The sequence below is a fragment of the Oncorhynchus masou genome, chromosome 11 (genome assembly GCF_036934945.1).
Source record: "Oncorhynchus masou masou isolate Uvic2021 chromosome 11, UVic_Omas_1.1, whole genome shotgun sequence".
NCBI lineage: Eukaryota > Metazoa > Chordata > Actinopteri > Salmoniformes > Salmonidae > Oncorhynchus > Oncorhynchus masou.
In genome coordinates, this window is record NC_088222.1 from 27,316,162 (window position 1) to 27,440,023 (window position 123,862).

The 123,862-nt window shown below is 40.9% G+C and overlaps 6 protein-coding genes and 1 non-coding gene across 13 annotated transcripts; 3 read left to right on the forward strand and 4 right to left on the reverse strand.

The window, feature by feature from the left end:
- The first annotated feature begins 10,636 nt into the window (after positions 1-10,636).
- On the forward strand, positions 10,637-44,002 carry rnf128a (ring finger protein 128a). Of its 4 annotated transcripts, none has more exons than XM_064977980.1 (7): positions 10,637-11,158; positions 35,695-35,942; positions 39,084-39,155; positions 41,217-41,299; positions 41,429-41,525; positions 41,726-41,927; positions 42,458-44,002. In XM_064977980.1, the coding sequence occupies exons 1-7, from the start codon at positions 10,732-10,734 to the stop codon at positions 42,565-42,567; spliced, it is 1,239 nt and encodes a 412-aa protein (XP_064834052.1). In that variant the 5' UTR covers positions 10,637-10,731; the 3' UTR covers positions 42,568-44,002. The 4 variants fall into 4 exon arrangements, with proteins under 4 accessions (XP_064834052.1, XP_064834050.1, XP_064834054.1 ...); XM_064977978.1 differs by having other exon boundaries at positions 10,640-11,158; positions 41,723-41,927; XM_064977982.1 differs by lacking the exon at positions 10,637-11,158 and adding an exon at positions 29,115-29,707.
- An 11,553-nt stretch (positions 44,003-55,555) lies between these two features.
- LOC135548404 (TBC1 domain family member 8B-like) lies at positions 55,556-71,657 on the forward strand. Of its 3 annotated transcripts, XM_064977983.1 has the most exons (21): positions 55,556-56,156; positions 59,591-59,701; positions 59,927-60,045; positions 60,462-60,687; positions 60,859-61,099; positions 61,255-61,462; positions 61,563-61,730; positions 62,514-62,675; positions 62,857-63,007; positions 63,146-63,360; positions 63,457-63,574; positions 63,726-64,011; positions 64,188-64,320; positions 64,405-64,503; positions 64,597-64,665; positions 64,815-65,055; positions 65,209-65,274; positions 68,080-68,172; positions 68,464-68,511; positions 68,614-68,711; positions 68,889-71,657. In XM_064977983.1, exons 1-21 carry the CDS (start codon positions 56,018-56,020, stop codon positions 69,300-69,302), a joined length of 3,405 nt encoding a protein of 1,134 aa, XP_064834055.1. In that variant the 5' UTR covers positions 55,556-56,017; the 3' UTR covers positions 69,303-71,657. The 3 variants fall into 3 exon arrangements, with proteins under 3 accessions (XP_064834055.1, XP_064834056.1, XP_064834057.1); XM_064977984.1 differs by lacking the exon at positions 68,080-68,172; XM_064977985.1 differs by lacking the exons at positions 68,080-68,172; positions 68,464-68,511; positions 68,614-68,711; positions 68,889-71,657 and adding an exon at positions 66,135-67,945.
- A 1,605-nt stretch (positions 71,658-73,262) lies between these two features.
- LOC135548405 (zinc finger MYM-type protein 3-like) lies at positions 73,263-95,096 on the forward strand. The gene is made up of 25 exons (XM_064977986.1): positions 73,263-73,349; positions 74,269-75,344; positions 75,599-75,657; positions 75,741-75,807; positions 75,932-76,316; positions 76,502-76,682; positions 81,640-81,852; positions 81,956-82,106; positions 82,227-82,339; positions 82,931-83,017; positions 83,200-83,350; positions 83,481-83,653; positions 83,990-84,155; positions 84,417-84,466; positions 84,685-84,841; positions 87,174-87,289; positions 87,492-87,639; positions 87,739-87,888; positions 89,433-89,533; positions 90,140-90,287; positions 90,433-90,572; positions 90,696-90,810; positions 90,890-91,147; positions 93,586-93,700; positions 93,866-95,096. Exons 2-25 carry the CDS (start codon positions 74,276-74,278, stop codon positions 94,050-94,052), a joined length of 4,500 nt encoding a protein of 1,499 aa, XP_064834058.1. The 5' UTR covers positions 73,263-73,349; positions 74,269-74,275; the 3' UTR covers positions 94,053-95,096.
- trnav-uac (transfer RNA valine (anticodon UAC)) lies at positions 94,185-94,260 on the reverse strand. Its single transcript has one exon. It is a non-coding gene; the product is annotated as a tRNA-Val (tRNA).
- Positions 95,097-97,451: 2,355 nt separating the features above from the next.
- On the reverse strand, positions 97,452-98,596 carry LOC135547950 (gap junction alpha-3 protein-like). Its single transcript, XM_064977156.1, has one exon. It carries the CDS (start codon positions 98,569-98,571, stop codon positions 97,498-97,500), a length of 1,074 nt encoding a protein of 357 aa, XP_064833228.1. The 5' UTR covers positions 98,572-98,596; the 3' UTR covers positions 97,452-97,497.
- A 6,294-nt stretch (positions 98,597-104,890) lies between these two features.
- On the reverse strand, positions 104,891-109,788 carry LOC135548406 (gap junction beta-1 protein-like). 2 transcript variants are annotated; one of them, XM_064977988.1, is made up of 2 exons: positions 109,546-109,788; positions 104,891-108,082 (listed from the first exon to the last, which is right to left on the reverse strand). In XM_064977988.1, exon 2 carries the CDS (start codon positions 108,066-108,068, stop codon positions 107,346-107,348), a length of 723 nt encoding a protein of 240 aa, XP_064834060.1. In that variant the 5' UTR covers positions 108,069-108,082; positions 109,546-109,788; the 3' UTR covers positions 104,891-107,345. The 2 variants fall into 2 exon arrangements, with proteins under 2 accessions (XP_064834060.1, XP_064834059.1); XM_064977987.1 differs by lacking the exon at positions 109,546-109,788 and adding an exon at positions 108,495-108,687.
- Positions 109,789-110,470: 682 nt separating this feature from the next.
- On the reverse strand, positions 110,471-113,486 carry igbp1 (immunoglobulin (CD79A) binding protein 1). The gene is made up of 6 exons (XM_064977989.1): positions 113,244-113,486; positions 112,636-112,938; positions 112,189-112,384; positions 112,021-112,097; positions 111,718-111,827; positions 110,471-111,570 (listed from the first exon to the last, which is right to left on the reverse strand). The coding sequence occupies exons 1-6, from the start codon at positions 113,453-113,455 to the stop codon at positions 111,422-111,424; spliced, it is 1,047 nt and encodes a 348-aa protein (XP_064834061.1). The 5' UTR covers positions 113,456-113,486; the 3' UTR covers positions 110,471-111,421.
- Positions 113,487-123,862: the final 10,376 nt, after the last annotated feature.

Genomic DNA, 123,862 nt, shown 5'->3' on the forward strand with positions numbered 1-123,862 from the left:
AAACGAATGAAATTGCTCTGTGCAAATTTACATTTACATTACATTTAAGTCATTTAGCAGACGCTCTTATCCAGAGCGACTTACAAATTGGTGAATTCACCTTCTGACATCCAGTGGAACAGCCACTTTACAATAGTGCATCTAAATCATTTAAGGGGGGGTGAGAAGGATTACTTTATCCTATCCTAGGTATTCCTTGAAGAGGTGGGGTTTCAGGTGTCTCCGGAAGGTGGTGATTGACTCCGCTGTCCTGGCGTCGTGAGGGAGTTTGTTCCACCATTGGGGGGCCAGAGCAGCGAACAGTTTTGACTGGGCTGAGCGGGAACTGTACTTCCTCAGTGGTAGGGAGGCGAGCAGGCCAGAGGTGGATGAACGCAGTGCCCTTGTTTGGGTGTAGGGCCTGATCAGAGCCTGGAGGTACTGGGGTACCGTTCCCCTCACAGCTCCGTAGGCAAGCACCATGGTCTTGTAGCGGATGCGATCTTCAACTGGAAGCCAGTGGAGAGAACGGAGGAGCGGGGTGACGTGAGAGAACTTGGGAAGGTTGAACACCAGACGGGCTGCGGCGTTCTGGATGAGTTGTAGGGGTTTAATGGCACAGGCAGGGAGCCCAGCCAACAGCGAGTTGCAGTAATCCAGACGGGAGATGACAAGTGCCTGGATTAGGACCTGTGCCGCTTCCTGTGTGAGGCAGGGTCGTACTGTAACATTAAAACATCCACAGATGTGTTTAAGTTTGTGCAGAACAGTGCAAGATTAAAATTGACCATTTAAAAAATGATAAATGTGAAAACAATTCATGAGGTTCAACCATTTAAATACAACTTATTTCTTTGCAGAAACTCAAGTTGACAATTATCAAACTTGCATTCCTCAGTTTGTTTGATGATGTCACTAATGTGACAAGAAAGCAGCCCAGTCTGTGTCGGACAGCCGAGATGCTCTTAAGCTCAAGGGCTTGGGCTCACTGATTATTGCCTTCACATCTCCTTCATAGTACATGGTAATGTCTGGCACAGATGACCAGACAAAAACATTCCTCACTCCATACTGCTGCATAGAAGTGATCAGCACCTCCTCCCCAATCACCTTCAGTACCTGGCCTACAAAGGGGCGGTAGCGGTAAGTGAGTAAAATCACTGAGAAAGCCAAGCCAGAAAAAAACTCATATTATAACCTATGTTGTGATAATTAGGTTGTTTGCTCAAACCCATTAGTTCATTCGCCACCGTGATATACAATAAGGCCGTGACAACAAAAAGACAACAGTCACGGAATAAATTAAACTACACATACGTTTGTTTCATCACAAAACTGGGGAGCAACATCTGTGTGGTGAAGTCCACAAAGAAAATATTGCATACAAACAGTTATTTTTGTTATTTTATTTAGTCAGTTAAGAAGAAATTTGTATTTGCAATGACAGCCTACCCAGGAGCAGTGGGTTAAATGCCTTGTTCAGGGGCAGGACGACAGATGTTTACCTTGTCGGCTCAGGGATTCGAGCCAGCAACCTTTGCGTTTACTGGCCCAACGCTCTAACAACTATGCTACCTGCCGCCCAGGCAGTAAGAAATATCACCTGTAGCATGGTCAAGAAAGTTTAAGTTTGACAGTTTACTAAACAACTACTGATTTATCACCATAGAGTTACTGTAAGTCAGCACAAAGACAACAGGAGCACCGCAATTCCAGCACCATTTCAACTTAAACATTTAAACATCATCAAATCAACAAGCTTAGTTTAATACACTGAAATCAAACTTAAAGATTACAAATATCATGTTGCTGTCCATGGTACTGATTTATGTGTGTGCGTGCGCAAGTAAAACATATACAGTACCAGTCAAAAGTTTGGACACACTTACTCATTCCAGGGTTTTCTTTATTTTGACTATTTTCTCTCAACCAGCTTCATGAGGTAGTCACCTGGATGAACAGTTAACAGGTGTGCCTTGTTACAAGTTAATTTGTGGAATTTCTTTCCTTAATGCGTTTGAGCCAATCAGTTGTGTTATGACAAGTTAGGGTGGTATACAGAAGATAGCTCTATTTGGGAAAATACCAAGTCAATATTATGGCAAGAACAGCTCAAGTAAGTAAAGAGAAATGACAGTCCACCATTACTTTAAGACAGTCAGTCAAGGTCAGTCAATGCGGAAAATGTCAAGAACTTTGAAAGTTACTTCAAGTGCTGTCGCAAAAACCATCAAGCGCTATGATGAAACTGGCTCTCATGAGGACCACCACAGAAAAATAAGCAGACCCAGAGTTATCTCTGCTGCAGATGATAAGTTCATTAGAGTTACAAGCCTCAGAAATTGCAGCCCAAATAAATGTTTCACGGAGTTCAATTAACAGACACATCTCAGCATCAACTGTTCAGAGGAGACTGTTAATTCGGCCTCCATGGTCGAATTGCTGCAAAGAAAACACAACTAAAGGACAACAACAATGATAAGAAACTTGATTCAGTCAAGAAACGTGAGCAATCGACAGGTGAGCCCATACTGCTCTCTCATCATGTCTAAGGGAGTCAGATATGGTGGCGTAGGACTGGCTTCCCTCTGATGTGTACACATCACTTGTATGGATCGTAGCCTGCTGTTTACTTCCCCCAAAGTGGAACACCTGGATTTCTGTGGCCAATTTACATGCAAAGTTCTCAGAGAAATCTATGTGAACGAGCACCTCTTCCTCTGTGAGACTTTCCTTCAGAAATCTACAGTTCTCTACTTGGTGGATCCAGTTGAACTGGTGCTTTGCTGGAACATCTAGATTTTGGTTGAAGACCTCTTTCAGGTCCTTAAGGGATCCAGGTTGAGACACTTTCACAAAATGTGTGTATACATTCTCCTCAACAGTTGTCGCCCTCTTCTACTGTTGCCAGGAGATAGATAGGCCTATTTGATGTCTCTGATGTCTCCTCCGTCTAAGCAAATGAAACTTAATTGTAGCAACACTTTGCACACACATAAGATGTATATCTAGATTAATAGGATAGTAGTTTTTTACTTACACATATTTTCAGTATTAGCTGTTTGATGTGCACTACTATAAAACTGTACAACACAGACATAAAACACCCTTATCCTTCAAAAAATGTTTTTTTACTTATAAGTAAATAATATTATGTATTTCTGTGTACAATTTAAAAAAAATAGATAACTTAAGACAAAGAGATTGATATCATTCAGTATAACTGTTTAGTCATATGGTGCAACTGGAAATTCTGGTGACTATGAATGATAATTTTGGCTGTACCATATGATTTTTCTCACGTAAACATGTTTTACAGGCAACTGCTTGTGCACCCATGTTGAGTATTTGACTTTTACCTTAAGTATGCATCTTGAGTATCAAAATAATATACAAGCTTTTCAGATAATTGAACATTTGTATTGTTTTTTAGCATTTTCTGGGAGGGGTAAAACCTGACAGGGAGTGGAAATGTGAACTTATTAAACATTTACGAGCGAATGCCTAACATTTCTTCTTAACCAAAGGGTGCCTCACAGGCATCTTAATGATGTCACATATTGTCACTAGTATATCATCATGTGATTTGATCCAAAATGGCGACTTTATGTCAGTTGCAACGAATGATAATCATGAAGGCTAATTTTCTGGACTAAAGTATTTAAAACCTTTCTGCCTAAACTGTCTTACCCATATTAAAGTGTAGTGCAGTAGACCATTATAAAATCATGCCAGAATAACAGTTTGACAGTTGTGTTATGATTTAAGATTATTATTATTAACACTGATATAGATTGTATTATTTTTGGTGCACAGAATGAAAAAAATAAAAAATAAATCACATCTAACCATTAAGTCTTTTAGGACAAAGTAAAAGAGAAAGAACATAGTTTCATAACATAAAATGTGTATATATTGGATACTATAAGGATACTATAAAACCACAATATTTGGTAATGTAGAGCTCATGTTCATCATTTATTTGCATTTCTTTCATTTGACTTGAGTTAATCAGGGATTATGTTTTATACATCTTTAGTGTTTTTGTTTTATTAATATTTTATTGCTTTTTGCTTTTACTTCTTTCATTGTTTTACTCTAAAATGTGTTGATTGTATACTTTTTTAAATGCACTTAAAAGTTTGATTTGATTCATTATACATCTCCCTTTGTTAAAATAGGACATGCTGTATGCATAAAGTTTCTACAACCTGTAGTAACTGTCTTGTAGTAACTGTCTTGTCAATCTCTTTGTCTTGTTTCCAGATTTCTATGAAATATGGCCTATAATTAATTACAATAAGAGTAGAATAGTTTTCTTCCAAAAAAAGTGTAATAAAGGATGTTAATAAAAAGCAGATTTTCTGTATTAGAGTGGTGTTGGCGTACCCCAACAACAGAATGGTGTGGGTGTATAGCGGTCATTAAAAATATTAATGCGAGTATTCCTCTGATTGGTCAGCTCATCCTCCATAGGAGGATGACATCATCCTGTGAGGAAATGGCAAGCATTTTTGAAGCGGTCTGTTTGAGATACAAGGTTGAGGTGGGGTTTTTCAGATGTTTTTTTCTACAATTTATGCTTTGGCCACATATGAGTATAGAATGCGTCAACAACATTATTTGGGTATGGAGTTAACAGTTTATCAACTTTTAAAAGTGAGATTTTAACTGGACAGTTACTTTGTGTATGCTGGTTTTTCTTTTTTGTTCATTCAGAATACATTTTGTCAACTGCTGTGGAGCTGACAGACACATTTTGTGTATATCCCTGACCTCTGTCATCTGGGTGGAGAGAAAGAAGAGGTTCTCATCACCCAGGTGTATAGAATGACAGACATGGCTTTGGATAATATATTGGACCACAATATGTCTGAAATTAATTTGTTCTTTGTTAACATGATTAGGCAGTCACATGTTATTGTTAAATTCTGGAAATATTTTTGTAGATATTGTTTGTGGCAATTTTCAGGTTTTTCTGAGTGGGAAAACTTTTGGTTTTTGTTTCATTAGTCCATTGTTGATATAGTCCCAAAATGTTTTGTATTTATTTTTATTAAGGATCTCTATTAGCTGCTGCCAATGAAGCAGCTACTCTTCCTGGAGTCCAGCAACATTAAGACATTTTACTTACAGTTAAAAATATTACATGACATTTCATTTATCCAATACATTTAGTGTGTTCCCAAATACAATGCTCTTAGTTTAAAAAATCTATATATTTGGGACTAATTTATTCATTGCCACCCGTTCTGAAACTAACTGCAGCTCTTTGTTAAGTGTTGCAGTGATTTCACTCACTGTAGTACCTGATGTGTATAGTGTTGAGTCATCCACATTCATAGCCACACTGGCTTTACTCAAGGCCAGTGGCATGTCATTAGTAAAGATTAAAAAAGCAAGGGGCTTAGACAGCTGCTCAGGGGAATTCCTGATTGTACCTGGATTATGTTGGAGGCTTCCATTAAAGAACACCCTCTGTGTTCTGTTTGACAGGTATCTCTTTATCTACAATATAGCAGGGGGTGTAAAGCCATAACACATAAGTTTTTCCATCAGCAGATAATGTCAAAACAGCTCCCACAATCTTTTTATCAATTTCTCTCAGACAATCATCAGTCATTTGTGTAAGTGCCGTGCTTGTTGAATGTCCTTCCTTATAAGCGTGCTGAAAGTCTCTTCAATTTGTTTACAGTGAAATAGCATTGTGTCTGGTCAAACACCATTTTTTTCCAAAGGCTATTTGACCCAGTAAAGGGGGCTTTACTATTATTGGGTAGCGGTATTACTTTTGCTTCCCTCCAGGCTAGAGGGCACACATTTTCTAATAGGCTTAGATTGAAGATATGGCAAAGAGGAGTGGCAATATTTTCCCCTATTATCCTCAGTAATTTTCCATCCAAGTTGTCAGACCCCGGTAGGTAATTCAAAATGTACAATGCTTGTCTTTCATAATTTGATCAGTTATACTGGTGTAGTGTCAGCATTTGTTGCTGACATGTCATGCCTAAGTTTGCTAATATTGCCAATTAAAAAATCATTAAAGTAATTGGCAATATCACTGGGTTTTGTAATGAATGAGCCATCTGATTCAATGAATGATGGAGCAGAGTTTGCCTTTCTGCCCATTTAAGGTGCTCCAAAGCTTTTTACTATCATTCTGTCATTTGTCTTTGTTTCATAGTATAGTTTCTTCTTTTTATTCAGTTTAGTCACATGATTTCTCAATTTGCAGTACGTTTACCAATCGGTTCTGCAGCCAGAGTTCTTTGCCATTCCTTTAGCCTCATCCCTCTCAACCATAAACATTTTCAATTCCTCATCAACCCACAGAGATTTGACAGTTTTTACAGTCATTTTCTTAATGGGTGCATGCTTATTAGCAGTGGTGGAAAAAGTACCCAATTGCCAAACTTGAGTAAAAGTAAAAATAAGAGAATGACTCAAGTAAAAATGAAGGTCACCCAGTAAAATACGACTTGAGTAAAAGTCTCAAGTATCAAAAGTAAAAGTATAAATTATTTCAAAATCCTTATATTAGGCAAACCAGATGGCACCATTTTCTTTTTTAAATTTTCTTTTTTGGATAGTCAGGGGCACACTCCAACACGCTGAGTCCGCCAGATCAGAGGCAGTAGGGATGACCAAGGATGTTCTCTTGATAAGTGCGTGAATTGGATCATTTTCCTGTCCTGTTAAGCATTCAAAATGTAATGAGTACTTTTGGGTGTTAGGGAAAATGTATGGAATAAAAAGTACATTATGTTCTTTAGGAATGTAGTGATTATAAATTGTCAAAAATATAAATAGTAAAGTACAGACTTAAGTAGTATTTTAAAGTATTTTTACTGAAGTACTTAATACCACTGCTTATTAGTAACTGGAATAAGCAATTTCATAAATGTGTTAAGTGCAGCGTCTGGTTGCTCTTCATTACACACCACAGACCAACAAATATTCTTTACAGCAACAACATAGGAATCGCTACAAAACTTATTCTATGACCTCTTATACACTATATTATGCCCAGGCTTTGGAACTTTGGTTTTCCTAGATATGGCTACTATATTGTGATCACTACATGCGCTGGATTTGGATACTGCTTTAAAGCTCATTTCTGCAGCATTAGTAAAGATGTGATCAATACTTGTTGATAATTTCATTCCTGTGCTGTTTGTAACCACCCTGGTAGGTTGACTGATAACCTGAACCAGGTTGCAGGCACAGGTTACAGTTTGAAGTTTTCTCTTGAATGGGCAGCCTGACGAAAGCCAGTCAATATTTAAATCACCCAGAAAATGTACCTCTCTGTTGATATCACATACATTATCAAGCATTTCACACATGTTATCGAGATACTGACTGATAGCACTTGGAATAGCAGCTTCCCACAAGAATAGGCTTTAGGTGAGGCAGATGAACCTAGGTATTATCTAAGTGAGTTTCAGAGATTGTCAGAATATGAATGTCATCTGTTACTGTTAGATTTTTGATTTCATGAACCTTGTTTCTTAGGCTACATACAGTTGAAGTCGGAAGTCTACATACACCTTAGCCAAATACATTTAAACTCAGTTTTTTCACAATTCCTGACATTTAATCCTAGTAAAAATTCCCTGTTTTAGGTCACCATGTGAAATGTGAAATGTCAGAGTAATAGTAGAGAGAATGATTTATTTCAGGTTTTATTGTTTTCATCACAGTCCCAGTGGGTCAGAAGTTTACATACACTGAATTAGTATTTGGTAGCATTGCCTTTAAATTGTTTAACTTGGGGCAAATGTTTCGGGTAGCCTTCCACAAGCTTCCCACAATAAGTTGGGTGAATGTTGGCCCATTCCTCCTGACAGAGCTTGTGTAACTGAGTCAGGTTTGTAGGCCTCCTTGCTCGCACACACTTTTTCAGTTCTGCCCACATATTTTCTATAGGATTGAGGTCAGGGCTTTGTGATGGCCACTCCAATACCTTGATTTTGTTGTCCTTAAGCCATTTTGCCACAACTTTGGAAGTGTGCTTGGGGTCATTGTTCATTTGAAAGACCCATTTGCAACCAAGATTTAACTTCCTGACTGATGTCTTGAGATGTTGCTTCAATATATCCACATAATTGTACTCCCTCATGATGCCAGCTATTTTTGAAGTGCAACAGTCCCTCCTGCAGCAAAGCACCCCCACAACATGATGCTGCCACCCCATGCTTCATGGTTGGAATAGTGTTCTACAGCTTTCAAGCCTCCCCTTTTTCCTCCAAACATAATGGTGGTCATTATGGCCAAACAGTTATTTTTTTGTTTCATCAGACCAGAGGACATTTCTCCAAAAAGTACGATCTTTGTCCCCACGTGCAGTTGAAAACCGTAGTCTGGCTTTTTTATGGCAGTTTTGGAGCAGTGGCTTCTTTCTTACTGAGCGGCCTTTCAGGTTATGTCGATATAGGACTCGTTTTACTGTGGATATAGATACTTTGTACCTGTTTCCTCCAGCATCTTCACAAGGTCCTTTGTTGTTGTTCTGGGATTGATTTGCACTTTTCGCACCAAAGTACATTCATCTCTAGGAGACAGAACGCATCTCCTTCCTGAGCGGTATGACGGCTGCGTGGTCCCATGGTGTTTATACTTGCGTACTATTGTTTGAACAGATGAACGTGGTACATTCAGGTGTTTGGAAATTGCTCCCAAGGATGAACCAGACTTGTGGAGGTCCACAATTTTTTTTTTTTAGGTCTTGGCTGATTTCTTTTGATTTTACCATGATGTCAAGCAAAGGGGCACTGAATTTGAAGGTAGGCCTTGAAATACATCCGCACTCCAACTGACTCAAATTATGTCAATTAGCCTATCAGAAGCTTCTAAAGCCATAACATAATTTTCTGTTCAAAGGAACAATCAACTTAGTGTATGTAAACTTCAAACCCACTGGAATTGTGATACAGTGAATTATAAGTGAAATAATCTGTCTGTAAACAATTTTTGGAAAAATTATTGTGTCATGCACAAAGTCGATTTCCTAACCAACTTGCCAAAACTGTAGTTTGTTAACAAGAAATTTGTGGAGTGGTTGAAAAACGAGTTTTAATGACTCCAACCTAGGTGTATGTAAACTTCCGACATCAACTGTATGTTAACATGGTCTATTTTCAGAACTTTTCTGGGATGCTTGATTGTTTTCATTGCTTTACTTGGAAGCAAAGCAGAAGTAGACATGCTCATGTGATTTATGTTATTGCAGGGTGAGCTGCACCCAGTGGACTTCCTGCAAGGGCACACCGCCTTAGTGCTAACAGTATAACTCTGGTTCATAGGCAAATGATTACTGCATACAATAGTTGCAGTACCAGCAGGGCCATTCAGGGCAGTTAGAGGGACATAAATTAGGTTACTTACATTGTCTTCCAATGCCCCTGGGAAAATGTACATTTTCTGAAGCATTATGATAACTCAGTGACACAATGGTAGGGATTAACTGAGCTAGGCTTGGGTCATTGATAAGTAATTGTCTCAACGCAGCCTTACAAGGCTGTAAAAGGATCCAGGAACCAAAATTATTTGGGTGGATCCCATCCTCCTTATGAAACAAGCTTTGTTTCCAGAAGGTATCAAAATGGTCAATAAATGTTACACCCACAGAGCTGAAATAGTCTCATAGCCAATTATGGAGGACTAAAAGTCTCCTGAAACGTATAATGTCAAGATTTAGGGGGGGGGGGGGGGGCACAGGGCCAGATATTATGGGGCGTTTGTTGGTGTCAAGCAGAGACCCATTCAGTTCTTTAAAATCCATATTCAGCTGTTCTGACCTGCATGTCAGCAATCAAGTGTAAGATATACAACTTCCAAAATACAGAAATACAGCAGGCATGAATCATACCGGCAGTATTTCTGTATTTTTAAAGTTAAATATCTTGAATATTTTATTGCTGACATGAAAACCATTTTGGGACTATATCAACAATGGACTAATGAAATGAATACCAAAATATAGTTTCAGGGTGGAATTTTACTTTAAGTATAATTAAACCATTATATAAAATAATCACATTTTAAAGAGGATTTTGTTTTAAATTGCAGGGGCTTTGACTTGTCAATTTGTCTTCCATATGCACATGCTTAATGTTTCCTTATGCCACAGGATAAAAACAAGCTACATGGGCTCTGGAAAAACTATACAGAAGGTAGAATATTTGAGTAAACATCCTGAAAATTAGGATATAGTTTATGGCTCAAATGTTTAGAGTAAACCACCTTAACTGGTTTCACATTGGGATTAATTTTTCAATTTGTGATGCTGCTGCAAATATGTACAAAATAATTGCCAAAGTTTTTTTGCTAGATCTGTGTTTTAAGCCTACGGTATCACATTATCTTGTGGACTTTTATGGCAGCAGTATTGTATTGACATTTAATGCGTTTGTTGACACTGCTCATTTTAAATCCTGCTAGAACATTTCCTCCTATACACATTTAATAGCGCACTGGCCCGAAACTAATGAAGACAGATCGTGTGTTGGAATACAACACTGCAATATTGCAAACAAAAGCATGTGTCAAATCAACAGGCTAACACTCACAGGTAAACCTGGACTTAAAGCTTGTGAGCAAGGTCCACTGAGATAAGAGAGACCACAACTGACGTAGACTTGGTTTATGTTACAGAGAAGGGAGGTATCAGTTTACTGCACTATAGTACCGCGCTCCAGGCAGCCGTTGACCAGGAAGACGGGGCTCGACTGAACTACAGGAGTTGCGAGTATGTTTGAGAGGAAAATGGAAAAGAAAGGCACACATGGATTTGGTTTAAGATTTCTCACATTGCTCTGCCTGATAACTGCTCAACATGCTGGGGCGGACATGGTATTTACGAAAGCGATCGTTCAAACGCGTTACTTTAACACAAGTGACAACCAAACGGTGTTACAGAGCTGTGAGTGTGGATTATATGGGCTCCACTCTTCTGTCACCTCGGTTTCCGGAGAGGTGATTCTTCCTAATTCAAATCCCTTAGCCTGTGGTCTCCAGATAGGCTTTAACAGCTCAGAGCTGTGGATCGCCCTTATTCAGAGGGGAAACTGCACCTTCACTGAGAAGATCAAGACTGCTGCTGAAAGTGGAGCCACTGGTGTGGTTATTTACAACCTTCCTGGTACAGGCGACGAGGTAACGCCCATGGTGCACCATGGTGAGTGATTCGGTTACCTTCCAATTGGTAGTGCTTCAGCCTTTTTGTTTTTCTATTCCTTACAGAATTGCAAGCTTAATAACTAACTAGAAAATGCCATTTACTTAAGTAAATTGAATTAAATGTGGTGACACTGATACACATTTGCAACAATGTACATATGTGAGAGTGGATTCTCAGCCCTTACTAGCATGAAAACTAAATGCAGGCACAGACTGTGTGGAAAATTATTTAAGACTGAGACTCCAATACAACCCAACATGGCAGAGTTATGTGTATCCTTTCAAGTACACCCTTCTCATTAACCTGTGGTGAGTTTAAAAAAATGGAGGTAGTTTTGTTATCAACTGTAACGGCCATTGGTGGAAGAAGGTGAGGACCAAGGTGCAGAGTGGTACATGTTCATATTATTTATTCGAAACTGAACACTAAAATGCAAAACAACAAAGAGAACAACCTAAACAGTTCTGTCTGGTCCAGACAAAAACAGAAAGCAACTACTCACAAAAGCCCAGTGGGAAAAGCTACCTAAGAATGGTTCTCAAACAGAGACAACGAGAGAAAGCTTATTTTATTTTATTTATTTATTTTTAAATTTAACCTTTATTTAACCAGGAAGGGCTCATTGAGATTAAAATCTATTTTTCAAGAGCGCCCTGGCCAAGATAGGCAGCACCAAGTCATTACAAAAAAATGACAGACAGACAACATGGAAAACTACAAGTAATCTAGTAAAAACCATTGAATTCACAAGAGTATAAAACAGCAAATTAAAAACATTGACAGGTCAGGGAATCAGCCTCAAAATCCTTCATCAGTGATTTAAAAACACCAATCGGGACAAGTTCTTCCAGTTTAAAAGTATTTTGTAAGGTGTTCCAAGACTATGGAGCAGAGTACATAAAAGCCCTTTTACCAAATTCAGTTCGGACATTTGGAACAGTTAGCAGGATAAAGTCCAGCGAACGAAGAGAGTACCCACCACATTTCTGAACAATAAAAATGCACAAATAAAAAAGGTAGTAAACCCAAAATGGCTTTGTAAATAAAAGTATACCAGTGACTGCGCCTCCGAGTGACTAGAGAAGGCCAGCCAACCCTGGTATATAAAGTGCAGTGGTGTGTAAGGGTTTTGCAGTTTAAAATAAATCTCAAAGTGCCGTGGTAAAGAGTGTCAATTGATCTCAAAAACTGAGCGGAAACATTCATATATAAAATATCCCCATAGTCTAGTAAAGGCATAAATGTAGCTGACACTAGCCTCCTTCTGGCTTCAAAAGAAAAACAGGCCTTAAAATAAAATCCCAATTTCAGCTTCAATTTTTTTGTAAGTTGTTGAACATGCAATTTAAAAGAGAGGCCGTCATCAATTAAAATTCCAAGATATTTATATGAGGTTACAACCACAATCTTCTTGCCCTGACAGGTGAAAGGTTCAGAGGTATATTTCTTGCATTAGAAAACACCATTAGTTTAGTTTTGTCAGTATTAAGGATAAGCTTCAATTGACACAAGCTTCAATTGACACAAGGTATGTTGGACAGTATAAAAAGCAGTTTGCATGTTCTGGACGAGGCACAACAGTAAATAACAGTGTCATCAGCATAAAAATGAAGTTGTGCATTTTGGACATTTTTGTCTAAATCATTTATATAAATAGTGAATAAGAGAGGACCAAGTACAGAGCCTTGGGGCACACCATTCAAGACAGACAATTTAACAGACATAAGCCCATCAAATTGAGTGCACTGAGTTCTATCAGACAGATAGTTAGCAAACCATGCAACTGCATGCTCCGAAAGACCTATACTCGACAGCTGCCTCTGATTGAGAACCACACCCGGCCAAACTTCAAAGAAATACAAAACATAGAAAATGAGCTTTGAATGCCCACCCTAGTCACACCCTGGCCTAACCAAAATAGAGAATAAAAGCCTCTCTATGGCCAGGGTGTGACATCAACAAAACAATTGGTTAAATATGTGTCCAAAGAAACTGAAATATTTCCTGAGCTTTCTTATCCTAGATACAGGACAGACAATGCGACTGTCTTTTTACCATTTACGAATGTGTTATTTAAAGCATTTCCATGGGCAATAGTAGTAAAGGTCAATTTTTGGGGGGATACCTACAGGGGTCCTAAAATTCTAAATCAAATAGCTAAATGATCCATGGTATGGCCACCTTAAAATAATTCACAAAGGCTTAGACTTTCAGGTTAACTGGTGGAAGACTAGTAGTGACCGGAATTTTTACCATTCAAGTCCCTGAAATGCATTGGGATTTATGGAAATACCGTGGTAGTGTGAAAAGTATAAGTAGTATCAAAAGGTTTGTCAAGCAACAGTGCCCGTCTGCACATTATAAAGTTGTTTTGGTAGCTTGAACGGTTAAAGACCGGTGGCATATCCAAATTCTTCCCATTCAAATCAAATTTATTTGTCACATACACATGGTTAGCAGATGTTAATGCGAGTGTAGCGAAATGCTTGTGCTTCTAGTTCCGACAATGCAGTAATAACCAAGTAATCTAACCTAACAATTCCAAAACTACTACCTTAAACACACAAGTGTAAAGGGATAAAGAATATGTACATAAAGATATATGAATGAGTGATGGTACAGAACGGCATAGGCAAGATGCAGTAGATGGTATCGAATACAGTATATTCATATGAGATGAGATGAGTAATGTAGGGTATGTAAACATTTATATTAAGTAGCATTGTTTAAAGTGGCTAGTGATACATGTATTACATACAGATGCAGTAGATGATATAGAGTACAGTATATACATATACATATGAGATGAGTAATGTAGGGTATGTAAACATTTATATTAAGTAGCATTGTTTAAAGTGGCTAGTGATATATTTTACATCAATTTACATCAATTCCCATTATTAAAGTGGCTGGAGTTGAGTCAGTGTGTTGGCAGCAGCCACTCAATGTTAGTGGTGGCTGTTGAACAGTCTGATGGCCTTGAGATAGAAGCTGTTTTTCAGTCTCTCGGTCCCTGCTTTGATGCACCTGTACTGACCTCGCCTTCTGGATGATAGCGGGGTGAACAGGCAGTGGCTCGGGTGGTTGTTGTCCTTGATGATCTTTATGGCCTTCCTGTGACATCGGGTGGTGTAGGTGTCCTGGAGGGCAGGTAGTTTGCCCCCGGTGATGCCCATTGATGTGGATAGGGGGGTGCTCCCTCTGCTGTTTCCTGAAGTCCACAATCATCTCCTTTGTTTTGTTGATGTTGAGTGTGAGGTTATTTTCCTGACACCACACTCCGAGGGCCCTCCTCCCTGTAGGCCGTCTTGTCGTTGTTGGTAATCAAGCCTACCACTGTAGTGTCTTCTGCAAACTTGATGATTGAGTTGGAGGCATGCACGGCCACTCAGTCGTGGTTGAACAGGGAGTACAGGAGAGGGCTCAGAACGCACCCTTGTGGGGCCCCAGTGTTGAGGATCAGCGGGGTGGAGATGTTGTTACCTACCCTCACCATCTGGGGGTGGCCCGTCAGGAAGTCCAGTACCCAGTTGCACATGGCAGGGTCAAGTCCCAGGGTCTCGAGCTTGAAGACGAGTTTGGAGGGTACTATGGTGTTAAATGCTGAGCTGTCGTCGATGAACAGCATTCTCACATAGGTATTCCTCTTGTCTAGATGGGTTAGGTCAGTGTGCAGTGTGGTTGCGATTGCGTCCTCTGTGGACCTATTTGGGCGGTAAGCTAATTGGAGTGGGTCAAGGGTGTCCGGTAGGGTGGAGGTGATATGGTCCTTGACTAGTCTCTCAAAGCACTTCATGATGACAGAAGTGAGTGCTACGGGGCGGTAGTCGTTTAGCTCAGTTACCTTAGCTTTCTTGGGAACAGGCACAATGGTGGCCCTCTTGAAGAATGTGGGAACCGCAGACTGGGATAAGGATTGATTGAATATGTCCATAAACACACCAGCCAGCTGGTCTGCGCATGCTCTGAGGATGCGGCTGGGGATGCCGTCTGGGCCTGCAGCCTTGCGAGGGTTAACACGTTTAAATGTTTTACTCGCGTCGGCTGCAGTGAAGAAGAGTCCGCAGGTTTTGGTTGCGGGCCGTGTCAGTGGCACTGTATGGTCCTCAAAGCGGGCAAAAAAGTTATTTAGTCTGTCTGAGCAAGACATCCTGGTCCGTGATGGGGCTGGTTTTCTTTTTGTAATCCGTGATTGACTATAGACCCTGCCACATACCTCTTGTGTCTGAGCCGTTGAATTGCGAGACTACTTTGTCTCTATACTGACTGAGTGTTTTAATCGTTGCTATGGGAACGACATCGTCAATGCACTTTCTAATGAACTCGCTCACCGAATCAGCGTATTCGTCAATGTTGTTGTTGGAAGCAATGCGGAATATATGCCAATCCACGTGATCGAAGCAGTCTTGAAGCGTGGAATCAGATTGGTCGGACCAGCGTTGAACAGACCTGAGCGCGGGAGCTATTTGTTTTAGTTTCTGTCTGTAGCCAGGGAGCAACAAAATGGAGTTGTGGTCAGCTTTTCCCGAAAGGAGGGCGGGGGAGGGCCTTATATGCGTCGCGGAAGTTAGAATAGCAATGATCTAGGGTTTTACCAGCCCTGGTCGCGCAATCGATATGCTGATACAATTTAGGCAGTCTTGTTTTCAGATTAGCCTTATTAAAATCCCCAGCTACAATGAATGCAGCCTCAGGATATGTGGTTTCCAGTTTTCCAGTTCGTTCAGGGCCATCGATGTGTCTGCTTGGGGGGGAATATATACGGCTGTGATTATAATAGAAGAGAATTCCCTTGGTAGACAATGCGGTCAACATTTGATTGTGAGGAATTCTAAGTCAGGTGAACAGAAGGACTTGAGTTCCTGTATGTTGTTATGATCACACCACGTCTCGTTAATCATAAGCCATACCCCCTGCCCCTCTTCTTACCAGAAAGATGGTTGTTTCTGTGGGCGCAATGCGTGAAGAAACCAGCTGGCTGCACCGATTCCGTTAGCGTCTCTCGAGTGAGCCATGTTTCTGTGAAGCAAAGAACGTTACAGTCTCTGATGTCGCTCTGGAATGCTACTCTTGCTCGGATTTCATCAACCTTGTTGTCAAGAGACTGGACATTGGCGAGTAGTATGCTAGGGAGTGGTGCGTGAAGTGCCCGTCTCCGGAGCCTGACCAGAAGACTGCTTCGTTTGCCTCTTTTACGACGTCGTTGTTTTGGGTCGCCGACTGGGATCCATTCCGTTGTCCTGGGTGGAAGGCAGAACACAGGATCCGCTTCGCGAAAGTCATATTCCTGGTCGTAATGATGGTGAGTTGACGTTGCTCTTATATTCAGTAGTTCTTCCCAACTGTATGTAATGAAACCTAAGATTTCCTGGGGTACCAATGTAAGAAATAACGTTAAAAAAAATACTGCATAGTTTCCTAGGAATGCGAAGCGAAGCGGCCATCTCTGTCGGCGCCAAGAGCTCTTTTTATGCATATTTAAACAGTTATAGTTCAAGTATAAATAGTATCAAAAAGCTGTGTACAAGAAACCTTTTTGAGACAAGTCTGCACCTTTTAAAGTTCAAATGGTGTCTCTAGCTTAAACGGTGACTCGTTTTACCCTAAATTTTTCCCATTCAAGTCTATGGCCATTGAAATCAAATCCAATTTTATTGGTCACATACACATGGCTAGAAGATGTTATTGCGAGTGTAGCGAAATGCTTGTGCTTCTAGTTCCGACAGTGCAGCAATATCTAACATGTAATCTAACAATTCCACAACAACTACCTAATACACACAAATCTAAGTAAAGTAAAGGAATTGAATAAGAGTATATATAAATATATGGATGAGAGGATGACAAAGCGGCATAGGCAAGATGCAATTCATAGTATAAAATACAGTATATACATATGAGATGAGTGATGCAAGATATGTAAACATTAAAGTGGCATGTATATAGCCTCGCAATTGTTATTTTACTACTGCTCTTTAATTATTTGTTACTTTATTTTTTATTTTTTGGTATTTTTCTTAACTGCATTGTTGGTTAAGGGCTTGTGAGGAAGCATTTAACTGTAAGGTCTACTACACCTGTTGTATTCGGTGCACGTGACAAATAAAATGAGATTTATTAAAGTGACTAGTGATCCATTTATTAAAGTGGCCAATGATTCAAGTTTGTATAAAGGCAGCAGCCTCTCTGTGTTAGTGATGGCTGTTTAACACTCTGATGGCCTTGCGATAGAAGCTGTTTTTCAGTCTCTCGGTCCCAGCTTTGATGCACCTGTACTGACCTCGCCTTCTGGATGGTAGCAGGGTGAACAGGCAGTGGCTTGGGTGGTTGTTCTCCTTGATGATCTTTTTGGCCTTCCTGTGACATTGGGTGCTGTCGGTGTCCTGGAGGGCAGGTAGTTTGCCCCCGGTAATGCGTGCAAACCGCACCACCCTCTGGAGAGCCTTGCGGTTGTAGGCGGTGCAGTTGCCGTACCAGGTGGTGATACAGCCCGACAGGATGCTCTCGATTGTGCATCTGTAAAAGTTTGTCAGGGTTTTGGGCGACAAGCCAAATTTCTTCAGCCTCCGGAGGTTGAAGAGGTGCTGTTTGGCCTTCTTACCATTTCAGTTTGTACGTGATGTGTATGCCGAGGAACTTAAAACTTTACACCTTCTCCACTGCTGTCCCGTCGATATGGATAGGGGGGTGCTCCCTCTGCTGTTTTCTGAAGTCCACGATCATCTCCTTTGTTTTGTTGACGTTGAGTGAGAGGTTATTTTCCTGACACTACACTCCGAGTGCCCTCGCCTCCTCCCTGTATGCTGTCTCGTCGTTGTTGGTAATGAAGCCCACTATTGTTGTCGTCTGCAAACTTGATTATTGAGTTGGACGTGTGCATGGCCACACAGTCATGGTTGAACAAGGAATACAGGAGGGAGCTGTGCACGCAACCTTGTGGGAACCCTATGTTGAGGATCAGCAAAATGGAGGTGTTGTTTCCTACCTTCACCACCTGGGGACGGCCTGTCAGGAAGTCCAGGACCCAATTGCACAGGGCGGGGTTGAGACCCAGGGCCTCAAGCTTAATGATGAGCTTGGAGGGTACTAATGCTGAGCTATAGTCAATGAACATTATTCTTACATAGGTATTCCTCTTGTCCAGATGGTATAGGGCAGTGTGCAGTGTGATGGCGATGTAATCGTAGGTGGACCTATTGGGGGCGGTAAGCAAATTGAAGTGGGTCTAGAGTGACAGGTAAGGTGGAGGTGAAATGATCCTTGACTAGTCTCTCAAAGCACTTCATAATGACAGAAGTGAGTGCTACGGGGTAATAATCATTTTGTTCAGTTACCTTTGCCTTCTTGGGTACAGGAACAATGGAGGCCATCTTGAAGTATGTGGGGAGAGCAGACTGGGATAGGGAGAGATTGAATATGTCCTTAAACACATTGGGATTGGTATTTATGCAAATGTTACCAACCTGCTCGATTCGGTCTTATGTAAATTTGGAATTGTGTTTTTTACATTGGATAAAAGTAGAGACTCAGAGATAGAAAATGGTATATAATACATTACAGTTGAGGAACAATGGTAAGGTAATTCTGCTTTGATAGTTGATAAACTTGTTACCCCACTTTTGAGAAAAGCCATGACAGGGAGACATAGTGGAGTGGTAACGCGCATGCAAGCAGTTGCTCCCGACGCTACTTGGGTACACTGCAGCATCCACAAGAGGCTCTTGCTGCCAAGGGAATGCCTGACAGCTTGAAAGACGTTTTGGACACAACAGTGAAAATAGTTAACTTTGTTAAAGCAAGACCCCTGAACTCTCATGTATTTTCTGCATTATGCAATGATATGGGCAGTGACCATGTAATGCTTTTGCAACATACAGAAGTGCGCTGGTTATCAAGGGGCAAAGTATTGACACGTTTTTTAAAATTGAGAGATGAGCTTAAAGTTTTTTTTCTCACTTCTCACTTTTCTCACTTGCATGACGACGAGTTTCTCACACGACTGGCCTATCTGGGTGATGTTTTTTCTCTCCTGAATGATCTGAATCTAGGATTACAGGGACTCTCCGCAACTATATTTAATGTGCGGGACAAAATTGAGGCTATGATTAAGAAGTTGCAGCTCTTTTCTGTCTGCATTAACAAGGACAACACACAGGTATTTCCATGATGGTATGATTTTTTTGTGTGCAAATGAACAAGCTTACGGACAATGTCAAACGTGATAACGAAGCACCGGAGAGAGCTGGGTGCACAATTATGCAGGTACTTTTCCGAAACAGACGACACAAAACTGGATTCGTTATTCCTTTCATGCCCTGCCTCCAGTCCACTTACACATATCTGAACAAGGGAGCCTCATCGAAATTGCAACAAGCGGTTCTGTGAAAATGGAATTTAATTAGAAGCCACTGCCAGATTTCTGGATAGGGCTGTGCTCAGAGTTTCTTGCCTTGGCAAATTGCGCTGTTAAGACACTGATGCCCTTTGCGACAATGTACCTATGTGAGAGTGGATTCTCGACCCTCACTAGCATGAAAACTAAATACAGGCACAGACTGTGTGTGGAAAATTATTTAAGACTGAGACTCTCTCCAATACAACCCAACATTGCAGAGTTATGTGCATCCTTTCAAGCACACCCTTCTCATTTACCTGAGGTAAGTTATTCACAATTGTTGATGAACAAATAAGGTTTTATATGTAAGATTGCTAAATAAAGAGCAAAATGATTGATTACTATAATATTGTTATTTGTGCCCTGGTCCTATAAGAGCTCTTTGTCACGTCCCACAAGCCGGGTTGTGACAAAAACTCACACTCATTCTTATGTTTAATAAATGTATCGTACAGTATGTGTATGGCAGGCTTACAATGATGTTTGGGAACCACTGGTCTACGCCCATTCAGCATCGTTCACACCCTCTTCAGCCTAAACCCCACCAATCTCTTTAAGGATTCATATGTGAGGCCATGTGCTAAACAGAGTGAGTACGGTAGTGTAATAAACAACCAAAGATTTCAAGACTAAACACTGTTTTATAATACATCTACATTATACACGTCTGTAGACAGTCGCATTGACATCTATCGTTGTCTGTTATCAAACTTGTCATGATTGTTATAAAAAAAGTATAAACCCAAATACGACAGACTGCATGACATCAGCAGCCTGGTGGTCCAAAATAGCTTTAATGTTGTATTTTAACACCAATAAACTGTTTAAAAATTAATTTAGTATATGTCAATCTAGCAAACCAGGCAAGTAACTTTCTAAACAATGTTTTGGTTAGTTTCTGGCTTGTTAGCTAGAAAACGTTAGCTCGCTAGGTAGTTCAAATAATAACAATATCATAGCTGACAAAGTTTTAACCTCAGCATATTTTTATTGATTATTACAGAAAAATGAACTCACAACAATAGTATTATTTAAAAGTTAATGGCAAGCAAATTACAAAATATAGCTAACGATTGTGAGTGTGACAAAATAAAAGCAGGGCATTCTACCCGAGAATTTTTTAACTTGGACACTGTCCTTTTGACCTAACATTATATCCTAATTTGACTTTGGTGCTGTCATGTTGTTATTCACATTACCATCTCTGGAAAACACACGCAAAATAAAATAAAATCTGTTTATTTGCCACATGCATGGGATACAGAAGGTGTAAACGGTACAGTGAAATGGTTACTTGCATAGTGGATTCTTTTGTTTAGAAATGTAGCTAGTTAGCTAGCTAAACAATGAACCATAATCCCAACTCATACCTTACCACTATGCATGAATCTGCAGGGAGCTAAAGCTGACCAACTAGGTTCAATGCTAAAGCCTAATGTTAGCTAGCTAGCTAACTAGCAATGCAATTTGCTTTCTGAGATACAAATAATATTACTACACAGATCATACACGTAACGTTAGCTAGCGAACCAGCCAGTGAATGTTAGCTAGCTAGCTAACAGTACACTTTAAATTCCAATGAAAACGACTTTGACAAAATTAGAAAATTATAATATCTGAAACTGTAGCTAGCTAGACACTCTTACCCATATACATGGCTGTACGCTTCTCTCTCTCTGTCACGGATGCCATGGCTGCCTTTAGTTTGATGATGTAATCCGGAGACAGGTGTTTTATACAACAGTGTTCTCTTTCGACTCACTCCGCATATTTGCAATCAAACAGCATTATTTTCTCCATCTCCTTAACTATCATACTCTGCTTCGACCGGGCATTCCACTGATTTCAAAACTAGGTCAACTTCTTCCGTGACAACAACACTGTTGATCGCTGTTTTAGAAGACTCTACAACGTCTGGTTCAATGAAAATGTTTCTACCTAAAATCAGGGATTGCCGCATCATCGGATTAAGTTGTTGAAAGTGGAGAGCATTAGCATCACTTTTGCAGTTCTTCGTGATGTCTTTCAAAAAAGCCACGTTAGAAAGGATTACCAAGACATACTGAGCAGCTCATGTTATAGACAGAAGCATGGCAGACCAATCCAAACTCATCTCTCAGCATGTCTAGCCCATCCATTATCTCAGCCAATCATGCCTAGCGGGAATGTTCCTGTCTTTTTCCGTGGCTAAACCAACTAGGCTCGTAATTTAACGATTAAATTTGTATTTACAGATGGCATACACGTTTGTTATTAAGGCACTTGACCGTTCACAAATAATTTTGATCAAAAATAAATGTTTACATTCAAATGCCTCTCCTGGGAAGTAGTGACGTGCGACATACGACCAATTTACTGAAACGAGTCCCAAATATGGTTGTAGTGTAAAAAGTATTAGTAGTATATAAAAAGAAATTCAAGCACGCTGACCAGTGGTGGTCTGGACGTTTAAAAGTAGTTTGGGTGTTGGTAGCTTTTACGGTTTTGGCGCTACAGGTGGCAGCCAATAATAATAAAATATGAAAAAAAAACATTTAGGTTGTGCTTTGCTTTTCATGAGTGCATTGTGAAGTTTAATTGAATACAAAAATAAAGCGAACTGGATGGAAAATATCTTAAATCTTCAACATAGAAATGCTATGAAAAATAATTTACAGATACTCATTGCAAATTATGGAGTAATTGATTCACCAAATTATAGTATGAATGAGGAAACTAAATAGTTTAAGCAATGTCTCCTCCATCTCCACTGAATGATAACAGTAAGGATTTTTCCCCTAGTAATAATGTAAAATTAACAAATTGTACAGAAATACCTGTGTGAAGGCCAACTTACAGAGGAACTTCAAGGCAATTAAATACTTTCAGTCTGAAAAAACCCCAGGGCTTGATTGCATACCAGTAGAGGTACAGTACCAGTCAAAGGTTTGGACACACCTATTCAGGGGTTTTTCTTTATTTTTTTACTATTTTCTGCATTGTAGAATAATAGTGAAGACATAATTATGAAATAGCACGTATGAAATCGTATAGTAACCCCCAAAAAAGTGTTAAACAAATCAAGTTATATTTTATATTTGAGATTCTTCAAATAGCCACCATGAATGCATTTCAATTAACAGACTTGCTTGCGCCAAGATACACGAGCAATGGACATTAGACATGAACATTAGATCAGTGTCTTTGTGAGATGTGGTGTGGTTGAACGGATGATCTCAGCATGTGTATTCCGAACCGTAAAGCATGGAGGAGAAGGTGTTATGGTGTGGAGGTGCTTTGCTTGTGATACGGTCTGTGATTTATTTAGAATTCAACGCACACTTAACCAGCATGGCTACCACAGCATTCTGCAGCGACACTCCATCCCATCAGGTTTGGGTTTAGTGGAACTATCGTTTGTTTTTCAACAGGACAATGACCCAACACACCTCCAGGCTGTGTACGGGCTATTTTACCAAGGAGAGTGATGGAGTGCTGCATCAGATGACCTGGCCTTCACAATCCCCGACCTCAACCAAATTGACATGGTTTGGGATGAGTCGGACCGCAGAGTGAAGGAAAAGCAGCCAACAAGTGCTCAACATATGTGGGAACTCCTTCAAAACTGTTGGAAAAGCATTCCAGGTGAAGCTGGTTGAGAGAATGCCAAGAGTGTGCTAAGGTGTTATCAAGGCAACGGGTGGCTATTTGAAGAATCTCAAATATAAAAGATATTTAGATTTTTTTAAACACTTTTGGTAACTACATGATTCCAAATGTGTTATTTCATAGTTTTGATGTCTTCACTATTACTCTACAATTGAGAAAATATTAAAAATAAAGAAATACTCTTAAATGAGTAAATGTGTGCACACTTTTGACTGGTACTATATATATATGTTTTTTAAATACATTTTTTTTAAACAAAAGTAGTGCACTGAAATAGTAAAATAGTAAACAAAGACAAACCCTTGAATAAGTAGGTGTTCTAAAACTTTTGACCGGTGGTGTACCTAACTCTTTCGCTACGCTACGGCATTAGATAGTCGGATAGGGTGTAAATGAGCCCCTGTGGTTTCATCAAACACTATCACCACTTTTCACTCCGACACATTATTACTTTTGCTTCCTACCTTGGCCCTTTTTATGCTTACTTTATTAGTTGGTCCACTGCTTTCTGTATCATGGTCTGTCTTCTTCCTATGTCTTTCCACTACTGACCAATGTCAACCCGTTTTGAGCCCCACCTGTTTAGCTAAAAATAATGTTATTGTATGTTATTTTGCCATTAATTCATGTCACATATCAGTTTGCAAACAATGTAAAGACGAATGTATTGAATGAATAAAGACACATACAAACATGGTCTCTTTCTTGCTTTCTTGAGTAAGGCAGCTTCAAAATGCAGGTGTTTCAGCCGAGCTCAACGCTTTCTGTGGTGAAGTGGCAGCCAGTGGAAAATACAGTGTAGGCGTTGGTAGTCTTCTCTAGCTGTGCAGTGATTGGCTCTGGTGTTCTGTAACTGATTGGGGACACTACGTCACCGCAGAATCTACAGGGAGAGCTAGGCAATTCAAGCCCCATTGGGTGCTGTCATAGATTTACATGAGAAGTGCCCATCCAAGAAGGCTCAAGGTCATTGGCCACAGCTAAAATGAGATCAAATAAAATAAAACAATAAAATCATATTTTATTTGTCACATGCGCCGAATACAACAGGTGTAGACCTTACAGTGAAATGCTTACTTATACAAGCCCTTAACAAACAATGCAGTTAATAAAAATAAGTGTTCAAGTACTTACTCAAATAAACGTAAGTAAAAAATAATTAAAATTAAATACTAAATTAAAATAAATAGAAAAATAACATCATTAAGGAGCAACAATAAAATAACAGTAGCGAGGCTCGATACAGGGGGTACCGGTACAGAGTCAATGAGCGGGGGCACAGGTTAGTCGAGGGAATTGACGTAATATGTACATGTAGGTAGAGGTAAAGTAACTATGCATGGATAATAAACAGAGTAGCAGCAGCGTAAAAATGGGAGTGGGGGGGATGCAAATAGTCCAGGTAGCCATTTGATTAGCTGTTCAGGAGTCTTATGGCTTGGGGGTAGAAGCTGTTAAGAAGTTTTTGGACCTAGACTTGGCGGTCCGGTACTTCTTGCCGTGCGGTAGCAGAGAGAACAGTCTATGACTAGGGTGGCTGGTGTCTTTGACAATTTTTTTGGGCCTTCCTCTGACACCGCCTGGTATGGAGGTCCTAGATCGCAGGAAGCTTGGCCCCTGTCATGTACTGGAGAAACTCCTTCCCCTCCAGGAGACTGTCAAACATGATGACAACACCACCCCAACGGGTGTTGCTGGGTAGCTTCAATGTGGTACTCTTATTCTTCTCACTTTGCTTGGTGAGGTAGATTGCTGCTATAACTTGATTACCCTTCACATACCTAACCATTTCCTTAGCTCTCTTGTAGAGTGTATCCATTGTTTTCAGTGCCATGATGTCCTTGAGGAGCAGAGTCAATGCATGAGCAGCACAGCCAGTGGGTGTGATGTGAGGGTAGGACTACTCCACTTTAGACCAAGCAGCCTTCATGTTTGCAGCATTGTCTGTCACCAGTGCAAATACCTTCTGTGGTCCACGGTCATTGATGACGGCCTTCAGCTCATCTGCAATGTAGAGACCGGTGTGTCTGTTGTCTCTTGTGTCTGTGCTCTTGTAGAATACTGGTTGAGGGGCGGAGATGATGTAGTTAATTATTCCTTGCCCACAAACATTTGACCACCCATCAGAGATGATTGCAATACAGTCTGCTTTCTCTAGGATTTGCTTATCCTTCACTTGAACTCTGCATCCAGCAAATGAGTAGATAAAGCATGTCTGGCTGGAGGGATGTATGCTGGGCGAAGAACATTCAGAAATCTCTTCCAATACACATTGCCTGTGAGCATCAGAGGTGAACCAGTTGCATACATAGCTCGTGCAAGACATTCATCAGCATTTCTCTGACTATGTTCCTCAATTGAGTCAAAAAAACTTCTGATTCAAGGAGAACCATAAGCTGTTGCTATTGATAAGGTGTCTGATTCATCATTTTCACCTCGAATAGAAGTAGAGGGACTTTTGTCAGAGGTTGCTTGTTGTGAGCACTGAGGCAACTTTATGCACTTGGCCAGATGATTCTGCATCGTTGTTGCATTCTTCACATATGTTTTGGCACAGTATTTGCAAATGTACACAGCATTTCCTTTTACATTAGCTGCAGTGAAATGTCTCCACACATCAGATAGTGCCGTGGCATTTTCCTCTAAAGATTAGAAAACAATTGTCAAAAAAACCCAAATACAATTCCATGTACAGATAAATAATAATAAGTAATAGTCCTGCCACATCCGACGATTGTCATAGCCGGTGTAGTACGATTCAATCTTAGTCCTGTATTGATGCTTTGCCTGTTTGAAGGTTCGTCGGAGGGCATAGCGGGATTTCTTATAAGCTTCCGGGTTAGAGTCCCGCCCCTTGAAAGCAGCAGCTCTACCCTTTAGCTCAGTGCGGATGTTGCCTGTAATCCATGGCTTCTGGATGGGGTATGTACGTACGGTCGCTGTGGGGGTGACATCATCAATGCACTTGTTGATGAAGCCAGTGACTGTGGTGTACTCCTCAATGCCATCGGAAGAATCCTGGAACATATTCCAGTCTGTGCTAGCAAAACAGTCCTGTAGCTTAGCATCTGCGTCATCTGACCACTTCCTTACTGAGCAAGTCACTGATACTTCCTGTTATATCTACCTTAGCTTTGATTGGACTGATCATGTCAACATCATACTTTCAGAATCTTAGCTCGGCAAGCAGTCATCATCATGAATCACGTTGACAATCTGCTGGCAAATCCTTCTCAATCCTTGTCATATGAAGAGATATCATATATAAAACGTGTCGGTGCTCAGCGGCCATTGGACGTAAACATTTCACACAAGTCGGAAATTCTACTTTAAAATGTTTTTATTTATATACTTTTTTATTTAATCTTTATTTAACTAGGCAAGTCAGTTAATAACAAATTCTTATTTACAATGATGGCCAAACCCAGACGACGCTGGGCCAATTGTGCACCGCCACATGGGACTCCCAATCACTGCCGGATGTGATGCAACCTGGATCGAACCAGGTACTGCAGTGACGCCTCTTGTACAGAGATGCAGTATGTTAGACCACTGCTCCACTCGGGAGCCCAACGAGTGGTTTGGTAGGAATCAGTGGCTAACGGCAAACGTCACAAAGCAATCACTATTTTGCTTCCCCTGCCTGCTATTCAGTGGATAGGGTGTGTGGTCCAAGTCTGGGTTTAAGGATTTAAAACATTTGTCTGAAAGGGTCTCTTTTCCAAGCTTAAAAGGATAAACATTCACACGGAACACCATGGGACAGTAAAGGTTGAATACATTGGCCATGCTGTTAATCCAGCATGACTTCTGCCGCTTTCAAAACAACTGGAAACTAAAAACTCAGAATTCAGTGAGTTCAGAAAAACTCACTGACTGGGAAAATAATTTTGAACGGTGATCCAACTCGGAATTCCAAGTCGGGAACTCGGGCCTCTTTCTAGAGCTCCGACCGGAAGATCACTGACGTCAAGTTTCCGGTTGTCTTGAAAGCACCATAAATCCAGAGAATGCCAGATCTGATGACAAAATTTGCCCTCAAGAAAGACCGCACAGCACAAGGTGAGTCCAAAAATGTATTGTATGCTGCTGCATAAATTATGTGATATGCCAGGGAGATATCTATACTGTTGCTAATAAAGTAATATTAAGCGTACGTTGTGTAGTAAGCTGTTAGTAGCTCACCCTAATAATTTGGTCTATTTTCCCATCTTAATTTTGCTTACTGCTCTGACTTGGTGGTGCACATGTAGCCTATAGCCTGTTTTAGAGAAATGTCATCATCGAATATTGTAAGAGCTTTCATTGTCTGCTTATATGCCCCCTTTATTTATCCTAGGGTTCTGACTTGGTGTACAGGGAGAATACTGTAAGAACAGCCCATGTTCTGAATTCTGTCGCTGTACATTTCAAAAGTGCTGAACAAATACTATGACTATGTCGGTCCTAGCTCGCTGTCTTAATCGAAATTATGGATTGCCTCTTATCCACTCGTCGTCCCCTTATGCCATAGTTTGTACATCTCAATTGTCAGTAGAAACCAAATTTGTTTAAGCAAGTCATCCATATCAGCAATGTTTTTTTAAAGGCAGTAAATGAGTCTGAATGAACTGTTTTGCTGCCAAATAAGGCTCTGCTGATAACAAGGTGTAGCAGTGATAAGGATTCACTCCATGGTGCTGAAAAATAAATCTCTGCGGTTGGGACAGCTTTATGTAGTTCCTAACAGTTTGTGGTCCCCGTTATAGTGCAGTTAATGTATTGTTTAGTTTTGTATACTGGCTTTGCTGGTATGCATTAAAACACTTTTTTCGGGAGCTTACCCAACCAAGATGTACATGCTAAAATTGCTACTGGATCGACTACTCACACGAATCCTCTTAGGATCCCTCCCCCTTGACCCATCTTCTCCTTTCTTCACTGCCTCAGCATATGACACTCTCTGCACTATAGCGTTAGACCCATGCCTCGGAGCGCCTCTGGTGTCAAACATAACATCCCTAATATGGCACTACTTTAACTAAAACGAAAAACAAAAAGGCAATTAAAACTTGTTGTATAATTAATTAATATGATTTGTTTGTTTAGGATTCCTGGCAATGTAAATGTTTGTATGTATGCTTGTTTGCATGTGACTATTCCTCTTGTTTGTTGATATTTATTAATAAAAACAATGTTTTAATAAAACATAACATCCCTACCTGTTTGCCCCTCCCACCTATCTGTTTAACGTCTCAGGTAGGCCTAGCCCGCGAAAGTCAGCATGAACAGAATACAATAATGGACTAATATTTGCCATATTCTAATAATTATCATGTGCCAACGGCCAGTGCCATGTTGAATCTTGTACTCCTGTAGATCTGAAAGAATTGGATAGTTAAACTTGCCAGCCAACCAGAAAAGCAAGACGAAGCAATTCAGGCATGTTTGAAAGTCATTACAAACAAAAATGTATTTTCAAGGTATTTATAATTACATGTTGAGTGAAGCTTTATAGTTATGTGATGACATCAATTATTTGGCAATCATCATTTATTCGAAAACACAGTTTCCATCATAATTTGTCGCAAGTAATAAAGTTCGACCAAATAAACATGCACTCCTGTCGAACGAATAAAAATGTTGTTGATCTTAAGAACATATCTCCTTTTTGTCGTTTCATTACACATCTCACAATGTTTATTGTTTTGCTTTTGTCGAATAAACGTGGGTCAATGGAAACCTGCCTATTATTGCACTGTTCAATCAATTGCTGTCCTTTCAGCAACATAGGCTAACGCCTAGCCTAACATCAGCAAATTTGCAAGCATTTTATCGTTAACATGGTTATTTCGCCGTAAATAACCATCGAGGTTTGGTTTAAATGTGTGCTTCTCCTTTAAGCATGAAGATGGGAGTGTACTACTCAATTTGACCTCGACGAAGAGGACTGTTCGACTTCAAACTAGTTCACCTGTCAGCGGCGTCTGACATTATATTCCGAGTTACATTGCAACTTTTTGTTTAAAAAAAATCTCATACCTTTATCGACTGTTCAACGCGGAAAGGCATTATAGAAACCCACGTCGTAAACAGGATTATGGAACCTTTAGCGAAACGGTATCTATTGTCATGGCTGTTTGTGGCTTCAAGTCTTCAGGTGACGAGTTTGCATTTTGCGGATGCGACTTACATATGTACAGCCTACCTGAATGTGTCGTTTATTGATTCTGTAAACAACGAAACCGTATGGCGACAAGAGGAAAGCGGACTATATGGACAACAATCTCCTAAAGTCACAGTGATGGGCGACGTGTATTTACCTGATCCGATTTACAGTTGCGAAAGTAATACTTTTTATGATGTACCCAGTGGGTCAAAGGGCTGGATCGCCTTAATTCAACGCGGCCAACAATGTTCTTTTTCAGAGAAGATCAATGTTGCGGCCAGTAAAGGAGCTATTGCTGCTGTAATTTTTAATGATCTTGGTACAGACAATCGAGTCATCCAAATGTCGCACCCAGGTATGTAGCCCACATCAACATTGGCAACTCTGCTATATATTAGCCCATAGACGTTATTAACTACCTTGAGCGTCTTCACGAAGGTATCTATCCGGAGGAGTTTTGTTATTAAGAGCCCCGACACTCGTTCTGGAAGTTAAAATGCATCGCTTGCGGTACGGTTTTGGAAACATATGTACTATCTTTCAAATAAGCGATAAATAATACAAACAAAAGGTTAAATGACTAATCACATTTTTATAGGGTTAATGTTCCACCCTGTCATATCTCAGTTTACAGCGCTTGTTTACGTAAAACAGGCGAAAAACGGAGCCCACCTGTGCTAATTACCTAGCATGATCGAACACCTGTGTGTAAGGGTAACTGGGGAGGAAGTGTAGTTCGTCAGCTTTGTGTATGGATCTGTGCAAACATGTTACAGTGTACCTTTTTAACTTATTATTTCTCGCTGATATCTTGTGACATCACAAGCGATTGTTATTAACCTTTCTAAACGACAGAGCGTCGGAATTGTAGTTAGCATGGTCCCACTGCTAATCGGTGTTTATAATTGACAACTTTTAAATATGCACTATGCAAAAATCGCTCCGCAATATCCTGGTTGCTAAAATTATAATTGTCACAAACGGATTTACAAAAAATGCAAGTGTAGTGTAGAGAATCATTGTACCATCTAAACAGCTGTGAAATATTTTTTTTATAGCCAAAAATATTGTAATTTCAGCTGTTTAAAGCTGGTGTACAAAACCGAAAGTACAAGACGAAAAAACGAAACTTAAGAACGGGAAGCATATAAATATCGCATATAGAACATATCTACAGCTTCTTTTAACTTGCTTGCAATTAGAATTAAACGTTATATAACTCACTCTTCTATGTGAATGTGATCCAGTCACCCAAAAAGTTAAATATTGCAGAATGCTTTGTTAATGCCTTGGGTTCTGGAGAACAACTCTACATGTGTTCCACTTCATTCACTCAATACTTTTTCTCAACGCCTAATGGTCAAGATAAGTTGGTTGAAACCATCGTTTATAGTTAAATTCTAATGTTCACTGAATACCTTTTAAGAGTCTACATCTGGAAATGATTAGCAAAATTGGTTCCCTCTGCTAACAGTTCTGAAGAAACCCTTTGTAGGCCTACACTTGTCTCATTATGTAGCATAGCCTTGAAGTAGACATGGTAGCTCATCTTTCCATTCTGCCTGCTCTTTCTACCATTATTTCTACAATATAGACACTTAAAACTGCAGTAACTTTTTGCATCCAAATTCACATAGAAATGTGTTACAGATCTGTCATTCTCATTGAAAGCAAGTCTAAGAAGTTGTACGTCTTCTATGTGCACTATTTCTATGCATGCCATTAAATTTAGTTCTTTCATCTTTTTCTTTTGGTTTTGTACACCAGCTTCAGACAGCTGAAAATACAATATTTTAGGTTATGGAAAAATATATTTGTGGTTCAGATGGTACAATGATTCTCTACACTAGCTTGTTTTGTCACAAACTGAAATTAAGCTAACTACTAGAATTTCAGTGACCAGAAAATGGCTATTTCTGCACAGTGGATCTTTAATTAAGTGGTGTTGACTTGCTGAAAAACAATAGTAATTCACACCGGTTGTACATTCATCCCTGTGTGTGTGTGTGGGGTTATGATTTTAGATTTGAACTGAAACCGCAATTAACCTTGTAATATTTAGTCCCTATGAACTGTACAGTGTCTCAGCTAATTTAGGGAATACGGACAACATTTATGAAATGTTGTTTCTGTTTGGATGAGTCACATGGTTGTCAGAAACGAGGGGCCTCTGTTCTAGTGTGATAAGTAAGGTTTGAAGTCAACTGTGTGTAAACATCTAAATAGTACTGTACTCAGAATTATAATTAAATTCTAGTGAAGTACTTGTTAACCTAAAAAAAGTAAAAAATATTCCAAGTTGACATTGTTGGCTAAAACAATTGAGTCTTGTTCAATGTCGCTCATCTGTGCTTGACTGGTGTAAGCTTTATGCACCAGTTGTCATTTCCAATTTAGATCATTTTCATTGTGTTGAATGCAACTAGAAATTAACATTAAGTCCTAACACTTACTGAGACAGGCTGGATGACAACCTGTGTAATGGATCATTTGATTGTTTAAAACTCTGAAGATGTGTGCTTTCACAGAGAACAATGCACATTGACACTAATATTCCATAACAAGTGGAGTTTGTCTACACATGAGGATCCGGACAAGAAAATCATCACAAAATCGTCTGGAAAACCCTAACCGTGTGACCTACTAACTCATAAGTACCACCATCTAAAGATAGGAGACTCACGAACACTGCTCTACGACATCCGCAAGCTTTAGGAAGTCGTCTGAACTCTGTCACGAACGTCCTCATTTCTCACAAAACTGACCCTCTAGACCAAACCGTTGGAGCTACAAACTCATGTCACCAATATCAAAAGGGAAGACTCACAAACACGAAGGTGTCTGTTCTGCTCTATGATGCACACGAAAGTAACCCAGTACCGGGCTGTAAAAATTACAGGAAGTTCATATGGGGTAAAATGTGCCACAAATAACATGACCAAACATGGTTCTAAAATATGTATTTCTTTTCCCCCTGAGTTATCTCATGGATATAGAACAGACACTTCAAAACCTTATCCTAATTTTACATATTTTTTTATTTAACCTTTATTTAACTTATGATTCATTTAAAAAAAAAATGAAGTAAAGGCCAAATTAAATGTTTCATCGAATACATTTTATATACACTGCTCAAAAAAGTAAAGGGAACACTTAAACAACACAATGTAACTCCAAGTCAATCACACTTCTGTGAAATCAAACTGTCCACTTAGGAAGCAACACTGATTGACAAAAAATGTCACATGCTGTTGTGCAAATGGAATAGACAACAGGTGGAAATTATAGGCATTTAGCAAGACACCCCCAATAAAGGAGTGGTTCTGCAGGTGGTAACCACAGACCACTTCTCAGTTCCTATGCTTCCTGGCTGATGTTTTGGTCACTTTTGAATGCTGGCGGTGCTTTCACTCTAGTGGTAGCATGAGACGGAGTCTACAACCCACACAAGTGGCTCAGGTAATACAGCTCATCCAGGATGGCACATCAATGCGAGCAGTGGCAAGAAGGTTCACTGTGTCTGTCAGCGTAGTGTCCAGAGCATGGAGGCGCTACCAGGAGACAGGCCAGTACATCAGGAGACGTGGAGGAGGCCGTAGGAGGGCAACAACCCAGCAGCAGGACCGCTACCTCTGCCTTTGTGCAAGGAGGAGCAGGAGGAGCACTGCCAGAGCCCTGCAAAATGACCTCCAGCAGGCCACAAATGTGCATGTGTCTGCTCAAATGGTCAGAAACAGAATCCATGAGGGTGGTATGAGGGCCCGACGTCCACAGGTGGGGGTTGTGCTTACAGACCAACACCGTGCAGGACGTTTGGCATTTACCAGAGAACACCAAGATTGGCAAATTCGCCACTGGCGCCTTGTGCTCTTCACAGATGAAAGCAGGTTCACACTGAGCACGTGACAGAGTCTGGAGACGCCGTGGAGAACATTCTGCTGCCTGCAACATCCTCCAGCATGACCGGTTTGGCGGTGGGTCAGTCATGGTGTGGAGTGGCATTTCTTTGGGGGGCCGCACAGCCCTCCATGTGCTCGCCAGAGGTAGCCTGACTGCCATTAGGTACCGAGATGAGATCCTCAGACCCCTTGTGAGACCATATGCTGGTGCGGTTGGCCCTGGGTTCCTCCTAATGCAAGACAATACTAGACCTCATGTGGCTGGAATGTGTCAGCAGTTCCTGCAAGAGGAAGGCATTGATGCTATGGACTGGCCCGCCCGTTCCCCAGACCTGAATCCAATTGAGCACATCTGGGACATCATGTCGCGCTCCATCCACCAACGCCACGTTGCACCACAGACTGTCCAGGAGTTGGCGGATGCTTTAGTCCAGGTCTGGGACGAGATCCCTCAGGAGACCATCCGCCACCTCATCAGGAGTATGCCCAGGCGTTGTAGGGAGGTCATACAGGCACGTGGAGGCCACACACACTACTGAGCCTAACTTTGACTTGTTTTAAGGACATTACATCAAAGTTGGGTCAGCCTGTAGTGTGGTTTTCCACTTTAATTTTGAGCGTCACTCCAAATCCAAACCTCCATGGGTTGATAAATTTGATTTCCATTGATAATTTGTGTGATTGTGTTGTCAGCACATTTAACTATGTAAAGAAAAAAATATTTAAGAATATTTAATTCATTCAGATCTAGGATGTGTTATTTTAGTGTTCCCTTATTTGTTTGAGCAGTATATATATATATATATTACACACACACACACACACACACACACACACACACACACACACACACACACACACACACACACACACACACACACACACAGTTGAAGTCGAAAGTTTATATACACTTAGGTTGGAGTCATAACTTGTTTTTCAACCACTCCACAAACTTATTGTTAACAAACTATAGGTTTGGCAAGTCGGTTAGGACATCTAATGTCCATGACAAGTACATTTTCAATTTAAACAATTGTTTACAGACAGATTATTTAACTTATAATTCACTATCACAATTCCAGTGGGTCAGAAGTTTACATACACTAAGTTGACTGTGCCTTTAAACAGCTTGGAAAATTCCAGAAAATTATGTCCGGGCTTTAGAAGATTCTAAAGCACCTTCAGTGCCTCTTTGCTTGAATCATGGGAAAATCAAAAGAAATCAGCCAAGACCACAGAAAAAATAATTGAAGACCTCCACAAGTCTGGTTCATCCTTGGGAGCAATTTCCAAACGCCCGAAGGTACCACGTTCATCTATACAAACAATAGTACGCAAATATAAACACCATGGCACCACGCAGACGTCATATCGCTCAGGAAGGAGACGTGTTCTGTCTCCTAGAGATGAACGTACTTTGGTACGAAAACTATGTTATCAATCCCAGAACAACAGCAAAGGACCCTGTGAAGATGCTGGAGGAAACAGGTACAAAAGTACCTATATCCACAGTAAAATTAGTCCTATAATCGACAACCTGAATGGCCACTCAGCAAGGTAGAAGCCACTGCTCCAAAACCACCATAAAAAAAGCCAGACTACGGTTTGCAACTGCACATGGGGACAAAGCTTGTACTTTTTGGAGAATTGTCCTCTGGTCTGACAATTCAAAAATAGAACCGTTTGGCCATAATGACCATTGTTATGTTTGGAGGAAAAAGGGGGAGGCTTTCAAGCCGAAGAACACCATCCCAACCGTGAAGCACGGGGTGGCAGCATCATGTTGTGGGGGTACTTTGCTGCAGGAGGGACTGGTGTACTTTACAAAATAGATGGCATCATGAGCATACTTCCAAAGTTGTGGCAAAATGGCTTAAGGACAACAAAATCAAGGTATTGGAGTGGCCATCACAAAGCCCTGACCTCAATCCTATAGAACATTTGTGGGCAGAACTGAAAAAGCGTGTGAGCAAGGAGGCCTACAAACCTGACTCAGTTACACCAGCTCTGTCAGGAGGAATGGGCCAAAATTCACCCAACTTATTGTGGGAAGCTTGTGGAAGGCTACCCGAAACATTTGCCCCAAGTTAAACAATTTAAAGGCAATGCTACCAAATACTTAGTGTATGTTGTCATTTGCTCAATGACTGGAAGTCAATGGGAACAGCTAGCATGTCATTGCGCTAGAAACAATGCACCCCCCACCATTGCCACCACTGCTGGAGGAAAAAAATACTATGGGAAACATACTTTGCCATAGATATGTTTTGACATTAAATTACACCATATTCATACATTGCTCGTTAAATATTTTTGATAGACACATTAGGCCTATAGTGAAATTCAGTTTAGGGCACTTGGGGGCATATTTAAGGCCCAGCCTGTGTACGTGTCTGAGGATAGTGTGATGTTTCCTCATACTTTGTTTTCCCCCTGGTTACAGGAACAGAAGGTATGGTTGCTATCATGATTGGTCACCGACGGGGCATGGAGATTGTTGAGCTAATCAGGCAAGGGATTCCGGTCTCGATGACTATTGAAGTGGGTAAGCAGCATGGTCCCTGGATGAGCCACTACTCTGTCTTCTTTGTCTCCATCTCCTTCTTCGTGGTAACAGCAGCCACTGTGGGCTACTTCATCTTCTACTCAGCTCGCCGCCTCAACAGCGTTCGTCTACAAAACCGCAAACAGGTCAGTCTCCAGTCTCTCGAACAATGATGACAATTATTTACCCTGAATTATATATGCAGGGCTCCCTTATGAAAGAGACCCTGGTCTCAATGGTTACTCTCTTGTTTTAAATAAAGGTCAAATCAAACAATTCAGTGGTTTGTGATGAAACCGAATACTGCAGCACTATCACCTTTTTGATCTATAGAACAATATGACTGGGGAAATTCCACTGGAAACAGTTGTTTTCCTTTCCTGCGTCAAACATACCTTCTCTTATGTGTGTGTTTCAACAAACTGGAAACATTATGGAACACTTAGTTGGGCTACACAGTTTGGGGTGTGTCAGCATTCCTCAGCAATACAGAGGGAGTCAGGCGAAACTAAAATAAAGAGAACATTTCCTATTGAGTCAGTGTCTGACTGCTCATCTATGTAGAGGTGATTCATATATATATATTTATTTATTTATTTATTTATTTATTGTTAATCACTTGATTGTTGCATGACATGGATCCAGCCAACCAGAGAACCCCTGGACAGCAATGTATCTTATTATAATATTTTATGTTGTTTTCTGCCTTTGGGATCTTATGCTTTAGCTTCTTTCTGAAATCTGTGTTGGGATAGAGCGGCAGTGAGTTTCCCTTCTAAAAGGCATGGTAGGAGTCCTGACTTGTACTGGTTTTCTTTCAGATGGTGTTTTGTCTTTTACAGTTCTTTGCCCTTACAGCTTTGCACACGTTCCTTGCCTGCAGGTGTCTGTCCCAGGCAGCTTGTTTAATTATCTCTTTATATTCTTTTAACACATGAACCCTGCAGGAAAAAGGAAAAGTTTCTTTGTCCAAAAGGTTTTGTCAGATTGTATTCACCGATGTAACTGAACTGTCAGGCTTATATGGTGGAGAAAAGTTTACTATGGGAAGAATGCTCAGTTCCACTCAATGGTAGCGTTTCCAAAAAACCTTTGAACCTGCTGCTGCGCAACAAGTATTTCCAGTTCATCTGATTGGATCTGGGCTGTTATGCAAGGTAAAACCACTCACGTGAACAGGCCCATGATTTTCAAAGTTACAGTACTTTTCTCAGCACTGTTTACTCCTGCATAACCTTGACTTTGAAGACTGACTGGTCTCAAGTGCTTGCTTGCAGGCTCTGTTTATTATTAGCAGTGTACCACGTATTGTCCTTGCTTCATGATCACTCCCAGAAGCAGTGAAGCGGTGTGTTGTCTGAAGCACCCGGTGGTCTAAGGGGTGTCTGTTCACGTGGCTGATTATCCAATGCTTTCTGCAGGGAGGCTGGGTAGACAGACTGATACAGAGAAGTGTATTTTTGAGTGGGTAGCTGAGCAGTTAGAGCAGAGCTGACTTCGCCCACTGAGCTAGGACCTTATGCTCAGAGGGCACAGGGCACCATTGTTCAGACTGTAATCACATGCAAAACTCCAGCTTCGTGCTTGCCCTGTGAACTAGAATGACCGCAACTTGCCTCCCTCAAATCTACATATCGGTCAAGTGAACATGCAACAGTATTCACTTTAATATCTACCCCTTTAAGGATTATGAAGAATGTTGTCAACCATCTGTGCCATTTTAGTCTTTGATATCCAAAACCAAACTCTTTCTATGCTGAACAAAAACACTTCCTGTTGCGAATATGTTGGCCCAGTGTTTCATCAGCTGAAATAAAAGATCTCAAATGTTCCATACTCACAAAAATCTTATTACTCTCATTTTGTGCACAAATGTTTACATCCCTGTTAGTGAGCATTTCTTATTTGCCAAGATAATCTATCCACCTGACAGGTGTGGCATATCAATAAGCTGATTAAACAGCATGATCATTACACAGGTACACCTTGTGCTAGGGACAATAAAAGTATTGTCACACAAACACAATGCCAAAGATGTCTCAAGTTTTGAGGGAGTGTGCAATTGGCATGCTGACTGCAGGAATGTTCACTGGAGCTGTTGCCAGAGAATTGAATGATAATTTCTCTACCATAAACTGCCACCAACATCGTTTTAGAGAATTTAGCAGTATGTCCAACTGGCCTCACAACTGCAGACAACGTGTAACCACACCAGCCCAGGACCTCCACATCCGCAAAAGGTAGCGCTACAAAGTATTAACTTAAGGGGGCTGAATAATTTTGCACGCCCAATTTTTCAGTTTTTGATTTGTTAAAAAAGTTTGAAATATCCAATAAATGTCGTTCCACTTCATGATTGTGTCCCACTTGTTGTTGATTCATCACAAAGAAATACAGTTTTATATCTTTATGTTTGAAGCCTGAAATGTGGCAAAAGGTCGCAAAGTTCAAGGGGGCCGAATACTTTCGCAAGGCACTGTATCTGTAGTCCCAGTCGTGAAATCTATAGATTATGGGCCTAATGAATTGACTGATTTACTTATGAACTGTAACTCAGTATATTTTTGTTCAGTGTATATCACAGAAAACATCTACATAATGACATTTTCCAGAGAATCCTCAAAGCCAATATTGACCCTGACTCATCCTCTGTCTCCTAAATCCCCTTACATAACGTTGATTCTTCCTGTGTACAATTGTGCACATTTTGTCTTGTTGCCATGGGGAGGCTGCATGAGCACAGAGAGAGTAGTCTTTAATTGTGTATGTACAATATGTCCCAAGCATGATTTTATTGTATTTCCCAAATTATAGTTTTAGAATTGAATCTGTCAGACTGTCCCTCCAGGATTATTTATTCCTAATACGAAAAGTCCCTGATCTACGTAAATCTGCTGTTTTGCCATCCTATATGCAAGCTGATGTAACGTTTCCAATACATGATCTCAGAGGAACGGCTTAATGACACAGGCAGGGGCTCCTCTAATGAACGCTCTGCTTCTCCGAGATCACCCATGTTCTCTAACATGACCTTGTCGCATACGGTTCTCCTGCTCCTTGTTATTTCAGTTGTTCTGGTCACAGTATAGGAAATAAAAATGTTTATTTGTTTGCTTTGTTGTTGCATTCTAGTTATTACATAGTGATGTTTTTCAGTTGTCCACCCACGTAGTGGGTTGCTGAATGTGTTTGATTTAAATTAGTTGTCAGAGGAAGCAGATGAATAACGTAATTTAAACAGTAGCCTGCTCACGTTCTAATACTGAACACGTTCTTCTCTCCAACAGAAACGTCTCAAGGCAGAGGCCAAGAAAGCCATTGGTCAGCTGCAAGTCCGGACTGTGAAACGGGGAGATGAGGTTAACATGTTTAAGTATAATACGGATGTGTTGATGGTTATTATGCATCACTTTGAGGATAATTTGAAAAATATGGTTGTTTCAAACTGGTAACATATGGCATACGCAATTTTTACTGTGTGTTGTGTGGTTCTTGTTCTGAGGACATGCAGAGTATTGTAAGCTTCTGCTTTAACCCATTACTCAGACTACTGCACATTTTAAACAACTTTACCTTGTTGGTCTACATATGGGGAAGTGACTGTCTGTTTGCCCCCCCCCCCCCTTCATAAGAGCCTGTGGTTGCCTCGGACCACAGGCTCTTATGAAGACTACATACATGTATGCTCAGTGTCACTACTAGGGCTGTTGGTGACGTATTACCGGCAGTCATGGCCGCAGTAAATTACAACGTGATCATTGAGTCACGGTAATCTCCTTTTATGCACTCAGGACATATGTTGGTCGTACCCTAATGACCATCAGGTCCTAATGGCCTGGTACTCAGGGCTCTATTGTCCCTCTAACCACCATCAGGTCCTAATGGCCTGGTACTCAGGGCTCTATTGTCCCTCTAACCACCATCAGGTCCTAGTGGCCTGGTACTCAGGGCTCTATTGTCCCTCTAACCACCATCAGGTCCTAGTGGCCTGGTACTCAGGGCTCTATTGTCCCTCTAACCACCATCAGGTCCTAATGGCCTGGTACTCAGGGCTCTATTGTCCCTCTAACCACTCTGACGTCAATGCAAAAATTGAACGAAAGTCACATCAAACACTTATCAAAACAGTATCATCAACTCACCTCACTGCGATGATCAGTTTGAAACGGAGTGTAAAACATGGTCATTGTGGATGTTTTAAAGCCTAACACAACAAAATGGACAACGCTTTCTAAAGGTGGCGATTCATTCAGAACACCCATATGCAAATTGGAGCTTAGGCTTATAAGCCCAAGTTGTGCTGTTATACAATACATAGCCCATTACAAATGGCAGGAAAAACACAATAAAACTGATCTAAGATGTCTTTGGCACATTGTTTAATTTTGGGAGTTTAGGCTAGACCAAATGTTAGTAATTGCCAATTAGTGTGGACTGTATTATTATTGATACTGGATGGACTGGTTACCTTATGTTAGGCTCCAAACTTTCTATCCATGAGTCTGGGAGAGAAGTTAAAGCCCTAGGCGAGGCTGTTGGTTCATTGATTGTGCAAGGCGGCTTACAATTAGTGAATTTGTATATGATTTTGAATAGCCCAGTAAATAGCTCCTCGAATAGAGCTTAACGTGTGGAGGGAAATAAGTGTTCTTGTATTTAGCACATCTATGCTATAAAACCAAGAATAGTTTGATGGCTGAAAATATTATCACTTGATGAGAACAGCTGTGCATCCCGAGGTAAGGAACGGAGCTAAAGCTTTTTTTTTCCTGACTTTCTCAAATCATCAATAGCCTATAGTCGCATCATTCAGCCCATATGTTTTGATATAAGGTTTGTATGATTCACAACTAAAGTTGCCAAGTAACTCTAAATATAGTATATAGGACCTGTTTCAAATGAATACTTTTATGCTCAACAGCCACTTCATATGCGCACTTGCGCCGGAATATCCTTTCCATTTAATTCAGCTAAATTCAATTATATACTTCTTACTATAAAATTATAAAATAATGGCAAGGGGCTTACAAGCATATCTTGTCAGCTAAATGAACAAGCCTACAGCCTATGGCATGGAGCATAGACCGATACCAACATGCAGTAGATCAACTTATATTCTGTTCTTCTAAAATACATTTTCATATCTTAATGTTTCTTTAGACCTGGCTAAAATAAATAATGGATTTATTGTGAAGGCGTATATTAAATTGATTTATTAGACGTTTTAAATGTAGATGTTCCAAAGGAGCACATCAGTGGCTTGAATGCAGCTTGTATGCGTGAAAGTGTGAAAGGCCTGGAGATTCAAAACTTGTTTATGTTTAATTAATGGTCATTTACCGTGAGACCTGCAGTCTTTTGCATGACAACCAGCTGACAAAATGTCATGACCGCCCACGTCACTACAATATATTTTTCAGGAGACTGGGCCTGATGCTGACACATGTGCAGTGTGTATTGATGCTTACAAGTCTGGCGACGTGCTGACCATCCTCACCTGCAAGTAAGTGCCTAACTGCAGTGGCTTGTTGCTAGTTTAATATTGTCACAGGGAGTACAGTAGGCCTTCCCCTGTCTGCTATTACAATTCCCTTAATTTTGTGATGTCATCATGATTCTTGTTTGTTTCTAGTCATTTCTTCCACAAGACCTGCATTGAGCCCTGGCTATTGGAGCACAGGACATGCCCCATGTGTAAATGTGACATCCTCAAGGCCTTGGGAGTAGAGGTAGGCAACTGTATCTTGCATCATGTCCTCTGCATTACCCTGTACTTTGAAATAATCTTTGCCTGTCATTCACTGAAGTTCTTGATTTAAATACTGTTGTAGATTAAACAATATTTACACTGCTAGTGCCATTGTCTAAGGAGAATATGAAACTTGTCCAGTGATGCTAGTCAGTCCACCTGTATCCCCCTGAGTAGCAGCCGGAGGAGGAGCATCCCAGTCATCAAGTAACCATGCCTCCAGACACGAGGTCCTACCCTAGCATCCCCGTCCCAGATGACACCCGCAGTGAAACAGCCTCCTCAGGCTATGCCTCCTCAGGCTATGCCTCCTCAGGCTATGCCTCTGTACAGGGCACAGAGAAGCACAGCAGCCCAGCAGACGAGACCCACACATTTGAGAGTAAGACACAGCATTCACATTCGGAGGCAAATTGTTTTGATGAAGTCTTATAACATCACATAAATAGCTTTGAGAGCTTTTTCTATAGACATAAGGGGGACTACTGTAGTTCAGTTGGCAGTGGTACTACTTTGTGCATGGTCTTTAGAAGATGCAGGCTTTTACATTACTGTGATAAAGCCGCAACCCTGCTCAAGACAGTGTGAATTTTGCTCCCATGGTTTTTAAATGCTAGTGGTTGGATATTCCCTTTTAATGAATTTCAGATACTTTTTTTGTCTAGTTCGTTTCATTGCTACAAGTAGATATCAATGAGTCCACTACAAAGTCTATTCCTGATCAAACAACCACTATTGTTACTGTCTGGTGCTGAAGTGCCTCTCAGTTTCCCTCCTCTTTAGCTTGCTTATCCATTGACCTCTGTATCAGCCATTGTGCCAAAATAAATATTGACCAGCAGGTTGGTTCTTGTACGGTTTGCTAGCAGCACTTATGAGGCTTGACGAACTGTAATCATGTTTGTGTTGCAGCGTTGGGGCACTATCCTGACCCTGGGTCAGTCCAGGTGGCCATCCAGCCCCATTATGACAACCTGGCCTTCGAGGGCGACTCACAAAACCAACTGGAACCCCGGACATGAACAGCATGCTCACTCCAAGCACTGGAGCATGGCTAATGGGACTTGCACCACAATCAATTACATTCAAAGATGTTTCCTGTGGTCATGAAGCAAGTGAAACCAGGAATGTGGGCCTGAGATTATTCATAGGAAAAGAGGCCTCAACCTACCTATGCATATCAGTTTAACATTAAATTGATGAGGCAATTCTTCGATGCACTTACCACTAAGTTAGGAAATTGTAATGTTCAAGTCCAGTTTAATTCCGATTTGAATTTAATTGTACGTTTTAATGATTTATTTGATTACGTTTGAGGTTTAATTCCTTCAGTCAATATGGATCAGTTAGTTACATATTTTTACATGTTTTTTATAGCTAATTTCACACCCCACAGTTTACTGGGATTAGACTACTCTCCATGTGTCTGTTTTTAATGGGGTATTATAGGTGACAGTTCTCATGACAGTGAAAGTTTGAGGTGATATGCAAATTCAGTTTCAAAGACCCTTACATTTAGAAACATACAATAATGCAGTAGTTAGTGTAAGGCATTTTCTGGTAAGATTTACAGCTTTGAAAATTACTTTGACAGCAAGCACACTGCTATACAAAGCTTAGTTTTACCTACTGTATGTGTCTAAGCATAGGATGTTAGTGTCTCTACATACCTTGGTTTGCCTTGTCTAGCAGAGGAGCGCATCAGATTATGTGAGGAACATTCCAGTTTCGAAATATAGATTTGTCTCATTGTTGCTAATTGAATGTACATGTGAATTTGGTTTGCCACTTGTTTGAGGTAAATTCCAAAATGAGGGACTGCTTCCTCCTTCTGTATGCTTGTGACATTACAATTACTTAGGTGCCCTGGCACACACCCCTGCCCAGCGCTTCCTGATCTGTACCTGCAGCTACATGTCTTCTTTTTTTGTCTTATGAGTTTGATGCATGTTAGGAGTAGTATTTTAACTTGGAAATACGGAGTCTTGGTATGGGAGTAAGAGCATCTATTTGAACCCCCTGGCTTCATGCAAATATTTGTACATGTTTCAGTAACTACCTGTGCTTTTTGGGTGTGTACCTTAAAATGATTCACCAGTGAAAGATATATTCCATGCCATCCTACTTTAATAGAAAAATGCAATGAGTTCACTGTGTATTTTCAACTAGATTGTGCATGCACTTCACATTAATTAGTTAATTTAATGTCAATACATGTCTCAGGTTTTAAACACAAAATTGGTCTTAACCTTGTTCAGCCTTTCCAGAGTAAATGTCTGAAGTATTTTTGCTTAAATAAGGGACAAAAGGTTCATTTTATTTTACTCAGTTGTGGGAAATGTACTAAACTGGTATATTAAAGTACTTATTGTAAATACATTTGTTTGATCAAAATATTGCTTAGTGATAATTTGTTCATTTTGTTTGTAAAGGGAATTAAAAATGTTTTGCTCTTCATTCACTAGTGATGCAATTAATTGTTAGAAAAGGCCATGTTCACCTCACAGTTGGAGACCTTTGGAATTCTGTGGGAAAAAGGTGAATTGGGAAAATGGGCAGGGAAGGGTAATGGCATTTTAGTGGTATTTGCCCTGTAGGCTGTTATTTAATTTTTCTAATTTTAATGCAAAAATGAGGGACATTATTAGTATTCATAGTGTCAGTCAATTATATCAGCTGCACTTCACCTTAGACTACATATTTGTCAGTGTTGTGTTTGAGACCACCTAAAGCGAGATGGATTCAAAACAAAGACTGGAGGAAATCGAGTCAAGATGAGTCCATTTCAAGACGATGATTGGAATTATGTCAAATCGCCACAATAATAAGAACTCAATGTCCAGTATTTGTGTTCATTTCAGAACAACATGGATTCTTTGGACATTCAGAATAGGAAAACATTGCTTGCTGTGGGACAACAGACACTAAAAATTATTACTAACCCAAAACAGGAACAATGGGCCTTCTGGTACTTCAGAGAAGGGCATAGGGTTTATTAAAAAATTATAATTAAATTATTTTCAATGACGTTCTGTTTTAAATCTCTTCCGTTTTTGTTAGAAAGGTTTAACACTGAAGAGAAAATATCCAATCAAGATTTTTCTTTGCTGGTCTCTGGGGAGATAAATCTAGCTAGCTAAGTCAGCCATTGGCTAGGCCATCAGAAACTAGATAAAGGCATCTGCCATTCAACTTTATTGGTACAACATTTTAGAGTGACATTTGAGAAAAAACCAATCACATTTTGACTTAATGGGTAGGACCGTTTTTACAAGAATGTATGGAAACTTCTGCCTTGAAGGCCAACAGGTCACTACGCAATAGCGAGCAGTAGTTTTCCCACGGTTTAGCTAGCTTTTGTTGTCGGCTAGTTTGTTGCAGTAGGTGTTATCAAATAGGATGTTGCTAATTTGTTAGCTTCTCCCTTTTCAAGAATAAATTTCAACAAGAAGTTAAGTTTCAAATTATGATCATCTGGTGAGTGGAACTGTGTTTTTTATTGCAGCACGCTTGCTGTTAGCTATCTTTGAAAATAACTTGTGTGAAACACTGCATTTAACGTGGAACTGACAGTGGCGACTCGTCATTCAGGCCTGTTTTGAATGTTATTTTGGCATTAATGTGTCACATATCAGTTTGAAAACAAAGTTAAAAAAAAAAAGTATAATCATTGAGTTAATAACGCCGCATACAAAAATGGTCTCCTTTTTGCTTTCTTGAGTAAGGCAGCTCCAAGATGTAGGTGTTTCAGCCGAGCTCAGCGCTTTCTGTGGTGGTGGGGCAGACAGCGGAAAATACAGAGCATAGAGGTTGGTAATGTTCTCTAGTTGCGCCATGATTGGCTAAGTGTTCTGTCACTCATGGGGACACTACGTCACCACAAAATCATAATCATTAATCAAATCGACAATCTACTGGCAAATCCTTTTCAGTCCTTGTCATATGAAGAGAAATTATAGATATAACATATTGCAAAGCAATCACTAGCCTGTTATTCAGTGGAGTGGATGTGTGGTCCAAATCTGGGTTTCAGGGTCTCTTTTCCAAGCTTTAAAGGATAAACATTCAACATTGGTCATGCTGTCAATCCAGCATGACTTCTGCTGCTTTCAAAACAACTGGAAACTCAGAGATCTCGGACTTCAGTGAGTTCAAGTTGACTGAGAACTAGGTAACTACGTTATGAACGGTCATCCAACTCGGAATTCCAAGTCGGGAACTTGGGCCTCTTTCTAGAGCTCCGACCTGAAGATCACTAACGTCATGATTCCACCTTGTTTTTTTTCCAAGTTCCCAGTTGTTGTGAAAGCACCATAAATCCAGAGAATGCAAGACTTTGACAAAGTTTGATGACAACATTTGCTCACGAAAGACCTCCACGCCACCTTCCTATTCAAGTGAGCACAGCACAACAAGGTGAGTCCAAAAATGTATTGTATGCTGCTGCAAAAATGATGTAATATGCCAGGGAGATAATACTAAGTATATGTTGTGTAATAAGCTGTTAGTAGCCCATTTGCCTCACCCTAAAAATGTGGTCCCTTTCCCCCTCACATCCATTGGTGGTACACATGTAGCCTATAGCCTGTTTTCGAGAAATGTCATCATTGAATATTGTAAGAGCTTTCATTGTCTGCTTATATGCCCACTTTATTTATCCTACAGTTCTGCCTTGGTGTACAGAGAGAATACTGTAAGAACGGCCCATGTTCTGAATTCTGTCGCTGTATATTTCAAAAGTGCTGAACAAATAGTTATAGTTGAAGTCGGAAGTTTACATACACCCCAGCCAAATGCATTTAATCCTAGTAAAAATTCCCTGTCTTAGGTCAGTTAGGATCCCCACTTTATTTTAAGAATGTGAAATGTCAGAATAGTAGAGAGAATGATTTATTTCAGCTTTTATTTCTTTCATCACATTCCCAGTGGGTCAGAAGTTTACATACACTCAATAAGTATTTGGTAGCATTGCCTTTAAACATTGTTTAATTTGGGTGAAACTTTCTGGGTAGCCTTCCACAAGCATCCCACAATAAGTTGGGTGAATTTTGGCCCATTCCTCCTGACAGAGCTGGTGTAATGGAGTCATGTTTGTAGGCCTCCTTGCTCACACAACTTTTTCAGTTCTGCCCAAAGATTTTTGATAGGATTGAGGTCAGGGCTTTGTGATGGCCACTCCAATACCTTGACTTTGTTGTCCTTAAACCATTTTGCCACAACTTTGGAAGTATGCTTGGGGTCATTGTCCATTTGGAAGAGCCATTTGCAACCAAGATTTAACTTCCTGACTGATGTCTTGAGATGTGGATATATTGAAGCAACATAATTTTCCCTCCTCTTCATGCCATCTATTTTGTGAATACTTTTGTACCGGTTTCCTCCAGCATCTTCACAAGGTCCTTTGCTGTTGTTCTGGGATTGATTTGCACTTCATCTCTTTGAGACAAAACACATCTCCTTCCTGAAATACAACCACAGGTATACCCCCAATTGAAGCTTCTAAAGCCATGACATCATTTTCTGGAATTTTCCAAGTTGTTTAAAAGTCAGTCAACTTAGTGTATGTAAACTTCTGACCCACTGGAATTGTGAAACAGTGAATTATAAGTGAAATAATATGTCTGTAAACATTGTTGGAAAAATTGTGTCATGCACATAGTAGATGTCCTAACCGACGTGCCAAAACTATAGTTTGTTAACAAGACATTTGTGGAGTGGTTGAAAAACGAGTTTTAATGACTCCAACCTAAGTGTATGTAAACTTCCGATTTCAACTCTATATTGACTATGTCGGTCCTAGCTCGCTGTCTTAATTTAAATTACGGATTGCCTCATCCACTCGTCATCCCCTTATGCCATAGTTTGTACATCTCAATTGTCAGTAGAAACCACATTTGTTTAAGCAAGTTAGTCTTTTTTTTAACCTGGCAAGTAATGTAAATAAGAACAAAGTCCTAGTTACATTGCCTACTCCGGCCCTCCCCTGAACCAGACAGCTCTGGGCCAATTGTGCGCCACCCTATGGATCTCCCGATCACGGCTGGTTGTGATACAGCCCCGAATCGAACCAGCGTCTGTAGTGACACCTCTAGCACTGAGATGCAGTGCCTTAGACCTCTGCGCCACTCGGGAGGTAGCCATGTCAGCAATGTTTTTTTAAAGGTAGTAAATGAGGCTGAATTAACTGTTCCTCTGCCAGACAAGGCTCCGCAGATAGCCAGGTGTAACAGTGGAAAGGTGTTGGGTCTGATGTTTGGACAGGTTTATGTAGGCCCTAACCGTTTGTTGTCACCACCAAAAATCTTTCCTTGGACACTGTTTCAAAGCCATGTGTATGCTTTATTCGTAAATGTGTTTTGAAGTTTCTTATTTAACTTCAGTTTGCAGTGTGGACAAATTACAATAACTTTTGTTGACTTGCCATGTATGTTGGGACCAGGTGATTTCATTATTGTATATACTGTGTGTAGGCTGTGTAGACTCGCTATGTATAACTTAGGGAATAGCCGTCGGCATCAAAGATACACATTCAGAGCCAGCCAAACACAACAAGGCATATATTGAAGAAACACAGAAAATAAATGATCAAATCGATTACATAACTGTACATGTAAACCTAGGCTTACTGCTCAAATAGGCAAATTGGTCCAAATAAGATTCCCTCATTGCAAGCAATTAGCTAGCTCACATGCAAAAGGGTGCTATTACTAATTAGCTAGCTCAAGTGCAAATGGGTGCTAATTAACGCTATGCTAACATCATTTCGATAGTTGGTTCTCTCAAAATATACCACTGCACTGGTATAACATGAATATTACAAAGTACGTTATGCATAATGACAGTCTCACTTACTTCCATGGTTTATAGTTTTATCCATGTAGGTTAGGTTCAATTAAGATTCGCTTTCAAATTCAGTGTGGACAAACCTCAGATGGACAAAAAAGGGGCAGGGTCAAACGTGGGTGGAGCCAAACATTTGACTCGGCCCACACTGAGCCCCGCCCTGACCTGCACACTGCAGTCAGGGGTTCTTGGTTTTATGCGCTGACTGAATCAGTGTTGCCAATTTAGCGACTCAGTCACTATATTTAGCGAGTATTCAGACCCCTCTAGTGACACATTTTCAAAAAAAAAATCAACTAGTGACTAATATAGCGACTTTATCCGGTGTTATTGGAGACTTTTGGCGACTCTGACGTGAAAGCACGTATTGTTCTTACTCTTCTCAACGAGCAGCAGGTGCTGCCGTGGGCCCCACCCCGTCCCAAAGCACTCACAGGCGGCCCAGTCCTCACGCAGCAGTCCCTCCCAACTGCAGTCAGCGCACGAGATGTTCACCCCTCCACATCCAGACTGCAAATGAATCGTGCATGTGGGAAGCCGCCGCTGGCTGATCCCACCCTGGCTTACATTCAGGGCGGAATGTAAATGTAAAATGTTCTTTGTCTAAAATAAATCACTACACAAAATAAATCACTGCATTTGACTCACACAGCCTCAGTCACTTACTCACCTTGTCCACTGTGTGTGTGCCTCTCTGTGACATAAGCTGAACATCTAGCTGGCTTGCTCATCATGTCTCAGTCTAAACTGTACACTCAAAAATACAGAAAGGACTGGGAATCAAACCATGAATTTAAAGACTGGTTGAAGCTGTTTATTGAAGATGATACACAGGCATACTGCCTGTATTGTAAGGCTGATCTCTACACCAAACTTAGTGATGTAAAAAAAAAAAACACATGACAACTCAAATACTCAAAAGGCAAAGCCTTAACAGCTCCACCAAAAACAAGCTGCCATTTATGGTTAAAAAAAATAACTCTGCAAAAAGGCAAAGGCACCATGACATTAGCTATCGCTGAACACTTCCATGCTGGCATGTGATCACATTGGAGAAGAATGTAGAGCTGCTTTCTCAGAGTCCACTGCTGCTACCCACTTCAAAGTGCACAGAAATGATTAATGGTGTTCTAGCACCATACTTTCTGAAAAAGTTGGTCGCAGATGTGGTTGACCAGAGTTTCAGCCTCTTCCTCGATGAGTCCACGGATGTAAGTGTTTCTAAGTACCTGGGGGTTGTGATAAGGTACTTTAGTGACACCAAGCAGACAATTGTATCAACATTTCTGGGGCTTGTTGAGTTGGAGGGAGGAGATGCCAAATCTATAGCCCGTGTTGTTGTGGCTTTCCTCGAGAAGTGTTGTCTTAAAAAAGAGAAACTCCTGGGGTAGGGACTGACAATGCCTCTTATGACGGGGATTCACAATGGGGTCCATAAAGTGCCGAAGGAGGAGTATGGCCTCAAATATCTGGTTCTTATTCGCTGTGTGTGCCACTCTCTGCAGCTTGCTGTAAGTCATGCTTCCAATGACACCATCCCCCGTAGTGTGGAGTACTTGGTACGAGAGACTTATAACTGGTTTTCAGTGTCTCCAAAGCGCAGGGTCCTGTGTGGCTCAGTCGGTAGAGCATGGCGCTTGCAACGCCAAGCGTCGTGGGTTCGATTCCCGCTGGGGCCACCCATATGTAAAAGTAGTGGCCCCAGCCGACTTGTAAGTCGCTTTGGACAAAAGCGTCTGCTAAATGGGATATATTTTTTTAAAGTCAGTGCTGGGTGAGGTACAGTTGGCCATCAAGGCTTTTGAGGGAGAGCAAGTAGATCCTCTTAAGCTACTTGACAGCTTGGTTAGCCTGATCAAGTCTGAGCAGCAGGTTGCTGAATCCACTGGTAAACGTTGATGTACTCAAAGGGCCAATCGATGGATACATAAGTCCCAAACCGTACCTTGGTTACCTTTTTGAGTCAAGGCAGCTGAGTTCCACCTTGCGCCTGAGGATGAAAACATTGTCTGAAAACGGTGTGTAGCCTTCACCATCTCCCTCACTAATGAGTTGAGGGTGAGACTGCCGGACACCATCTAAGCATTGCAGTACATGTCAGAAACTCTAAAGCACAATAAGAGCCCTGGAGAAATAGAAAACAGACAATATTGTCCAGCAATTTTTTTATTTTACCTTTAACCTTTTACCTATTTAACTAGGCAAGTCAGTTAAGAACAAATTCTTATTTTCAATGACAGCCTATGGTGTGCCATCCATCTTACTAAATGGAATGAGACAAAAAAACACACTGGGCTTCTGGATTGATATTTGGAAGTTCAGGGATGCAGCTGATATCAACCTGTTTCAAGAACTTGCAATGACTGCTGTGTCTGTTGTCCTTGCCACACTTGAATGCTGAAGTTTAAAAAAAAAAATCTTTATTTATTTCACCTTTATTTAACCAGGTAAACCAGTTGAGAACAAGTTCTCATTTACAACTGTGACCTACCTGGCCAAGATATAGCAAAGCATTGCGACAGGAACAACACAGAGTTACACATGGAATAAACAAGCGTACAGTCAATAACACAATAGAAAAAAGAGAGTCTATATCGAGTGTGTGTAAATGGCATGAGGAGGTAAGGCCATAAATAGGCCATAGTAGCAAAGTAATGACAATTTAGCATATTAACACAAGAGTGATAGATGAGCAGATGAAGGTGTGTAAGTAGTTATAATTGGTGTGCAAAAGAGCAGAAAAGTAAATAATGTTTTTATGGGGATGAGGTAGGTAGATTGGGTGGGCGATTTACAGATGGACCATGTACAGCTGCAGCGATCAGTTAGCTGCTCAGATAGCTGATGTTTAAAGTTAGTGAGGGTAATGTAAGTCTCCAGCTTCAGTGATTTTTGCAATTCATTCCAGTCACTGGCAGCAGAGAACTGGAAGGAAAGGCGGTCAAATGAGGTGTTGGCTTTGGGGATGAGCAGTGAGATATACCTGCTGGAGCGTGTGCTACGGGTGGGTGTTGTTATCGTGACCAGTGAGCTGAGATAAGGCGGAGCTTTTATTTATTTATTTCACCTTTATGTAACCAGGTAGGCAAGTTGAGAACAAGTTCTCATTTACAATTGCGACCTGGCCAGGATAAAGCAAAGCAGTTCGACACAAACAACGACAGAGTTACACATGGAGTAAAAAACATACAGTCAATAATACAGTATAAACAAGTCTATATACGATGTGAGCAAATGAGGTGAGATAAGGGAGGTTAAGGCAAAAAAAGGCCATGGTGGCAAAGAAAATACAATATAGCAAGTAAAACACTGGAATGGTAGATTTGCAAAGTAGAAATACAAATAATGGGGTGCAAAGGAGCAAAATAAATTAAATACAGTAGGGAAAGAGGTAGTTGTTTGGGCTAAAATATAGGTGGGCTATGTACAGGTGCAGTAATCTGTGAGCTGCTCTGACAGTTGGTGCTTAAAGCTAGTGAGGGAGATAAGTGTTTCCAGTTTCAGAGATTTTTGTAGTTCGTTCCAGTCATTGGCAGCAGAGAACTGGAAGGAGAGGCTGCCAAAGAAATAATTGGTTTTGGGGGTGACTAGAGAGATATACCTGCTGGAGCATGTGCTACAGGTGGGAGATGCTATGGTGACCAGCGAGCTGAGATAAGGGGGTACTTTACCTAGCAGGGTCTTGTAGATGACATGGAGCCAGTGGGTTTGGCGACAAGTAAGAAGCGAGGGCCAGCCAACGAGAGCGTACAGGTCGCAATGGTGGGTAGTATAGGGGGCTTTGGTGACAAAATGGATTGCACTGTGATAGACTGCATCCAATTTGTTGAGTAGGGTATTGGAGGCTATTTTGTAAGTGTCATCGCCAAAGTCGAGGATTGGTAGGATGGTCAGTTTTACAAGGGTATGTTTGGCAGCATGAGAGAAGGATGCTTTGTTGCGAAATAGGAAGCCAATTCTAGATTTAACTTTGGATTGGAGATGTTTGATATGGTTCTGGAAGAAGAGTTTACAGTCTAACCAGACACCTAAGTATTTGTAGTTGTCCACGTATTCTAAGTCAGAGCCGTCCAGAGTAGTGATGTTGGACAGGCGGGCAGGTGTGGGTAGCGATCGGTTGAAGAGCATGCATTTAGTTTTACTTGTATTTAAGAGCAGTTGGAGGCCACGGAAGGAGAGTTGTATGGTATTGAAGCTTGCCTGGAGGGTTGTTAACACAGTGTCCAAAGAAGGGCCAGAAGTATACAGAATGGTGTCGCCTGCGTAGAGGTGGATCAGAGACTCACCAGCAGCAAGAGCGACCTCATTGACGTATACAGAGAAGAGAGTCGGTCCAAGAATTGAACCCTGTGGCATCCCCATAGAGACTGCCAGAGGTCTGGACAGCAGACCCTCCGATTTGACACACTGAACTCTATCAGAGAAGTAGTTGGTGAACCAGGCGAGGCAATCATTTGAGAAACCAAGGCTGTCGAGTCTGCCGATGAGGATGTGGTGATTGACAGAGTCGAAAGCCTTGGCCAGATCAATGAACACGGCTGCACAGTAATGTTTCTTATCGATGACGGTTAAGATATCGTTTAGGACCTTGAGCCTGGCTGAGGTGCACCCATGACCAGCTCTGAAACCAGATTGCATAGCAGAGAAGGTATGGTGAGATTCGAAATGGTCAGTAATCTGTTTGTTGACTTGGCTTTCGAAGACCTTAGAAAGGCATGGTAGGATAGATATGTCTGTAGCAGTTTAGTTCAAGTGTCCCCCCCCCTTTTAAGAGGGGGATGACCTCAGCTGCTTTCCAATCTTTGGGAATCTCAGACGACACGAAAGAGAGGTTGAACAGGCTAGTAATAGGGGTGGCAACAATTTCGGCAGATAATATTAGAAAGAAAGGGTCCAGATTGTCTAGCCCGGCTGATTTGTAGGGGTCCAGATTTTGCAGCTCTTTCAGAACATCAGCTGAACGGATTTGGGAGAAGGAGAAATGGGGAAGGCTTGGGCGAGTTGCTGTGGGGGGGGGGGGGGTGCAGTGCTGTTGACCGGGGTAGGAGTAGCGAGGTGGAAAGTATGGCCAGCCGTAGAAAAATGCTTATTTAAATTCTCAATTATGGTGGATTTATCAGTGCTGACAGTGTTTCCCCATCTTCAGTGCAGTGGGCAGCTGGGGGGAGGTGTTCTTATTCTCCATGGACTTTACAGTGTCGCAGAACTTTTTTGAGCTTTGCCTAGCATAGACTTATAGATGACCTGGAGCCAGTGGGTCTGGCGACAAATAAATCAAATGTTATTTGTCACAAACACATGGTTAGCAGATGTCAATGCGAGTGTAGCGAAAAGCTTGTGCTTCCGACAATGCAGTAATAACCAACAAGTAATCTAACTAACAGTTCCAAAACTACTGTCTTATACACACACAAGTGTAAGGGGATAAAGAATATGTACATAAAGATATATGAATGAGTGATGGTACAGAGCAGCATAGGCAAGATACAGTAGATGGTATCGAGTACAGTATATACATATGAGATGAGTATGTAAACAAAGTGGCATAGTTAAAGTGGCTAGTGATACATGTATTACATAAAGATGCAGTAGATGATATAGAGTACAGTATATATGTATACATATGAGATGAATAATGTAGGGTATGTAAACATTATATTTGGTAGCATTGTTTAAAGTGGCTAGTGATATATTTTACATAATTTCCCATTATTAAAGTGGCTGGAGTTGAGTCAGTGTGTTGGCAGCAGCCACTCAATGTTAGTGGTTGCTGTTTAACAGTCTGATGGCCTTGAGATAGAAGCTGTTTTTCAGTCTCTCGGTCCCAGCTTTGATGCACCTGAACTGACCTCGCCTTCTGGATGATAGCGGGGTGAACAGGCAGTGGCTCAGGTGGTTGTTGTCCTTGATGATCTTTATGGCCTTCCTGTAAAATCGGGTGGTGTAGGTGTCCTCGAGGGCAGGTAGTTTGCCCCCGGTGATGCATTGTGCAGACCTCACTACCCTCTGGAGAGCCTTATGCAGCGAGGGCCAGCCGACTAGAGCATACAGGTTGCAGTGGTGGGTGGTATAAGGCGCTTTGGTAGCAAAACGGATGGCACTGTGATAGACTACATCCAATTTGCTGAGTAGAGTATTGAATGCCATTTTGTAGATGAAGTCGCCAAAGTCGAGGATCGGTAGGATAGTCAGCTTTACTAGGGTAAGGTTGGCGGCGTGAGTGAAGGAGGCATTGTTGCAGAATAGAAAGCCGAAGTCGAGAGTGTATTCAGCCAGATGAGTGTGGTAAAAAGCAAACTTAGAAATCGGATGTCCTTGCAGACCCTTAACTCCATCCTGTACATTCGATATGGACTGAAGCTGTCTGCTGAGGCTTGCTATGAGCACCAGCTGCCTGATAATGTTTTGCAGCTTTTTAGCACATCAGCTGCTTACTCATTTAAGTCAGCTCCCTCAGTTGCTTAACCCGGTATGCAGAGCCTTAACCATTATGACGATGACCCACTCTTTCTGTGAGCCAGCACAGCCTGTGTGTGTGTGTGGAGGGTGTCTGGAAGAAGAAAAAAAAAACAATTAACCTGAATTAGGGCCAGACTAGTTACGATCAATTTCTCACATTGCCTTTGACAGTTTTTTCTATCGTCTCTTTTTGGTCCATTTAGATTGTTAATGTAGATTGTATACAAAAAAAAAAAGTTTAAAAAAATGTTATGGTTAAAAATGTTTATGTTTTACTGTGACTTGTTGTAGGCTCCTAAGTGGACCATAAGGTTAAAAACCAAACCAAATTAAGAAAAGTAACACCACCAGAGTCTCTCTTTTGGGTCACTTTTGCCGGTCCCAAGTCCGGATAAAGGAGGAGGGTTGGAATTGTGACATTAAAAAAAACAAGAATTGACAGAAGAAAGTTCATTTGTAGTTCTAAACATATTTATGGTGTTTTTGTACTCACTTTTTGTCTCTCCCACGATGTTATTCCTCTCTCCTTCAGTGTCCATCACAATTACCAATTTGTAAGTCGCTCTGGATAAGAGCGTCTGCTAAATGACTTAAATGTAAATGTAAATGTAAATTACATGCACATGGCCAATTATGCTAATTAGGCGATGACGTCATTTAGCGACTTTTAGCACAGCCAATAGCTACTTTCCTTACTGAGAAGTTGGCAACACTGGACTGAATGGAGGCGGATAATTCTTTGTTTTTTTACTCCGCTGTTCTTGGCTGGTTTCTGGAAGAAATTACCAGTCTTCACTGTCCGAGACCGGTTTTATGCGAGACCGTTCTCGAGTATTACAACACTGGTGTTTGTTTACACTGTATATACATCATTGTGCTTGACGCTCTAGTTATTATGTCGCAGTACTTTGAAGATATGACATTTGATACTTTTCGACCGAAAAGGACTATGGGAAATCAAGTCAACAGTATCAAGCGAGCTCATTATTGTGCATACACGCACCAATGTCAATAAACTACAATCCCCAGAAGCCCTTGTATCGTCGACTTTGGCAAGGTTTCTGTGGACGTGGGAAAGGGTCTGCTCAGCGCTCACACAAACAAATGTCCATGGGTAAAGGTTGCAATCGAAATGAACAGCTTGACATGCACATTTGATTCAACATATAGATGTTAATTAAAATGTGGCTTAAACCTGAAGAGATATTGCTGAAAAATGCATTAAAGTTATGGGTGGCAGAAAAAGGTAACGAATATTTCGTATTACAAAGGAGGCGAGGATATGGAGAAGGAGGAGGAGGTTTGACAGGTATGTGTTCTGTTCTTTGCTGGGCTGGTAAAACCCAGTGCCATTCTAGCAAAGTGTGCATGCCATCGGACAATAGTTAATATTTCCGGTCTATTTTCTAACGCCCCACTTCAGATTATGTCATGTAAACATAGGGGTGGGAGGCAGACAGTTCTCCAGATCCTCGTGTCAAATGGACAGGCTGGACTCCAAACGTTAGTTTAGATTGCAATAGGAATTGCAATTTAACAGTTTACAGCTGGGATATTCAACCGGGGGTTCGCAGCGCCCAATGGGCCTGCGTAGGTACTGCAGGGGTTCGCCAAAATGTTAGATTTTTTTGTGTGGATCCCCCCCCCCCCAATGTTTTTATAAATATTGCTAGCAACAACAGAATAAACACATTTTAAATGACATACCTAATGTAGATCTTCTTTCTTTTTCCACTCCTAATATTGACCAAATTACACTAATTGGTGCCATTTACACTCACTGGAGTAACTGACATAGGCTACCAGTGCTGCTGGTAAGCTTTCTTGACTTGGACATCTTTTTTTGGCCAACACATGGCTAACCTTTACATAAACAGCTGCTCTTAGCGAAAATGTGTTTAGAGTTGCCTTTCTAGCTAATAGGCAATGTTGGAGTCCTATTCCAAACTATCCACCAAATCTATTACTTTTAAAATGTTGATTACATCTCCTTGCCATTATCATTCACCTGCGTGAACATATGATGGTTTTCCTGGGATGGTGTCCCTAGGCAAGAAAAGGTTGAAGATGGTTTAGCCTGCCTACGATACAGATGATTTACTTTGTTACCACTGACTAAGCCATCAAGAACATTGCCTCTGTTTAGGCTGCAAACCACTGTCACAACACTTGATGATGCTGTCAGAGATGTCTGTTGATTTGGTACACACACACACAAAATGACACAGTAGTGTCATATTGGGTTGCTGACATTTGCTTTAGCTTTATAGGTGGAGCAGTAGGTTATACTGAGTGCACACAGCACTTCTGTATGATAATGTACTCAGGCATGATGCCCTAGAGAGGCAGAAGAGCCAGGTCAGTGCTCATCTGTTCCACAGTCCCTGTCTGGTCTACTGATTCCTAGCTTTTGAAATGGGATGATCCTATTCTACATCATGAAAATAGTGTTTGTTGATCTTTGAGATCAATGCTTCCCTATTTTCTAACACATTGATCCTCCTTAAACATGCAAGTCAGCAGTCCGTGAACACGTTTACATGTGCCCAGTGTTCCGGATAGTGGCTCATATCCCGCTTAGTCTTATCTTATTCGGGATAAGCGGTTTACATGCACCTTTGATATCCCGCTCACGACTATCCCTATATCCATGAATAAACAGAATATTCCTCATTTCAGTTCATATGGGGTAAATGGAATAGTAACTGAAATATGGACCCCTGATTGTAGGCCTATAACCTCTCACATGTAGCATAAAATAATATTTAATTTCTTACAGTAAAATTCTACAACAAATGTAGATTTTTTTCTTGGGACAGGAGTTGAGAAATATTATTTCTTTCTTTCAACATCTCTTGAGAAAATGCAAATGCGCATGTAATATCTTTGACACTGTTATGCAAGCAGACAGTATTTCAACCACATAAAATATGTGCCCAAGATGAACTGAAGTCTTTTCATTTCCCTTACTGGTTAAAACCAATATTTTGCACATAAATCTTTCCGCTGTTTTGGAGTTTTCTCCCTGGACCCTAAACAAAACAGACAACTTTACTGGTGTTAGATTACTAATGCATTCATTCTATCGATGGAAGACATTATTCTGGAGAGCACTACTTTATTTACTCTTTTAGGGCAAAACGTTATGACAGAAGTGAAGCTACATGTATCTAACTATAGTTGACAAATGGCCTACCAAATGTCCAAAATTATAATATGGCCTACCAAATGTCGGAGATTCTAAGCAGAAACGGTTCAGTACGGAGGAGCCTACCAGCAAAATAAATTATGAAATTATTGGTTTGAACTGCACAGGTAGCCTACTTTTTGAAGTGATTTGTTTAACAATCAGATAAAAACATCACACAATATGTGAAACTGAGCCTGTGTAAACTGCAAAAAACAACATCAAACAGGATAAGATGTTTACATGCCGCAGTATCCCGTTTATGATCAGTATATCCCAGGCATGTTATCCAGGTTTCTCATAACCGGGATACAAGCCTTTTCAGGGTTATTGTAAACAGGATATGTTTATACCCGTCAATACAAAACAGAATACTTGAGTATCCCGAATAAAAGTGGGATATTGGTGTGCAAGTAAACGAGGTTTAAAAAAAAAAATGTGAGTGAGTAGGCAGGCTAACTTGTCTGCTCTAATGCAATCAGTGAATGTCAGTTGTCCGTTTCCCAATAATACTAGTTTCCCAATAATAGTAGTTTTTCATGCACATGGTCACACAGCCTCTGACAAGCCAATTATCAGCTGTTGATCACAGTAATCCACTTGACTGAAACAGAATAGCTAACTTTCACATTTTCCACATCTCTAAAACAAAAAATGGCAATCTGGTGTCCTTCTAGTCTATTGAAGCTCCCGGTGCCAGTGGCTGTAGTCTACCGATAGTAATGGTACATGTCTCCGTAAAAAAGAGGGACACTGAGAACACCATCTAGCTCTGTCCCTCAGAACATCAGAGCTATAATTACAGGTAAGTAATGGGTTTTGATGAAGTGGAACACAATTGCTTTCTCTTCTGACTGGGCTAATGATGGTGGAGACCCCCCCAGGGTCTGCTCTCCTCCTGTTCAACGTCTCCCCTGAAGCCCCCTCTAACTCAAGGACCTTTTTATCCTGAAGTATCCAGATGTAAATCTCAAATGGCCACAGGGCAGAGGGCAGGCTATTATTTAGGGATTGGGCCCCTGCAGGGCCCCTGCAGATGCACAGTTTTTTTACGTAGAAATTCTGCCTAACTTTTATAATGGATGATTTACAGGGGAAATTAACTCTGTCATCAGTTCATAGATGTGGTCTAGTCCACCAGCCTGCTCTTGGTAGCAATTAACCTGGGGGCGAGGTTAAGGCCACTGTACAGCTGTGTCATGAATCCCCATAGATGCTGCTGATGCATTCGGGCCGGGATAGCAGTAAAGGCCTAGCTCTGACCTTGTTAATAATATCTGAAGGCAACTACCGTCCTAGATAGGTAACACAACATTGTTGGTTTGAACCACGACAGGCAGGACACTTGAATATGATGATAATCAGCACAATGAGTTTTCCACTATTCTATGTTACATGATTGATAACCCAGGTGGGAGGGCTGTTTTGTTTGCTAGATACTGTAAAATTATGAAAAAAAAGCATGAAATTGCCTCATGATTTTAAAATGTCTTATCATGCATGTCTAAAATCTGACTGTTAATGGGAAGTATGATTGTTATTTACTTTTTTGACAGGTCTTCTGGTTGGAACTCTTGATACGATGATGGATTCCACGTCTAAGGTCGCTCCATTTCGCATTCTACACCAGACACCGGACTCTCAGATCTACTGGTCAATAGCATGTGGTGAGAGTTTTTGCTCTACATTTTCTCAACTATCCCCATTGTCAGAATAGCCACAAGTAAACATTAAAGGCTACAGTCATGTAATAACTAAAATAATGTAATAACAACCTTTTCAGATTGTATTTTAGTCAACACTCATTTACCATTTTGTGACAATAAATGGCTTAGTCATGCATAGTGTAAACAGTTTCCTTTCCATTGTGACTGAGTTTTCCCTGTGATTAGGTGGCACCAAGGAGGAGATCAACCAACACTGGGAGTGGCTGGAGAAGAACATCATGAGAACCTTGTCTGTGTTTGACTCCAGCGATGACATCACCAGCTTTGTGCAGGGCAAGATCAGAGTAAGTAATCGCTACAGATAATTAAACACACAGTTTAGACAGACACTGCTATTGTTGATCTCTGCCACTCTCACAGGGAGATGGAGGCCTCCTACAGACTTCATGATGTATTAATATAGTGAAGCCTACTGATGCAGCAAGTGCTTACTCTTTGAAAACAGTTGGTGGTGATTATGGTCTTTCACTGATTACTGTTTCTGATATGAAAACCTTTGACTGTTTATTGAAAGCTAAGAAAATGATAATAGGTTTGTAATAAAACTGTGAATTTAAGAAACGATATGATGCTAATTTATATGCCTTGACATAAATGTTACAGAATGGAGATAGCATGCTGACGTGTTTAGACTGCTAATTCTATTTGTTTCCTTCAGTGACCATGAGAGAGATGTTGTCCTCCTCTTCTCTCTATAAAGGGGCTGATTGCTGAGGAAGGGAAGGTGTCAGGCGTGCAGGAGGACGACCCTGAGAAGTTCCGTGAAGCACTGCTGAGGTTTGAGAAATGGTTTGACCTCCCTCAGAAGGAGAAGCTGGTCACCTACTACTCCTGTAGCTACTGGAGGGGCCGCGTGCCCTGCCAGGGCTGGCTCTACCTCAGCACCAACTTCCTGTCCTTCTACTCATATCTGCTGGGCTCTGAGGGTGAGACGAGACAGAAACCTGAACAAGCCCTCACTGTTGACTAACAGTCACTTAAATGCAGGAACTGTCAGGCTTCATCCATTTACTTGTATTTGGATACAGTATTATCATTCCATGTCATGACAGAAGGGCAGCGAGTTACTCATTAAAGATAATCTTTTTCCACTTCAGTGAAGCTTGTAGTCTCTTGGAATGAGATCTGGAGGCTGGAGAAAACGTCCAATGTCATTCTGACGGAGAGCATTCATGTGTTGGCCAATGGGGAGGACCACTACTTCTCGATGTTCCTACACCTCAGTGAGACCTTTCTGATCATGGAGCAGCTTGCTGACTACTCCATCAAACGCCTATTTGATAAGGAGACCTTCCAGGAAGAGCCCTCCCTCTCAGACCCATTACAGATCACCAAGAGGTATACTGCCTGTCACTGTTCTTTTTTACTCATATTTGACAAGTTATTTCAGGACACCATAGTGAATGGAGATGATATAGATTTTTTTTTTATTCCCTCCATGCTCTCAAGCTGTCCTCCCTTTTTCACTACTTTTCTTTTTTGCTCTCCTTCAGAGGCTTGGAAACTAATGCTAGAAATGAGCAATTCCGGGCCTTCTTCAGGCTGCCTAAAGAGGAGAACCTGCTGGAGGTTTATGAGAGCTTCCTATGGGTTCCATTCAGCCACTTCAACACACTTGGAAAGATCTGTCTGTCTGAGAGCTACCTGTGTTTCGCTAGCCAGGATGGCAGCCAGTGCCACGTCATCATCCCCATGAGAGAGGCAAGACACAGCACACTACCTTGACACTAAACTAATTTAATAACCTTGGTGGCTCAGTGGTTTTACTCAATGTTGTTGACCCAAACACCTATCCTTGCAGGTGATTGGTGTGGAGAAACCGGACCGTAGCAGCAGGGCTTTGACTGTGTGTGTGCGGGGTAAGAGGGCTCTGAGGTTCTCTGAAGTTCGGGACTTTGAGCGTCTCGGCAATGCAATCCGCAGGAGGTGTGGGATGACTGCCAGTCCTCAACACTCTACATCAACTGAGGTGACTAACTTCCTGTTTTGGACCTTCTTACTGCTAGGTCTCTGCCCCAAGGGGACAATTCCAGTCCGTCTGCAACCCTCCAAATGTGTCTAAGGGGGCTTTCACATCAAATTGGTTAAACTGTTTTTTCCTCACTCTGGTGCGTTTACCCCCTTGGTTCGGTTAATTTGAACTGGTGTGAACACTCTAACTGCACTCGGGAGCGCACCAAACAATGCACCGTCTCTCAAAATGGGTGATCTCGGTCCATTTCCATTCTTACCGTGGTGTGTTTCACTGCAGGTGTGAACGCAGTTTGGACCAAGCACAGGAAAAGAAGCAGAGATGTGCAGTATTATTGGTTGTTTGACAATGAGCATTTGATAAAATGCACGCATTATCAGAACTTGGTTTCTCTGAAACATTTTGTGAGTAGCAGCACATTTATGAGCACATCCTATGCAGATTAGGTTAGACCGGGGCTATACAGGGGATATAGGCTACTGAATACTTTCACTGCACGTCGTAGTTAGAGCAACTATTGCACTATTTTCCTCCCAAATGTTGTTGGAAGACCTAAGCTAAAGTATTATAACGATTGGCTGGGACACACAAGTGATGCTCCATGATGATCATAGATGGATTTAACATGACCATTTTTGCCCAATAAACAAAATACTTGCATGAACATGTTAGTTCATTTGACATTTGGCAGTGTGTAACCAACTGGACCAAATGAAAAATAACTGCCAGGCTATAATTGCTGCCATTGAAAACAAACTGTGGATTCACTGTGCCTTGCAGGGCATCAGAGGGGAGTGCCAAAACCTCATCAATCACTTTGAGGACAACCCAGAGGAGGTGGCTATGATGGTGGGACAGAAGGAGAGCAGCAAGACTGTCAGCAATGAGGCCCTCATGACTGTGTTCCACCCTCAGGATGCTGAAAACCTGGATCCCAAAATGGTGGGATTTTACTCTAAAATATGACCTTCTCTCCTAATATGAAGAAATATATAATTTCTGGTTTCTCTAGGAGTGCTGTTTTTTCCACCCAGTGTGAGAATGTGCTCTCCTTGTACTGTCTAGGTGTCTCAGCCTTAACAGCTCATTTCTTATTCCGCTGTTTAATCTCTGTGCCTGACAGCTAAAGGAGAAGATGAAGGAGCAGTCATGGAACATCCACTTCTCAGAGTATGGTCGTGGCACCAGTATGTTCTGTACCAAGAAGACACGAGACCTGATTGTGCGAGGTGTCCCTGAGGCCTTAAGAGGAGAGCTCTGGATGCTCTTCTCAGGTTCTGTTTGATATGGCTCTTTCACTCTTATTTGGCTCATATGTCTCCTTCACTGATGTGTAAAAGTGTGGTGTCTTTAATGTTTTGCAATATGTGTTTTATTTAAATGTGGTGTGGTGTTTTGCCTTGATACCATAGGTGCAGTCAATGACATGGCCGTTAACCCTGGGTATTACAGTGAGATAGTGGATAAGTCTCTGGGGACCAGCACCCTTGCCACTGATGAGATAGAGAGAGACCTGCACCGCTCCCTACCAGAGCACCCTGCCTTCCAGAGCGACACAGGCATCTCTGCCCTGCGCAGAGTCCTCACTGCATATGCCTACAGGAACCCCAAAATCGGCTATTGCCAGGTGCTAAGCTAGAAACCCCTATAACACTTCCCTGCGTTCGTTCTCTCAAAAAGCTCATAGGCATCTTTACATCTATCCTCCTTTTCTCTTGTGAAGGCCATGAACATCCTGACGTCGGTCCTGTTGCTCTATGCTAAAGAGGAGGAGGCTTTCTGGCTGCTAGTGGCTGTCTGTGAGAGGATGCTGCCTGACTACTTTAACCGCAGGATCATTGGTGAGGGACGCAGCTGAATAACAATATAATTTTCAGTGTTGCATCACGTTAAATATATGCACTGTATGTGTGTTTGATACTGAATACCTGGCTTACACTTTCTCCCATAACTGCTATAAATCCTGTGTACAAATATCTTGTATTTCCTCAGGTGCCCTGGTGGACCAGGCGGTGTTTGAGGAGCTGATCCGAATGCACCTCACCCAGCTGACGGAGCACATGACAGACCTGACCTTCTTCTCCTCTGTGTCCCTGTCCTGGTTCCTCACCCTGTTTATCAGTGTCCTGCCCATAGAGAGTGCTGTCAACGTGGTTGACTGCTTCTTCTACGACGGCATCAAAGCCATCCTGCAGCTGGGCCTGGCTGTGCTCGACTACAACATGGAGGGTTTGATCAGCTCCCATGACGACGCTGAGGCAGTCACCATCCTCAGCAAGTGAGTGTCAACACAGAGAGGGAGAGATCTGAAGGTCAACTGAATTGGTTATTTCAAAGTACTGTATTAGGTTTATGATGGATTGTGAAGTAACAATCTCCACAACACTGAGTTAATTCTACAGGAATGCCCATCTTGTTCATGTTACGTAACTGCTGCTCTGTTTGCCCTGGCAGGTTTTTCGATAATGTGACCAATAAGGACAGTCCTCTACCACAAACAGTGCAGCAAAACTCAGTGGGGAACAACGACAAAGCATCATCCCTCTCCAAGGTGGACATCAGTGATCTCATCAAAGAAGCCTATGAGGTAAAGGTTACGGTCAGTGTTGCTAGGACTGACCCCATGTCTCAATGTCAGGCTTGTCATTTAGCCTTTTTAATTTGCTTATAGAAATATGGAGACATGAAATCAGAGGAAGTAGAGCGCATGCGGAAAAGAAACAAACTGTATGTAATCCAAACATTAGAGGATACGACTAAACAAAATGTGGTGAGTGGCACATCCTCCAACTTCCATTGCAACCTTTTGGTATTGTTTACAACAATATGATGTAGGATTAATTGATATTTACTTTTCCCTCAGCTACGGGTAGTGTCACAAGAAGTAAAGTTCAGTGCTTCCCAGCTTGATAACCTTTATGCATTGTTCAAGGTATCACAATCACTGCTGCATACTGTACACTACATGCATTAATATTCCTTCTCATAGACACAGAGTCGACATGACTGGCATGAAAAATTGAAATTTGTTAAAAAGACAGATTTAACTGCTGGAAATTGAGTACTTCAATGTGTTTCCAGAGGCAACATTTCCTCAGCTGCTACTGGACGATGAACAGCCCAGTGCTGCTACACCACGACCCCAGCCTGGCCTATCTGGAGCAGTACCAGCTGGGCTTCCATCAGTTCAGGGTGCTCTTCTCCCTCCTGGAGCCCTGGTCCCTCTGCAGCGGCAACGATGCCCTCTTCCTCTGGGCCTTCCGCCTGCTGGATGAGAACCAGGATGGCCTTGTCAACTTCAAAGAGTTCTGCTGTGCCCTGGGTAAGGCTAGACCAGTGCTCTGATGCATTGCTACAGGTCTATGATCGCTGTGCCCACCCTCCGTTTTCACAATTTTCTGTGTGAACGGTATGTCACATCTAATCCTGCATCAAACTCATGCAACCTTTCATGCAAATGTTGTTCTTTCTGCAGACATTTTGTACAGTGGCACTTTCACCAACAAACTGAAATTCCTGTTCAAGCTTCATCAGCCACCAGGTAAGTAAGATCACCAGAAACTGCATAAGCACCTTCTCTCTCACTTGTCATTCTACATCCATGATACTTTTGATCTGTATTCCTTCTGCTTGAATACATAATTTAGAATAAAAAACAAATCTAACTCCAAATTCGCCAGGTCGCAGTTGTAAATGAGAACTTGTTCTCAACTAGCCTACCTGGTTAAATAAAGATGAACAAAAAAAGGGTTTGCAAAGGTTCAGAAACTTTCCGGTAAATTTCCAGAATTTTTCCATTGGAAGTTAAGTCCTGGAGTTTTTCTTAAATTCATCAAAAAAGTTATCTTAAAACAGTGAACCTTTTTTTTGTGGGATACACATAAGGCAATTCTAGGTCTTGTGGCATATTTTGGTTAAACTATCCCCAATTCAATGGAGTTGCAACCCACTGCATGCACAGTGCACTCTTCCATCACATGGTCAGCTGATTCTCAAGATCTTGCACACTAGTGAGATGCTATTGAGCACACACTACTACACTGTCTGAGTCACAGACTACATGCTTTCTGGTAAGTTTTGATTACAGTACTGGGTGGGGTGAATAGATTTTATATGACCTACATGATTATTTTGTTAACTAGTAAATAGTAGCCTACAGCAAAGTGTGTTTAAATCATTTCTAACTTGTTAACAATTTCTTCTAGTTAGTTTTTGCCAACATGTAGGTTTTAGCTTGCTTGAGCCTGCTAACTTTGGAGTGTTAATTGACCTGTTTCTATACATGTTTCAATTTAAAACATTTATCTTACAAAGGAGTTTTTTAATCTAACTACTTAACTATTTATCTGTACATGGAATTGTATTTGTTTTTTTTTGCTCATGTTTTTGTAATCTTCACAGGAAACTGCTACAGGCACTATATGATGTGTGGAGACATTTCACTGCAACCAATGTAGAAGGAAAAGCTGTGTACATTTGCAAATACTGTGCCAAATCATATGGGAAGATTGCAACAAAGATGCAGAATCAGTGTGTAAAGTTCCCTTAGCACTCACAACAAGCAACCTCTGACAAAAGTCCCTCTACTTCTATTCGAGGTGAAAATGATGAATCAGACACCTTATCGATAGCAACAGCTCATGGTTCTCCTTGAATCAGAAGTTTGGATGAACGTAGTCAGACAAATGTATTGGAAGAGATTTCTGAATGTTCTTCGCCCAGCATACACCCATCCAACCAGATATGCTTTATCTACTCATTTGCTGGATGCAAATGCACTTCAACCGAGTTCAAATGAAGGTCAAGCAACTCATAGAGAAAGCAGCCTGTATTGCAATCATCTCTGATGGGTGGACGAATGTTCGTGGGCAAGGAATAATTAACTACTTCATCTCCACCCCTCAACCAGTATTCTACAAGACAGACACAAGCGACAACAGACACACAGGTCTCTACATTGCAGATGAGCTGAAGGCAGTCATCAATGACCTTGGACCCCAGAAGGTATTTGCACTGGTGACAGACAATGCTGTGAACATGAAGGCTGCTTGGTCTAAAGTGGAGGAGTCCTACCCTCACATCCATTGGCTGTGCTGCTCATGCATTGAATCTGCTCCTCAAGGACATCATGGCACTGAAAACAATGGATACACTCTACAAGAGAGCCAAGGATATGGTTAGGTATGTGAAGGGTTTTCAAGTTATAGCAGCAATTTACCTCACCAAGCAAAGTGAGAAGAATAAGAGCACCACATTGAAGCTGCCCAGCAACACCCGTTGGGGTGGTGTTGTCATCATGTTTGACAGTCTCCTGGAGGGGAAGGAGTCTCTCCAATAAATGGCCATATCACAGTCTACTGATATGGACAGCTTCATCAAGAGGGTCCTCCTGGGTGGTGTATTTTTGGAGAGAGTGGTAAGCAGCCTGAAACTCCTGAAACCTATAGCAGTAGCCATTGCACGGATTGAGGGAGATAATGCCATCCTGCCTGATGTTCAGACTCTGCTTGCAGAGAAGAAATCCGTACTGCCCTGCCCACTTCACTGTTGCTCCAAGCAGAGGAAACTGTAGTTATGAAATACATCAAAAAGAGTGAAGACTTGGACCCCAAGTATGCTGGCAAGAGCATCCTGTCTGGTGCAGAGATCAACAAGGCCTATGAGGCTTTTTGAGCCTGACAACGAGCCATCCTCATCAAGGTTGGAAAGTGACAGTGAAGATAAGGCCTCAGTCTGATATTCAAGAGGTGGATATTGAGGAGGTCCAGGGAGAAGACATGGAAACCTGAGAGGAAGACAATCAAAGCTTTAGTTTCTAGACTATCATTTTACAGATGTATGTTTAAAAAAAAATGGGAGATGTGATTGATTATTGGGGATTATTCAATATTCCCTTTTGTTGTTCAGTGAAAGCATCCCATGTGAAGAGTCAACTCATTTAATTAAAGTTCAATTCATAACAAATTTTTTGTTTTCTTTCCTATTGTAAGGATTTAATAATTTGCAATTATGTCTACTTTTGATAAGGTAGAATGATTATGTTTGTCTCCATATGATATGGTAAATATATCCAATGCAAAAAAACATCTAAATTTTAAATGGTATTAGTATGAATTTGCATATATTTCCGTTAATTCCCACAGAAAGTTTCCACCTCTGAAAATTCCCCAAAATGTGCAACCGTACTCCCAGTATAGTTTTGCTGTGGACTGTGCCCTTCTAATTTCAACTGTACTGTATATTTCGTGCTACTCTTCTACTCACCAACTAATCTCTTTGTTAACTGTTCCTTACTTCTGTCCCTACAGTGATGTTGCATGTTCTCACAGACAATGTCTTCTTCTAGCTTTCACAGGGAGTCCTTTCCACTCAAAAGGCCAAAGTCTTCCTCACTTTATTCCAATGACTGATGACCTATCCCACTTGAGTCGATTGACTGGTCAGCTTGCTTTGCTCTTTTCTTTCTCTGCTATAACCATTTCACTATTGGCTTCTCTGTGCTTTTCTCTTTAGTAAATGCTCATCTGTCTGTTTGTCTTTAACAATTTCTTAAGTTGGTCTCTTTTTTTCATGTACAATTTGTTTCACTACGATCTAGATATGTGTTCTTGTAGACAAGGTTTATATATGATATAATTTCTAACTGGTTATGGTTTAGAATAGCAAAATGTACTTTACAGTTACTGTATGACTTCCTTTGACTTATATGAATGTACTTTACACTATGTAGAGTCTGATCTCCCAGAAGATGGCGTGATCAGGAAAAGCCCTGAAAGAGGTCTCTTTTTTCTTTTACCAAGCTCTTCACAATATTGCTAATTTAAACAGATGATCGTTGTACACATGACCCATTTGTGTCTGAAAACTGCACTTTCCACAGGCAAAGGGAAAGTGGATCTGCAGGCCTACCTGAAACAATGGCAAGATGAGATACTAAAGAAAGAGGAGAGCATCAAGGATTTACCCAGAATTAACCAGGTAAATACACCAATATCTAGGTTAACATTTAGTCAATCGGGTGAATATGCAATGCAGATATCTTTCCAACAGATCAACTTTGAACAATTTAATCCACATGTTATGTCATTACTTTATGCAAAAAGAAACACAATGACGAAATCTTAATTGTATTCATCCCTTTTTTTTTGGTGTCAGGCTCAGTTCATCCAGTTCTCCAAAACGCTCTACAATCTGTTCCATGGTGACCCAGAAGAGGAGTCTCTGTACCGTGCTGTGGCTCGTGTCACCAGTCTTCTGCTGAGGATGGAAGAAGTAGGGCGCAGGCTCCAGGAGCCCACTAGCCCCACCCAGGCTGCCCCAGAGAGGGCTCTACTCAACAGGGAGGCCTACAGCACCCTTGAGAGAAGCTCAGACACCCCTTGCACTACCATCACTCTGGAGGCAGGCTCCATCCCACAGGAGGTGGAGTGGTCATTCGCCTTTGAGCAGATCTTGGCATCGCTGCTCAACGAGCCTGTCCTTGTGCGCTTCTTTGAGAGGCCTGTGGACATTCAGGCCCGACTGGACCATGCCAAGGGTGCTCAGTTGAAAGCTAAGACAAACAAGTGAACTGAAGGATACACTGTGGTTCTGAACTTCTCAAAGCCAATAAGTCTCTATGTCCACCATTCTCTACTGTTCTTTCTCCGCCTTGTTAGGTAACAGGAGTAGATTCTAAGCCAACCCTGTTCACTGTAACCAAACGCAAAGGAATACACTCGTAGAGAATACATTCACACCTTTTAACGCCTATAGATTCCAGTCGTATCTGGTAGATTCATTGTTTTAGTCCTGTCATCTGCACACCAGCAAACCTGCTCAAGCATCTTGCTTCTATGTGCCAAAGTGTTCTTTCTCATGCAGCCTTAAATTACTTCGCTAAGTTTTAGAAACACCAGGCTTTCAAATTGGGGTAAGTGTGATCAGTTGACCTGTGTGGAATATGTAGGGAGCAGCAACACTCCAGGGTAATCACTTGAAGTCAATCATTGCATGAAACCAGCACATGTAGATGGGATAGATAATTGTATATGATACCTTTACTGTTGCTCATCCATAATTATGCAATGAATGAAACCTAGAATGGAGAGATGAGAGTCATCACCATGTTATTGTATTTCTGGGTTTACTTTGTAATGACGGGAAATGGCCAATTTATTTCTGTTAATTTTGTGGAGAGGGGCTTTTGAAAACGATGGGACCACTCCTTGCTAAAGGCCCAAGGATGATTGTCGGAATTCTACATTTCAGTTTTTTTACAACCTATATTATGCTTTTGACTTCAGATTCCATTTGATTTGTTGAAGTATCATGAGTGAGGGAAGAAGAGCATGTTGTCATTGCCATTTCAAATCACTTTCAGGACACAAACTAAAAACAAATTGGATAGTTGCAGTTGAGGCAACCAATGTTGTCAAATGAGGACATTGTGCAATATTTTTTATCTGACTACTGTCTTGAGTCTTCAAGGGAAATTAGGTAATGTATATATCATTTGATATACAGAGGAATGGACAATAAACATTGTATTATGATTGTTTTCTTTTGATTGATGTTGTATAGTTTAATTGATTTTCAAAGGGGTTACTAAATATTTTTCAGAGTAAATGTTATATTCATATGTTTTTTATCATGTCTTGTAAAAGGAAATTCTTGTTGTTTGATTATATTTGTGAGACTGAAGATGAAATTATATGATAGGTGTAACTGGTAGTGTGGCCTGTTAAACATTCCTTTGTATATGGTTTTCCTTTTTTGAAGTCCTTTAAAGCATGAAACTGTGCATGGGCATGGATACCTTATGATGATAACTAATCATTCCAAATGCAACACAGTTGGTTCTGAATGACTTTATTTCTTGGTTTGATGTGGACTGTAAAATGCAGACTTTTTGTCATTGTTTATTGAAAAAACCTGCTTCAATGTCCTCTGTGTATTATGGATATTCATATTTTACATAAGCAGTTATAAATGTTTATTTTTTTTTCAAAATTAGTCTGTCAGGAAAAGGACAGCTGAGCAACTTTTACATGGTTTGTATTTTCTGTATTTGAGCGTTCTTCCTCAGTGCCATCTGCGTGCAAAATCAAACCTTGCTGTTATATTATAGTCTCATAAATAGACCCCTTATCCCACACCAATAATCACTTGGCTTAGTAAATATTTCTAAAATGCTGTTCCTTGTTATAATAGCTGCTTTAAAGCCACTTTAAAGCCTTTACTTGACAGCACAATATTGTAAAATATCATAGAGAGGTAGCTACTCTGCATTAAAAAAATCAATGTAGAAAGTTATAAGAGCCCAGATTCATTGGAGAACAAGTGTTAGTGTTGGAAATTAGCAGTTTACTCTTTACATTGCATTAGTGGTGACTTGAGTGGGAAGTTAAATTCACCTGTGAACAAGTCTAAAATATTTGCAGGGCAATTACCTTTTGAAATGCCACAATTCTCAATTTGTCATGATAGATTGTTGTGGACTACACTCACATTTAGAAATAAAGAGATTGTGTATAGGCTTTATTGGTTATGCTCTAGATGTGTAGTCAGATCTTTGTCAACTTGATGCAATACATAGGATAATTGCGTATTACCAGTGAAACTATATTACGTTACCTTTTATTTTACCTTTAAGCTATTTACGCTTTAAGATGACTCTCATAGCACAAATGTATTTGGGCCTACTTATTGTAAATGTAATTGCTTGGTTGCCAATTAATGGTCTTAATTACAATAATCACAGCTAACGTAAATATAATTTAAGTCTATACTGCCTGTTTTTGTTGGGGTGGGGGGTTCTGGAGGAAAATGAATCCTTCGGAATGTTATGTAGTTTTTGATCTGCCTGTGCCTACCACAAGTGGCACTTTATGTGAATGTCAAACATCTTGAAATGAAATAAAATGTTACAATGTGATAAAATAATCTTAGACATCAAATGTGTTTCTTTGAATGAAAGAGTTGTTTTACAAATAGACCAAGTGAATGAATGGAACAGCCAGGATGGGTTTGAACCACTTCTTCAGGTCATAGTTTGCTATGCTTACGTAGAGAGATACACCTACCATGTTTCCCTCTTTATTGCGTCTTGCCTATGACGTTCATCCATATATCGATATGTACATATTCTTATTCCATCCCTTTAGATTTGTGTGTATTAGGTAGTTGGGGAATTGTTAGATTACTTGTTAGATATTACTGCACTGTCGGAACTAGGAGCACAAGCATTTTGCTACACTCGCATCAACATCTGCTAACCATGTGTATGTGACCATTTTTAATTTTTTTTATTTGATTATAGATACCCGCATTATCCCCTATTCCCATGTCGAGACTGCTGCTACATTTTTTGACAGGGTGGTTGTCAGCCTCTGCTACTAACACCCATGACTACTTAGCCTCCATAAGTCAGAATACTGGATGTGCATGAGAAAAGCTAATAGGTCTACAAAACTCTTCTAAAATCTCACTGACATGAAGATGACCCTAGGTACAGGACCAAATGACCATAGTCAGATAGGGCCTTTGCTAATTGTGATTGGCTCATTTGTTGTAGCGTAGAGAGCTCACGAGAAAGCTGTAGCTTGTGGATTTCCCTCCGTGGTCACTTTTGACACCTGTTGTTGATTTAACATTGGTGGAAAAGAGAAAAGATTGGTTGAAAATAACATTCGTCGTAGCTTTCATGCTAATTTAAAAGGTGTTTACAGATGGTTCCAAGGATCCTGATAGTGGATACACGGGAGCGGGAGTTTACATTGCTGAATTTGATGTGCAGATATGTAGAAGACTAACCGATAGTCCATCTGTCTGTCTGTATACTCTGTCTGTATGCTGAACAGTTGGCAAAGGTAGTTGCTCTCCAGTGGGTGAGGACGCTCAACCTATTAGAATTTTATTATGTTCAGATTCTTTGACTGTACTGTGTAGTTTATCCTCTGGTAACTTTAATATGAGTGATCTACTATTGGAGGCATTGACTCTATTAAAGAGACTTGAGAGAGTGGTTGTAGTAGTGTGTTTCTGCTAGGTCCCAGCCCATTCAGGTGTGGGAGGGAACGGACTTGTAGACCAAGTTGCCAAATGGGCTTTAAACTAGATATAATTGATATTTGTGCTATATTGGGTAGAGGCTAAGATCATTTTTATAGACGTGTAGAAGAGGTGGGACTCCTGAGCACTACGGTCGGTTTATATGCCCTTGCAAAGAAAGGTCAGTGGAACACGATTCAAAAGGCGGGACAGGGTGGGTGTTTGTTAGAAGTTAGTAGGGCTCTTTTTTTTCATGTTCTTAGGTTGGCATTTATATGTCCTCCAAAGAAAGGTCAGTGGAACACGATTCAAAAGGCTGGACGGGGGGTTGTTAGAAGGGCTCTTTTTTTCATGTTCTTAGTAGTACATGATTAGGTAGGAAGGTTTCGTGTTTTTGTTTGTTTTGATCATTGTTTTTTGACAATACACTCCAGTACAGTAGGTGGCGCTATGCACTTTTAACGTCTGTTTGCAGACCGCCATAGAAGAAGAAGAAGTTGTAGCTTGAAACTAGCCACACACCGCAGTTTGGTGGTGGTTGCATGCAACATTTCAGCTAGCTACAGCAACATTTCATATTTGCAGGTAAATGCACCATACTTTGTAGAAGTCTATCATAATTTATGTTTGAATCATTAATATTATATTTTAATAAAGTTACTGTATTAGAATTAGTTAGCTAGTGATTTAGTTTGACTGCTAGTTTGCATAAGGCAACGTTAGCTTCGTAACGTTAGCTAGCAGATAGCGTATTGGAAGCTAGCTAGCTATTAGCTAACGTTAGCCAGTAACGTTATTAGCGGTCTCTTTGCAGAATCATAAAACATTATACGCCTACCATGCAAGTAGCGAGTTATGTCTATTGTATAGATAGTATTGAGATTCTATATATAATAATGGGCTAACATGTACCTATCTAGCTTTCCAGGTAGTTAGCTAAATAGCTAGCATTAGCTAGCTAGCATTCTAACTTGCAAAAATGGAGACGCCAGGTGAGGCGCGCCAAAAGGCAGCAACGTTGCCATAGCCAAACTAGCTAGTGGTTATTACTAGTTACCACAGCCACAGAGTCAAAATGGCTATATCGTAAAAAATAATTAAAAACAAAAATGAACTTTTTGGGCTTAAATTAGGGTTAGGCATATGTTTAGCAGTGTGGTTATGATTAGGTTTATAATCTGATTTTACGATAAATTGTATAAATAGGCGGGGTTTAGCCATAAATGTAATTATTCCATTGTGGCTGTGGTAACTAATGACAACTGCTAGCTAACGAGTACCAAACTTTAGATAAATTGACCTAGCTAGCTAACTAGATATATGCCTTCACTTGTGTGATCTCGTGGTCTAGAATAGCGGATCCACAATAAACTAGCAACTTGTGGCTGTAATTTCTCAAACCTACCACCACATTTGATTTGACATGAGTACAAATCTGTTGTCATGTGAGACTGAAGCAAACCATTGTTTTTGTTGTTTCGTTTCTCTTAAATTGTGATGTTAGGTGCAGTATGGAACCCTCAGAGCATCCAGAAACCTCAGCCACTTTTCAAATGGCCAATGAGAATGTACATCTAGACCTGCTATCCACACAGACTGATATGGACCTGTTTTCTGGGCACACTGATATGGGCCTTCTGCCTGCTCAGACTGATGAAGGCCTACTGTCTGCACCGAGTGATATGGACCTGCTGCCTGCTCAGACTGATGTAGACCTACTGTCTGCACAGAATGATATGGACCTGCAGCCTGCACAGACTGATATGGAGGTGGCCTACTCTGGCTCACTGGGAACAGAGGGACACAGTGGGGAGCAGCAGGCCCTTGATGAGTTGACAACCTTTCTCACCCAATCTGAAAGAGAGAGGCTGAAAACTCAGGACAGTCTGAGCATCCTGGGGGACCCAGACTCACTGGAACTGTCCAAAGTCCAGGTGGAGGACTTTTACAGCCGCACAGTCCTTCCAGAACCATCAGACTTTCAGGAACCCTCAGTCTTTCCAATGCCCTCTGTCCTTCCAGAACCTTCCGTCCTTCCAGAATCCTCATACCTTCAAGAACCTTCAGGCTTCTCAGAGTCCTCAGTCTATCCAGAACCCTCATACCTTTCAAAACCCTCAGGCTTTTCAGAGCCCTCAGGCCTGCCAGAACACTCAGACTTCCAAGAGCCCTCCGGTTCAGCCACAGGCCTCAGTCAGGATGAGTGGGGCAGGCAGGGTCACACAGAAGCCTGGTCAGAAATGGGAGCTGAGCCTGGAACAGACAGACTGGAGGTCACCGAGGGAACTCCGACTGTAACTGGGGCACAGATGCCAGAGACAGGAGAGGAGCAAATGGACATAGTGCATGAAGATCCCACTGCATCTGTTCAAGATGAAGTTGATCCAAATATGCCTTCTATAGTCAGCGTAGAGAGCTCACACTCTGAGGATGGTCCAGGCAAAGAGGAAGCCTTATCATTCTATGGATTGGTGCCAAAGGTAGAGGGCACAGCAGAGAAAAAGAGTGAGAAAGAACAGCCTGTGGGGGGCGGTATGTCCCCACTATCATCCTGGGCCCAGCCATTGACACCAGGTGAAGGTGTGTAGTAAGGAACTTTAGGTTTTTAGGCTCATAAGTTTATTAACTTAGGTCACACATACATAGAAGTCTCAGTGCCACATAAATAGTTTGAGAAGGATAAAGGTAAATGCAAAACTTGATTTAGGCTTAATTACACATCTTTGAGAAACGATTAGCAATCACGTCTTCAAATAGCCATGTCAGTTTACATATAGTCTGCATCTACTATGTCATGAACAGCCTTTAGTTACTGATGATCGATTGTGTTTCAGCTGAGGAACAACCTGACACTGAGGTCGCCGTCGAAGATCCAAATGGTCAAAAGACTACGGTAAAAAAAACTTTCCGTGAATTCTAGACATTTTCTGTAAAAGTAAGTTAATTACTGTTAGCTACTCTTCTCATTTATTGTAGGGGAGAAAGAGAGGTCGTCGTAATCGTGGAGAAGCGAGGAAAAATACGCAAAACATGTCTGATGGAGGTAAAACGTCTTTCGTAAATCTGCTTAGCTAATTCATTTTACCTCGTTCTCAACTATCATTATGTAGGATTATTTTTCCAATTATATGATTATCACGGTGATCTAAATGCGTTGTCTTCTGCAGACCAGCTAACGGACAGCGGTTCTGACGATGCAGCTGATGATCCGAGGGACACAGACTTTGACCCCGCACGGTTTGGCCTCCGGCGTTCCACCAGGGTCTCCCAAAGGAGCCAGAGCACTCCGCCCCCCCGCCTCATTTCCCCAAAGTTGTCTGGTCCTGTCTCTACCCCTGCGTATACTCAGAGGTCTGCAGGACCCCCTCCACCCCGGCCGCCACCCCCTCGCCAGCCTACTCGCGTCCTCTGTGCCAACTGCAGTGGGATTCTGCAGAGCGGACAGACTGCCTACCAGCGCAGGGGTCAGCCTCAGCTCTTCTGCAGCTCCACCTGCCTTAACTCCTTTGGCAAGAAAGCCCCCAAGAAAAAGCCTTGTGCTTTCTGTAAAAGGTAAGCCTCTCAATAGATATTCAATGAATGTGTTCTTCGTTTCTGCTATTCCTTCCAGTAAGGACAGTGGATTTTATAACATTCCTCATGCTATTTCATAGTAAAGTAAGTGTTAACGTTGTGCATCGTTTTGATCTCAACAATATTTGTGAAATTTACCTCAAGGTTTGTGTCTTCTATTTTAGGGACATGGGGAATAGAAAGGACACCATGCTTGCACAGGTTGGCCAGTCACAGTCCTTCCAAGAATTCTGCAATAGCACTTGTCTTTCCCTGTATGAGGCCCGGCTGGAGAAGGGCCCGACACAGCCCCCAAAACCAAGTGCCCCTGCCCAAAGATGTAGCGTGTGCAACCACATGCGTGAGGTACCAAAGCTTTCGCCATAACATTTTAGATCTCTTATGTGTCAATCAAATGTATTTGGCGTCAGTCAAATGGGTGGGCAGGCAGGCAAGTTCCCATTCAGTTGTCAAAACGTGGGTTGGGACAAGCATGCGTTGGCAGGCAAGCTGCAGAATGGTGAGCAGGTTACTTTTTCCCCATCATTTATCTGTGCAATTTTGACGGCCAACTACAAGCTGAAAAAGTTTGAGGGTTTATCTACTGTTCCCTCATTAGATTTTAGCTCATCTCGCTCTGGCTAACATTAGTTGTTGATCTGGTTGTTTTTGATGTACATAGGCACTTGAGGGGGAGAGAGCCTACCTTTTCATGGTTGTTTGATCAATAGGGCTGTAAAGTTCACAAATGTAAGAGGACTCCCGTCATGTTTACATATTTGCAGAAATCCATTTAGGTGGCTTTTGGCGAAAGTTTTCTAATAAACGTAAGTCTCACTGTTGCTACTGCCTGTAAACACACAGTCCAGTTCAAAGTGAATGATGGCAGGCCTGTGTGGCAAATGGCTTATTTGCATATAGCCCTACTTTTGCGCTCATTGGCTATGGTGCACCAGTCTGTGTAGAGTTCAGTCCTGGACAATACATAATTTCTATTAGGTTTTATTTACTGCAATGTCTAGTAATTGTCCAAACGCATGGCTGCTTTTTAATAATAATTATTTTATTTATTTAACTAGGCAAGTCTGTTAACCATTCTAGCGCGCCCCTCGACAACATTCCGCTGAAAAGGCATCGCGCAAAATTCCAAAATATTTTTTCGAAATATGTAACTTTCACATATTAACTTATGGCTGCAATCCCACTAACTGGATAAGTGTCATCAACAACTGCTGAATAGCATAGCGCTACATTCAATAAATATTACTACAAATATTTATATTCATGAAATCACAAGTGCAGTATAGGAAAACACAGCTTAGCCTTTTGTTAATCCATCTGTCGTGTCAGATTTTTAAATTTTGCTTTCAGCGAAACCAATCCAAGCGTTTGTAAGTTTATCAATCGCACGACAAAACATTAAGTACACTTAGCATCAGGAAGCTTGGTCACGAAAATCAGAAAAGCAATCAAATTAATTGTTTACCTTTGATCTTTGGATGTTTCCACTTAACGAGACTCCCAGTTATACAACAAATGTTCCTTTTGTTCCATAAAGATTATTTTTATATCCAAAATACCTCCGTTTGTCGCGTTATGTTCAGACATTCACAGGAAAGAGCGGTCACGACAATGCAGACGAGAATTCCTAATAGTTTCCATAATGTCCACAGAAACATGTCAAACGTTTTTTATAATCAATCCTCAGGTTGTTTTTAAAATATATAATCGATAATATATCAACCGCAAATGTCTTTCACAGTAGGAGAGGGAAAAGCAATACCTATCCAAACTCTGTTGCGTGAGCAAAACTCATATGACCACTTGACGCGGTGTTATCGTTCTGGCTCATTTTTCATAATAAAAGCCTGAAACTATGTCTGAAGACTGTTGACACCTTGAGGAAGCGATAGGAAAAGGAATCTGGTTCATATCCCTTTAAATCCAGCAAAGGGAGGCTATGGAACATGGAGTTTTCAAAATAGAATCCACTTCCTGTTTTGATTTTCCTCAGGATTTCGCCTGCAATATCAGTTCTGTTATACTCACAGACAATATTTTGACAGTTTTGGAAACTTTAGTGTTTTCTATCCAATACTAATAATAATATGCATATATTAGCAACTGAGACTGAGGAGCTGGCCGTTTACAATGGGCACCTTTTCATCCAAGCTGCTCAATACTGCCCCTGCAGCCATAAAAAGTTAACAAGTCCAATACAGCAAATGAAAGATAAACATCTTGTTTATCTACCCATCGTGTCCTATTTCAAAAATGCTTTACATCTGAAGCACAGCATATGATTGTTAGATCACCGCCAAGTTGAAAAACACACAGCCATTTTTCCAGCCAAAGATAGGAGTCACAAGAAGCAGAAATATAGATAAAATTAATCACTAACTTTTGATGATCTTTATCAGATGACACTCATAGGACATCATGTTACACAATGCATGTATGTTTTGTTCGATAATGTGCATATTTATATCCAAAACTCTCAGTTTACATTGGCGCCTTACGTGCAGTAATGTTTTGATTCCAAAACATCCGGTGATTTAGCAGAAATTCTCATAATAAACATGGATAAAACTAGTGTTTTTAACAGAATGAAAGATAGACTTCTCCTTAATACAACTGCGGTGTCAGATTTTTTAAAAACTTTACGGAAAAAGCATAATCTGAGAACGGAGCTCAGAACCCAAACCAGCCAGAGGAATATGTGCCATTTTGGAATCAACAAAGTTAGAAACAACACCATAAATATTCACTTACCTTTTATGATCTTCATCAGAAGGCACTCCCAGGAATTCCAGTTCGACAATAAATGACTGATTTGTTCCATCATTTATGTCCAAATAGCCACTTGTTGTTAGCGTGTTCAGCCCAGTAATCCATCTTCATGAGGCGCAGGCACTTCATCCAGACAAACTCAAAAGGTTCCGTTACAGTCCTTTAGAAACATGTCAAACGATGTATGGAATCAATCGTTAGGATGTTTTTAACATAAATCATCAATAATGTTCCAACCAGAGAATTCCTTTGTCTTCAGGAAAGCACTGGAATGAGAGGTAACTCTGTCAGGAGCTCTCGTCATGAGACCAAGGCTCTCTGCCAGACCACTGACTCAAACAGGTCTCATGAGCCCCTCCTTTTATAGTGGAATCCTCATTCAAGTTTCAAAAAACGGTTGACGTCTAGTGGAAGCCCTAGGAAGTGCAACCTCATCCATATCTCAATGTGTATTCCGTAGGCCAAGCTTTGAAAAACTACAAACCTCAGATGTCCCACTTCCTGGTTGATTTTTTTTTCTCAGGTTTTCGCCTGCCATATGAGTTATGTTATACTCACGGACATCATTCAAACAGTTTTAGAAACGTCAGTGTTTTCTATCCAATACTAATAATAATATGCATATATTAGCATCTGGGACAGAGTCGGAGGCAGTTCACTCTGGGCACTCCATTCATCCAAAAGTGAAAATGCTGCCCCCTATCCCAAAAAGGTTAAGAACAAATTCTTATTTACCACTACGGCCAAACCCGGATGATGATGGGCCAATTGTGTGCCACCCTATGGAACTCCCAATCACGGCCGGATATTATTCAGCCGGGTTTCGAATCAGGGACTGTAGTGACGCCTCTTGCACTGAGATGCAGTGCCTTAGACCGCTGCGCCACCCTGGAGCCCATATTGCTATAGAATATTCACAAACGTGATTACCAAACACAATGTTTTAAAATGTGAAAATGACCATATCTGAGTAGTCAAACCAAAGTTTATTTGTCTTGTGCGCCAAATACAACAGGTGTAGACCTTACAGTGAAATGCTTACTTACAGGCTCTAACCAATTGTGCAAAAAAGTTATTACGTGAACAATAGGTAAGTAAAGAAATAAAAACAACAGTAAAAATAACAGTAGCGAGGCTATATACAGGCACCGGTTAGTTGGGCTGATTGAGGTAGTATGTACATGAATATATGGTTTGAGTGACTATGCATATATGATGAACAGAGAGTAACATTAGCGTAAAAGGGGGTGGCGGGACACAATGCAGAGAGCCCAGTCAGCCAATGTGCGGGGGCACTGGTTGGTCGGACCAATTGAGGTAGTATGTATATGAATGGATAATTAGTGACTATGCATATATGATAAACAGAGAGTAGCAGCAGTGTAAAAGAGGGGTTGGTGGGGGGCACACAATGCAAATAGATAGGGTAGCCATTGGATTACCTGTTCAGGAGTCTCATGGCTTGGGGGTAAAACTGTTGAGAAGCCCTTTTGACCTAGATTAGTAGCTCCGTATTCTTTCTGGGTGTGTGTATGAACAGATTTTAATATGATTTGATGTTGCTTAAACGCTGTCAGTTCCATTTAAATAGACCAACAAGAGTTCCAAACCTCTCTGCCGAAACCAGTTATTTTTCAGTTTTCTGGTCCCACTCAGACCACTCCCAGACAGTCCTATCATAATTTTTGCTTGACTATTTTATTTGCAAACAATCAGTAAGGTACTTAATTGTTACATGGAAATGATTTGATATTGAGATAGAAATGGTGGCACTGGACCTTTAACACAGTATGACTACACTTCCACAATGCTTTGCTTATGGTTTAAAATGCTGTAGGCATTTTTGTTAGTCATACATTATATTGAAGCTATTTTAAAGACTGCAGCGTCTACTCTAGCAACAAGTCAACATTTTATGCTTACCTTGAAAAGCTGGCATAAGCCTTACTTGTTCTGATTTGAGTTTCCCCCACCATCTGTTAGTCATTTGCCAATTTGTACAATAAAATGTATTAAAAATAAGTAGGCACTTTTTAATGCCAAGCACTGCAAAACCACACAATAATGTGATTATGGTATACCTTCTTTAAAGTTGTCTTTCTGTTTGAAATGCTGGTTAGAGATCTGATCAGCATGCTTCAATTCGAGCTCAGTCAATACAGTGTATGTGAAGTGTTTGTCACGTCATGGGCTTTTCCCAGAAGTAGTGACAAAGAATACTTAAACCCTAGTGACACACATTCACCTCATGTTGATATTTCATCATTGAAAAGATTTTGTGTGTAACTGGATCTATGCTGGGATTATGGAGTCTGCATGAGGCAGGAATTCTGTCAAATTTTGAAATCAATATTGACAAGTTCATGCTGCTATTGCGTCTTTTTGTATGCTATGAGCAGGCAGCAGAATAAATTATAACCAACTACACGATTTTGGTCGACTAATGAGAAATGAAAAAGGGTGGCATTATTTGAAGTTAGGATTGATAGAATTCAGCCCGAGTTTCTTACCTTCCTTCCCTCTTCTGCCTCAGATCAACCATGAGGTAACCATGGGCAACATGATTCACCTGATGTGCAGCGATGCCTGCTTCAACCGTTTCCGCGCCACCAAGGGCCTGAAGACCAGCTGCTGTGACGCGTGTGGTACCTACATCAACACCTTCACCTCCCGGGCTGAGTACCTACTGCATGAGGGCCAACAGAGGAGGTTCTGCAACTCCTCCTGTCTCAGGCTGTATAAGATGGTGGGTGCTGATCTCTTCTTGAATGTACAGTCCTGTACTATTGAGTGATACGAGAGTGATTTGTCTGCTTTGTGTTTAATCAAAGTGTCGTCTTTGATTTCAGAAAAACACTAAGGTGCTCTCGTGCCAGTGGTGTAGGACTCTGTGTAAGAATTTTGACATGCTGTCTAAAGTGGATCAGTATGGCAAGACCAGACACTTCTGTTCTTTGTGCTGTATCGCCTCGCATAAAGTTAAAACTTCTGGGGACACAGGTACATTCTACTCTCCTTGTTTACTACTGTATGAATTCACCTTTGCTTAATCTGAATGTATTAATGTGATGTCTGACTGTGAATGGCTTTTCACTATTATTACATCTGCTTCTTTTCCAGTGCCCAGTGAAGCCTGCAGTTCCTGCAAAAGAAGCCCCTCTGAACCTTACTACTGTAAAACAAATGAGGCCGTGTACGTCTTCTGTAGCCCTAGCTGTTGGAGCAAATTTCAGGTTGGATAAATCCATACCCTTAATAGAGTTTGGACAACACTACAACCTACAGATGCATTGTCCAGTATTTAGTCAGAACATGGTCTGCCAGATGTTTATACAACACTTTATTGTGTGTTAAACGTAAATTTGAGTACCTCAGTTGTTCAACAACAAAAAAAATGGTGATGGATTCTGAAAGTGAAAAAAGGAACCGTTAATATTTACAGTGTGATGCACAGGCTTGGCCGTAGGTGCCCGTTAAGCAGAAAATGCTAGTTAAAATGCAGACCAAGCAGCTGCAGTGGGGAGTTCAGCCTCACTTCTGGAGCCCGTTAAAATAAAAACTCATCATTAAGCTCTTTAGTGTGGAGAGGGTCACCCTTTGAAAGCTTTTGCCTTTATTCTACCGAAGAACCTATGAATTAGGGCTTGGTCTGTTTCTGCAAAAACCTTGCAATAAAATGTCTGAGAATGGGCTGAGACATTCTTGAGTCCCTCTTTGATACTAGTTCTGTGGGGTTGCTTGTTGTGTTTTTGCCTTGGCTTAATGTTTACTGCTCATTCTCTTCTTGTTAAATCTCCAATTAAGAAATATACTCTTCTTCACAGAGCAACAGTCCCAATGGAGACCTCTACTTCAACTGTCTCTCTTGTCATAACATGTTCAGTGGGGTACCAGAAATCCTAGACTGGCAGGTAATCAAAATGTGCATTTTACATACATTGTGCCAAAAAAAGTGGTTTAGTGAAAACTGTTTTTTTCACGACTACTTCAAGAAGTACATTCACGATTCTGTGTGGTCCTGTATGGCTCAGTTGGTAGATAATGGCGCTTGCTACACCAGGCTGGAATATATTATTATTTTGCTTGCTTTCAGGACTCAATATATCAGTTCTGCTGTAAGGAGTGCTGTGAGGACTACAAGCGTCTGAATGGTGTGGTTTCCGTGTGTGAGCACTGCAACCAAGAGAAACTGCTTCATAAGAAGATAAAGTTCTCTGGGGTGGAGAAAACCTTCTGCAGTGACGGTTAGGATGATGCATGCATTTCTGTGCTAATTTTTATATGCAATAGATTGTCGATTTACATGGAAACACTTTACTGTGTCTCTAGGCAGAGACTTATGTTTTTTTTGTTGTCTCCTTTTTTTTTACCAAGGTTGCATTCTACTGTACAAGCAAGACTTTGCTCAACAACTGGGCCTGTGCTGTATAACCTGTACATACTGTTCTCAGACCTGCTCACGGGCGGTCACAGAGGAACAGGATGGCAACACATGGGACTTCTGCAGCGAAGATTGTAAAAACAAATACCTCCTGTGGTACCTGAAAGTATGTCTGAACAATAACAATGCCATATTTACACCATGACCATATGACTGACCCTGAGAAGTTTGAAATGGCTGCTGGTACACAGGCTGCATTCAGTTCACCCTCTTTTCACTGTGCATTGTCTGTTGTATGGTAATATAGACACTTTTTGTTTGAGGGATGATAGCTTCAGAATGTATGGGCTAAACTGGCACAATATTGTCATGACAGAATGAATCCAGAATGTGCATGATTTGCGGTCAAATTGTGTTAGCAGTGTCGTCTGTTACCAGGCTACAATGTATGTGCTGTGTGTATGGTTTTTGTGTGTGTTTTGAGCTGTGTGTGTTCTCTTAGGAAGCACAGTGCCATGCCTGCAAGCGTCAGGGGGAGCTCCTGGAGACCATCCACTGGAGGGGAGAGATCAAACACTACTGTGACCAGCCGTGCCTCCTACGCTTCTATGGCCAACAGAACCAGCCCAACCTAGACACCAAGCAGGGCCCTGGGAGCCTGCTCAGCAGTGCGTTTGCTTCACATATACCAACACATGCAAACACAACACCCATACTGTATTTATCATAAACCCAGTCCATACATGGGAATTGTTTTTTCTAAGTATGCTGTGTTGTAATATAATTGTTTGTTTGATTTTCACTGTTTGACATAATATTACAAAGTTACTGCTATTGTTTTTGTGATTTCCCTAAAATCTGTAAAATGTAAACACATGTTCGTCTTGGTAATTCGCTGTTAAACTTGTATATGTTTACTGGACTTACAGCTCATTCCCCAGAGTCTACACCTCCCCCTGCAGCTATAAAGACAAGTGAAGTAAGTGTGCTTTTTGACTTGCTGCTCCAAAAGTTGGGGGGAAATGCTACCGAAAGGACACAAATAAATTTGAGCTAGGCTTTTACCACGCATACAAATATATGCAAGTATTCTCTGCTTGAAAATGTTTTTTTGAAATAAAGCAAAGAGCTACTTTTCTCAAATTTCTGCTGAGTGAACATCCAAACATTTATTTATGTCAATGTTTGTTATTTCAGGCCACAGGAAGAGGCCTGAAGAGGACTGTAGCCAAGCCTGCTCCTCCCTTCACTCTACCTCTCTCCCAAAGGAACAAATCCTCCATGTGTAAACCCATGATGGCCACTACTGGTGTTGCATGTAAACCTGAGATGAAGTCCCAGAGTTGCCAGACAGGTAATGGCGAATGTAATCCCATGTCCCTTTCTGTAGACTGGTTGGCTGACAACATAACGAAAATGATGCGCAGCAATCAATGATTCTGAATGGTCAGCTAGCAACAATGACAGGAAGATGCCAAGTGGGGAATCGTAGGTGGTTCGTTTCAGCTCATTGTAGACTATATGACCAAAAGTATGTGGACACTTCCTTGTCAAACATGTCATTCAAAAATGATGTGAATAAATATGGAGTTGGTCCCCCATTTGCTGCTATAACATCCTCCACTCTTCTGGGAAAGCTTTTCACTAGATGTTGGAACATTGCTGCGGGGACTTGCTTCCATTTAGCCACAAGAGCATTGGTGAGGCCAGGCAGCGATGTTGAGCGATTAGGCCTGATTTGCAGTCGGCATTTCAATTCGTCCCAAAGTTGTTCGATGGGATTGAGGTCAGGGCTCTGTGCAGGCTAGTCAAGTTCTTCCACACTGATCTCGAGACACCATTTCTGTATGGACCTCACTTGGTCCATGGGGGCGTTGTCATGCTGAAACAGGAAATGGGGGCCGGTTGCAGACGATTTTTACGTGCTTCAGCACTCGGCAGTCTCGTTCTGTGAGCTTGTGCGGCCTACCACTTTGCGGCTGAGCCGTTTTTTCTCCCAAGACATTTTCACTTTACAATAACAGCACTTATAGTTGCCCGGGGAAGCTCTAGCAGGGCAGAAATTTGATTAACTGACTTGTTGGAAATGTTGTTTCCACGTTGAAAGTCACTGAGGCCTCCCGGGTGGCGCAGTGGTTAACGGCGCCACATTCAAGGCACACTACAGCGCCAGCTGTGCCATCAGAGACTCTGGGTTCGAGCCAAGGCTCTCTCGTAACCGGCCGCGACCGGGAGGTCCGTGGGGCGACGCACAATTGGCCTAGCGTCGTCCGGATTAGGGAGGGCTTGGTCGGTAGGGATGTCCTTGTCTCATCGCGCACCAGCGACTCCTGTGGCGGGACGGACGCAGTGCGCTCTAACCAAGGTTGCCAGGTACACTGTGTTTCCTCCGGCACATTGGTGCGGCTGGCTTCCGGGTTGGATGTGCGTTGTGTTAAGAAGCAGTGCGGCTGGTTGGGTTGTGTATCGGAGGACGCATGACTTTCAACCTTCGTCTCTCCCGAGTCCGTACGAGAGTTGTAGCGATGAGACAAGATAGTAGCTACTACAACAATTGGATACCACGAAATTGGGGAGAAAAAGGGGTAAAAATTCAACAAAAAACACACAAAAAAGAAAGTCACTGAGCTCTTCAGTAAGGCGATTCTACTGCCAATGTTTGTCTATGGAGTTTGCATGGCTGGGTGCTCGATTTTATACACTTGTCAGCAATGGGTGTGCCTGAAATAGCCAAATCCACTAATTTAAAGGGGTGTCCACATACTTTTGTGTGTGTATATATAGTGTATCTTATTGATACCATGTCTTATTTTGACTAACCACCAACTGTAACGATGTAGAGTCTGCTCATTGTATGTTTTCAATTAATGTATGTTTTCTATAAACATTTGGAGACTAAATATAGTTTACATAGGGTTGGCTTAGAATGTTGACTGTCTGTTTTGCCCCTTAGTTGCTCACACAACAACCAACCCATCTATGGGACTCACTAACACTGTATTTAATATTTAAGATCTATTCTTTTAAGAATCAATAGGTGTATATATCATTAATTTATAAGTCCATAAATGGATATTGCAGCTAAGGATTCTAGCTTTAAACATAACTTAAATCAAATCAAATCAAATTTTATTTGTCACATACACATGGTTAGCAGATGTTAATGCAAGTGTAGCGAAATGCTTGTGCTTCTAGTTCCGACAATGCAGTAATAACCAACAAGTAATCTAACAATTCCTAATCTACTCTCTTATACACAGTGTAAGGGGATAAAGAATATGTACATAAGGATATATGAATGAGTGATGGTACAGAGCAGCATAGGCAAGATACAGTAGATGGTATCGAGTACAGTATATACATGTGAGATGAGTATGTAAACAAAGTGGCATAGTTAAAGTGGCTAGTGATACATGTATTACATAAGGATGCAGTCGATGATATAGAGTACAGTATATACGTATGCATATGAGATGAATAATGTAGGGTAAGTAACATTTATATAAGGTAGCATTGTTTAAAGTGGCTAGTGATATATTTACATCATTTCCCATCAATTCCCAAAACATCCCTATGCATATGCTAAGAGCTTTATGTTAAATCAGGCCAACATTTATATATTATATTAGCAATTGCGGAAAAAAAGCACCTTCATGGTTTTAATAAATGTTGTCTGGTTGTTTCAGATGATTTCTTGCAGTCCCCACCTGTGGTGTTGCCAGTCCCTGTACCTGTGTTTGTTCCTGTACCTTTGAATATGTACTCTCAGTACACTCCCATACCAATGGCCCTGCCTCTGCCGGTGAGTTTGTTTTGTCTAAGTCCTGTTGTGTATTGTGCAAAATTTACTCGAGGCTTATTGTCATTAATTTAGTCTAGAGTAACTCTTTTGTTTCCAACCAAACGTGGTCCTTATGGGTGCCTACACACGGCTGCAATCTGTGGTTCTCTAGAGTGACTGTCCTATTTGTCTGCTTATTGTTTTTCTCTTTATTCTCTGTTAGATCCCTGTCCCCATGTTCCTACCCGTCACACTGGATCATATCGATAAACTTGTGGAATACATAAATGACCTTAAACTCCAGATCCCGTCTGATCCACTGGAGGCTGACATTCTGGCCATGGCAGACATGATAGCAGAGGAAAATAAAGGCATGGGCTCCTCCGGATCTCTCTCTACTTAGTCAACTTGCCATTGATGTTCTAGATATAATTATTGTAACTATATGGTGGTTATATGTGTTTATTTAGATCTGGACAGTGATCAGAAAGCAGGCCCGTTGCTGAGGGACTGCACCTTATTTGATTCTTCATCCCAAGATGACATCCTCTCCATGGCCGTCAATATGGCTGATGTACTGACTGAGCCAGGTCAAGACCCAGTAGATGAGCTCACCAAAGGCAGGTTCAAGCTTTTATAATATGGCATGTCTAATGCAGGGGTCTCCAACAGGTTGATAGCTCGCCAAACAATTCTGAAAGTACATGCATTTTTACATGCACGTTCCACCACAAACTGTCAAAAACAAATCTCCCAAGTATCAGACGCCGCAAGCTCCTTGTTACTATCTAATCAACATTGATATTATCCCACCCCTGGTTAGCAACTATTGGCTTAAAAAGAAAAACTTAACACAATATCTGCCAATTCATTTCCAGTAATATTTCCCCTGTCTGTGTGGTGCGCGAGCTTGTCTATCACTCTGTGTGTAGCCAGTTGATGTGATACCGTTTACTGGGTTGAAAGAAATACTTTCCCCAGAACCTTCTTAATTAAATGTTAACTGCAAAGCAGGCTTACCTGGCAGAAGTATTTCATGAGTTAGTATACCATTTGTTATTTGCCAACTTTGCCATGAAATGAGCAGCAGCGGTACAGAACCATCCGAGACAGCACATTCCTCACTCGCAATTAAAGGCCCTGATGCTCAATTAAAGGGCCATTGCACTCAATCCAAATGTATTACTTTCTTCCAGACCTAAAAATGTTATTTTGGTTTGATTTAAGCATTGACATGGACTCCGAACATCCAATGTTATTGTTTTCTATGAACAATTGTAATTTTGAGATTAAAAAATATATGCAAGGTGTTTGTCAAACCTTGAGACATCCTGAAAATCAGTTTTCTCACGAAAACGTATGTAATGTCCAAACGGTTTGGCCTAGAAAACTAATATGACCACTCTATGGAAAGATGAGACTCACAAACATGATGGTCTTCTCCATTTTGCTTGAAGTCGGTAATGCTGATGTGCAAACTTCTGTCTGCCGTGTTATCGTTTTGGCTAAAAACTAATATGACCCACTGTGGAAAGGGGAGACTCATGAACACGATGGTGGCTGAAGACAACCCATACAAATTAAAGGAAGTTTGGAGGTAATTTTGTGCCAACAAAAACAAGGGGTTAGTTATGTGTCCAAAAAAACATATTTCCTGAGGTTTCTTATCTCCTAGATATAGGACAGACACTTCAAAACCTTAATCATTATTTGTTTTTTTATTCTTTCTTTTTTGTTGCTATTTTTGAATGTGTTATTCGGTGCATTTCTGTGGGCTATAGTAGTAAAGGCCAAATTCTATATTTTATCAATGTATTTTTCATCCCTAAAGGGGTCTCAAAATTCCAAATCAAATAGATAAATGATCCATATTCCATGTTAGCTTAGTAGAAATGCCCCCAACAACTTACAGGACCCGGGGAAGAGTTGCAGGGGAGAAGAGAAGAACAATGTGCCTATTTGAATGCTATAAAAAAAAAGGTAGTAGCTCACGAGATGTTTCGTTTTTTAAAAGTTGTTCTAATGCGGTGAAAGGTTGGAGACCCCTGGTCTGATTAGTTTGCTTTGCTGCCTGAGATGTGTAAACGTACACTATAATTGCACACACTCTGTCAACAGTCTATGATATATATATTTTGTGTCCATTCTCATTTGTGTTCTTTAGCTTCCCTGGACCTGAACCCCAATGTTGATTTCCTCTTTGACTGTGGGATGCCGCCTCATGCTACTTCAGCAGAGCAGAGCGCCGACGTCACTGTTCAGAAGGTATAAATAAACACAGCCTATAATACAAGCGTATTTTGTCTGTTTTTTTCCTAGACCTTACAATGACTATCATTTTGTATTGAATTAAATAGTGTCATAAACGTTCAACTTATTTGAGAGACGCAGTGGAATCACATAGGATGCTGGACATCAGGAAAAAGCTGGCACCAACATGAGATGTCTTGGTGTCAGACTTACTGGGGAAAAGTGCTCATGTTCTGCATACTTAGACAGCTGCAACAGGGTCCCAAAGGTGAAATGGCTGAATAACAAATATATCCCTGGCGGAAGGCAGGCAGGCAGGCATGGTCCCCAACATGCAGCTCATGTAACATAAGGCAACAGTCACAAAACCTACAAGATGGACTGTTTACCAATGAACAGTGTCCTTAAAACAAGAGAGTATTTGACATATATACTGAAACGTTTACTTTTGCGCTTTGGCGGTCTCTTGGACCAGACAAATTCTTAATGATCAATGCACGTGTAGAATTTATGTAATGGGTGCACTCGGAAGAGAATATGAGTAACTAACTAACCAACTACAGTAGCTACCCCTTAACAGGTCATAGCAGTGTGATGTCTAATATAGGCTTTGTGTCACAGGGACCCAAGCGTCAGGCCATGTCAGAGATGACCCTACACGATCCCCTGGACAGTCAGCCTCTCGGCGCTGGTTTGAACAGCTCCCTTGGGGTTAAAGCCTGGAGGTCATGGGCCCAAAGCAAGCACTCGGACACTGACTACAGAAAACGTACAATATCTCTTGACTGGAACTTTAAATGTACCTGTCTTCGATAGCTCTGCTTTGAGTTTGATAGATCTCCTGTGAGTAAAATGGGCTGTAATGTTTCAATGTAATCCTGATAATAAAGTGCCTGTAATTTTCTCCCTTATAGAGAAACCATTAGACCTTCTCGTGTGTAGTCCTGAGGAACTGAACCATGGTCTGTCGCAGTTTGTCCAAGACATTGTTCATCCTAGAGGGCCGTGCTACAAACCTGACAGTGTATTTTACCTCTGTCTGGGGATTCAACAGGTCTTGTAGTTAATATTTTTGTGGAAGAGAGGCTTATTCAAATCTTACATGATTTTATTTTTTATTATACAGTGTTCAACTAAAACATTTGAGCACAGTGGTCTTGTCTTGTATATTTTCCAGTATCTCCTTGAAAACAACCGGATGGTGAATATATTCACAGACCAGTTATATGTCACCTTCGCTGAGGAGCTGAATAAGATTGTCAGCCAATGGCTGCCTTCCATGTCACCTAATGGTGAGTTCATATTTCTATTTTATTTTCACACATTTTGTCTGTGTTGTATTTGGGGTGTAAGTAATGTGTTTGGGTGCAGGTGGTCTCGGTTCTCGTGTCCTGGAGGAGCACCTGTGGGAGTGTAAACAGCTGGGTGTGTACTCTCCCTTTGTCCTGCTCAACACTCTCATGTTCTTCAACACCAAATACTTTGGTCTGACCACCGTGGAGCAGCACCTCCAGCTCTCCTTCTCTACAGTCACGCGCCAGGCCAAGAGGAGGTCTACACCACATGGCATGGTCAAGTCGTCTAGTGTCTGCTACCACCCAAAATCACAACACAAGAGAACAAGTAAAGGTAAGAGTTTATGTGACTAGCCAGGTTTCTATCTAATTGATATATGCGAATATTATAAAATCTGCATAAAGAAAATGTGCTTTTCCCCACCAAACAGACTTGTTGCAGATAAGTCAGTGTGTGTGTGATGGCGTAGTGGACACAACATACTTTTCCGCTAAAGTTTTCATGTACCGAATAAAAATCTAAAGTTCAATGTGCTTCCATTGCATTTTCAACTCTACTGATAGTTTTGTCACAAACTGTGCCCACTCTGGTCTTGGCACGTGTGCTGTAGCCAACAGCTCTCAGATACAGTGCAGGTAGGCTAGTCTACATGATGAGATTGCTATGGATAAGAGTGAGAATATTTGTCAAGCGGCAGTAAAGCATTGATCATCATGTCACCAGAATAAGACCCTCGATATTTATTAGAAAGGGGCATTAAGATCACCGTGCACTTTAACCACCCTGTAAAGTTCATCATAACTTATTTCATCTGTAGCCTAATAAACTGCATGCTTTCCCGAGTTGTAGTGAAAGGACCACACACCATATCATTGTGTGACTCTTAAGTTTACTTCTATATGATGGTTATTATGTCACTATTCACACATGAATGCGTTTCCACTGCCATTTCTCGCATAATTAATTATACCGACATTAAAAAGATCCCACCATGTCGAATGGACAAATTATCTGTCAGCATTTATAAAATTGTACCGAAACTACATGTCTCCATCACAGCTGTTGTGAATATTTAAAAAAATATGGTACAAGTCACAACACAACATTGGAGTTAATTTGTCATTTTCATGTCTGAGATTTGATATAAGAAAGCCCAGTGAATGAGAAGTGTTAATATGCTCCTTAGCCCAATGGATGATTGGCTAGTTGTTATTCCCAGTAACCAATGAGAGATTGTGTTGCTTTGGGTCATGGGTCATGACCCCAGCTTGGGGTGGGGGGAAGCAGGTCGCCTATCTTGAGTTGTACCACATTTCAGCTGAATGACAGGGGGCCTGACCAGGGCTAGGGTATGGAGTCATTTTACATGAATATCTCCAACTAGGTGAAATTAAATCTTTGAGTTCATATTTAGAATGTTTGAAAGTCTAGTATAGTGTTATGAGGTCCAGTTTAGTGGTAAGAATGTGTTTTCCAAAACATCCTAAAAATACTGTGCTTGTAGATATCATACTCTATTTCCAACAAAACATATTTTCAACTTCTGTAATTTATATAATTTGTATGTATGCATTGTAGGATCTTTGTCTTTATCTGCTGAGGAATGATGGTTGATATTTGTCTTAAACCCAGGTTATAAGAGTGGCTTTCTCTTATTATTAAATCCCCTTATCACTACAGTTTTTTTTAAATGCAATTAGATGGTGATGGGCAATTCTCTTAGGCAGGACCACCACTCTGAAACATGGTCCTGCTGACCTCAAAGAGCTTCCATTGAAGATAAACTGTTAAACTGTCTTCCAGCGATCAAATAACATGGTGCTAATGAGTTGTATTGCTTGGAGACCAACTCCTGTGAAATTATCCTTGTGCCAGTTGTTTATTTAAAACATATAGGTTAGCCTAGACCCACATCTCCATCCTACTCAGTGTTTTTCTGATTACTGGCATGTTCTGACTGAAACATAATCACGTGTTTTAACGTAGGTCTATTTTCAACTTGGCCTGACCATTCTTTGGATATCAGTGTCACTAGCTGGATTCCTCTGGCTTTGTAGGTCAGTTGAAATGGATCAGTTTGGTACTACTTTGGTGGTTTTATGCTGAGGTATAAAATTAAAAAGAGGATTTTAGTGTGACACTGTCACCTGTTGACAGTTGGTGTTCTATGAGTGCTTGTCTTAACTATTCCAAATTACAGTGAGAGAGCTGTTGATGTAGGAGAAGGAAGCTGTTGTCGCCCCCCCCCCCCCGGTTGGTCCATACTGCTATTCGCAGTGTGTCGGACAGCTATTTATACCGCAAAGTGGAGTTCTTTGAAGAGCTGCTACGCATGGGAGGTGTACCATGGTATGCGTCTTAGAACTGGCCCTGGCCATACACACTACAAACGCCAACCCCTGGCCTGCCACTGTTTGGGAAAACCAGGAGCTAAAAGGAGCAACTCTTGAGTTGTGCAACATGATATACGAGCAGAGAATCACTGACTGAATGTCTGAAAAGTGTTTTAGATGTAAATCAACGTTGGATAAAACATGTGGACTTGTGACCTTCATGACAGCCAAAAGTACCTTTTTATGTAGGAAAGACCCTGTCCATTGCAAAATAATATTAATTTTAATAACCTTTTTATAGTATGTGACAGTGACATGAAGAAATTAACTGTTGGCGATCAGCTTAATCAGTTTAGCTTGGCACTAACTGTAGCCAAGTGTTAAAATAAACACCAAGGGAAGTGAAGTGAGCGTGTACTCTGTTCTGTTTACACACAGAGGGCGGCTTGGGAAAGAGGAAACGGGATGAGCCTTCTGAGCTGGAGCAACAAGAGAACCGGTTGAACCCTCTCAGATGCCCAGTCAAATTCTTTGAGTTCTACCTCTCCAAATGGTAAGCAATGTAGACTGGTCAGGTACGCACAACTGAAACGCTAATTGAAGGACTAACCCTGGGTGTCATAGATTCTGAATGGGTTTGATACATTGCAATTAATAAATTAAACTGTACAGTTTCCTTTGTTAGATTCACATATGGTGTCTGTCTTTGTTCCTACAGCTCAGATGGTGTGCGGAGCAGCTGCAGTGCGTTCTACCTGCAGCCAGAGAGCACATGTATGGCTGAGAGTCCTCGCTGGTATTCTGACATCCCCATGGACAAGGGCAGGCTGGGAATTATGCTCAACAGGATCCTGGCTGTCAAGGATGTCTATGATGAGCACCCGGGACAGGGAGACATGGACTGACAGCCACGCAACAAGTTTATATATTGATGCTGATGTGGAAGCCGCTAGCACAAGTTACTTTTTCCATTTTTTTAATTTAGTAATTTAGACGCTTTATCCAGAGCGACTTAGTGAGTGCATACCTTTTCGTACTGGTCCCCCGTGGGAATCGAACCCACAACCCTGGCGTTGTAAGCACCATGCTCTACCAACTGAGCCACACAGGACCCACAACCCTGGCATTGTACTAACGACAATGCCTTTAGTTGTTCCATGGTTGTTATATCACCCCTACACAAATAGTTCATTGAGCATTTCCCCCATAGAATTACCATTGTAGCTAGATCTGTATAGATACTATATTAGCACTGCCGTATACCACCCTCAGTTCAGATAATGTATTTGGAACGCTTAGGTACTTTGGGCATCGTCAAAGACAACTAGTTGAAAGGTCTGGTTTGTATTGGAAACCCATATATTTGTTTGTTATGAAGTGTGCAGAACAGCTGTATAAAAGTACTTTACTTTAGTTCATAAAACTATTTAATGACACTGCATTTAACTCCCTATGCCAGCCTCACTGGATTTTGTTTCATTCAAAAGCTTAATGTTCATACACTGATAACATAAACAGTCATGTTCAACTTAAACACTTTAAATCTGTGTTTACCCTGTGGCCAGTGAGGTGGAAACCATTTATTGCTGCCGGAGATGTTCACATGTACAGTATCAAGAAACTCATAGTCATGGCAGACCTTTTACTTCATAGCTAATGTGTATATATATTGCCCCTCATAATTTCTTATTGTTACAATCATATAACCAGTCGTTCATTAAACCACACAAAAGAAGCCTAACTTCATGATAGAAATCTTTTATTTTAAACTTTTTGATCCTGCTTAATTGTCTTTCATTTACAAACTTACGGTTTAATGAATTTTATGTCCTGAATGTCTTGAGAAAAGTTGATTATGTACTATAAAGTTTATTTTCTGTCTTTTTCTAATTGAAGGAATCAAGAATGAATGTCTTGTACAAATTCTTCATAAACAACAGTTCACTATTCATGGTTGTAAAATCCAATGCATGCTTTATCTTAACAGACAAATGTAAACTTTCTAGTGGGTAGTCTGTGCCAAAAGCATTACACAGACGAGCAATGGCTTTGGTATTATTTCCCGTCAGAATAATCGGCATATTATGGGTTCATAAGGAAACAACTTGTTTTGGAACACTGAAATATTATACTGTGCATGGCAAATGTTTGGCTGATGAGAGGGAACCTCCAACAATTACTGTTTGCATACCCAAACTAACTAATTTATGAAGATTTGTACTTCGATTGGCCTCTCTCTTTGCAATCAGACTCACTGGCAACCCTCTCCAGTTAGCATTATGGCACTTGTCCTTTACCTCTGGGAGTTGTGCAAGTTAGACTTGGGTCTCGTCGGTTGACCAAGGGATTGTTCTGTACAGTAACATAACTGAAGAAGAACAGGAGCCCACCTCTGTTTCTAGCACAACACATGGCATCTGACATCCTTTTCAGATGAAGTTACATTTTGAGGAGTGAAATGTTTCATGAGAATTAACTACCTTGAACAATTAAACAAAATGATCATATGCCTCTACAGAAGGTTTTTGTTACTGGCCCCTGACAAATGAGGTGAACTATCCTGTTTTTTAAGTCTGTTTTCACCCCTCAAATTCCCACTTTAGGAGGTTTCTTATTCACGTCAAATCTGGTATACAGTGAGGCAAAATAGTATTTAGTCAGCCACCAATTGTGCAAGTTCTCCCACTTAAAAAGATGAGAGGCCTGTAATTTTCATCATAGGTACACTTCAACTATGACAGACACAATGAGAGAAGAAAAAATCCAGAAAATCACATTGTAGGATTTTTTATGAATTTATTTGCAAATTATGGTGGAAAATAAGTATTTGGTCAATCAAAAGTTTATCTCAATACTTTGTTATATGCATTTTGTTGGCAATGACAGAGGTCAAAAGTATTCTGTAAGTCTTCACACACTGTTGCTGGTATTTTGGCCCATTCCTCCTTGCAGATCTCCACTCGAGCAGTGATGTTTTGGGGCTGTTGCTGGGCAACACGGACTTTCAACTCCCTCCAAAGATTTTCTATGGGGTTGAGATCTGGAGACTGGCTAGGCCACTCCAGGACCTTGAAATGCTTCTTACGAAGCCACTCCTTCATTGCCCGGGCGGTGTGTTTGGAATCATTGTCATGCTGAAAGACCCAGCCACGTTTCATCTTCAATGCCCTTGCTGATGGTAGGCTTTGTTACTTTGGTCCCAGCCCTCTGCAGGTCATTCACTAGGTCCCCCTGTGTGGTTCTGGGATTTTTGCTCACCATTCTTGTGATGATTTTGACCCCACAGGGTGAGATCTTGCGTGGAGCCCCAGCTCGAGGGAGATTATCAGTGGTCTTGTATGTCTTCCATTTCCTAATATTTGCTCCCACAGTTGATTTCTTCAAACCAAGCTGCTTACCTATTGCAGATTCAGTCTTCCCAGCCTGGTGCAGGTCTACAATTTTTTTTCTGGTGTCCTTTGACAGCTCTTTGGTCTTGGCCAGAGTGGAGTTTGAAGTATGACTGGTTGTGGGCAGGTGTCTTTTATACTGACAAGTTCAAACAGGTGCCATTAATACAGGTAACAAGTAGAGGACAGAGGAGCCTCTTAAAGAAGAAGTTACAGGTCTGTGAGAGCCAGAAATCTTGCTTGTTTCTAGGTGACCAAATACTTATTTTCCACCATAATTTGCAAATAAATTAATTAAAAATCATACAATGTGATTTTCTGGATTTTTTTCTCATTTTGTCTGTCATAGTTGAAGTGTACATATGATGAAAATTACAGGCCTCTCATCTTTTTAAGTGGGAGAATTTGCACAATTGGTAGCTGACAATACTTTATTGCCCCACTGTATATTGTTTTAGATAATACAGATATGGTCCATTCTGATCAAGAATGTCAGAAGAGGAAATAATCTTATCTTCCATATTGTTCCTTCACTAACCTTGCTCTCCTGATACAATGCTTTCCATCAAAGGCACATTGTCTGCTCTGGTACAGGGTGAAATGTATATTGTACAAATTTGACTGACACTTTTTGACTATGATGAGGTGTTACACTTGTGTATACATCTTGGTATTATACTATGGAAATTGTTTCCAAAGCTACAATGAGGACTTGTGCAGAGCAGAATCAGCAACCTCTGAAAACTCATTTGCTTTTTAGAAGGAAACGGCTCAATTATTACGTTAACTGTTAACCATTATTTTAATGCATCTCCAGAAAGTCCCACTCTGGACACAAGTCAGCAGGTCCATGGCCCAATACCCCCCCCCCCCCACCTCAAAGGTGGAAACACAAAAGTTTGAACCTTTAGGCCAAGCACCTGTATAAAACCCAGTGGTGGAAATGCGCCATAACTGTCCCTCAGATCTTCAGATCGTCTAGTCTGGTCTTACTATTGCTGTGCTTGCTGGATCGACTGGGTCGCCGTTGCTTCTCTGAAGGCGACTCTGGAGCAGAACTGGAGCCTTTCCTTTCAGTGGTGTCGCCCCCTTCTGGTTTACTGTTCATCTCTACGGCCAGGTTATCTCTGTTCTGCTTGTAAGCCACTTTGCTGTTGTAGGGGTGGTAGGCAGAGTCAGGCTCATTCATGATGTACTGGTCTGCATGGTAGGGCTCAGGGGCTGGATGGTGCCTAGGGAAGTAGTTATAGTTTGGGACAGAAGGCACCACTGCCTCGCTGGGGGCCTTGGACCCTGTCTCACATGGGGTCTGGACGTGTCTGTACCGGCGGCACTTGGTGAACCCCAGGTGATACATCTCCACTATGTTCAGCACCAGAGATATGCATGCCACTGCCAACATGAAGAGGATGAAGATCGTCTTCTCTGTGGGCCTGGAGATGTAGCAGTTCACCACGTTGGGACAGGGTGAGCGGTTACAGGTGTACAGAGGTTTCAGCTCAAACCCATAGAGCAGGTACTGAGCTATGATAAATCCCACCTCGAACAGGGTTTTGAAGATGATGTTGAAGACGTATGTGCGCAGCAGGACCCCCTGCAGGCGGACGCGGCCCAGGTCGTCCCGGACGGGGGGCTTCTTGGGTTTGGCGTCAGGCAGCAGCTGCTGCTTGTCATTGTGGATGGCCAGTTGCTCAGCCAAGTCTTTCTCCTTCTGCTTCTGTTTCTCCTCCATGCGCACCAGGTGCAGGATGTGGCCCAGGTAGATGAGAGTGGGCGTGGACACGAAGATGATCTGCAGCACCCAGAAGCGGATATGAGAGATGGGGAAAGTCTTGTCATAGCAGACATTCTGACAACCAGGCTGCTTGGTGTCACAGGTGAAGCCAGACTGCTCATCACCCCACACTTTCTCAGCTGCAGCTCCAAGCACCAGGATCCTGAAGATGAAGAGCACGGTCAGCCAGACCTTGCCCACTACAGTGGAGTGCTCCTGGGCACTCTCCAGAAGCTTGCCCAATAAGTTCCAGTCCGCCATTGTGGCTCACTCATAGGCTCAGTCTTACAGAGAGATTTGAAACAGGAACCTGCAATCAGAATAAAAACAATATAAACAAATGTACTGCATCAGACAAACATCACAATTGGATTGAAAACCGTTGCATAATAACTTGGATAGTTTAAGGAAAATGCCTCAACCATACTATATTATTACACCCAGGGTGGCATAATAAATTAACCAGATTCACTTTTATATATTAGGTTCTGCTCCAAGTTTCTGTGGTTCTGTTTCTTTTAGCATGAAAACATTTGTTCAATACATTAATCTGGTCCCTGCAGAGGCCAACTAAGTGAGATTGGTGCTTCCTGGCAATAATTTGCCATAATTTCTCTACAGAGAAAGTAACGCCCATGCTTTAACAAGTTCAATCTATGGCCTTGTCCTTTCCACACAGTTTATTTTTCATAAACTGGAGTCCTAATCCCGAAAATGTGAGACGTTCTGAAGAACATGAAGAGTATAATGTTGGTCATGTACCTAGAGTGTTGCCATATGCTTCTGAAACGTCTTGTAGAAAAGCTCAGGGTGCAGTATGCATCTTTTTTGGTTTTACCTGAATTATTCTGAAAGAAATCATTTCCTCAAAGATCCTCTGTTTTTATTATTCATTTCCCTGGTTCTCTAGAAATCCTAGAATCCTTTTCAAACCTGTTTGAAATACAAAAACTATACTGAAACTGTTATGAGTGACTCCAAAACTAAACTAAATACAATAAAATAAAAATTCTCAACTTTGGACATTCAAGCTTTTGGGGGATTTCCAAGCTACTGAATCTGGCTGGTAAATGCGGCAACGAGATGGCCTTCTTTCAAAAAGGCCTAGCTTTGCATAACTTTCGCTAACTATCACTAGCTAACAAGGGGGGAAACAGGTAGATAGCCAACTTGATTCTTCTTACATGTACTACCACGGTTAAAAAGCATTGGATTGGTGTAAACATGGGCGAGAGAGAGTTTCCTTCTACCTTATCGTTTTGCACCATTCTATTCCTTTTAAAACCAAGTCACTTTGAGATTAACTTTATAATTTAAACCTAATCTAACCATAGCTCTCGAGAACCCAAGACCATACAGCCATAGGGTTCTCATTTGAACAATAGATCAGAGCAGGGCAAACGTTTACAACTGTCCCGACACTCTGTCTAACCGTTAATAATCACTGTGCGCAATACGATTTTGGAAACCTCAGAAATTCTACTTTCATATCAACCCAAAATGATTGTACAAAGACAAAAGATACATTTACTGTTTGCCGTTTTAACACAGATTCCCACAGAGGTGTTTTGCATTGCACTTCCTGAGGTAATGGCGACAGAATGTCGTCTCAAAGCGGTATTACACAAAAAACCTCTGGAAATCTGCGGTAAAACAGCTAACAGTAAATTTATCTTTCGTATTTGTTAAGTTATTTTTGAATGATAATTAAGTTGTGTTCAAGGTTTTCCAAACTGTATCACAGGCAAGAATCAACTTTTTCTAGATAGAGCATTTCACACTTGACTAAATCTCCTCAGCTAATCAAAAGGGATGTGGAATGACTCCAATGTAGCATGAGAAGGGCTTATCAAACCTACTGTATGACCTGACCCATCACCTTATGTATTAATGGCCCCCAGTTGCAAGAAGTGGCATCCCCAAAAACATAAAAAACGATACAACCCAATAGCCTCCCATGTATGCCTTCGGTCCCTAAACCTAAAACTGAAACTAAATAATATAAAAACGAAACAGAAATATTTTATACAACTCAAACTAAATAAAAACTAGCAAATCAGGTTTGAAAACTAACAACCTAAACTGAATTCAAAATAAAAATAGAAAAAACCCTGAATATAAAAACACAAAACTATAATAACCTTGGTCTACACAACAGTCTTAACATTTTGCTGCTTTAAAATGACATTTGACAAAAATCCTACTGAATTACACAACCTACGTTGAATAAGATTCTACTAACTTTGCACAACTCTTAGTAAATTTGGTTGTGAGCCATTGATGGACAGCAATATTTAAACCTTGTCTCTGATTTTCAAGCAGATTTAAGTAGGACTGAAACTGGACCATCGAGGAACACTCAACATCTATTGGAAAGCCATTCTGGTGTGTCTTTGGCATTAACATTTGTGTAATTTCCCATTGAGAAATAAAACCCTATCCCAAGGTTCGGAATTCAGAAGACTAAGGCAGGGTTTCCTCTAACTTTTCATCTGTGCTTTGCTCCTTTCATTTTTATTTTTGTTCTGATCAAGTCCCCAGTCCATGCCGGTGACAAGCATACAACATGATGCTGCCACCACAATATTTGAAAATATTACCTTTTTAGATTTCCTTTTAAAGCATAAAAATGTGAAGAATGTGCAAGAGGTGTGTAGGCTTTCACTTGCGACTATGTACCCATTGAATGCATACTAAGTGCTGACTGTACCCATAGTATACACTGGAGCAGGTAGTGGCCTGGCCACTGTATCCTACTGCCAGGCAGGAGCTCCAAGACAAGCACACTGACACACATGGCCTCTACAGGGTGTAGCTCTCTTCTCCCTAGATGTAGGTTTCCAGGGGTTGAGTTGTCACTTTAGTAAACATACTGATTGATGCCAGTTGGACTTGCCTATGGAAGTGGCGGTCAGGTTCCCAGATGAGTTTCACTTTCCATACAGGGATTTTAAAGTTATGAAAAACTAGGAAGCTGTTACCTAAGGGCCTTCCATGACAGTGTACTGTACACGTGGATGGCCAAGAACTCGTATCAATCTAGGATTTCTGTGATTACATTCCTCATAGTCCATGATTTAATCATGGTTTAATCATTGCACTGCAACTACACTCACTGTAATGGTTGACTTCCCTCATAACAGTTTGAAGTTGATTCCTCATAGTCCATGATTTAATCATGGTTTAATCATTGCACTGCAACTACACTCACTGTAATGGTTGACTTCCCTCATAACAGTTTGAAGTTGATTCCTCATAGTCCATGATTTAATCATGGTTTAATCATTGCACTGCAACTACACTCACTGTAATGGTTGACTTCCCTCATAACAGTTTGAAGTTGAACCATTTCAGAAATTCAGAGACTAATATCCCAGCTAGCACATTTGGTTCCTTGGAAGTTGTGGGAAAGTACATTTCTGGTTTCCCATTGGTTCTGGGAATGAAGCCATAAGTTTTTTGAACGGAAGGGACATTTTTACCTATTCTGGGAATGTACATTCTTTGGTCCTGAGAACTATGGTTCCTTGAAAATTTTCCTGGGAGGTTTTATTAACGTTCGGGGGACATGTTTCAATAAGACTTTTAATAAAACAAATAGCTTAGTTTAACTGTTTGGAACTCCAAGCATAGATAGAACACTTTTGCTTAGGCATTAATATTAGGCATTACTGGAATGTGTAATGGGTGTACAGGCTCCTGAGTGGCACAGTGGTCTAAGGCACTGCATCTCAGTGCAAGAGGTTTTACTACAGACCGTGGTTAGATTCTACATCTGGCTGTGATTGGGAGTCCAAAAGGGCGGTGAGACAATTGGCCCAGCGTCACCTGGGTTTGGCAGGGGTAGGCAGTCTTTGTAAATAAGAAATTGTTCTTAACTAACTTGCTTAATTAAATATAGAGGAAATGGTTGAATGTATTATTATTTTGTGAAATGTATGATGTAGAAAGGGAGAGGTTGTTTGACAGGGTCAGAGAGGTTGGAAGGGAATGAGTATGTGGTATTTTGGGTGGGGGTGATGGGGCTAGTGAGGTTATTATTTTATTTTATTAGAAATTCAGGGTTAGTTAAGAGAATATAGTGATATAGATAGGTTGTGACTGGCCTCACACTCCAGTACAGTAGGTGGCGGTATATGCACCTGTCATTTGTTTGCGATTTGCCAATAAAACTTGAAGATGAATTTTATTATATACTGAGAAGAACTGAATGTATATGTTTTTAAATAACATTTAAACGTTCTATGAACTTTATTCAAGTTTTCGTGTGGTTTTTATGCAAAGTTTTCTTAATGTTCCTTGGAACAATTTGAGAACATTCCTTTAAATACAACCAAGAGGAAACCTGTACAGTAGGAAACATTATGCTGAAGTACTGAAATTCACATAGAAAAACTTTGTTTCTTAACGTTCTCAGAACAAAGTGAGAACATGACTTTAATAGAACCATGAGGAAACATGTAAGAAACTTTATGCTGAAGTAATGTAATTCAAACAGAAGAATATTGATTCTCTGAACTAATTTAAGAACATTCCCAATGTCAAACCAGTTGGAGACATTCCTAGAACATTACCAAAATTGAAAAGAAATCCATATTTGAACTTTTACGAAACATTCTGTTAAAGTAATGAAATTACAAAAAAACATTATTTTCTTGGTAAGTTCCTTAAATGTACTGAGAATGTTCAAAAGCCAAGAAACTATCCTGCATCATTCCCAGAAGTTTTGGGAAGGTAGTACGCAATAACAAAAAAATATATACATGTATAAGTTTCATGTTTATGAGGAAACATGTATGGTAGGAAATGTTATGCTGAAGTACTGGTTATGCAAAATAACCATAGAACACCCACATTTTCACCAATTTCTAAGAAACATATGGCTTTCAGAACATTATGTGCTAGCTGGGTATTGACCATATTACTGACCATATTAATTATTTCTAATGTATGTTTCTTCAGTTGAAACTTCTATAGACACAGTGCGTCAAGACCCACCTTCCCATAATGCTCATCTCCAGTGAAATTGCAGATCCAGTAGTGGCGTCTCCACTTAGGTCGCTATCACAGTCTACACTGTGGTACTCCTGTCCCCGACAAGGCCATGTCCTTTGATAGTGATGACACTACACGGCAAATGTTAAGCACTCTTGTCTCCAAATGGTTTCAACGAGTTTTCAGCTCTTGTCCTGTAAATGTGTCCTGTAAAAGAAACCAATAGGACCTCTGTAAGCACCCTCTTTCACTGTGTCAGTTAGCTAGGATGAGAACACTCACTCTCTGTTGAGAATTATAAGGCCCACTGCTAAAGTGTTGTTTCTTTACGACTGAGTGGCGTCTAAGTAGTCCAATGGGTGGATGGGTTTAAGTCTTGCGTGGCATGGCTCTAAATATAATTCACTGTGAAGGGAGTGGCTTTGCTATCACACTCAGGGGGTTTGGGGGGGTTGGTGAATTGGAGTTGAAAGGTAGTGTTCCAAGGCCTGTGGCTGTGTGGAGCAGGAGAGCATCAGACAATGATAAAGGTGGCCCTCCCTTTATTGTTATGGTTGTCATTGACTGGCACGTACTCCAGTGTCATTGTTAACAGGCTGACAGGAATCTCATAGTCTGTGGTGGTTGTAAATTCAACAAGAGGACATCCTTTTAAACAGAAGCAGTTAGCTATATTTACTTGACCTAAAACAGAAAAAACGTTGTTTGGTTAAACCGACTGTTCATTGTATGGATGAAATCATAACCCCTTAAGCATCAAATTGCATGGTAAGATAAATCAACAGAGAAAATAGAAAACATAGAACATATGGTACATTGCAAATCTGCACTTTGAAAGGCACAGTATGAATACTTACCATATGACTTCCGTGAAAAATAATTGCTGTATTTATCCATTAACAGCTTGTTAACAGCAAAGTGTCATGTAAAAATAATGCCAGATAACAGCTACATTTAGAGAAGTAATTCAGACGGGGCAGTGAAAAACATTGTGATTCGATGTCTCTCTTCTCAGTCAGACCTCACATCTGATAGACTCTCTATATATGGTCTCTATTGATGTGCTCCAGAAAAAGAGAAATGCCCTCACACTTGCCCCTGCTAGATCCAGCTGTCCCCAGGGTGAATATTTCTTAGCCTCAGAGACTGACCCCTCACAAGGCTACGCTATTGATAACCTGGGACCATGCACTCTACCCGGCCAGTCTAAGGTTTTAATTGCTGAAGCTTCGTCAGACATTTCCTCACAGGTGGTCTGACAGCTCACAAGAACTGCAGCATACAGTACCTCTGACATTAAAAAGCTTAACGAGACCTCATTCTTTGATTGTGTTTCAATCAATAAAATCTATGAATTGGATTTTGATCATAACTGCAGATAATCTAAACGCCCTTAGTACCTGATGTTTGGTTAGTTTCATATGTTTGTGCTGCTCTCCAGTGGCTTTCTGATGTATCACATAAAGACTTTGTAGCGACGTCACCTTGTAACTCAAGACAACACACATAAAGCATTCAGAATACACTCATAATAGCTGCGTGTACTACTAGCTCGTTAATATTTCCATGTGGCTATTGCACATAATATAACTCAAGTGTTTTATTAGGAATGTCTAATTATATTAGCTACAGTAATACAAATATGTGCAAGACATTCAACATAACAAGGCATGGTATACAACAAAACAGGAACTAAAATACTATCAGGGTTGGGTTACTTTCTAAATGTAATCTGTTACAGTTACTAGTTCCCTGTCCAAAATTGTAATCAGTAACGTAACTTTTGGATTACCCAAACTCAGTAATGTAATCTGATTACATTCAGCTACTTTTAGATGAGTTTCCCCTTAAGAGGCATTAGAAGAAGACAAAAATGTATGTTACTAATTGAACCACATCTATTGCAGGATAAATCAATGTTAAAGTTTACATAGCTGACCATATATGGATGTTACATTTTACTTTATGCGTTGGTTATGTAGGCTTTTTCTAACACATCGCTTTCTACTACATTATAATAATACAATTAAATGATATCTTTACATTAAAAACTAAAGTCTATCAGAATTCCAGCCTTTCTAATAGATGCTATACCCCTTGATCTTCAAGAATAGGACTTGGAAATATGGAAGTATAGATTAGCCAAATAGTTTAACCTGAGCATAACCCCAAAACTAAGGACTTATTAGCAAACCCTACTCTGTTGTTTATGATTTTGTTGTCAGGAGGACTGATTGGGCTCATTGATTTAAATGTAAAAATAAATGCTGCGCTCATGAAATTGCATGCTTTGAGCACTACTGAAAAGTGCTATGTATATGTTAAAAATGAATGCCATATGCTGCATTTGCTATACTCCAATTGTTTATTTTTTTGTTGGTGACACTTTGATATCTTGAAAATATAGGTTGTAAAATCGAATCCCCGAGATGAGAAGTTAAAAAATCTGTCCTTCTACCCCTGAACAAGACAGTTAGTTAACACACTGTTCCTGGACAGTCATTGAACTTGCCTAGTTAATTGAAGGTTAAAAAATAGAGCTTAACTTTCAATTCCATAGGCTGGGATCCGCACTGTACAGCTGTTGCAAGAGCGCATTTTTCACTGGCTGTCCACTGTTTTCAAAAACAATGATTGATAGGCAGCTTAAACTTCTTGAATTCAACCATTATTGGGTTCAAATACACATTTAGATTTGCGAACAGCCATCCACAACAACCACAATCCGTAAAACGCAAATAGCTAAATAAGAGAGCAGCAGTGTGATTCACATCAATGCGCTCCGCAGATAACAATAATTTGTGATATCCGTATCGCAGTAGACTACACCACTGCTGTCATCCTTACCTCCAAACGTTTATTCAAGTTAGATAATATTTGGATGCCGACAGAAATTGCACCATTGGAAGACATAGCTTGGACTGTAGCCTACAAAAGCCTGTTCCTGCTCTTTTACAGCGATCCATCAAACCCATTTGGTTTGTTATCATAGTGGTATCTGACTTCTGGTCAGACTCGCTCATGTGGAACAAATTTACATTTGCGCCTTTTTTCAATGTTTATTTGAATTTCATTGAGAAAACAGAGAAGTGTCAAATATTTTCTTCTTCTCAAATCTCTTCTGAATTTAATTTAATTGAATCATCTAGTTTTTCAAAAGTATCTGTAATCTGATTACAATATTTTTTTGCTGGTAATGTAACGGATTACAGTTACCGTTTTTGTAATCCCTTATATGTGATGTAAACACTTTACAGTACCACAGATTCTAAACATCCTTTCTCTCACGCACACAATAGTTTTAAAGCAGCAATGCAGTATCTAGTAAGAAAAATAATGAGATAGACATGAAAATTAATCATTTGGTTCTTTCATTTTAACTTCAACTAAGCACATTTTCTCATTCACTATTCTATTTTACTCTATACACTTGCATAATCAGTCTCATTCATAGCATTCAAAACACTATGTGGATGTCTTGAAGCACTTGATATTTCACTATGAAAGTGAGGTAGTTATTAGTAGTGCTTTGGAATAGCCTCATAGTTATTAGTAATACTCCACCACAACCACCAAATGTTGGTTAAATTCATCACTTGGACAGTTTTCTTGGGTTACTATTTATAATAAACCAGGGGTACCAATGCTTTGTCCTAATGATACCACATTATCAGTGATTAAAATGTCTATCAGGAATTGAAAACTATTTATGAATCATAATACAGAATGGATGATGAGTCGGTTTAGTTGCTTGAATCTTGCAGAGCATATCGAAGGTGACTGCATATTGAATTCAGCTAAATTTGAGACGTTACAAGGCAAGGGACTGTTAATAAATCAGTTTACCATACTTTTCTTCAGTCTCCTCTTCTGGATTTTGTTCTATATCCAAACTGAAATTGTCCTTTGAGTCATATCTATTTGAAAAGTATAGAAAAAGTGTGAACACCTCATTAATTAATGTTGTTAAGGCCATTACTTTGAGCTTTGAACATATGTGCCCAATTACAGTTACACAGTGTTGGTCCATGTAGCTTGTTCTAGTAGGAGCAGAGCTTTTGGGTGATCCATGCTCCCATGGTTGAGTCTCCAGCATTGCTTAAGTGCCTACTACAGGCCTTTCCCACTAGGAAGACGACCTCTGCGATGTTGAGTAGAATGCAGATCCCTGACACAGCCAGCATGAACACAGTGAAGACGGTCTTCTCTGTGGGCCTGGACACAAAGCAGTCCACTGTGTTGGGGCAGGGGTACGAGTCACACTTGACCAGCCGGATCATCTTATAGCCAGGGTAGATCATGTAGAAGAGGTACATGAAGGTTACCTCAAAGATGATGCGGAAGAAGAGGCTGATGATGTATGTCCACCAAAGTGCACCTGCAATCTTCATCTTCTGGGTCTTGATTTGCTCCAGGTCCTTGGGGTTGGCCCGGCCAGACAGCTTGTAGAGTTTTTTGTCGATGTGTCGGCGGTGGGCCACATGCATGGCCACCAGCAGGGCTGGGGTGGACACCAGAATTAGCTGCAGGGCCCACAGACGGATATGTGAGATGGGGAAGAAGTGGTCATAACAGACGCTGTTGCAGCCGGGCTGCTGGGTATTACAGGTGAAGCCAGACTTCTCGTCACCCCACACACTCTCTGCTGCAACCACCAGGACCAGGATGCGGAAGATGAAGAGGACAGAGAGCCAGACGCGACCAATGCCCGTGGAGTGTCTGTTTACACCGCTGATGACGGCATAAAAGGACGCCCAGTTCATTTTCGATTCCAGGTCTGAAAAACAAGGACGCAATTAAAATTATTTAATTGTAGAAAGCTTTGAGGTCAATAATGTTGATAAATTGTTGATAATTTTGCATAGAAAAATAGTATGATATTTCCACAAGATTTCTGTATACAAACACTAATTGCTCGTTTTTTTAACTAAAAACACAGATTTCACATAACCGGCTTCACCAGTCAACACCACTGTCTGACCAGCACTGGTCAGTGACTGAGATATTGGGAAATCTCCATAAAGCCATCAATTCTCAAAAAGCAGAATCCCCCAAGACTAATTCCATTTCCGTCAAAGCCAACGGCAACTGAGGTCTCTCCATCTTGTTATAATTCAGATCTATTGAATTCCATTGTTTTAGTCATTCCTGCCATGGCAGTAGAAGAGACTTGGAGAGGTGGAAGTTACCAAGCTCATCAGGAGGTGTAAGAGGCATAGGCAGCACCCAGGGTGGAGGACAATGTTGACCCGCCGGTGTAGCGTGGACAATGATGTGCGGCCAGTAGAGAACCAAACCTCTCTACATGCCCAGACGTTGATGGGCGGCTTAAGAGCGCAAGCCTTTGGTCTGGCACTACACATCTTGTGACCATTTTCCCAAAGTCACTGGCAAGGGAGTATCTGCCTCAATGTGACCAGTGTGCCATGTTGACACTGGCACCAGCCTGCATGGTATATCTATGCCCCTCCCCAAGCCAGACTGACCACATGGTGGGGTCATAGTGGGGACTTTTATGAAATGTTTTATAATATGTAAAGTCACAACAAAGACTATGATAAGCCAATGCCAAAAGAGTCTACAGACAACATGGTTCAGGTCTATTTCACTTTAACTCAGTCAAATCAAGATATAAATGAAAAAACATATTTCAGGATTTAAAAAATGTTAATGGCAGATTTTTTTTATAAAATGAGAAATTAGAGGTGATATGGTAAGAGAAGATTAAAGGAATAGGATTCTTGAACATTAGATCGCAAAGTTAATGGCTAAATTAAGATATCCACAATAAATCATTTAAGTATAGTTATTATTTAGGATTAGCATGTTTTCTTTACTCTTACAGTGTGCACCCCTGATTTTCTAAGATATTTCACAAGCAGCCTATTATGGCTGTCACTGGAAAGCACAGCTATGGTTATCTAAGCCACATACAATAGGCTATCTATGTAGCGGAATAAGTGAAGAAGAATGAAATACAATACAACTGGTGCTTTTAAATGTGAATACATCAATTACACTTTTATAAGGATACTTTTAGTTTATTAGTATTAATCCTAAATAAACATTTCCAGATCATCAGTACAAATGTTTGTTTGACTAGGCAGAAAGATGACCAGGGAGAGATCTCATCCCCTTTAGCATGAAACCTAATCACAAACATGTAAATCATGACAAAAAAATGTGTATACTTAATTTAGATTTCATAGCTGTAACAAATGATTAAATTCGTGAAATTACCTTCAGTAGAAGTAGTGCACAAACACGCCCAGAAACAATTGAGTTACCATCAGTATAGATGGAATTCTTCCCATTAGTGAATCTGTGAACCAGAACACCATGCGTTTGCATTGCTAATGATTTCTCTCACACTAGCCACTGCCCTGCACAGTCGGAGTCATATGCTCGTGTGAATAATTTACATACAATAGCTGCTTTTATTAGATCCAACAAGCCCCTTTAGAATTCAGATCAAGCGCCTCAGTTTCCGCCTACCCTCAGCAAAGGAAAGAATCTGTGTGGACACAAAGAAGCCTGCCCTATCTATTGTGCACTGTACTGCAAGGGAAGTGAAGGCTGGTTTTGACACAATATGGAGTAAAAAATTACAAAACCCAAACAAAGAAAGTCTAACCACATGCAGAGGGAGTAAGTCTTATAGATAACAGTAGAGAAATAAATGCTTGTTTGTTCATAATTTATTTGGTGTGTGTGTGGTATTTTCAAAGACATTCTAACCTTTCCTTGTATACCCACCTGCAGTCAAAAATGTAACTGACAATTCTAGTAGAATTCTGAGGGATACTTTGGAGAGATAATTTTAAACAACCTTAAACAAGCCTCAGACAGGGTGCTAGGCCCACTGAAGACACATCATGAAGCAAGAACTAGGTGACCCACAATTGAGGTGGTCTACTGGGCATCCTTTTCACAGTTGTCCAATGGGTATAAAATAAAATAAACTTTTAGTGAGGATGTGCAATACATTAATTTAATTGGCTGGGAAACAAATACATTTTGAGATCATAATTTATGCTTTCACCAAACAACATCAATTTAGATGGGAGCAATAGTAATCGTGTTCAATATATGATTTTGATTACTGCATATTTTGTGTGTGTGTGTATATCGATGTGCCAATAACAATTTGCTTGACCATAGCAGCTTTCTGTATCATATTTATTCTGGACCGTATCCATATTTGCAATGCACTAGCAACTTTAAGAATCAATGGGGAAAAAGTACAAAACACTCAAATAATTTCTTGTTACAGTGGAGACCATACAGAATTCCTGCTATTGTGGAGAAAATAGACCAAGAGTTTTATCAACTCTGACAAAGGAATCCACCAAGTCTGTCAAAACCAGTGCCTGTTCAAACTGTACATTTGTAAGAGGTGGAAAATAAATAAAATGAGTCAGCCATACTTTTGAGAAGAGCAAATTGGCTTTCACAAACAGTTCTTTAACAAAAAGCAAAACAAGATGAAAAGTGGTAGCTACATATCATTCCTACATAGCAAACCATTATTCAGTTTCACAATGGACATTGATCAGAGAAAACATCTTTCAATATTGGAGTTTCTTGTGATGCACATATTCTAGGTATAAGCACATGAGCTAACATAACCAATCAGATGAAGTATGGATGACAAAATTCAATCAATTTGTTGTACCTGTAGAGTGTTATCACCACCTTCTTAGGGCATTTCACAAGTCAACAGTTTAAGTTTCGCTGGATACTCTGTATTACTCTGTTTGGGAGCAGCTGTTAGACAATATCATCAAATTCACTTACTAATCTTCTTAAGCACAGCACGGTGCTGTCTGGACAGAGACTGGGCCTTGGTGTCAATACTTAGTTGTGTATTTGCATAGAGCCTACAGATCATATTAATGGCTGCCACTAAATAATGTTCCTCTGATATGGCCACAATGAAAACTGTGATATGCGGCATCAGAAGAAAGAGAGACCATAAACAGACACTTATGAACAGTTTCTGTCTGGGATTGTATAAACCTCCCTTTTCTTCAAGGCCATCTTTCATCTTTAAGAGGGAATAAGAGCAGATGAATACTGCAGACCAGGTTGGCACTGTTGCTGTGTTTGATGGTTGTCAGCCCATGTTTTTACGGTTCCCATAGCCTCTCTGATGTGTATCCTTCCAGTTGTCCCAGTCTCTAGCTTTCTGCAAGGCCTCCTCGTCATCATTTTCAACCCGCTTCTCTTTCTCTTCTTGCTCTCGCTCTTCTGCATCAACGTCCTCTGAATGGGGGACAAATTGTATTTGGTGAATGAGAAAAGGTGTAAGAAAACATGGATCATGACCGTTTGACTTTCCCCCAAAACAATTTATGTACATACGGTTAACTGGAAATAGAAAATAATTATGAACATCTCTTTTAACCCTACCAGTGCTGCGAGGGATCCCCTGGTCCGGCAGGGCATTTTTCTTCCTGTGCTGCTCATACCAGTCATCCACAGACATAGTAGGCAGGCTGGGATAGCCAGCCCCAAACACTCTGAAATGAAAATTTACACATTTATTATACATTATTCAACTATTTACTTCATGTCATATAATAAGCAAGTAGCTATGTAATTTTCACAAGGGAGGTTGGACAGAGTACTTATTTTGTGAGTAGGAAAACAAAAAAAACATTTTACATAAAAATGTGCAGAATGAGAAATAAATAACTTTGTGCAGGTGCTTACCTGGCCTGAACAGCATCTTTGGTGAGAATGAAGGGTTTCATGGGAGGCCTTTTAGATTGTGATGGCTCTGCTGAACTCTGCACATGAAAAATATAAAGAGCATCAGAAAATCACCCTTTCAATTAGTCATTGGGCACTAAGATTAGTTACATCTTCAAATCCATGTACCTGTTTTAGAACATCCATCTTGGTCAAAATCTCAATTTCCTGATCAATGCTCTCAATCTCCTCCAGGGATACAGCAATCCATTTCCTCAAGTTGAGGAGGTAGAAGTCTCTAACTATCTCGTCATCTGCCTGCCCACTGTCCACTGCTGCCTTGATCTCTGATAGCTTGGCCTCTGTGTTCTTCCTCTGGGTGTATCTGCAGAGTATAGCACAATAAATAAGAGTCATTAGACCAATGTGGGTGCAGATTAATTGCCATTATAAAATAAACAAGAGAGATGTTTAAGTTGTTAAATAGCTGAGGGACATAACATATTTTAAGAGGCTCGTGACAGGTACGAGACCTTAAAGCATAGGCCTAAATATTACTTGTGCAGTGCTGAATCAAAACAATGCGTGTTCCGATTGTCAAAATTATTGTAATTGAAAAGCAGATGTTTCTGATACCTTTCTATCTTTGCCGCTCTTACTGTCGCCATTGCAATCAAGTCCGGAGGTTTGGGGGGCCCATTTGCAGATTCTTCTTCCAGTGTGCCAGCAGAGTTTTCATTGGTTTTGGGTAGTTCAAACTTTGATATGTTATACTCCTTACATCTTTTCAAGAAGTCCAAAAAGTAACATCTTGCTATCTGAACTTGCTCTAGTCGTTTTGCCAGGTTCACTTGCTTCATAGTAAGAGCCCCCAGGAGGACAGGCAACATCAGATACTTCAGATCTGTTGTTGCTACCTCCTCCAATTCTTCATTTCGGCTAAAAAAACAAACATGAAGAATGAACAAGAATGAACATGCAGCATCACTTGCATTGCCTTAGCGAACGTTAGCTAGCTAACTAGATTGTTTACGACTTATCCTAGCCAATCAAAAGTATCTAGCTGGCAAAACTGTCAAGCTACTCTAAGGTGGAATCTGTTCGTTATTTAGTTGGCTATAATCTTTGATATATAATCATGCCCAATACATTATAGTAACTAGCTACCTGGGTATCTGGCTAGTCATCAAAGCTTGAGTAGATAGCGATCTATAGTTAGCTAGGTGCTAGCTAACGTTAGCTACCTGAACAAGTCGAGCTGGGCAACCATCCGCGTTGCCTCTTCCAGTTGCGTTATCCCACGCTTGATTTTAACCTGGATATGGGTAGCTGCGATGGGATCGTTTGTGGTGTCCACCTCCTCATATAGTTTCCATCCCCGATCTAATAAATCAGATAGTTTAGGCGGTTCTTCTGCCTGACTTGGTGACAAGCTAGTGCTTTCAGCGGCTGCCATTTTTTCTTTGTAATGACTACTATCGGCTTCCGTATTCATTCTACGCTCACTTCCTTTATGACAATATTCGAATGGTTACCACTAGTTAGCACAGCCACGAAGTCAGAATTGTCGCAAAAATCATTATTGTGGTAAGGGCAATGCTTAGGTTTCACTCTCGCCAAAATCCGTCCAAAATAAGCCCAATGCGTTTCAATTGGCTTATTTTGGACCTAAACTTGTCGCCTGCCTTCGCACATTTGGGACGACTCCCATTGTTAGGGCGGAGACATGAACATATAATCAATTATATAAACATCTCTGTATAGCGGAAGTATGTTGCAAACACTGCGTCAAAAAGAACACCGTTTTTTTACTGCAGTAACTTTGCAGTGTAACCACAGTTAACTGCTGTTATTCTGCAATTACTGCGTCAAAAAAACTCAGTCGAATGCAATTGCTGCAGTTTCAAAACGACAATCTGCTTTTGTAAGGGCGGCCACTGAGCCGCCTGACACTAAAACCTGCCTATCATTAAATGTATTATTCTGTACGTAAATTGTGCAACCAAAATTTAGTATGATCATAGATCAGATATTTCACTGGTTGTATAAATGTGAAGCATCCGGTTGGCGTTTCCACTCACTACCAAATATGGTGATGAGAGGAAGCCCAGTGGCCGGCAGTTGTAGAAGATTAAGCGAGTTCGATTTATCAAGTGTTCTCATCGACGAAACATTTGATCTTCCTACAGTTTTCTGTTTCCAACACTAAAACAAACAGAGTGCTCTGCTTTTTGTAGACTTTACCCTTTGCCAAAGTTTTAGAAAACGTTGTTTAGAAGGAGAGCAAGGGCGAATTGAGTTATTGCACATGCGCACTTCAAAGTATGCGTTCCCTATCGAAAAATGCAAATAAATGCTAGAACCGCCAAAAGCATCTCACTCAGTGATGCCAATTTAGCAACTTTGTTGCGAGATTTAGCAACTTTTCAGACTACCCTGGCCACGTTTTTTTCAAACAGCACCTAGCAACACATTGAGCTACTTTTAAAAATGTATTTGTAACTTTTGAAAAGTGACTCACGCATTTTCCCTCTAAATGACACAAAACGGTTTTTTTTCTGTCACACACTCAGTCACAACCCACGTGCCTGGCTGCAAAAGTGCATTGTGAGTGACGTCAGCAGCAGTAGGGCAGCAGCAATTTCAGCATATTGCAAATCATTGTTGGCTGACTGCAGCAGCAGTAGCACGGGTTCGACTTGCCAAACCCAATTAATATAGTTGGTCACGAATGTTTGATCTTGAACAGAACATCAATCAACATGTCACAATCAACATTTTACAGGAAAGAGTGGGAGTCTACCTGAACAAATGTCAAATCATATTTTTGCCGAGATGGCCAGTCAATTTGAGTAACGTTATTGTGGATTCTACGTAATGACGCGTTTTTACGTTATCACGCAATGACATCACAACGTCATTTATCAACAAATCAACCTGCCTCGAGCCATTTACCCTGAAAATTAGTTGGCAACACTGATCTCACTAGCTCGTGCTTGGCTCTGCCTACCTCCTTGCTTGTTCTGCCCACCACAATTCATTTGCTCCGTTAGACCAGAGCCTGTAGTTTCCATCCTGGGTTAGTTATACAAATCTTTGGTATGATGCTGCGTTCAAATGCTAGTCAGAACTAGGAAACTCAGAAATGTCCAACTTGTTAACTGATAGAATGCGGCACGTGTATAACTACAACCAGTTAGTACGTCAGACATTTCAGAGTTTCCTAGCTAGTACTAACTAGCACGTGAACGTGGCATGATATGATACCTTAAAACTGATATTAGCACGTCACAGGTAAGACATAAAAGATACAAAAAGTATGTGGACACTCCTTCAAATGAGTGGATTCAGCTATTTCAGCCACACCCGTTGCTACCGGTGTATAAAATCAAGCACACAGCCATGCAATCTCCATAGACAAACCTTGGCAGTAGAATGGCTTTACTGAAGAGCTCAGTGACTTTGAAAATTGCACCATCAAAGGATGCCACCTTTCCAACAAGTCAGTTTGTCACATTTCTGCCCTGCTAGAGCTGCCCCAGTCAAGTGCTGTTATTGTGAAGTGGAAACGTCTAGGAGCAACAACAGTGGTAGGCCACACAAGCTCACAGAATGGGACCGAGTGCTGAAGCGCGTAAAAAAAAAACGTCTGTCTTCGGTTGAAACACTCACTACAGAGTTCCAAACTGCCCCTGGAAGCAATTTCAGCACAAGAGCTGTTCGCAGGGAGCTCCATAAAATGGGTTTTCATGGCCGAGCAGCCACACACAAGCCTAAGATCACCATGCACAATGCCAAGCATCCGGTAGAGTAATGCAAAGCTCGCTGCCATTGGACTCTGGAGCAGTGGAAACGTGTTCTCTGGAGTGATGAATCACACTTTGCCATCTTGCAGTCCAACGGACTAATTTGTGTTTGGCAGAGGCCAGGACAATGCTACCTGCCCGAATGCTTAGTGTCAAATGTAACGTTTGGTGGATGAGAAATCTTTACAGCATACAATGACATTATAGACAATTTTGTGCTTCAAACTTTCTGCCAACAGATTGGGGAATGCTCTTTCCTGTTTCAGCATGACAATGCCCCTGTGCACAAAGCGAGGTCCATACAGAAATGGCTTGTTGAAGTCGGTGTGGAAGAAATTGACTGGCCTGCACAGAGCCCTGACCTCAACCCCATCAAATACCATTGGGATGAATTGGAACGATGACTGCGAGCCAGGCCTAATCGCCCAACATCAGTGCCTAACCTCACTAATGCTCGTGGCTGCATGGAACCAAATCCCTGCAGAAATGTTCCAACATCTAATGAAAAGCTTTCCCAGAAGAGTGCAGGCTGTTATAGCAGCAAATGGGGGACCAACTCCATAATAATGCCCATGATTCTGGAATGAGATGTTCGAAGAGCAGGTGTCCGCATACTTTTGTTCAAGTAGCGTATTTTGCATGATGCTTCCTTGACTAGACTACTGACGTTACACAAAATTCAAAGCCAGTGAGGCACATTTCAGGCTATGACCAAATTCAACGTTTTTGCTTATCGTTTCATACACATCTATGTGCTTTTACGAGAAAAAAATAAACATGAAGGCTATGAGGATTATATGTTTATATATGCATCGTAACAAGAAATAGATGACAATGGTGGTCCTGTCAACTTGCTGTATTTTTTCCCCTACCACTGACTTATTGTTGGCATGTTTGCTAAAACAGTTGTCTCATAGTTCAATGGTGGTGACTTCTAATCCCAATCGGGCAGATATCTATCTTTTAAATAGTTTATTTACAATATTCATCCCGTGGCCACACACACACACGTCTAATTTGGAAGTGAAAGCATACCTACCTATCTTGATTATTGTCCAGTTATATGGTCAAGTGCTGCAAAGATGGACTTAGTTAAGCTGCAGCTGGCCCAAACAGTGGAATATTTTGTTCTTCATCGTAATCAGAGTGCTAACATCAGTACTATGCATCCCAGTCTTTCTTGGCTAAGAGACTGCCTCGCTTCTTGTTTTTATAAGAAACATTAACGTGTTGGAAATTCCAAATTTTTTGCATAGTCAACTTACACGCATCAGTGACACACACACTTACTCCAACAGTCTTTTCACAGTCCCCAGGTTGAGAACAAATTAAAGGAAATGTACAATACTATACAGGGACATGATTGCATGGAACTACCTTCCATCTCATTCAGCAAATCTGATTCCAAAAAGAAATAAAGCAACACCTCATGGCCTCTTCCCCATGTGACCTACTTTTTGTGTGTATGTATTGACATGTATGTGAAACTGATTGATGTGCACACACACACACACTACATGTTAATGTTTTTACATTTGTAAAGTAATGTATTTTTCAGTATGTGTCGGACCCCGGGAGACTAGCTATTGGCGTCGTCTAAGGGGGAATTCTAGTAAGTCAAATCAAATTCTTATTTACAATGACAGTCTACTGGAGATTATCTGCCTTGTTCAGGGGAAGAACGACAGATTTTCACCTTGTCAGCTCAGGGATACAATCCAGCAACCTTTTGGTTACTGGCCCAATGCTTTAACCACTAGGCTACCTGCCACCCTCACTGAGTGGTACAGTTTTTTCAATCGCTTTGGTGCCATTTCACAAGTATGTGGTGAATTTAGTACAAAACTCGAAACAGGTAACACTTGTAATACAGCAAGTCTTACGTTCAAAACCTTTTATTGGGCCTTAATTTTGTTTGGAGACATCTTTCACCAAACAACCTGTTACAAACCCCTTTGGCCCTGCAGTCTAGGGGGGATGGAAACGAGACCCGTAACATATCTCATGCAGATCATAACAGTGAAAAGGAACAGTGAGAACTAAAATAAATCCAAACAACTTCAACCTACCGTCAAACACTTCAGGTTTATTTTAAACACAGGGTAATGGGGTGTGGGAAAAAAGGGTCTGAGCTGGACCCAAGGAAATAAATAATAAATATCCAAAAACCCCTAAGCTAGTCTAGCCTGCTTCACGAACAGCTCGCTAACTAGCCAATAAAATACAGTGGGTGGTCCACCCAGTTCTAACTAGGGTACTTATACAAAGTCTTCCTACGGGTAATGTATGCCCATGGGCAACTTGGCTTTGTACCCCCTTTTCCCACCAATAAACAAACAGTCATACACCACAACACATACTCATAGGATAAAGGACAATGTGAGATGTAGGCACCAAAAACAAGAGAGATGTATCAATCCAGAGAGAGAGAGAGAGATGTATCAATCCAGAAAGAGAGAGAGATGTATCAATCCAGAGAGAGAGAGAGAGAGATATGTATCAATCCAGAGAGAGAGAGAGAGAGAGAGAGAGAGAGAGAGATGTATCAATCCAGAGAGAGAGATGTATCAATCCAGAGAGAGAGAGAGAGAGAGATGAGAGATGTATCAATCCAGAGAGAGAGATGTATCAATCCAGAGAGAGAGAGAGAGAGAGATGAGAGATGTATCAATACAGAGAGAGCGCGAGAGCGATGTATCAATCCAGAGAGAGAGAGATGTATCTCGAGAGAGAATGTTTGGGAAAACAACTGACTGGGTTTTTAAACCAAGGAAAAGGTGATGTGATAGGGTAAGGGAAAAAGGAGCAGGTGTGTCTTCTGATTGGCGACTGATGACTGCCACCTGTGACTAGGGCAGAAGGAGAGAAAAAAAATAAACACAGGATACCTGTATCTGTAAAACTCCCACCCTTAAAAGAGCAACCCTATAAGGATTGCGACCAAAGTATTTACAACAAATCCCAACAAGATTAACAAGCAAAGTCAACCTTACGAAACATACAAAAATAATTTTTAAACACGAGACAAAGCATCTGCCAATACATTTTCAGAACCCTCTTTGTGGCGGATCTCCAAATTATAATTTTGCACAACGCATAAGGCGCTGGTTCTGATTGTACATATGGTGGAGAAACACTAAGGGGTTATGGTCAGTGTATACTATCACTGGTAGGGCACTGGAACCAATATATACTTCAAAGTATTGCCGATCTAACAACAAAGCTAGAGCTTCTTGTTCGATGGTTGCGTAGTTAGCCTGACATTTGTTACACGTTCGAGAAAAATAACAAACAGGATGATCAACTCCACTCTTGTCCTGCTGCAGTAGAACAGCACCAGCACCTCTGGCACTAGCATCTACCTCAAGTTTAAACGGTTTTTCAAAATCCGGAGCAGCAAGTACAGGGGTATTACATAAGAGGACCACTCAAACGATGTAGCTGGACTGAGCAAATCGGTCAATGGAGCAACTACCGCAGATACATTTTTACAGAAACTACTGTAGTAGCCAACCACCCCTAAAAAGCAGCGTAGCTCTCGTCTGGTGGTAGGTGCGGGGAATGCAGTTATAGCCAAGACCTTGGCATCAACAGGGCGCACCCGTCCATGGCCAACCTCTTTGCCGAGATAGGTAACAGTGGCCTTCCCAAACTCGCACTTTGCCTAGTGCAAGGTTAGAGAAGCAGCTGCCAAACGTTCTCATACTACCCTTAGAGAGTTAACATGATCTGACCACTCAGCCGAATAAATCACTAGATCATCAAGATAGGCTCTACAATCGGGAACGCCAGCTAATACGGAGTTAACCAGTCGTTGCAAAGGGGCTGGTGCATTCCACATCCCAAAAGCCGAGACAGAGTATTGTAGGAAATTGTCTGGGCAGAAATCTCAGAAGCACGTGAGGTTAACGGAACCTGCCAGTAACCTTTTAAAAGATCTAACTTAGTTACATACTGAGCAGCACCAATAGTGTCAATACTGTTGTCCAGTCTGGGTAACGGGCACGAATCTGGCATTGTGACAGAATTTACCTGTCGATAATCCGTACATAACCTGGATGTACCATCAGGTTTAGGAACCAGAATGCAAGGAGAACTCCAAGGGCTTGAACATGGCGTAGCCAGGTCATTCTCCAACAAATATCTTACCTCATCCCTCATTATCTTCCTCTTAGAAGTGTTGACACGATATGGTTGTTGCTTGATAGAGCCAGCATTTCCAACATTAATGTCATGTTCCAACACGTTTGTGCGAGTCGGAACGTCATTAAAGAGACATGGAAAACAGTGTAGAAGCCTCACAATATCGTCGGCCTGTCCATCCGTTAAATGAACCAGACCTGACTGGAGAGACAGCAGCATTTCTGAGTTGGGTAATCTAACGCACTGCTGCTGAGTATTGCGCAACTCTAATCCATCTCCATCAACATCATTAATATGACAGCCCACTATCATAGCAGCAGAAGCAGAGGAGACAGTAGTACCTGCTGCTGTTTTTGAACTATCTAACTGGGTGATGGGTCGGGTCTGGTATGCTTTCAACATGTTAATGTGGCAAAAACTAGATTGGCGTTTTCTATCAGGAGTTTGAAGCACAATCAGTTTCACTTAATTTCTTTTCAATTAAATAAGGACCAGAGAAAGGAGCTGACAGTGAAGATCCTGGAATAGGCAATAACACCAGCACTTGGTTACCCGGCTGTAGTGGATTAGAAACAGCCTGTTTATCATAGTGTCTTTTCATACTCCTCTGCGAGGAAGACAGAGCTTCCTTTGCGAGAGCACAGGCTTGGTGTAGGCGCTCACGAAAGCGACTAACGTAGTCCAACACATTCTCATCTCCCACACACACACACACACACACAACTCTTGGGACAAAAACTGTTCTTTAAGGACTTTCATTGGTCCTCTCACTGTGTGACCAAACACTAATTCAGCCGGACTAAACCCTAGGGACTCCTGTACAGTTTTACGAGCGGCAAACAAAACTAGAGGAACTCCCTCATCCCAATCTTTCTCAGATTCCAAACAATATTTACGTAGCATAGACTTCAGTGTCTGATGCCAACGTTCAAGCGCACCCTGAGACTCTGGGTGATATGCGCTTGCCACACGGTGCGTAATTGACAAGGACTTTAACACCTGCTTGAAGAGCTTTGATAGGAAATTGGTACCCTAATCAGTGTGTACCACCTTAGGTAACCCGAATGTCGTGAATAATTTAATTAAGGCTTTACTCACTACCGGAGCTGTAGTCCTTCGCAGAGGAATGGCCTCGGGGTATCTTGTTGCCATACACATAACCATCAACAGAAACTGGTTACCCGATTTTGTCTTCGGTAATGGTCCAACACAAGCTCATTGGAGAGAGAGTGGTCACTTTTATCCAATACGGGTACCACCTTTCCTCCGGAAATATCGTTCCCCATTATAAAGGTCACACCTTTTACTGGCAACATAGGACATACCCCCACTGAATATTCCACTGATTAACTCAAAGTGTACATTCACAAAATTCAATGGCACTGGGACAAAACCCATTTCAATACCCTGTAGTAACACACTGGAACCACAGTAGGTTTTGTCGGAGAAGGGCAACACATCAGACAATATAAACGACTGCGCCGCACCAGTATCGCTAAGGATTTTAACCGGACTCTGTAACGCTTAGTGGATCAAAACAGGGCCATGTGGCTGGAGCTTTAGCCCCTCCCTCGTTCTACATGGGTAGTAGGCTCAGGCAGCTGTAACACAAGCACTTGCTCTTCCAACAAAACATTTAACACCAGTTGTTTAACCTCTGCTTTAACTTTAACTCTGCGGAATAGATACAGAATAATGGTCGGCCAAGGTCAGTAAATCAACTCTACGACATTTGTCAAAACCCTCCCATGTAGGGTTTTTCAAAAAGGATTTCAAATCAAAAGTAGCCATTTTGAACTACCACTAAAACCCAAGAGCCAACAAATAGCAAACAAGAATGCTACATCAGCTATTCCCAGCTGTGACGCTCAACACTGAACTAGACCACCACAATAATTTGCACGAGCGGCATGGGTATCTGTAAAGCCAGATCCCGGATGAGCCCCCAGTTCTGTTACGAACCCCTTTGGCCCTGCAGTCTAGGGAGGATGGAAACGAGACCCATAACATATCTCATGCAAATCATAACAGTGAAAAGGAACAGTGAGAACTAAAATAAATCCACAGACAACTTAAACCTACCGTCAAACACTTCAGGTTTATTTTAAACACACGGTAATGGGGTGTGGGAAAAAGGGGCTGAGCTGGACCCAAGGATATAAATAATACATATCCAAAAACCACTAAGCTTGTCTAGCCTGCTTCACGAACAGCTCGCTAACTAGCCAATAAAATACAGTGGGTGGTCCGCCCAGTTCTAACTTGGGGTCTTCCTATGGGTAATGTATGCCCATGGGCGACTTGGCTTTGTACCCCCTTTTCCCACCAACAAACAAACAGTCATACACCACAACACATACTCACAGGATAACAGACAAAGTGAAATGTAGGCACAGAGAGAGAGAGAGAGAGAGAGAGAGAGAGAGAGAGAGAGAGAGAGAGAGAGAGAGAGAGAGAGAGAGAGAGAGAGAGAGAGAGAGAGAGAGAGAGAGAGAGAGAGAGAGAGAGGGGGTATTTACTGTAAGACATCTTTCACAGTCATTAATACAAAATATAGATGTATTGTTGTTTAGATATAATTACAACATAGGTGTACTTTAAACAAATTAATTGAATGAAAGAAACATAATGTTTAGCAGGCACTAGTTTGCATCAAGCCTGTCTTCAGCATTTGGCCATAGTTTCTCAATAACATTACAGTAAATGTCCTCATTGTTGCATTTGAGGATATTTTTGTTGCATTGTGAATCCAAGCCTGACGTCACATGCTTCATTCATGTCCTAAGAGAGGGTTGCACTGAGGGTGGCATTCCCACTGTGGTAACATATGAAAATGTATCGAATTACTTTGAATGAAAGTGTCTGCTACATAAATGGTATATGTTACTGTGCTGACAAATTACATTTTAGTAAAGTAGTGTGAAACCCCCCATCAAAAAGACAGCAGCAAATTCATTTTGGATACATGTTCACATAGAGTGCATTCGGATCAATTGGATTTACCACAGGTGGACTTCAATCAAGTTGTAGAAACATCTCAAGGATGATCAATTGATCAATTTTGAGTTTCATAGCCAAGGGTCTAATATTTATAATATTTATTTAAATAAGGTATTTCTGTCTTTAAAAACCTGTTATCACTTTGTCATTATGGGGTATTGCATGTAGTTTGGTGATTTAAATTTAAATTTTATTGAAACAATTTTTGAATAAGGCTGTAATGTAACAAAAAGTGTAAAAGGGGAGGGGCCTGAATATTTTCCGAAGGGACTGTATATCTCAACATGCTCACAACCTGCCATTAGATACAAATTAAAGAAAATTGTGCATGTCAAGTTATAGTCAAATATCGTATGGAAAATAATATTTAGCATATACTATTCTTTCAATTCACCACTTAAAACAGTTGACATTTGTATCTTGTATTTTTTGCTATTGAATTAAATGGTAGTTTTAGCCCTAGAGTTGATCTAAGTCACATAATAAAAAATCCCCATCAAAATCCGTCAGTTTACAGTTGTTAAAACGCTTTGGTACTATTTTCACAAGTATGTGGTACAATTTCACAACTCAAAACAGATAATCAAAATGCTGTTTTTTCAAAACTTTAAGGCACATTTTCATTTGACTAAGTGCAACACAGAAAATCACACAGTAACTTTTTCACAAAACCTAATCAGTGTTTCATCTAGAAATACCTTTCATATAAAGTAATTGCCTACCACAATGACAAGGTAAACATCTGTTGTTCTGCCCCTGAACAAGGCAGTTAACCCACTGTTTCTAGGCTGTCATTGAAATTTGTTCTTAACTGACTTGACTAGTTACAAATGAAACCACATTTGGTCACCATATACTGTAAAAGGGTGTATGTGAACTCTTGCAATTAATTTCAACATGGAGAAAGAAATCAA

Coding starts and splice junctions, on each gene's coding strand:
- igbp1 (XM_064977989.1), bottom strand. CDS start 113,455: ATGGCAGCCGCTGAAAGCACTAGCTTGTCACCAAGTCAGGCAGAAGAA. Junction 112,939..113,243: donor GCCCAGCTCGACTTGTTCAG/GTAGCTAACGTT, acceptor TTGTTTTTTTAG/CCGAAATGAAGAATTGGAGG. Junction 112,098..112,188: donor AGATGGATGTTCTAAAACAG/GTACATGGATTT, acceptor TTTCATGTGCAG/AGTTCAGCAGAGCCATCACA.
- LOC135547950 (XM_064977156.1), bottom strand. CDS start 98,571: ATGGCGGACTGGAACTTATTGGGCAAGCTTCTGGAGAGTGCCCAGGAG.
- rnf128a (XM_064977978.1), top strand. CDS start 10,732: ATGTTTGAGAGGAAAATGGAAAAGAAAGGCACACATGGATTTGGTTTA. Junction 11,159..35,694: donor AACGCCCATGGTGCACCATG/GTGAGTGATTCG, acceptor CCCTGGTTACAG/GAACAGAAGGTATGGTTGCT. Junction 41,928..42,457: donor CGAGACCCACACATTTGAGA/GTAAGACACAGC, acceptor TTTGTGTTGCAG/CGTTGGGGCACTATCCTGAC.
- LOC135548405 (XM_064977986.1), top strand. CDS start 74,276: ATGGAACCCTCAGAGCATCCAGAAACCTCAGCCACTTTTCAAATGGCC. Junction 83,351..83,480: donor GAAAACCTTCTGCAGTGACG/GTTAGGATGATG, acceptor TTTTTTACCAAG/GTTGCATTCTACTGTACAAG. Junction 84,467..84,684: donor CAGCTATAAAGACAAGTGAA/GTAAGTGTGCTT, acceptor TTGTTATTTCAG/GCCACAGGAAGAGGCCTGAA.
- LOC135548404 (XM_064977983.1), top strand. CDS start 56,018: ATGTTAATTAAAATGTGGCTTAAACCTGAAGAGATATTGCTGAAAAAT. Junction 65,275..68,079: donor CAAGCTTCATCAGCCACCAG/GTAAGTAAGATC, acceptor GTCTTCTTCTAG/CTTTCACAGGGAGTCCTTTC. Junction 68,173..68,463: donor CCACTTGAGTCGATTGACTG/GTCAGCTTGCTT, acceptor TACACTATGTAG/AGTCTGATCTCCCAGAAGAT.
- LOC135548406 (XM_064977987.1), bottom strand. CDS start 108,522: ATGCCTCTTACACCTCCTGATGAGCTTG. Junction 108,083..108,494: donor TACACCTCCTGATGAGCTTG/GTAACTTCCACC, acceptor CTTGTTTTTCAG/ACCTGGAATCGAAAATGAAC.